Here is a 144,179-nt window from a genome sequence, read left to right on the forward strand (position 1 = left end):
CATGTGGGTATTTACACTAATACAGACTCTTAAATCTAATTTCCTTCTGTAAAACCAGCACCAGCAGTTTGTAGTGTCTTGAGACAAACACGCACACACTCACAGGAAACAGCTGAATTTCCTGAACCTATAGCACCCTCGCTGCTTATATGTCAAACCGTGCCATAGTGTGTGCCACTGTCACCTTGCACGGGTACCTAAGTGAATTAATATCATCTGTCATGACTACCTACATGCTCCCCTCGGTCCCACCCACCCAAGGAAGCGCAGCAGCTCCCCAGGCAAACACATTCCCTCCTTTCCACTCTTCAACTTCATCTGTCACAGATACTGTAGCTTCACACCCTCCTCCCTTCTGCTGCACGCCACCACCTGATGCACACACACACACACACACACACACACGAGACACGCACAGATACACACAATGGCTGTCTAAATGGCAAACTCACGCCTATTTAATCTGTCACAGTTCCAAGCACATGCACACACGCACACACCTTTCTGACTATCTGAGTGACAAGCGTGGAAATATCAAACCGCATTCCTCATGGCTGCCATCACGGAGGAGGAAAAATAACTTTCCTAAACTTGCCCAACGTGGGCACAAAGGGAGAGATTAATCAGCTAAAGAAAAGGGGGTTAGGAAGAGAAATGAATATCACAACCCGCTGACAAGTTCATAAATCTGACGTACAGATGGGGAGCATGTAGCAGCCGAGATGCCATTCAGATTTCTTTTCTCGGGTGATGTAGACCAACTCGGTTTGGACATGAGCAGGAAATATGTTATAGTTTACCTTATTATCCTGAGGAGAGTTTTCCCTCAAAGGATGGTGCAGAGTTTAAAATATGAATATACCGTAGTAGCCTGGGCTATTATTTGCTTAAACCACTGAAATCGTCAGGCCTATATTTGAGACAGGCTTTTAATTCCTTTCACACAAAACTGTTGCTCATTTAAGGTCAGAAAATACAATCAATTTGTTTATTTCAACCAGTATAAATATTACTTATTTAGAAATTGGATTAATTTTTGTAAAAAAAAACTTTTGGTCCTTTTAATCTGAGGACCCTTACGGATTAATGGAGTATGAATAAGTTAGAGGTTAATCGAGGAACGGACACATAATTTGAGGTAACCAACAACCCTGTTTAATATATCCAAAGATCTTCTATTAAACTGCTTGGAAACCAGACCAGGCCTCTAATTGAGACAGGCCTATATTTGTCAAAATGTGTAGCGTTAAATAGACCCTTTATAAGCCCCGCCCCCAGACGCAGACTGGCCGAGCATAACATAGCATCGGGCTCCGACAACGACACAGCTGTGCTCCATCGTTTCAGATTTGCTTCATTTTTCAGGCTGTTTTTGTGGATTTGGAGCTAAATGTGTAGCTTATTAATGATGCTCGTTATCAGGTTGGAAAAAGATATACGTTTCTTCCCTGTTCCAAAATCAAAATCAAACCATGAAAAGTGTAGGGTTAGCTAGCTAGCTACTTAAAGCCGCTACAAGGAACTTTTAACTGGATATGCAAAAGTCTCTCGTTTCTGCTGATGTCCGTGCGTGACCTACAACAGCAAATGAGACCATCGGTGTGAAGATAAGCTATTTCTATAGTGTATATCCATACCTTTAGGAAACTGTGTCCGGGTCCGCTGCAGGTCGCTTCCAGGACGAAACAATTTACGGCACTCAGACGGCACACGTCATCTTACCTAGCTGCTTACATTTATAGTGACTCTTATAAATAGTCGCTATTCCTCCTCCTCGACCCGACGTCCGCAGGAGTTAAAATAGCAGCAATCATCGGGTAAAAGTTCTGTGAGAGCACTGGGCTCACCAACAGTCAGCCACGTCTCAGTCACACAGAGAAAATCCAATCCTCGTGAAGTCAGGAAATCCTTCAGGATAAACATTTTGTTCGCTAGCGATCTAGCATTTACCAGCCCAATCCTGGCAGGAGCCGGCGGGTCCACGGCGTTAGCTGTCCGGGGAGCCACACACAGAGGGCCTGGAACACCTCATCCGGGCCGACGACAGGTACCAGCCAGGCGTCGACAGGGTCCAGCAAGTGCCGAGAAATAAAGAGGCGAGGCACCGCTCCATACTCAGTCCAAGAAGCCGTGGAAGTGCTCGCCAAACAGTCCTTCAGCCTTACCAGCCGACCGCTGCGCTTACCCCGGCGGCAGTGGCGCTTACGCCGGAGAGGTGGAGCTGGGGCACGGCAGAGGTGAGCTGGGATCCCCGATAGGAGCGGGGGCAAAGTTTTCCCATCTTGTTGTTTCATTCATCCCCAAAACAAACACATGCGCGAGCCAGGTAAGCGTCTTTACGACAATACGCGCTAGAGCTCATGGGAAATGTAGGCTTCATTCCAGCAAAACACTACTGCTTTTGTCCACAGGGTTGCCAAAATCAACTCAAAATTAAAGTTCCTTGTAGGGGCTTTAAGATATAGCCTACTGAATGTATACATGGGGCAAAACTCTTCATCTGCACACACTGTGATGCCACACAGCTGGTTCAGTATCAGCAAAGTTTCCCTTTATATTCATTGTCTTGTGTGGCGATCAGCAGTGATGTGGTGGTTCACTTTTACACTGTGATGTGTAGCCTATAGTTCGGCTTTAGCTTCTAACTATCTTTGTCTTTTTAACCTGTTGTTGCTGCTGAGTCAGTTTGACATCCTGGATATATCCTTCAAACACAGACTGTAGACCCCTCTGTCTGCTTCTCTCTGGAATCACTCTTTCAGTTTTCCAAAAATATGACAATATGTCTTCAGGGAGTGCAGTTAGTTACAGTGTGGGCTCCATGCTTACTCTGACAGCTTGTCGGACCATCACAAAGGGGCGGGGCTTAGTGAAAGGTCAATTGGCAGAGGACTTTCCAGAGGAAACTGTTCGCCAAGAGAGAAGTTTCAACTGGTGTAAGATTTCTGCCAGCACACCTGTTGATTTTCAGTGGAAACTGAAGAATAATTGATCTTAATAAATGTTATCTGTAGTTATTTGGCAACAAAATTGAAGTCTGCCATGTGTAATTGTGTCTTGACAGTGTGCAACATCACTCCAGTTAGAGACTGCAGATGGACCAGATATTTGTTGCCGTCAGATGTAGTGAGACTCACCACTGTTCAGAGAGGGAAAGGCCTGGTAGGAATCACTCATCAATTTTTAATTCTCTTTTGAAGGCATTGATTATGTGTCAGCTGGTTGAAAAAGGGAACATAAACATGGAAAGACGAGCATTTATACCTGCATACAGGTTAAAGTAAAAATCATCATCTTGCCCTGAATGGCCCCCCTGCTGCCTCACCCGTCCATCAAACATGCATAATGTCCCACATCTGCAGACGCTGAGAGGCTAAGGGGCATTTCTGTATCTTCTTTCCTTGAATTTACATAAAAAACATTAATAATACATTTGAAAAACACGTTGAAATGATTTTTTTTGGCTTAAAAAAAGATGATTTTGTACCTTTATGTGAAGACTTTGAGCATGAAAACATCAAGAGTGACACTTGAATTCGTCCTGTGTTCCCTCCCACCCCCACACCTAAAAGGAGCGTGAACATCATTAATGTTACTTGTTACACGTGTTTGACCAATCAAAAGGCAAATACTTAATCTATATTGAAGGTTAATTAACAGTTGCATGGCAACAAGATTTGTACGGTGGACAACAAGAGCAAACATACTACAAAGGCCCGAAACATTTCCAATACGAGAAATGTGCTGCAGCTTCAGAAATGATGTCCAACTGAAAACGCGAACAAAAATCGAGAACAAATAAAACAACGAAAATGTGCCACACATTAAGTAACGTAATGCAGCAAACACATAAACAGTTGTGACAGAAAAACACTGTATATCCATGTAAGTTCTCCAGGCCTCTAGGGGGAGCGCTGAGTGGAATAGCTGGATTTCAGACCCAAAAAAGAGAGACCAGACGACAGTGTGTTTATTTTTTTTAAGCAGTAAAGATGCTAGATCAAAAGATACGCAATACATTCTTTTTCACACTTTGCGTCAGTCTTTAATATTATTTATTATAAAAAAAGCAGCAGATTTACGTAGCTACTTAGCACACAAAGAGCTCCCCCTAGAGGACTGGAGAACTTCTGTTGTGTTGACTGGACATAGAGCGGTTTTCTGTCGTATTTGTTTCGGGGGTTGTGGGTTTTTGACTTTGCGTCATTTCTGTATTTGCACCATGTTTGCTATCATGTCTTTGTTTTGGGTTTACGAATAAAACAATTCTCACGAGTGAATTACATGTGAAGTCAATGTAAAGACACAAATTCTTGCGGGGCGGTGCGTTGGACGCACTGCAAATGACCCAAAATGCGCGAATTAACCTAAAAGTGTGCTCTTGCGTCATATGCATTTTTGATTGCGTCATATGCATTTTTGATTAGATATGAGGCGGTCTTTGTGGAAAAAAAGCTTGTTTAGTGGACTAACTTTGCACTTGAAGTATGCCCGTTCACTTACGTTTTAACAGGTCTGACGCTACGGCTGTATCTAGGCTAACGGCTAACATGCTAACTATTATCTGTATGTCACTAGTCACTTGAACCAAATTTAGGACGACAGGAGACAGGTTGAAATAAACCGAAATTTCCCTTTAAAGGGGAAAAAGGGTGAGTCGGGAACAGTATCTAATGTTGAGCATAAATGAGCCCTTACTGGCAGTTAGCTTGTAGCTTAAGCTCATGACGGTGCATCATAATTATTATTTTCACCTTCTGCTGCAAACTAAAACAAATACATATTCAGTGTGTAGCACAAGTATAAACCCTCCAAACATGGAAACACTCAAAGCAAGAGAACTCAGTACAACATAGTTTGCTACTCTGCACCCCCGGGACATTCTGTTGTGTACCAAGTGTGCAGCGAATCACCGGGGATCACAAACAGGTGGTTTACATGGTGGGAATGTGCATCAGTATAATATAATGCCTTAGTGTTTTTAGCTCTGTGCTATGTGTCACAGCCCGGCTCTCTGGGGTGTCCCTTACACTCATTACTGTTTGTGCATACCTCCCCAATTTTCTGTGCAAATTCAATATCTCTTGTCACAGCTGGAAAGCAGTGGCATGCATAGGCTACAGCTAATGGGCTGCGGGGAAAATACAGTGCAGCATGCTGGCAACATAAGTGGGAGAAAATGTCAGGCTGTATTTCCTTAAAACTTTTGTTTTTACTATGGAAACAAGTTGTGTTTATTACAGACAGCAGGTATCTGTGGTAACTCAAATCTAGGGTGCATTAGTTTACTATTCTTAGTCATTGCGAGCTCCTTACAGTCAGCATTTGTAGTTCAATAAGATGACACAAGTCGGATTGTGAAATTACTTTGATGTGATTATTCTGTTTGAAGCCCTGCTGCCGCTGTGTTTGCAGCTGGCTGCTTTTCAACAGCCTTTAAATAGAGCTATTATTTAACAAATTCAACCCCGCTACAAGTTAATGGGCTGAGATGTATAACAGTGTAGCAGGTAAATTAATTGGAAAGACGGCTTTTGTTTTTCAAAGAGAAGCACAGTTTGGGGAAAGGCCAGCAGGAAACAGTTAAAGTCTCTCTGACCATGAAAACAGGCTTTTTCATCTGCAGGCCTGCCAAGCAAACACAGTAAAATGTGGAATTTATTAAAGCCAAAACTGTTAAATTACCGGTATATTAAGTCTCACTATTGATTCCAAATTTTTATTGGTGTTTACCCTGACTCTGAAGGTAAGGCGCTTCTCGTTCACACACTCCTGCACAAACTGTTCTGAGCAAACAAGTCACTCTGAGGCCGTCTCACACATCCCAAATTATCGATCCGTCTTCTGAATCACTCATCACGTTCAGGATCACAGAGGGCTGCAAGCATCGGGTGAGAGGTGCAGTACATCCGGGTCTGTCGCAGGACTAACGCGTACACACAGGCAACCATTCGCACCCACATTCACACCTACAGGCAATTTGGAGTTTTCCGCTTCACCTCATCTTCGTGTGCTTGGACTGAAGGAGGAAACAGGAAGCCCACGCAGACATGAGGAGAGCATGCAAACGCCACATGGAAAAGGCCCAGATGAAAGGCAGAGTGGTGATCTGTAGTGAAGGCCAGATTAACCCACTATGGGGTCCAAGGGCCCCTACGCTCTCGGTGCAATCACTAAGTGCACCATCACTTCCAAACCCATTAAGTGCACAAAGAACACGACATTATTAAGAAAATAATGAGAGTAGAATGAAGGCTGAACTGTTCACCGTGGTCATTTGACTAGCACAAAAGAAAATGGTCAGTGTTGTTAGTTGTCATGGTGACATCACACGTCAGTGGGGCTTTAAAGTGCCACGCTCACTAGAGGCTAACAATTTTTCAGGAATCCTGTGGGCATTGTCGAGCTCATCACTCAACAGTTTAATGCATTACTTATTACTTGCTACTCTTTTCAAAAGTAATAATATGACTTTCCTTGTTACTCCCTGCCAAGTCCTTCACCTTCTCAAAATGATCCCCCAAAATTCAGATGTGTGCCTCTGTGTGAATGTCAAGGTATTCACCGGTAAGTGTAGCTAGGACTAGATAGCATGCAACGGTCTTTAACGCTACTCCTCGCATGTAGATGCGCGCAGTGTCTCTCTTTTATAGGGAGTCGGACAGCAGCTCTGCTCCGATCTCTGCTATGTTCACATTTTAGAAAATATAGTTTAAATATTTCTCATTAATGATGTATTATTTCACCCACCTGCAAACCTTAATTATGCTCTTGTGTGTGTAACAAGCAGTGTTGGGCATATTACTCATGACTCATCACTCTTTTCAAAAGTAATAAGATTACTTTACCTATTACTCCCTGCTAACAATACTTTGATACACTACTCATTATCTTACAGTGTTACACATACACATAAAATTGGTAGTTGTGTATCTCCCCAAACCCCCAAACCTCCGCAGCTGTAGAGGGCTCACTTTAGGTGGGGTGCATTTCCTGGAGCGACTTTTATGCTACTGAATGGAGGCATTTCGAGCCAAACCACAATCGTTTCCTAACCATAACCAAGTGGTTTTTGTGCTTAACCCGAACCAAACATCCACCACAGCGTTGTGGAAAAATGTAAAGTATCAGTGGTTTACAGAAACGTACAATGGGAACATTTTTTTTCTGGCAACTGGGTTGTCTAACTGCAGGGATGTGTATTGTCAGCAAAACGGGACTTTGGTGCTATGGATGTTTGTTTTTGGGATATCAGCTGTGACAGAAATGGACTGGTGGTTCAAAAGAATATTCCATGTACTAATGGGGCTTCGAATTTTGGCTGGTGGAACAATGGGCAGTCCCGCAGCCCCCTTGACATCTGGGGCCCCCAACAGTTGCCTGCTTTGCCCAGTTTACCCTGATGATCCAGCCTTAGTTTTGGGCGATAGTAAGATGTAGTGATAAATAATGGGTCCATGTCATTGGTCCAACAGCCCATTGGTCCGACATCCCATTAGTCCGACGTCCCGTTGTTCTGATATGTGATTATACTAGGCTATACTGTATTTGTGTACCATAGAAGATCAGCAATGCAACAAAAGTAGGCTACTGGTCGAGATACAAGTGCCATAGAGAGAAGAGAGTGAAACACCATAACCTCCTGTTATTAACTCTGGGATCGGGGTTGTGTGGGGAGCTCTCCGCGGTGCTGAATGGCTCCCGGCGGGCGTATTTCTGCCTTGATGGTGCGCCGCGACCGGCTCTGGGTCAGCTGGGAAAGGCTTGAGGCGAAGCAGGCTCACGGCTTATGTGTTTGCCACTTTCTTTTTCATTTTAACCCACACCATGATCTTTTCCTGCCCCTAACCAAGTGGTTTTTGTGCCTAAACCTAACCAGACCTTAACCACAGGGCATCATGATGATTTCGGAACAACGGGACTTCGGAACAATGGGTTTAATATGGTCGGAACAATGGGATGTCAGACCAATGGGCAGTTCCCATAAAGAATTGGGTGGGAATGCTGCAAAGCAAAAAATTCTGCCCACATTTTTCGTCATGCTACTCCCTGACATTTTTCAACATAAAATCCTAACTCAAACATCAAAATATTCAGCTCAGTTAGGCCATGCACGTTTGTATTTTTATATACGTAACTTGAAAACTTTCCAAAATTTTCACCGTTGTCTGGCACATTTTCCCCATTCAAATGAATGGAGCAGTGTTTAAATCTGACACAGATTCAAGGTTTTTCAACCGTTTTCAAAACCTATTTCTTCATTCAAACAGTCACATAGAAACTCCATTCAAAATTAAAAATGTTCCCCATCTTTTGAACATCAAGGCTTGTTGTCGACTTCAAAATCCCATTCAAACTTTTGAAAATATTCAGACTTGTTTGGAGCTTCGTAAAAAAGCCCTTCTCAGGTTTTTACATCGGTTTGTATTCGACCGAGTATTCAGAGCTAGAATGGGGGACTCTTTTTTTTATTATTATTATTATTATTATTATTATTATTATTATTATTTTTGTGGGCTTTTGCCTTTAATGGATAGGACAGTGTGTGAAATGGGGAGACAGAGAGAGAGTGGGGGCTGACACGTGGCAAAGGGTTGCAGGCCGGACTCAAACCTGCGACCGCTGCAACGAGGCAATGCCTCTGTACATGGGGTGCGGGACTATCCACTACACTACCAACGCCCCAGAATGGGGGACTCTTGAACATTTCTCTTTAACTCACTGTCACGCCCACAGTTTCACTCTACATCCATCATTTTTGGTCAAAATGAAGTAAAACTTTTGCTTTTTCAAACAATGTAGCTGTGGAAGCAAACAGACTTACACATTTGGCACAGTCAGTCTGAAAGTCAGTGTTAACTGAGACCAGAACTCTAAAAAAAATCCACAGCATTCATACATTAATGGTATTATTCAGAATTTAAAGGCAGCATTGCGGTGTAGTGTTAGCTTTTCAACATGCAGCATTCACACCCACAATTTCCTCAGGAATTGCATTCTCTAGTTCTTCACACATTATTAATTATATTAAAGCAAATATTTCAGTTAATTTCAAGTAAATAAAACTACAGTTCATAGAGCAGCCTGTAATATTTCAGCTTTTGTCTGTTGATTGTTTCATAAAAGTCCAAAGAGACAGAAAGAATATAAAACTATATGCATAAAAGTCAATGGAAATACTGGCACTGTTGTAACACTGGTGTTTGTTTTAGTCCCTCACATTTCACATACAGTAAACTTGCGGTTGGGGCTGCTGTCCACTGGCTTCCGTTTAGTTTTTCAGCGCAATCAACTATATTGTTTCCAGACGTTGTTGTCATCTTGAACCCGTGGCTATGTAATCCATCAGAGATTGCGGTGTCAGAGCCGTGTGAAGATATGATTTCTTTGTTCCTCTGAGGCAACACCTTTGACAGCTGGCAACAAGTTTGGAGATAAGACTTGAAACAATGCGCCCAGCCGGAACATTACAGCTTGTTTTTGGGATTGACACCTGTGCTTCAGATGAACTGTTGGGTGTCGCTCAGATAGCACATCTTTATATCAGCGGCTTGTGACCTTTCCGAATGCCAGAGCGAAGGGGCATTTGTTCGAATCAGAGCGGCGGCAGAAATAGCCTCGCATTACATAAAGCATAGAGTGATGAAGGGCTGACCTGTGGGCCCACACTTCAAGTTTAACCTCCTGGTGTTAAGTAGATGGATTCTGTAGTGGCCAATTAAAACGCTGTGTGTTCTTTTAACCCATTATGCAGCGCGTAGCGAAGATATGTGTATGCGCGACTGCTCATCCACGTGTGGAATAAATGGCTTTATTAAAATTCATGTGGAGTATTGTGCAGCCTGTCCTAATCTCTTTGCTATATTTTCCATCTATCCTCCTCGCTGTCTAACACACCGTCTCTTGTTTATCACTTCCTCCTCTTTTGGGGTTTTTCCCTCCTCCACTCCCCCGCCAACCTTGGCATCACTCATTTTCCTCCGGAGATCACCTCCGTCTTTCTCCCCGTGTTCCCGTCTCTCCTACATCGTTTCACTCTGCCGTCTCTCGCAATTTTTCCGTCCCACATTCCCCAGCTCACTCTTGTTCCCTCTCTGCATCTGTCTGCCCCGACTCTTTCTCTTGCTCTATATCCACCACACCTCTACCTCTTCTTTCCTTCTTTTCATGGACCCGTCTCTGTCATCCTCTGTGTGAGTGTGTGTGTGTGTGTGTGTGTGTGTGTGTGCGGAGGCTCATTGCCATGCCTAGGAGCAGGTGCGAGGTCCAGGGAGAGGGGTTTGGATAGACGAAGCGCTCCCTGACAGAACAGGAACAGGATCGGTTGAGGAGAATTAACCCAGCAGGCCTCTCTGCCGTCTCTCTCTGTCCGTCTCCCTCGTTCAGTCTCTCTCCCTCCATCTGTTAGGACAAAGCTTCCAGACTGTGACACACACACAAGGTGCAAGTAAAAAGACGGTGGTGGTTCACAATGGGAATAGAATCCATACCTAGGTACAAAGAAACTTCCCTTTTGTCAGTCAACTTCTCACTTTTGTTTCTGTCTTTTTTCACTTTAGAGGGATATGAAACAAAACACAGAGCCTGCATGAAAGATGGCGTCATTAAAAGAGGATAAATGTGGAATTTAAACAACTGTGTGTGCACAATTCAGATGAATATTGCTAACATTAGCAAAATTAGCCTGCTCCAGCTGTGGGCTCCTTGGTCTGGTATGACCAGTAGACTTTGGTGGCTAATGCCTGCTATTATAAGCAAACCTTAACAATAGCCTGCTGCAGCTGCAATTGCTCTGATATGACCAAGAGCGTTTGGTAGCTAATTTTAATACATTTTAGATAAACTACCTAACATTAGCCTGCTACAGCAGTACTTGGTCTAGTATGACCTGGAGCCTTTTGTGGCTAATGTATGCTAATGTTAGCAAACTTTAAATAGATGTTGAGTACATTGGATAACATTAGCCTGCTAAAGCTGTCGGCTACTTAGCCTGGTTTGACCAGTAGACTTTGGTGGTTAATGCTAGCTAATATAAACAAACTTTAGACAGATGTTGCTACCAATTGCTTGCTACCACTGTTATTGGTCTAGTATGATCAATAGCCTTCGGCAGCTAATGTTGGTATATTTTGGACAAACTTGCTAGCATTAGCTAACATTAGCCTGCTACATCTGTACTTGGTCTTTAGAACCACTAGCCTTTGGCTAATGTCAGATAATGTTTGTAAACGTTTGACAGATGTTGCTAACTTTAGCCTGCTACAGCTGTAGCTGGTATGATCAGGAGCCTCATGTTAACTAATGTTAGCAAGCTTTTGAGAAGTTGCTAACATTGGCTAACATTAACCTGCTACAGCTGGTCTGGTACAACCAGTAGCTTTTGGTGGCTAATATTAGATAATGTTTGAAAACTTTAGATGGATATTGTTAACATTAGCTAAAATTAGCCTGCTCCAGCTGTCAGCTACTTGGTCTGGTTTGACCAGTAGACTGTGGTGACTAATGCTAGCATTTAAATAGATGTTGCTAACTATAGCCTGCTACATCTGTAGCCTGGTATGGTATGGTTTGGTATAGTGTTAGTGTATTTTCGATGAACTTGCTAGCATTAGCTAGCCGGGTCCATGTCATTGGTCCGACAGCCCATTGGTCCGACATCCCATTAGTCCAACGGTCCGCGGTGCCATCAAGGTAGAAATTTCTACCTTGATGGTGTGCCGCGACCGGCTCTGGGTCAGCTGGGAAAGGCTTGAGGCGAAGCAGGCTCACAGCTTATGTGTTTGTCACTTTCTTTTTCATTTTAACCCACACCATGGTCTTTTCCTAACCCTAACCGAGTGGTTTTTGTGCCTAAACTTAACCGGACCTTAACCACAGGGCATCATGATGATTTTGGAACAATGGGTTTAATATGGTCGGAACAATGGGATGTTGGACCAGTGGGCTGTCGGACCAATGGGCAGTTCCCAGCTAGCCTACATCAGTACTTGGTCTGGTATGACCAATAGATTTTGGTGGTTAATATTTGCGAACTTAAGATGGATTTTGCTAACGCTGGCTAATTTTAGCCTGCTACAGCTGTACTGGTATTACCATTAGCCTTTGGTGTCTGATGGTAACTGATGTTAGCAAACTTTAAAATCTTCCATGTAACTGACATTACTTAGTCAATTTGCTGACTTTATGACTCTCGTCTACTTACGCTTACACTTTATTTTGCCCTACCAAATGATACTTAAAATACCTATTTAGAATGAGATATTGCTATGACAGTGGCGTAAAACTGGGGAATCACTCAGGCTCCTTAACCTTTAGCTAACTTCTCTTAAAAAATGGATTTGCCCTCCATGAAAAAGCTGGATATCAACACCAAAGTCACTTTAGGCATTTCCTTCGTTTTCAGTCTTTGTAATAGGCTAACCTAAGCTAATCGGTCCAGAGGAAAGACAGTGATAGTGGTTCATGGTGATTCTATACATGGGTGCAAAAAAAAAAGCCTTTGTTTGTCACTCATTTCTTTCCATCTGTTCTCTCTTTTTCCTGCATCACACAGAGATATGAAACAAAACAGAACATACACGGTTGAAAGAGCCATTAAAGGAGGATAAATTTAGAATTCAAACATAATGAAAAAAATGCAAATGTTTTCCAGAGCATCTATATCCAATTGTCTGTCAGTCTCTCAGGAATATCAGAAAGCGGTAATAAAATCATATGTAGCAGGTTGATGGAATAATACACAAATCTGGCTTTCATTCCATACATTCCACATACTCACCTGATGCGGTGTGACCCGCAGTGAAGGGGTTAACCAGAGGTGTCTGTATCATGTGTTATTAATTTGTCTAGCTGTCAGTGGAAACACACATATGTCTGTATTTATTTTGGTGCCCTCTCAGGCTCCATTAGAGGGTCAGGTTATTGCTTTTTGATTGTATTTATTCCCTTCTGCCTTTCATTTCCGCTATCTTCACTGAGCAATATTACCTAGACATACACTTCCCCTCCGCTGTTGTCAAAATTTGACTGATTGATCTTTAAATAAATATATAAAAGTAAGGCTAGTTTATTGCTTTGCCATGATGAAATGATGTTACTGTACAGGCTGTGGAAGATCAGTTCAGTCTGTCTATCCTCATACTGTATATTACACTCAGTGTTATGGGTATTATTGACGTGCATGCAATACTGGGTAGCTGTGTTTCATGTGTGGTTGCAGTCGGTCTGACTGGCAGTGATGAGAAATGAGAAATGTCTGGTATGACCAGTAGCCTTTGGTGGCTAATGTTAGCAAACGTTAGATGAATATTGCTAATGTAAGCTAACACTACCCTACAGCTGCACTTGGTCTGGTATGACAAGTAGCCCTTGGTGGCTAATGTTAGCAAACTTTAGATAAATGTTGAAAATATCTAAATATAAGCCAGTAGCTCATACAGTCTATGGTAGCACAGCACACACCCTCCGACCTGAAGAATGAGAAAGCCACTGCACAGCCACAGCCTCTTGTTTAGTAGTAGTAGCAGCTATAGCCTCTCCTTCAGCAGTTAACATTAGGACATAGCATACACCTTGGGGTGGTGACATACTCATTAGCAGCTAACCCAGTAGCACATAGTCTATGGTAGCACAGCACGGCTAACGTTAACACAAAGCTCACACCCTGAGCCAAAAAACATAAAAGCCGCTTTGCAGCTATAGCCTCTCTTTTAGCAGCTAATGTTAGCACAAAGCACACACCCTGAGCAAAAAAAAACAAAGTTGCTTCTTGGTGACAAACTCGTTAGCAGCTAACCCAATAGCATGTATAGTCTATGGTAGCACAGTGACACCCTCCGAACTGAAGAACGAAGGAGCCGGCGCACAGCAACAGCCTCTTGTTGAGCAGCAGCTAAGGTTAGCACAATGCGCACACCCTGCGCCACAAAAACTAACGCTGTTTCACAGCTATAACCTCTGCTTCAGCAGCTAACATTAGCACACAGCATTCACCTTGAGCCACGAAATAAAGGCAGCTATGTGGTGACAGACTCATTAGCAGCTAACCCAGTAGCATGTATAGTCTATGGTAGCACAGCACACATGCCCTCTGAACTGAAGAACGAAGGAGCCTACGCACAGCAACAGCCTCTTGTTCAGTAGCAGCTAATGTTAGCACAACGCACACACCCTGAGCCAAAAAACTAACGCTGTTTCACAGCTATAGCCTCTGCTTCAGCAGCTAATGTTAGCACATAGCATACACCTTGGGCCAAGAAATAAAAGGCAGCTACATGGTGACTAATCTCTCAAGACAGATTCAGCAATTTACATTGTAGAATCTGTCGGCAGCCCTGTGTGAAAGACGACTCGAGAGGAGGGGAGGGCGGGGCTTTGAATTTGAACGATGCTGCGCTTTAGGCAATCACAATGGAGGGGGCGTGGCCGAGCTGTGCAGGTGTCCCCAGGAAATGTGTACCTACAGAAACCGCAAGCTTCGCGTCCATAGCGACCGCTCCACCCAAAACGCCGTCTCGTCAACGTGATTTTTTTTTTTTCCAGCGGATGTCTTAGTTACAACATGATTGAGCTAACTGGAGTAGTTTCATGTCATATCCGACAACGGGAGGCTTCTAACAGATGACGTCCTGATGCTAGCTTTGCTAACTGTCCCTGTCAGCTGCAGCCACTGATGCTTTCTAGACATCGTGATTTCCCATAACTGAATAAATACCACACATAGCAACACAAAACTGCTTTGCTAGCTCAATCATGTTGTAACTAAGATATCTGCTGGAAAAAAATATTTTATTCACGGACCGTTTATTGAGTTATTACCTTATTTTTATACAGTCTATGGTTATTACGGACACCGCTAATGGCTAACGTTAACAGCTAAAGGTTAGCCCAGCTAATCTATGATGTTATTATTGTTATTTACAAACCTGCACACAGAAATAGTAACATTTGTTCAGTCATTGTGTTTATAGACTTAACAAACATCAGATTAGTCTACACAGTGATATAGTGACATGAAAAATGTGATATATAGATATATAGCTAAACTCTGCTGGTTTTCTACCCGAAGTATTTGTAAACAACACGGCGATTCCCTGGGGGCACCGCCGGATGTGAAGGGCGTGAGCGATCGCCGAGGCCCCTGCACCTCCGTTAGTTGAAAAACTCCGGGCTGTGCCTCTAGAGGTAAAGGAAGAAAAAAAGATTGCGTGGTGGCAGACTCATTAGCAGCTACCCCAGGAGCGAATACAGCCTATGGTAGCACAGCTACGGACGCGAATGAACTTGAGTTCGATTGAACTGAACCAAACAGGGCAGGTGTGAAAGCACCCTAAAACATTTGCTGTAGCTTCTCTTTGAGTATGGATGAAACTGGTCCTCCTAAAAAGCTGCGTAACATTAGAGCTAGGCTTTTGCTAAGCTAAGCTAAGCTAAGCTAACTAGTTGTTGCTGTAGGCTAAATTTAACGAACAGAGTGGTATCAACCTTCTCATCTCACTCTCGCCGAGAAAGTGTTTCTCAAAAAGTCTAAATATTTACGGGAAAGGTCGAAGAATGATGACACAGAAAACATGGAGTGTAACTAAAAATACAGTTTAGTAAGTAAGCAGATATTTTCAGGATGAAAACAGGCAAAGGCTCAACTTAATGTTACGAGATATGCATTTGTTTTTCTTACTGTGTGTGTCTGTACAGTACATGTGTGGGTTTGGGCTCATTTACTGAACTGTTCTGGGATTTTCTTGCTTTCCATAAGGGCTGGTAAAGCAAATTATAAAAATGAGAAAAATCAACTGCTTCCAATTTTTTCCTTAATTCATATTCTGCAATAACTCAACATCTCAGCCCCTCCTTAAAGTATTCCTCGCCTCACTGTCCTTAAACTCACCATTTGAGCACATAGATATGAAAAATAAAAATTGGATTTTTCTATGCCGTGAAGTAAGCGCAGGAGACCGACTTACATCCAGGCTGTGCGAAAACACAGATTTCTGATGTTTTGTTTATAATGATCATTAGAGCCTGTATCTCTCGCACGCTTGCTGTTCCTTCTCATAAGCCTCCTTTCTCACAAGAAAGGCGCCCAGCCGACAGTGCAAGAGGCGCAGTGGAGGTGGGAGAGGAGGAAGTAGGAGATGCAATTAATAACAACTCTCAATATAATCCTGTCCCCAACCGATGCCTTTGGATAGGAGCCAGATAAGAAGGGACAGGAGTGAAATCAGCAGGGGGAGGGACTTGGGATGTGTCACACTGTGTGGGGATGAATGTGGAAGCCTGTAAATAACAGCACAGTGCACGAGTAGAACAGGCGAGCGATAAGCAAGGGGGGGGGGGAGAATGTGTTTTATGCTTTCACCGTGGTCATGCAGGCCCCCCTTTGCAAGTGGAGGAAGTGGCATGGTGTGATAGCGGGGGGGGGATGGTACATCATTGTTGCTTCTAATGACAGCACCAAGAAGCGCTGGGTTGTGTTGTTGCACACATGTTAATAACCGTATGTCCATGTCGCAGAGACCTAAAGCGACGGCGAGCAGAGGAAAGCCACTGTGACAGTAATGCCTGCCTGACTGTTTAAACTGACTTTGATTGACAATGTGGGCTTTACTGGCGGCGTAAATCCAAAGCCACAGGGAGGAATACATACTGTAAACAGCAATAAATAAACAGTTCATCCTTGCACTCATAGCCTCGCCTCTCTACATCTACTCCCCGGCAAGTACAATTATCCCTGTAGACTTTTGTTACACATAACCACGCTGACAAGCCGAGCAGGCATGTTGCCATGAGAATCCTCAGCTACCTTCCTGGTTTTTGGCGTATAGACAAGATTGCTGAATTGTTGACTTGATTGCACTCTCGGCAGTGGTATGCCAGGAAAGAGCATGCAATCATTTGTAATTTACTTAATTTCCAGATGCCGGTTCAGAGTGTGCAATCGAGAATAGCGCCATTTCGTTGAAAGGATGGGGTCATTAAATGTGGAGTGCGCTTGTTCCTGTGCGTGTGTCTGGTGGAAACAGTTGTCAAGTTGCCGGCATGCGGCTTGGCTGCAGAGCCCCGTGGATGTGCTTGTTCATCCCCTTGTTCTTTGTGTGTGACGTAAATGAGCTGCCCCTCACAGCTGCTCGAAAGAACCCGCGCTGTGGTCGTGGATGAAGGCAGGCTGAGTCACTGTTTCAGCCACTGCGGTGATGATCTGTTGATGCATCTGTGAGTGTGTGCTTCAAACGCCTGGTTTTAATTGTAATGTCAGTAACTGCGCAATTGATGACTTCATTCGCGGGCTGCGCGGACATAATCCACTGAGGTAACCATTAAAATAAATCACAAATAAACATGTTTGGGCACACTGGAGACTCATAACAGAGACGGCTCGGAGAGCAACATCAAACCAAATATGTCTCCATGTTCATTTCTGTCAGTTTGTTCATGTTTGTTTGCTACACGCCTCTGTGGTTGTCTGCTTTATTGACTTACATGTGAGTTCATCAATAATTAACAGTATTTATAGCCTTGCCACAGGCTGACATCACTGCCAGTAACATTCATCGTGAGTAGCATTATGACCCCATACTCCAACTGTGTACTAGGACGGCTTCTACTCTTTTTTTCCCTTCTTGAATATCCTGATACCAGGCCGTCTTTGAGTCAACATGGACACAGTATTTCTGAAAACGGAAAATTCCAGTCCATACAAGTATTGTTTATAAAAACATCTCTGTCCAAATGAAAGTGCAAAAAAAACCTGAAGCACAGTCAAGGGCACTGGTTCCCAACTGGTGGGTCATGGGTCTGTTCTGAATGGACGACAAGTGACTCATGAACATGTCGAGTTTGTAAAAAACACACTTCAGTTTTAGGTACACTGAGTATCTGGCACGGAGCTTTTATTTTGAAGGGCTGTTTCCCGCTGTAGAGTGAGTGACTAATTGACAGCTTCTTGACAGAGACAGCAAACTACTTGGCGACATGGCCAAACCCAAGTATGAACCTGAATATATTAAACCATGTGGACCTTGAACTGATGAAGGAGAAATCTGGACCCCGTGGTTGGACCAGTTGGGAACCACTGCCATAGAGAATGCCAAAACAACAGGCGGCGATATAATGGTAACCCAAACGCCACGCAATGACGATGTAGATGTTATATAATACCGGAAGGCTACCTGGAGCAGTGACCTCAAGGTGCATTCTGTCTAGAGTACAGTGGTTCAACCACTGTGTTCCACTGTGGTTGAACCGTCCAAGTGACAGTGACGAGGGTGGCATTGGTACCCAAAGTTGAACATTTTTCAACTATTGGCACTCAGAAAAAAATGCCACCATTGCATGAAATGTTGCCTCATTTGTTACACCTCACAAAGGAGATAATGGCACACACTGTGTAGCTGCTAGCAAAAAACTCTTTTCCCTGTCTACATGCCAACACCGAAAGTTTTACAAAAGTGGACTAGGGTTCCCCTGGTTGAGAATTTTCCTAGTCGACCAGTAGTCATCATTTAGGGCCCTTAGTCGACTAGTCGCCTACGTGTTTACGATATTAAAGCTATAGTGCGTAACTTCTGTCGCCCCCCCCCAGCGGATAATGCGTTATTACAACAAATAAGCCGGCGCTTCCACGTACACAGAGTAACACTCGCTTCACACCGTGTACACAACACTACACAACGTGGCGAACACCAGGCTGCTAACATTACATTACGTTCATAGCACCATTTCCAAGAAAATAATAGTAGTACTAGGTCCAGTACATGTAACAGCAACACATACTACTCATAATATAATTATAAACCAAGTCACTTACTTATCCAGCAGCAGCAAGACAACATCCATGTCTGCCCTCAGCCCAATTTCTTCCTTCAGGGCTCTCCACCGAGGAAAAGCGACGCCAATACAAATCCTTGTTTGCCTTCTCCGTCGGTCACTTTCCTTTGCTAATAGACCTTCAGCCGAACGTCCAGGGTTTTTCTTTGTGGTAAGATCCACTTTGAACCGTGTCTCGGCTGCTTCTTTGGGTTCTCCGCCATGTTGCTTTCTCTTTCTACCTGAGCTCTACCTCTTGCTATGAGACTCTCCGCTCTTCCTCCCCCTGCCCTTCATTTCCTGTGCGCCAGCGCGGGAATGTCGCTGGTCAACACGCAAACTAAAAATGAAATAAATTGAAAAATACCGCGAGATGTTAGAGGAGCCGATCGGCTTAATCAGCATTGTGTCATCTCTTCTAGTAGTGGCTTGGGTGAAACGGACATTTACGGACATGTAGAACTTACGCACTATAGCTTTAATTTAATGATTAAATTATATGCAACACAATAGACAACACGATGGTTTGAGTTCAAGGTGTGAGATAGAATAGCATCAGTAACAGTAAGTGTGTTTCCATTAACCCTAGAAATGCGCAAAACCTAAATATCGCAATTAAAACCTGGTAATGGAAACACCTACGTTTTGAAAAAACTCTCAAATATCGAGAAAAGGTTTTTACACTCTCATGAGGTGGTTTTTCAGACGTGTCAATAAAGAAGTATATTGCAAAAGTGTAATGGAAACACTTTTTCGCAAATATACGTCACAAGATATGACATTGGTGAATTCCTCGTTCACGATCATCTCCCAGAAATCCTTTATCCGTGGTCGCTGCCACACATAAGGACTTTGCCTTTGGAATACCACTCGCTCTCTCCGTCTTCAGTTGTAGACTACTGCAACAGCAGCAGTGGCAACCAAGATGATTGTTCCAGCTCGCAAGAGATTTGGAATGTCCATCTTACAAACAAAGTGGAGTCTCGCGGGACGAGATTTTACGAGAATTATGGCTAATACGCAAAACACCTTTTAATGGAAACACCTGCAAGTCGCAATTGTACTTTGTTGAAACTTTCGAAATATCGCATTTATTTTGCGCAAAACCGTAATGGAAACGCGACTATTGTTAACACTGTGCTACATTACAGAGAAATACAAAACCGTACTAATGAACCTTCGTTAATATAGGCCTATATTTTATCTACAAGTGCACGTCACACACTGAGCGAGATGCCTGTTAATGACGCTGTGGGCTAATGGGCATGTAGCTACTTCCATGTTTCAGATGATACGTCATGTTTGTAGTCGACCAATGAAGATGAGTTTACATATCACCTTGGGTTCGTCCTTCACCTTCTCAAAATGATCCCACACTTTGGATTTCCTTCCCGACATGTGATTAACTAGCCTGTGGAATAACCGCAGGTACCAGCACTGGAAATTAACATGACTGAATGTTTTCAAAGATACTTCTATATGTGAAGTCATCAGTTGCACAGGCCTAAAATAGCACAGCAGTGTTACAGGATGCTATCACCCTGCATCGAAACCCCTATGATTTGTTAAAAACTGATATCGTTGGATGAATACTTCATGAATTTGCTCAGGTTCCATGGATTTTGTCAATAAATCAGCCGCAGACTTACATAACATTTACTGTTGACAGCTTTCTTTTCAACCTTTTTATGGATATTCAGTCACAGAGGGTAATAGGAGATAACAGATAAAGAGGCAGAACACAACGAACAGAGGCAAGAGAGAAAAGAGCCCCAGCGATCTGACAGGCACTGCATGAGAAAAGATTTTTTTTCTTTCCCTCTACGTTTTTGTGCAGTTATCTCTAATTTTCCAGAGCTGGGAGAGGTATCAGAGAGATTTAATTTAATTAAACAATGGTCCAGCCATGTCCAAGGTCAGATGTGCTGGCTCAGACATTACTGCAGAGGCAGTACAGCCGAGGTGAGGACCCAGCACACACAGCAGCCTTGAACGATTTCCGTGAATGATATGAAATAAGACTTTAAACACCACATGAGTCTGGTGAACCATTGGCACTAATTACACTCATTACACAGGTTCAAATGGCACAATCATATTTTCTGCTTGGACGAATGCATTTCATCACATCAGAGCCCTACAGGTTACCAGATGTGACACCTTCATGATGGAGTTTCGAACTTCGTGTTAACTTTGAGATTGTTAAAGTGGTGCAGTCGTGAAGCCTAATGACTGTAGTGCTCTCCAGTTGAACATAGTGAAGTATGTAAAGTGGTTTTTACAGCTTCTTATAAATGTTTAACCTCTTAAAACACATTAATTGCCATTCAAACTTTTTCACTCTTGCATTTGTTTTTATTACCCCGTTTGTGTGAAAAAAGATTGTTAGCATTGCTCATAAAAATCCAAAGTGATCTTTCCTCTTAATTTTTGTCAGGTATATACTATATTTAATGTGAACAGCTGTGGCATCACTAATCTGCATTATTTTAAACAGCAAAACAGTTTTAAAGTTGATACCTTTAGGTTTTGTCAATACTTTATTACCCCAGGACAGCTGACAGGTCACTAAATTGGTAATTAAAATCAAATTGACCCACTTTTTGGCTTGCTAGCATTAGCTTGCTAGCTAATATTACCACTTTTAATAAAATGTTCTTCCTTCATTGAGACTTTAAGACACAACTCTTGATGTTTTCGATGACTTTTAACTGCCCTTCGTGGTTTTAATACTTAAATACTATATAATCTTCAGTTTTTATAAATTGTTCTGACAAATTTTATGTTTTTGACTTGTGCACATATTATAATATTGCAATATTGTATTTATCCATTGTCATTTATTGTTGTTTTTTGTTGATGTTATTTTACTCACTATAGTTGTGCCGCTGACTTCAGCTTGCACAGTTTGGTCTTTGGTCAACTTTTTTAAATGTACCATATAGATTAGCTTGACTGATATTACTGTGGATGTATACGAACTGTTTCGATAACCAATTAGCTTATTTAGCAGAACTTGAAGATAGACTTTGATAACTTGATGGTGAAAATGACAAATTTGACACAGTTCTCATTTGGAATGCAAACAATCACATTGAGCAAAATTTTGAAAATGACATATACAGTAGGGTTGAGCCAAACACTCGGATGAAATGAGTATCTGGTACAGATAATGTAGTTTTTGTGAGTACGAGTTTTGCACGAGTAAAATGTGTCATTATCTGTACTCGTGATAAAGGAAAATCCTGTCTTTAATCTATTACTCTCGTGATTAAAAAAATGATCTGAAGCTCAATTCTGAGGCTGTTCTGTAAAAACTTTTTTCATACATAATAAATACTGTAACTTTTCAGGCTTAAAATAACAACTTCTGATGAGGCCCAACCCACGTTCCGTTTTAGCCCCATCCACTTCTGAAACAAACTCCGCCCACTTGAGTACAGAAACAGATAATTTAGTTGGTTAAACAGAGACAAACACAGACACAGATAATGGTTCACTCTCTCATTGCTAATATATAGTATGGATTTTTTAACAAAAACTATTATTCTAATACAGGTCATTGTGATAATGAGCCCTGTCTTGCACCTGGAGCAAAGCAGCACGCAGCGTAACTGTTGTTGCTAGTTGTAGACAGCCAGCACCCAAGACGTGTAGGTAACAAATGCACTTGCGCCCACCTGTGCACTCATAGGTATGGAGGTCTTAATATGAGGTGTAATCAGGCACATTGTTGTTGGATTGCTATGATGAGGCAGCAAAATGCGACTGAGCCATTGATCAACAAAAACCTGATATCCAGTCAGAGTGGTGCAGTATTTTACCGCAATTTAAAGGCCGCATTATTCAGATAGTGAGATGAGCTCACATAAGTGGGTTCACAATGCACATACGCTCTGCTTGTCACACACACAGACATGCATAAATGTTGCAAATGACTAAAATAATACATCAATAATGAGGAAAATATTAATTACGTTTTCTTATCTGTGAACGTAGCAGAGATCAGAGCAGAGCTGCTGTCTGACTCCCCATTAAAAGAGACGCAATGGGCATTTACACACCAGGAGCAGTGTAAACTTCACCGATTATTTCAGAAGCTAAAAGTTAAGTACTGTTTCCTGTCAAGTTCACACTGATTTTCAACGCTGGCTTCTCCAGTTTGCAGAATCTGTTACATAAATAGCAGCGCACCAGGTGAAGGTGCAACTGGCTTTGAAGGGAATGGGAATTAAGACAGATTGGTTGATTGATTGGTTTAATTTAGGGACTAAATACAACCCTTTTGCCCCTTGAGCCTTACTTGGACAGAGCGTTGTTTAACTAACAAAGTGGACTAAATGCACTTGCACAATGCACTTTCGACCATGCACTATATATCATTTAAACAGGGCGCAGTAAGTCCCATAGTATGTTCACCCAACCAGCAGTACCGACCTCCTTTGCAACTTTTTGCAGCAGTATACCAACACTTTGTTAGTTTTGCCTTTCCGCTGAGAATACTTGTCATTATTTGCAGAACTGCAAGAGCTTACTTGTCTCGGAAATATTATAATATATGTTACTTTATGCACTTGAACAAACAACCAATGCTGTCAGCCTTCTGGTGAGGGCAGTCTCTCTTTGCTAGTTGCTCTCCCCCACAGTGTCATGGCTGCCAGCGGTTGTGATGGAAGCATTGTGACTTTAGTTTATTGTGGCCAAACTCACTCTTTGTATCTACACTGTTGGAGTAACTGTGACAAAAAGTAGCTCACTTGTAGCAGTGTGGATAGTGTCATTTTTCCCCCTGCTATGTTTTTCACCTGATCCACCTTTGTTGGTTATAGGTTCAGTACTGCTGACTCCACCAGTATACTGGAAACTCTAACTCCACTCAGTTTGGCACTCGTACTGAATGCTAGATATACATTTTCACATTAGTGAATGCAAAGAATTCAATCAGATATACCACTGGAAACACATCAGCTTACAGCCTACAGACACTGTGAACTGTCTGTCTGTTAATCAGGATTTTTGGTTTGCATATTGGTGAGAATTTCACTTAATTTAGCCTCAAGACAAACCTCATTCTTGTCTCTGCAATGCTATAAAATATACATGTGTGGTTGGATGCTTGTTAATTAGCTGGAAAACAAAAGGAATACAACTAAAAAATTGAAACTGAGGCTCCTCTGTCTAATTAAAGCAAAAGTTCTGGAAATCCTTCTCATCTTTTTGGTGGATTTGGCAAAACATTTTACTACTGCCGGCTTGTTAATGGCTAATGAGCCGGTTAAATTGCTCTTAGCCACCGGCTCTTCTTTTCTTCATCTGACACGCTTTATCAGGAAGCTGCAAACATGTGAGACTGCCTTTAAAAATGTTGTAGAACACGGATGAACCAAGTAGAGGTCTTAGAAATAAAGGCGCTATATAAAACCATGAAGGGTTCTCCAGCTTGTCCCCATAGAAGATCTCTTTTCGGTTCATGCTATAATAATCTTTTTATAAAGGTTCTACTTGGGACCCTTTCAGAGTACTCTACCTAGAACCCTAAATAAAGGGCTGTACCTTGAACCATCTGTGGAGGGTTCACTCTAGAACCCCGTTTTTGAGATTCTACAGAGGACCCTTCTTTGGTGTAATGGTTCAACCCCGAACTCTCTGAACTCTCTGGGGGTTCTACCCACAACCTTTCCATCTTCTAAGGATGCTAACAATTGGGTTCAACCAAAAACCTCTTTATATTCCAAGGGTTTAATCTGGAACTAAATTTCATAAACTAAAATTGTAACTGACTACATTACCCAAAGATCTCTCTCATGGTTTTAGTTTAACAGGTTAGCCAGGTGCCAAGAGAACCATGTCCAGCAGCCTTGAGCTTCATGAGGCTCCTAAAGGGCGAGAGCTTAGGGGTGGGCAGATTGATTCTAAGACATCAGTACTCTCGATACTACGTTTTTATTTTGAGATTGATCCTAGCGTTGATAGGACTGATACCAGAGAGGGGATTAGTTTCTCTCTGATGCATTGGATGTATTTTTATTTCAAACTGTAATTGGGCATAATTAGCTGTTGTTTAAGCAGGTTGATTATTTATCATGTAAATCATGACACACTGCTTTCCCCTACATAAAAATTCACTACTTCTAATAATATAGAATATTATGTTGGTATTGATATTGGCAATGCTGGCCCTGTATTACTTGGCATCAGATCAGAACCAAATTTTGTGGTATTGCCCACCCCTACCAGAGCGGATGCGAGCCACCTTGGTCCATAACACTCATGATCCACAATCACATTTGTAGGGTTGGAGATTTCGTGAAATCACCACTACTACAGCCTTTACTATTTCAATGGAGCAGCAGGGTTGGTCACCAAAACCCGTTAGAACCAAGTACGAAATGTCGAGTACTGGGTACACATGAAAAAAAAGAAAAGAAGAATTTTGGCATTGCATAAAATGAAATGATGATAAAGATATAAACTATGGCAGAGCACAATAAAATGAATAGATTAAGGGGATTGCAGAGTCTAAAAATACCATTTGAAACACGGGTGAACATCTAAATATTTGAGGGTGAAGGTCTTTTAACACCCATGCTTTCACAAACTTTAAAGAACGCTCCTCAAAAAAGGGTTCTTAATGGAATTGTTATGCTGGGTTCAAATAGGATGGTGTTAAGGGGTTCACAGCCCATAAGAATGCCACCCCTGTTCTGATGTTCATGACCTCCAAGTTCACGAGTTCCATTTGAACGCAGCCTTAGGGCTCAATTACGCTCAACATTAGATACAGACGGATGGAGCATTCTGTCTGTACTCTGCGTTTGTTTCATATGCATTCATGCACATTTTTAAAGTTTACGGATACAAACGAAATGGAGAAGTGCCACCAGAGATTGTGGGAGCAGCATAGTGTCGTTCAAGCGAGATGTGACCGTAGGACACAAAGATGACATTCAAATAACGGAACAGAACGAATCAGTAATATAGTGTAAAGAATTCTCCATCCACATGTTGTGATGTATTTAACTGCCTCACAGACCACCACCATCTACAAACGCTGCCTCAATTAAAAGGTTTAATACAATATTATGACCTCCTCCTCCGTCACCGTGTTTGTTGTTGTCTGAAACTTTGACTTGACCCTCTAGTGCCATCTATTGACTATATCTATGCCTTCATAAAGGACACGTTGAAGTATGAGGGCAGTGGCGTTTACAGCCTTTGAAACAGAAAAATCTATTTTCATATGTAAAGGGAGTATAATTGAGAATCCTCTTCATGAAGAATTTCTGCCTTTTTCGGATTCTTCCTTACCCACAGAGTAGTCTCTATATACAGACTCTACATTCAGTGAATATAGAGTCTGTAGGCACAGCCCGGAGATCTTGCCTCCGGAAGAAGAGTGGAAGAGCCCTGGTTTCTGGTTGTAGGCTGTTTGTAGTCCGCGTGATATTGACCAATCACGTCTGAGCCGGCGGCAGTTGTTGCCAGGTTAAACGGTCCTTGCGGTGAACTAACGAGGTGGAACATAATTGGCGTCACTGCAAACTCTGAATCCATCGCAATGGTTCAGCATATTTACTTAACGTAAGGCGGAAACGGAAATTCGCCTCCACGGCCCAAATAAAACCGGAATGCCAAAAAATCGGGGGTCTGCCCCCAGAGGCTGTATCGCCATTTGCCGGAAGTCAGACGCCGAATACAGCCGATGGGTTCCTAGAATGCCCACAGAGGCATGCAAGAAAAACATTTTCTTAACAAATTCGAGGTAAAACACAGTTGGTACTTCTAAGAGTCAAGGAAGGATGCTTGACTTGCTGAATTTCAAGAAGGTTGTTATCGAATCCCGCTGAGGGATTGTTTCAGTATCAAGGATCCTTCAAATTCTACTAAGGACAGAGTCCTTCCTTTCGAGAATTTTCAAGGATGCATGTGTGTATCATCAGCTCGCGTGAAGTACCCACAATTCTTCATGTGCTATTTGCTGGAATTGAAGGCTTGAAGGCTGGGGCTCTTCAGTGAGCACACCTTAAGGCCCGAACATACTCGGGCGGAACGTACGCGGAACGGACTCCGCGGAGGTCCGCGTGGATTCAAAGCAGAAGCCCACAAGCCCTGTGCGCGCAAAGCTCAGATTTTACGACCGCGCGGACTCTGCTCTGCGCACCAGTGACTGCTCGGCATGTATTTTTCACATCAAGGGGATTTTTCACGGACATTTTTACAGGAAACTACAACGCGGAAGTGCGCTTGACTATGGAAGCCTGAATGACTGCGGACATTCCTCGCAGAGTCCGCTCCGCTTAGAGTACACCCGAGTATGTTTGGGCCTTAAGGCACTTGCTAGCCTGTGCTAATGTGTGTTCACCGCATGATAGGAAGAATTCTTGTCTAGCCTCTGTGGGACCTGACTTGGAGGGAACTTTTTGGAGGTAAAGGGATAATAACTGAGCCCTTAGTCTTACAAAGAACCACTGAAGAACCCTTCTTTCAAAAAGGGTTCTTCAAGAAGCTTTTCTTTCAGGAAAAAATTCTTTTGGAAACCGTATTTCTAAGAGTGTAGACCTACTTTTCTGCAATTTGTCATGATTAACATAGTTTATGTGTCAGTATCTTACAACTTCCTCCACCGTCACCTCATTTGTTGTTGTTGTCTGAAACTTTGACTCTGCCCTCCAGTGCCATCTATTGGCTGTACTATGCAATCATAAAGGACGCATGGAAGTAAATGGGTAATGACGTCTACAACAATTGAAATGGATGTATCTATTTTTATACGTAAAGGAAGTATAAATGAGCCCTTGGTCTTACAAAGAACCACTGAAGAACCCTCCCTTCAAAAAAGGTTCCTCAGAAGCATGTTTTTTTTCCCTTCAGGAAGAATTCTTTTGGAAACCTTATTTCTAAGAGTGTAGACCTACTTTTGTGTAATTTGCCATTATTAACATGTAGCTCATTAGTTCAAACACTAATAGTTTCTTGCATTCAGGCAACAGTATAAATTAAGTCATTGTTAACCCCTGCTGTGTGGGATTTAGGCTTAATTTAGGAGGAGAAGCACAAACAACAGCCTGTAATAACAGATACTGTGATTATAAAGATGCATTATAACACCCACAGGAAACATTTGAGACAGTGTGAACATCCTTTAACATTGTCTGCAGTTGTTAGCCAATCAATTTCCTCCTCCTCACCATATCGGAAGTGGAGTCGTCTGTGATCCATCTCTGTGAAACCGATCCTCTCCCTTAAATGGCGCAGTGACCGCAAAGCCGAGCAAGCAAGCCACCCTCAACATAGTCCCTCCACCTCTCTCCCACTCCTGTCCATCTCACCCCTTAACTTTGAACCCCGATCGATGGCTAAGTGTAACACAATCAATAGTTTGGGTATTGCCTTGATGCCTGCAGCGCCAAAAATATACAGAGGGTCAGATGGCCATTTTTACGCTTCCTGGAACGGCAGAATGTGATGAATCATGAATAATTGTGCAGTTTCCAATATTGAGGAATTTTTGCTCTTGTTTCTCATACTTTATTTTCCCTTTTGTTGCACTGCTTCCTTTATTTTCCCCCTCCTCCTCCTCTTCATCCCTCCCTTTCTTCCTTGAGTCACTCCTGCACATCTGATTGGTGCGAGGGATCATCTGGGCTTCAGCATGGATGGATGCATGTGTCAATATCTAAAGAGGATTGGAGCTCAAATGAGGGACTGGACTACCTGAGAAAGCAGCCAAGGGAGAAGATGCTGAAAGCCAAGTGAAGCAAAAAGCTCTGAAACACAGGCAGCCGCAGTTTGTTACTCGTGAATTTTAGCCCGGCAGGCAAATTACAGTCATGCATTGATTTTTTTTTTTTTTTTTTTTTACCCTTTCCTCCGATTTCTGTCGTGCCCTCTTAGCATCCCATTCCCTTTATAGTTATTTCTTTTCATTGTGTCTTTTTCTCTTTATCTGTGCTTCATGTGCCTGACATGAGTGCTCAACAGAGTTTCAAAATTACATCTTGCTTCACCCTCCCACTGATCCACATAACACACACCGTAATGCTGTTGACAACACTGAGACAATGTATTTTCCTTTTTTGAGATTCAGAGGTCTATTTTGAGATTAAAAGGCAATTTAAGACCATCTGTTCCTCCGAGCCAAACTGTATGAGAACAGTGAAACGTGTCATATTAAGTGTGACTGGTAACTCGCTTTAATCAATGTGCAATTAGTGTGCAAAGTGTGAAAGGCGGTGAATGTTGGAATGTTTATCGATGTGCGCTGTTGCATGTTAATTACATGTAAATGATTAGAACTTGGGATCTCTGTAGTAATTACCTTTTTTTTTAATGCTTTCACTTTTTTAAATTCCAATAATATCCTTATGTGAAAGCATAGTTAACAGTTTTTTTTAAGACTGATTCTGATATTCTGTAGAATCTTTAAATATGTGAAGATTGCCGATATTAAACATGGTGTATCCACCCAATGATCTGGTTCCGCTCCAACAATTACAGTTCAATTTTATTTATAAAGCCCAATATCACAAATCACAACTTGCCTCAGAGGGCTTTACAGCATACGACATCCCTCTGTCCTTGGGTTCTCATTTGGCCCATGTCACAACCTTCCACCAAGTTTCATGAAAATCACGTTAGTAGTTTTTCCTGCTGACAAACAGAACCAAAAACATAACCTTCTTGGTCGAGGGTAAATAATGATGGGTTTCACATCTTCACCAGAGTGAAGTTTGGAGCATTGTTACAGTTATGAAAGAGAAGCAGAACTTGAAAGAATAGATGAATAAAGTAATAAATATGTCCACACATAGTAAATAATCAACAGTTTTGGCATTCTAATGATAACATACCTTTAAAAGTAGTGTAAGATATTACAATTTGAAATTAAGTAATTACAGTTAGCTTGCTCGCTGTTTTACCGGGACTGTCTGATGCAAATTTGATATTAATATCTTGGCTGTGCATTCAGGATCTGTTAGCTTGTGGGATTCGTTAGCAGGTGGAGGTGTTTTAGGGAGACAGACGGACAGAGAAACGCTGTAGCTCAAAAATTTATTTTATATATATCATCTTGGCTGCTAGCAAGCCACCTTTAGCTTAGCTATTCAGTTGACAAGGATTTCTCTAGAATACTGCAAGCAGTCACCAAGGCTAAGCTAACACTGAATATCCGTTAGCTTATGGGATTTGTTAGCTAAACAGGTAGAAGTGGTTTGGGGATATATGGAAACACTAAACTCAGTGGCTTAAAAGTCATTTTATTTATGTGTTGTGTCTTCTTAGCTGTTAGCTAGCCACTTGTAGCATAGTTATGTTCAGCTGGTAAGCCATAAGTTGAGGACTTGAGTACTGCAAGCAGTCAGTAATTGGGGCTATGCTAACAAAGGCTAACTTCTGCAAGTTTGGTGATTTGACATCGGCATCATGGCTGTACGTTCAGGATCCGAACAGTTAGCTAGAATAGGTAGAGGAGATTTGAGTTAATGAATTGACGGAGAAACAAGTGGCTCAAAAGTTATATTTACATGCTGTGTCTTCTTAGCTGCTAGCTAGCCACCTATAGCTTAGCTGTATTCAGCTGGTAAGCCTTAAGTTGAGGACGTCTTTGGAGTATAGCATGCAGTCAGTCACTGTAGTTAAGCGAACATTAGCAAACTTCTAATCATGGCACTTTCTTAAAACATTGTCTTGTTTTCTTTTTCTAAGACAGCATGCGCCACATTTTAACTTTGCAATTGACTAAATGACTCTGTCTTCCATATTTCTTAAATCTTATGCTTAAGAGACTTTAACATTTTGTTCTATGACATAGGCCTAAAATATGTCAGTGAATACCCCACTTGTGAACTCTGAGGCTGTAATGTATCTTAAAAAAGGCGGTTGAACGCCATAATGCTGAACACAGCTTGACAACGTTGTCGTGGTAGGGATGTTACATCATGCGATCATAGTATAGTTTGTTTAAAGCCTAACGTTAGCTTTCTGGCGTTTACATTTGGGCTTCAAAATTCCTAAAAGTGGTGTTCATTTGTGAGGATTATCGTGCTGAACAAAACGTGCAAGTACCATAAAAGTTTGTTTGCCACAGAACTTATTTTCTGCAATAATCCAGAATCCAATGGAAAAATCCGATGGACTTTTTACGAGGAAACCAGGGCGACGCTAACGTCCGTGCGTGGGCCTACAGAAAAACGTCATCCCTTCAGCACTCTAGTAGGAATAATGCGAAGGTTTGGCCATTGGTGTGCTTTTCAACAGTGTAGCAAACAAATGCCGTGATGACGTTCTCAGGTATTAAACAACATTACTACTGTGATAGCTGAGAGGCAGTGGTGTGGAGGGGCCGGGTGATGGTGTGTATCAATCGTTATAAATGTGAAAGCAACCTAAATAATTTCTCATAAATTGCCCAGCAACAGGCTCTGTGTAAAGCTGACCCACGGTGCATAAAGCAGGCGAATATAAATAATTAATGCAAAGAAAAGATGGAGATACCACATAAATCAAGTGAAGTGCTTAATTATATAATTAATCATGCATAGCTCAGCGCAAATCACTAAAATAGAATTGATTACAATGCTAAGTGTCTGTAATTGATTCATATAAGTGGACACTGATAATTATCACCAACCCAATTAAAAGCCAGATAAACAAGCAATCTCGTTGAGGAGCAATACTTTCTGTCTCATTTCAAGAGTCCAAATAATTTATGAGCATATTTATTACTCCGGTGGCTCCCTCTGAAGAGGAGTTCACCAGAGGGATGAAGCATGGTAAACCCAGGGGCTGCTTTATGAAAAAAAATGTGGGGCAGGGCAGCGCTTGTTCAGACATGGCTGACATGGTTTTGATCACATCTCCTCATGTTTCTCCTCTATACTTTACTAAGCCTGGGGTGCACTGGGAATATGCAACAGTGGCAGGTGAATCAGCGCGAGCATTTGTTTACTTCACAGAAGCAGGAAGGAGAGCTTGACGGACTGCTCAGCATGCAGGCCACTGGCTGTGGAGAAACATTTATTTATTCCGTCCAGGAGGAGGTTCAATCCCAGGAGGAGGCGCAGTCCCTCCAAGAGTTGTCTGCTGTGCGCACATTTCACTGGTGTTTGTTTGAGTGTGTGTCGGCATATTGAAACTGGAGATATCCTTGCACTTTGCACATAGATTAACTACTTTCTCGCTCCGCACGAACACAAATACCGTGTTTATTTTTTTGTACGTGTCTCTGTCAAGGATATCATTAGGAAATGCATCACAAGCACAGAAAATGGTCTTTTATATCTTTTGTATGCAGTATCATTTTAAAGTTAAATCTGGCTTTTACTTTTAATATATAATGGAACTTAATCGAGGTAACCTTCTTCAGTCATGAGTAGAGGGATTATTTCTCTTGCAGACCTTTTAAAAAGCAATGAAAAAGTGCAATTTCCACTTATTAAAAAGTAAAAATCAAGAATTTCTCTGAGATAAATTATATTTTTATTATGTGACATGTTAAACACTTGTGAACATGTGTATTTGTAGCCATTTTGGCAGTGTATTTTTTGTGTTTATAGGTCAGGTAAGGTAAAACATTAGTGTCCCTGAGGGGCAATTTAAGGATACAGACAGTAGTCATGATACAACACACAGTATCCAGTATCACACACTGTCAGGGGTAAATCATGGACATTAAGGGCGCTTTCAGACCTAGAGTTGTCTCCTTTGGGCAAATGAACTTTAGTTCAACTGAACCGAACCAAACAGGGCAGGTGGGTCCCGTGGGTCGTATCTCAGGGCTGAGCAAACAATGTATGTGATCATAAAGATTGGAGGACTGCACCAGAGTTCATTTGTAACAGTGTCAGAAAGAAGCTGGACTTTAATTGTCTAGCGATGTTAGACTTTAACGGTGTGTGGATGTTAACATTATGACGTTTTGTGGATTTTAGGTTTTGCTCTCCATACATCGTGACTAAATGTTGGTATTCTACATCAAAATGACGGCGTGAGATGTTTGGAAGACGTTGGATTTTAGTTACCTAACAACTTGTCGTCGTCGTCGTCCTCCTCCTCCTCCTCCGCTTATCCAGGTCCGGGTCGCGGGGGCAGCAACCTCAGCAAAGAAGCCCAGACAGTCCTCTCCCCAGCCACTTTCATCAGCTCATCCGAGAGAACCCCGAGGCGTTCCCAGGCCAGCCGGGCGATGTAATCCGTCCAGCGTGTCCTGGGGCGGCTCTGAGGTCTCCTCCCGGTTGGACATGCCCGTAACACCTCCCAAGGGAGGCGTCCGGGAGGCATCTTTACCAGATGCCCGAACCACCTCAACTGGCTCCTCTCGATGTGAAGGAGCAGCAGCTCTACTCCGAGTCCCTCCCGGATGTCCGAGCTCCTAACAACTCAAATCCAACAAAATATCAACGTCATCTTTCATCAGCATTCTATGCCAAATTGACATTGGACGTTTTCCTGACATTGAATTTTAATCACCTGATGTCATAACCAAAAGTCAACCAAATACCAGCGTCTAATTATGTTGGTGGTGTCGAATTTACTTACTTTACTTTTTAGCATTTGGGTACACCTCGTTCTTTAGTATATGTTTTTAGGCGGCACCTTGGTGGTTAGTATTGTGGCCTCACAGCAAGAGGGTTCCGGGTTTGAACCCAGGGTGGGCGTGCCCTTTTGTGCAGACTTGCGATGTTCTCTGGGGTTTTCTCTGGGTACTCCGGTTTCCTCTTACAGTCCAAAGACATGCAGATTGCACCTAGGTTGGCTGTAGGTGTGATTGTAACCACGAATGGTTGGCAGCCTGTCCAGGGTGTACCCCGCCTCTCGCCCAGTGACAGCTGGGATAGGCTTCAGCCCCCCCACAACCTCCAACAGGATAATCAATTATGGAAAATGAATACATGAATGAATCATACATTTAATTAAGTCCAGTGTCAGACTGTATTTCTAAAAGGTGTTTAAAAAATAAAAATGTATATTGGTTGTATCGCACTGATTATTTGCAATAACTTCAGGGTAGAAAACGTCAATGTCACTTACAAAAAAAGGAATGGCGCTGAGCAAATTCTGCCTTAGTTGGGTAGTTTTTCGCCACCTAAAAAAAGGCCCATCTAAAAAGAAAAAGTTCAGTTTAACAACACGCTACATTTAGAATATTTTCACAGTTTTACCTTGCTGTCAGACAAGTCTTTCTGAAGAGGAACTGAAGCCGTTATCTCAACGCCATTGGCCACTGCTGACAAAAACGGTAATTTTACTGCTGGTCTACCACTGCCTCGATTAATTAATGTGTAAGATAAAGCAGAGAAAGTATTACAAACATAACTTACGCTGACACTGGTATTAAATTTTTAAGTGATTTATTTGAAATGGCTAACCGATGTTTTGCTGAGGCTCCTGTCCACAGCAGTACATTGCTTTGCTTCATTGCTGGTACTATTGATTTATTTAAGACACTAGCAAAGCAACACAGTACATAAAACTAACACAGAAATGTCACAAAGGTGGGACCACTATATATCTTTGAATGTCACAGTTGCAGCTGAAAATGACAACAGAAATAAACAAGTCTGACGAGTCTCTTCAATAGAAATCAATTGCAAAGTGATTGTTGTCGTTGGTGCAACATCACGGTAATGTGGTCTGTAGTTTTGGCCTTACAATGATTCTCTACGAGGCAAAGGGTTACTAGAACAGCCATAATTACCATACATGACAGTCAAGTGTGAAATGCTGTCATCACCTCCAACAGGTTGCCATTTTCACCCCCTAATAAAGTCTCGATAAACTTCAAGGTACATACTGAACTGAAAGGAACACTTCTTTTCTTGCCAAAATTAACATTTAACACCACTGACTTCTATCCAAAGAACACATCACTATCACATTAACAAAACTAACCGGGGAGGGGTGTTTTGGTGATGAATCACCCTCTTTCAGCCACTCCTGTAAAATGTTTTAAACAACTGTGAAAATGACTCAGATAGTGCGATGGAGCGAAGAACTTCTCCAAGTATAAAAATAACACTGCTCTCTGGGAGACACAGACAGGGAAGGTGACACAGTTATGATGTTCCCTTTAAAGTTGAATTCATGGTGGTGAAGTTATTCAAAGTCCAGTCTCAGGTTTTTCAGGCAGTACTTATGTGCTTTAGTTTTTCATCAAATAGTCCACGTAATAACTGATATAACTTTTAGCTATGTAGTATAAAGGATCATATCACTGGTATAGAAAAGCAGAAAATAACAATTCTCTGGTATTCATGTCTAATCATTGATGTTTTTTACTCACTTAAGTCATAAATAAGGATGCATGATATTGAATTTTTTGCCGATATTCAATATGCCGATATGTAACAACTCAACCGATAACCAATGCCGATATCGATATACCAACTTTTTCCCTACCTAATTTGTAGTAACAATGAAGTCTCTTCTGTAGGGGAATTAACGTCATATGATGCATGTATACTTTTATTATGATTGCCCACCAGCAGATGGAGACATGAAATACAATACTTCACAATGTGAGTAATATTTATTCGTTGTGTAAATGAAGAAAAAGCATGTTGGCCGATTTTGACAGTTCATTTTATAACCGATATTATTGTCATCCCTAGTAAACAATATTGTTGTAATCCATGAGATTTGCCAACTTGAAGCACCAGACAGATTTCTGAAAATGTGCTTCTTAAACAAATAACTCTAAAGGCATTTTCACATTGGGTGTCTTTTTTTCTTCATGCAGTTAATTCCATTGCGATCTCAATCAAAGTTGTCAAATATCCACGTTTTGTCTGTGGACTTTCACGTCTAGGTATTACCCACTCGGTATCCTTCTCTGTCTGCTGTTGATGTTTCAGGAAGCCACAACTAACGACGGGACGTCAACAAAAGCACGTGGTTAGGTTTAGAAAAACACATCATGGTTTGGATCTACATTCATAGGGGAAGTGAACACGGGTGTCCTGGGTGAAAGTCCAGGGTTTGTAGGACCCATTATCCACCTCTTCTAGCCACCCTATAAGGACTTTCAAGCTCCTTATGTTACGGCATTATCTGCAGCGTTTTAAACTAATGCCATCAAGCAGAGTATAATAACACTGCGACAGATGCTTTTAGGCTGCGTTTTGAACTGACGCCATCCATCCGTGTATCATACTGCTGCGACAGGTGCTGTCAAGCCAACCGGCGGCGTATTATAACACCGCGAAAGGTTCCTCCAGCCTTGTTACAAACTGATGCTGCCCTGTGGCGTATCATAACACCACGGAAGGTTCCTCTGGACGTGTTACAAAGTGACACCGCCCAGTGGCGTATCATACTGCCGTGAAAATTGCCGTTGGTGTCCGATGCCAAAATTACTGATAAAGTGGCAGTATTAGACAACTTCGGAATGAAAATTGGTCAGTTCATTTGTACGCAATGTATTTTAACTCATTTTTGTCATAATTACTTTAACACAGATATGCTGCAAAAAAGTGTCGTTTTTTTGTTTGCTTCTTGTCCCACAGAAAGGCCTCGTTTTTCTTTTTAGATTTCTCACCGTGACAAAAGGCATAGACCAATCACGTTGTGTGCAACTGACAAAACATTACGACATTGTACCTACTGTCACTGGTGGCATGAATTCTTTTCATACAAAATATTCGCAGCCTATTCCTCATTTTCGTGTTGTTCACACTGTTTCGTTTTTGTGTATAAAGGCCTTAAAGTAAATACTTTTGCTCTGTTACAGTACATCAAGTAAATTATATTGGACACAGGTGTATCTCTGAAGTAGAATATGGCAGGAGCATTAGTGGGAACAGGAGGTCTTAAGAATGACCAGCTGTGTACAGACGACACATGTTTGATTGCTCATAAAGCTGAGTCCAATGTACGTCCCCAGTCACCTTTTTTTCCTCTACATTCAGGATTTGAATGGAATACACAGAGCAGAGTTTTACGTGGTTATGTTTTTTTTTTGTTGTTGTTGTTAATATACTTTACATTATGCATTGCAGACATGTCATGGAAAACAATTAACAAAGACAATAAATTGATTAAAAATGAAAAACAAACAAGTAATTAAGGTTAATTACGGCTCAATTGTAACTAGCATTAACTGCAACTAAATAATTGTGAGTGCATCAGACACATCACAAACCTCTTTGTACATTAATTTTGAATCATGTATGCTAATGGTGCGGTGACCTTTTCCAATGCCATTTAGAGGAAGGTCATTCAGTTTGACCTCAGCACCAGTAATGAGATGACGACAGTATATCAGGACCGACTGGTCTGATGGACTTCTCCATCTGAGTCACAGAGACACTCCACAGATACCCTAGAATTTAACCTTAACAGTTAAATCATTTACCGAGGGGGGAAATCCTGTGATAGCGTGGCTCGTCTGACCTCCACTCGCACTGCTCCCAAACCAACCTCCCCGCATCTGTCCCCACCGGCTGCCTCCGACCTCTGACCTCCACCCCTCCCAGCCATGCTAAGGGAAATCTAATCACACGTATTTGAGATTGCAGAACGCGATACGAACTTCCTCCTGCAACCAGAAAAAAAAGTGATACGATTTTATCCACTGGCTGCGTGCCGTGAATTCAAACCAGCGCCTGAGTACATTATTTATCTGCTTAGAAGGACCCTTCTGCCCTTGGTGATTTTCACCCATCTCCAATTTTCCTTTTTGGTTTTGATGGGAAGATAGTTACCTGGGGTTAAGTGACGGTTAAGTAGCCTGTCCTCTATCCAAAGGGGAAAGGATTTTCTTTTCTTCTGGAATTGCAGTGTTATCAAGACAACAGATTAACTTGAGGTGTTACTGGTTTTCTTTTTTCAACTCTTCTTTGAAAATAGCACCAATTAACACGTTACCTTATGTGTGTGCCGAACGAATGTGCTGCCCACTGGGATGCTAAACTCCATGGCAATGATAACATTAATTCTAACACACTGCACACCTGAGATATCCTCATGTGCCTCTTTTATCAACTTCAACAGATCTCCAAGGTTAATTGGTAACAGATTTGCTTTACATGTTTTGAGAATCTCGTCACTTTAAGACCCTGAATGTCAGGAGTATGGACTGTATATAACAATGGACAACATGTCTTCACTTCCTCTTGCGATACAAAAATGAGGCCAAAATATCCAGGATACAGGCACTCTTCTTACGCTCATCATTTGGAGCCACAGTCTGTGCAGTTACTATCAGAAAGTGGAGTCAAGGTCTTGAGTTCCTGCCCACACACCTATCCGACTCAATCCCAGCAGCCCTATTGATCGCATGCACATCGATTGGCTCACACAGCTGTCAATCATTAAGCCACACCCCCTTTCTTTGCATCAAACTACAAATTAAAACCAAACTTGTCAGAAAAATGAACACTTGAACAAACATCAGCATGATGAAAACTACCTAAAATGACAAAACTATCTTAGAGAGAAAATTTACCGTATCTTTTAGTTTGGCCAGTGTCCGCTAACTTTGAGAGGGCGGTGATCATGACTGCAGCCAGCCACCAGGGGGCAATCGAGATGTTTTGGCTTTGCTTTTGGGGAGTCGTTATGTCGTCCATCTTTATATGAGGCCCCCAGGAAGGCTATGAAAGCAATGCTCTTCGTGACCAAACGTGAAATAACATCTTCTGGGTCCAAAAAAGTCCCATGTTGTCTGACACAATGTTAGTCCCATAGACTAACATTGTGAAAGAGATGTCTGTATACCAGTGAATACATTTTTTGAGCGTAACAACCCTTGCAAAATGATTCGTTTCATTATCAGGATTTAATCCATTTGGTCCGATAACACTTTGAAAGTCTATAAAAGCTACCTGATTATATCATTTTATCCTCATTCAAGTTAGCTGATGGCTAAACAAGAAGTTAGCCACTCATTTTGTGAAAGTCTCTAATGCGCCTGCTCTTTGTGCCCATTGATTTGAAAGATCTGGGTCGTTCTCTACCCTGGAAGTTGATGTTTTTTGGCTTCATGCACCACTGAGCAATGGGGGCTCGCTTCCAAAGCTGTATCCAGTTCTCCTCGTACATCCATACTTACAGTAGTTGGTCAGGCTTATGCTTATGTCTGACCTTGACTCCACTGACTTGTATCGGTGCAAACTTGGTCACTAGAGAGGTGTTTTCACATTCCTCTGTTAAGTGGGCGATGTCTGTACATTTCCTTAAAATCTGAGATTGAAACATACGCAACAAAATTGGGTACATCACTAATACAAAAGCCAAACGCCATCTAGTACAGGAAACATATCAGTGGGGAACAGCCTTCGACACAACACCGACAAAGAAACCTGAAACCTCTAGTGCAGAGCTGACTTGTTAGCATTAGCACAGTGACAGCTGGAGTGTGCAGTTCCCTTCGGCAATCAACCAAAACCCCATTGCAGCAGATATTACAACACATTCTCACTCCCAATGCGTCATATACCGATGCTTGGTCAGTGGCCCAATACCTCAAACTACGACGCAAGAGTTACCCTCCAGCGTCAGTTTTGGACGCTCACGGTGCACGTGTCAATTTATACTACTGAATTGTATCTTTTCAAAATAAACTAATGTTTTACAGGAAATTAACAGTTTCTGCTTGATAAATACATAGTCTTTTTTCAAAATAAAGGTGGTTAGGTAAAAACAGTATTTAGGTTCACTTCTTGAATAAGGTGACAACAGTGTGTGGTTAGTAATGATGCATAATTATAGATTTTTAATATGTTATCTAATATGTTGATATACTGGATTTTCAAACTATGAAACAAGATTTAAAGACAAGTGTTGATTTTTAAAAGCATTTCTGTTTTTTCTTCTCAGTTTTATCCGTAAAAGGTCTCACATTGTTGTGTCACTTGTGAATGAGGAGCACCGAGACTTGTCGTCCTTTCATTTTTCCTGACATCTGACTCCACTGTACACACTACCCATCAGTGGTGCCTGGTGATGAGGGCATACTAAACGTGACATTTGTGATTGCAGATGAGCTTGCAAATCAAGGCTTTACTGCCATCACCGACCACGGCGGGCACATATTCATTTATTTATACTCCTAGATTGCTACCATCAATCAGAGCATTATAAATCTCCCCCCTCATCAATAGGCAATCTGCTAATGCACGCAGCCGATCAATTCCTGACTAGCGGAGCCGACATGCAAAGCAACTCATCTCTTTTTCTCTCACACACACACACACACACACACACACACCAGCTCCCTCTAATATATACAAACAAGCACATTCAAACCCGTTGTGCAAACACACATCCCATTTAGGGATCAGTAGTTTGATCAGAACCAATATGGTGTCACATTACTTGCCTGCATGGGGAAAAGGGGCTTAAGGAAAGATGCATTAAAAGGGGCCCCGCTGCATCATAATGATTTGATTAGTATTTATACCAACCAGTAAAGATACAGTCAGGATCCCCAGCGTCTAATGAAGGCTCCACTATAACAGAATAACTGCGGCTCCGAAAAATAGGGAAGCTTAATGTGTCCCAAAGTTGTCGCTGTTGTTTCTTCTTTATTCAAATCATGGAAGAAATGTGCAGCTGCGCAGAATTTATTTTTTGCAGCCGGCGACGGTTGATCTACTGGGAAACAAAGGATATAAAAAGACAGAAAGCAAAGGGCATCATTCCTCTGCTTCTATATCTTGTTTTCAGGACTCGCTGCCACAGATGCAAATAATTGCACGGAGGCAAATGTCAAAAGCGGCTTGTTTGACTGGGGACAGTCGGCGACACATTAACACGACAACACTTCTATCTATGGGCTGACAGGCCGGCTCGATCCCCTGACAGGTTAATACATGACATATATTCAGATTCGCCTCTTGTGTTTAGACCTAATAAAACTCCCCAAGCACAAAAGCTGTCAATTGCTGCTCGAACGGTGTTTCGACGCCCTTCCGTGGAAATGCTCATTAAAATTCAACTTGTTTTAGACAGGTTCAAGCAGGTACAATAGGGGTCGGGGCAGTGGTTTAATCAATCAATCAACAAACATGAGTGAGGATACAGCCCTGTCAGATTACCTACTGCCTTCTGACATTTTATGTCAAATCATTTCCCTTCACTGTATATGATTATTCTGCTGACTTTTAATGGTATTATCATGTATCAGTTAAAATCATGTCATGCCTGTGACACTCTTGTCTCATACTGCCTATGGCTACATTCTGTCTGTTTATAGCAGCCTTGTTTCTTTACGTTAAGTGGTGAAAAACTACAACTTTTCCATTTATTTTGGTCAGTGTAAAGCTGTCGTAGACAGAAATCTGGGAAAGGCCAAAAAACCTGGAGTAATTTGAAAATACACCCTCCTCCTATAGCCCTGTCCTCACTGTCCTAAGCACCTCCCACTGGCCGACCATGGGCATACGCCTCCCTTCACATTGTGACCCAGATTTGCCCATACATGTATTTATTTAATCTTATTTCATTGTAGAGTTGCCTACGTGCATTTGCTCAGACTGTCTTACAACCTAAATCCGGCCAGCACAAACCCCCCAGTGCCAAGGGTAACACAAGCTGGTGGCCAGTGGCAGCACCACGTCTAATGTGTGTAACAGCAGCAACAGAAAGTTTGCTAATCCAGCGGGGAGTCAGAGCTGGGGTTTGCGCTGGCTGGATTTAGGTTGCTGCTGCCTGCTTTCCTCCCAGTGAGGTGGGCTGCACCAGCTGGGAACTGGATTAGCAAACTTCTGTTGCTGCTGTTACACACATTAGACACAGTGCTGCCACTGGCCACCAGCTAGAGGACACTCTGTGATACAAGGCTAGCTACTGTTAGCTACATTGACGTGAACTTGAAGGCGCAACCGTGAGCCTTTGGCTCCAGTTATCACAATGCTAAACTATTAGCAACATTTCCTCTCGATCTTTTAGACACCTCCCAGATATTGAGACATTTTATTTCATTTATCGACACACTCTCTTTTAGGTTTTCCTTTTTAAGAAATCCATCTTCCATTTTGGAGTTGTCCTGCAGTGTAGGCAGTTATTGCAAATGCTAAAATAGCAACTTTCTCTGCATGATTTTCCCAAGCTCGCAGGAACAGCATTAGGCTTTAAAGTTAATTTTACATAGTGGCCAAAAATGGCATTACAACAACCATATCCCATCATCTGATGCCAGGAGGCCCAAAAAGACCTTTACTGGTAGACTTGTCCTGGGAAAGAGACGTCTGTGCATCAGTGGATACATTTATTTGAGTGTCACAACCCCCGGGAAGTTACTTATTTCACAACTGGGGTTTGATCCACTCAGTCCGATGACATTTTGAATGTCTAGAAAAGCTGCATGATAAATAATTTCATTCCCATTCAAGTAAGGAGACAGCTAAACCAGAAGTCAGCTGCTTGGCTGTTGGAAGTTAGCCTCTTGGCTCGGTTCTAGTTCTCATGTTAGTTGCTAGTTACGACCATGTTCCGAGCCACCAGGAATGGCAAGGAATGCCCTCTCTCTGAAATCACCTGTGATTGACCAAAGCCACTCCTCACAGCCTAGATTTTCAACAGCCTGAAAACAGAGCTAATAGGAGGTGCAGAAGTTTAGTGTTCTCTCAGTCCACTTGAATCACAATATACTCAAAGATTATTATGGGTTTTTGCCTAATGATGCCAAAATGAAACAGCATACCCGCGCTTTAATGGACCACATAAATTACCATCACAGAATGGCCATCAACCTGCTTTCATTACAGGACTTAAGAACATGCAGATGACTAAGAGTAAGAGAATATGTGAAGAATGTGCGGCAGGCTTTTGGGAAAGCACTCTGAGCGTGTGTCTCAAGGGCTCTCTAGAAATGCTGTCGTGAATTATAAGAGTGGAATGTGTCCTTGAGGTTTCTCCTGACATGATCTTCCAGAAAATAACAGCTACGGTGTCTGAGAACAAGCTCTGAAAATATCAGCACAACGTGAGGATGGAATCCAACAAGTCATTCACTGAGCACATATTGTATGAATTTCAATTTTACATAATGATTCAAGAATTACAGCGCAGAGGCCCTCAGCGTCATCTGTTCTCATGGTGTAGAAGAGTCTGTGGGGCTGTAAAACAACAAAACCACACACAACTCTTTTGTACTTACTTTGGAAATGCATCATACGCATCAGGATGCAATTTAAAATAATAGATGTAATCATACAAATGGACTTGATAGAAAGGACACTGACTGTTTGCCATGGTCATTTGATCAAAGTAACAAAGAAAACTGCAACATGGCTTAATAGAGACAATTTCAAACACAAGTACAGAAATCAGCTTCACTATAACTCGCAGCATTCACAGACAAACACTTGTCTTTATCTGGACACACAAATACAACATGCTAATGTTATTAGCACAAGCCTATGGCATTTTACATTGTATAAATTAGCCTGGTGGCTAGTGGATTTTCCTCTACTCATATGAAGCCAGGGACAATGGCACCATTTAACAAAGGTAACGTTACTGAATTCAGCTCCATTACAACTGACAAAGTTCACTGACAAAACAACCGTCTTAGACTAAACACGTTTTCCGAACAAATACAACATGCTAACGTTATTAGCACAAGCCTATGGCATTTTACATTGTATAAATTAGCCTAGCGACGAGCAGAGATTTCCTCTGCTCATATGAAGCCAGGATAAATCACACACAAGACTTAAAATGCTATTTTTGTGGAGGCTTTACTGTCTTCACAATTTATTGTTTCTTATCTGTGAAATTAAAATAAAAGCTTTGTTTCCACTGAGGGAAATGGTTTCAGCTTACAGAAATAGACAGGAGGTCAATGTCGCCGCGACATGTAGTTACATTTCTGGGGAGGTGCACGTCAGGCTACAGCGTTAGGTGCAGCGTCGATCAGTCAGTGGGGCCAAAAAGTGTGTCACACTCCCTCGTCTGAAAAAATACAACCGTACACCAACCTAAGTTTCTGTCTCTCAACCAACTAAGACGTTAGCTGCTTTATTAAATCGTAAAACACACTTCATTTAAACTCAACAAAAAACAAAATCCAGCTTATCGAAATCATCTTAGTTTGTCTTGTTAGTCTTCTACCTAGTTAGTCCACCGTTCCAGTCATCACCAACTGCCTCTGGTTTGGTCAAAATCACTTCTTAATTCGCAGGTAAGGCCTTTACACACTGAGGCCGTTTCTTTTAATCCAACATCCGAAAAAAAATCTTTATGCATAGAAACCTTGCACACTGATTCCGGTGTATTTTATTATTATATCCATTGCGAAAATTCACATTACATGACAAAATGAAAAGACACATTTCCTCCTTTGTGTCTGTCCACTGGAGTTACCTTTCAGCTGCATGAAGGGGCGGAGCTGTCCTCCCTCTTCTGTGCGGTCCACATCTTCCTCCTCTTCATCATTGTCATCCACCTGATTATTACTATTATCGGACTTGTTGTGAGTAGCTATCTGAGTTACGAAATGATTCTGTGTGACCCATTCCTCTGTCTTGTCTCGGCTGTGTCCTTCCACCACATTTTCCTCACTGATTCTTGGTCAAACGTCTCTAAAGGCTCTGCTAGACGCAAAAAACACAGATAATCGAACCTGTTCCGAACATTTCAATGACGGACGAAACTTTCTGCCAATGTGATTGACACAACGTGAAGTTGTATTTATTTTTATCAACAATTTCAGACGAAACAAATGGACTCAGTGTGCAAAGGTCTTTACCAATTAGTGTGTTATTTCTTATCCTACATTATATAAGATATATAGATGATACCATAAACACATTAAAAACATTTTACCACTTGATGCTGTCTTACAACAAAATCAATTAAATATTTGACTCACTTCTAATCTTTAGGGTTATCAAAGCCACTTACCCAAATCCCTCTCTTCCAATGTGTGATGGCCACCAGACAACCGATGCCCATCTAACAGCCCTGAGTCAACTGATGCACATCTGTAATAAGAAAAGCCGAAATGGTGTTTACAAGAGAAACACATTTAGTTTATCCTGCAGACAAGATAACATGGCCAAGGCAAATATAAACACAAACAAGCAAAGCTGTCCGCGCATGCAGACACAGGAACGTATCCGCAGACACACACACACACACACACACACACACACACACACACACACACACACACACAGACGCAGACTAAAACCACATAGCCCACCCCATTAACCACCCGCCTACCAAACAGAGAAGCCAAACACAGTCTGTGTTTGCAGCCCTCGGCTTTGCCTCGCTAAGGCGCGCTGACAGATTTACCATAGTTGGCCATTGCCGGTGCCCTTGACTGCCCCTGCCCTTTCTCCTCCGCAACACAAAGGCAATTATCACCTTGTCTCTCATCAGACAGGACCCCACTCATTCAGGCCGGGGCCCACCCTCGGCGTTACAATCCAGGGCAGATTAATCGTCATAACAACGGGCAGCGGCAGTTCCCAGCACCTCCTGCTGGACATAAGCTAAGGAGATGACATCATGCGGGGTTATTAATGTTGACATTAGCGGAGGCAGGAGAGGGATCAATGTGACACTTCTGGAGGAGGGTAGAGCCAAGACCCTTGCGCTGCAGGTAGGGACGGGAAATGTCACTTTAGCACAGAGCATGCTAATTATGCTACTTAATTAACTGGTTTTCGTTGCTTAACATTTTTTGGACGCCGGCCAACAGGACGTGTAACAAGGATCCTCATGCAGGGTTTTGGAGAGCCATCCCCAGTGCTTTCATCCATTGTACAACGCACCTGTGTCTGTTGGTGTGCATGTGTTTGTTTGTGTGTGTCATGGGCTGTAATGTACCTGCACAGGTGGGCAGCGGTGGTTAACAGCTGACAGACCGGAGCTTTGACAATCACACACTCAGGTACACGCGTACAACACAGTGTTTAGGATGCAAATACTCAGAGCATGTGGAGAGGGAGGATTCAAGTATGGACTTGGGCTTGTGATATATTACATTTAGTCCAACATTTACCTGAGTTTTAATATAACACAGACATGTGCACATCTTTACAGTTTCTGGCATTGTGCATTAATTAAAGTACCGCTGTTTTTAAAGGAGGCACCTATTTTTTTGTAATAACTCACCCTAAGAATAAGAAAAGCCCCCGTAAAAATGATAATTGAAACTTTTACTTACTGTATTTAAACTGAAACGAGACTAAAAGCTTCACACCAAGCTTGAATTTCTGGCTGAAAGTTTGTGCAGAAACCTGTAAAATGAAGTTTTGGGTTCTTATGAACGCTTGCACACCCCTGCGAACATTTGTGCAGGAGAAAAATATTCATACAGACCTCAACAGTAGTGGATTTCTGCCTGCAGAAATATATATTTGACTAACGAAATCCTTTCTTCCAACTGATGTCATACTTTCAGGTCGTAGCGAGCTTGCTAACAAAATTCAACGTCATATCGATTTGGTTCCTCAACACCCAATATTGTATGACAAACACTGCAACAACTACCTCAACAGCCAAATAAAAGACAAAATATGGCCTGCCCACCATGTTGTATGTTAGTCACGGAATGGAGCTAGCTACAACAGCTAGCGTTAGCATCACATTTTAGTCAAACCATGAAGGTGAGGGGCTTATATGGGGGAGGGCGCTTGTTGCCTACCACTTCCTGATTGGACAGTGAGTGAAAAGATCTTTTTCAGGGTGCAGAGTGTGCCAGTAAACCTGGAACTCCGTTAGCGCTTTTAGCACTTCCAGTTCTCTCGTCTAAAAGTCAATACGTTTTTTGAATGGGATTTTGGTAAAATGCCTCAAATAAGGTCTGTGGTTAACAAAAGCTTAAGCGAGTTTCAGGTTTTGTTCTACAACATAAAACACGTCAGTAAATACCCTACTTGTGAATTTTGAAGCTTTTACGTGTCGTAAAAAAGGCGGTTGCTAACAAGTTGCTCAATACGACTACAAACCCTGTCGTGGACATTAAACGTCATCACCCCCGAACAGGCGAGAGTGCTGGCAGTCCGCCATTACAGCTTCTTATTTAGCTTAAACAGTCCGATTTCCCCATTATACAATGTTTTTAAAATAAAGTGGCCGAAATCAGTTGAAAGCTTAGTAGCAGTGACGTAAAGAGTCATGCGACCGTGGAGTAGTCATGTAGTCCGTTAAAGCCTAACATTAGATTTTTACTTTTGGCGATCGCATTTAAGCTTCAAATGCGGTATGAAAGGAGTTCATATGTCAAGATTATCTCGCTGAACAAAACCTGTAAGTATCATAAACTTGTGTTAGCCACAGAGCTTATTTTCTGACTTAATCCAAAACGCAATGCAAAAATCACATTCACTTTCTCTTCCAGGAACCAGCGCGATGCTAAACTTCCAGGTTTTGATGTCAGCCCTGGCACACTCTATAGGGAAGGCCGTTAGAGGATGAAGCACATACAAAATCGATCATGAAAAAGTGGATAATTCGCACCAAACCCATGTGTGCATAGTCGTCTGAAAAATATGCATGCTGATTTTTCGTATTCCTGTACAATATTTTTGCATCTTACTGGTAAGAAATGGCTTTAAGTGTCTACAACCACGCTATAGGCTCTGAGGTTGTACTACACAGAGGTGCTTTGAGCTAAATGCCAGCGTAAGCATGCTGACGTGCTTACAATTCAGGTGTAATGTCATGTTAACAACCTTAATTTAATTTGCTAACCTTTGCTAATGAACACTAAACACAAAGTATGGCTAAAGCTAAATGCCTTTAGTTTGGTAGGTGCATGGTTGTATGAAGAGAACCGTATACAACGTTGGAGGTGGTGCCCTGTTCATTCCTATGAAAGATGCTCAGTGGTATATGGAGCCACAAAAAGCTTGATTTCTACAGCATGAAATCACCTGGACCTTCTGCAATGTGGGGTCCATAGAGCTAGTGCACAAGTGACTTAGCTAATTTGCGCCAGCCCAGTGGCTAACTTCCTTTTTAGCACTCTGCTAACTTAAATGGGGTTAAAATGATTGAATCATGTGGCTCTTAAAACTGTGAAAATATTATTAGACAGAATACGTCGAAAACCTATTGTGAAATGAGTCTTTTCATGGGGATTTGATGCTCCCAAAAAATCCATCCATTGATTTACAGATGTCTCTTTCCCAATGTAAGTCGATGGGAAAAAGTCTTTTTGGGCCGCATGTTATCATATGAGGGACCAATAAATTGTAAATCCATATTAAGCCACTATGTAAAGTTTGCTTCAAAGCCTGGCGCTGTTCCCTTTGGCTTGAAACATGGTCATAACGCAACAAAATTTGACCTGACGATAGTGCTCAATGGAAAATTTAGGATTCACTATTTTGTTACAAGTCTTCTTGAGAAGGAAATGAAGGGGTGTAGCAAATATCATGGAAATCTATACAATAGTTCTTCAAAAGTAGACACAGATCCTCTGGGCGCCTTGAAAACCAGTCCCAAATGTTCTGGCAATCTATACCATTGTTAAAATATTCTAATCTGGACTAAGGTGATGGACTGACAGGTTGGCCATCAGACTCATGTTGCCATCTGTACAGCCCTCAGGTTCCAATGGTCACGGAAAACCTGGAAATTTTTCGGAGAAGTCATGGAATTAGTCAAAATCATTGAAAGTCTTGGAAAAGTCATGGATTTTGGTTGTGTACAAAGAAATTGTTACAATAATCTTTTGTGGATAACTGTCCACGTAATGCAACAGCAATGCCATAGGTTTAAGGAGCTCCAGTTTAAGAAATACTCACGTGTCTGCTCCCACATAGCATCTGACACCTTCTAACATGCACTGAGGTAAAATAAGTAAAGTCCAATCTGAACTTCAGTTTATGTAGCAGAGGCTCATTCGAACAACTTTTCCACCAGGCTGGTTTGTGCCACATCAGTGGCAGTCTGACTCCCATCTCCACAAATCAAAAGTAATGAAATGCAAGTGTCAAGCCTGTAGTCAGCTCCATGAATCACAAATAAAGTATTAATACAAGAGTAATTAACTTCCTAATTGAAGCTTTTGCTGGCATTGGAGTGTCCTGTGCAACATCCCCTCCCTCTGTTGAGAGCTAGCGTAGCTTCAAAGATGCTCTTTCTGGCCCTGATGTTCTCACTTTATTTTTGCTGCGACGTCTGTGCACTTTGTTCTCTAACTCCTTCAAAATGTCTGATCCTCATGAACCACATCAAATGTTGTTTATTTGAACAAGCTCTCTGAATGCAAATCAGAGTTCTTCCGGTCAACCGCAAGACATGTGTCAACCTCTGCCAAGATTCTTCAAAATAATATCACAGTACAGTGCCAGCGAAGACCTGCCACTGCTGTTTGACATTTTCTGGAAGGGATGCAGTTTTCTGTGCCTCACAGACTCATGTTTGACAGAATGTAAACCAGCCAACCGAATCGGGCTCCATCTGAAAGGTCAGGAACTCCTCACAGCGACCGCCCAATCAGAGCTGAGATACAGCTGTCATGATGGGAGGAAATGGAAGTGTGGAACGGTGTAGCCACGGGGCAACACTTCCCAGAGTGGTGCAATTACAGCGCCAACACAGTGGGACTGTTTAAAGCTAATTCAGCCCCCTGGACAACACAGGGCAAACCTGCTAACCTTTTGTGGTTATACACGAGGAAGTCTGTGAACTTTAAGCGTTACTTTTGAGGCCTTTGTTTCATATATATTGTGCGTTTGTGACATTTTCATCACAGCAGTAAACAATCCTACTTTACACCGTGCAGTTTGGACACTACAATCACTTCACATGCATTCTAATAACAGATTTTTTTTCAGTCAGGCAGTTTTGATTGTTTTTGTGAATAAACAGAAGAAGTCCCTCCTTTACTGTGTCCGTCCTCGCTGACGGCGTGCCACCTTAACAGAACAACACAATTAAGGGTCACTTCTCATTAGTCTGTGTCCAAGAGGGGACATGGAGACACACACAGTTTGGTTATTAGCGTCCTCCCTGAACAAACTGTCTCTGTGCTGTCACTAATAATCTATGGCCATAATCAAAGGCTTTGATTCCTTGTGTCACAATTTAAGTTTGTCTACCTGGTGTCACAATAACAAGCGTCTCTGACATCACACCAATCCAGACAGGGGCTAAAAAATCAATGGAGCTGAATTTGAGCCGATTTTAAAGCATTATACATTCACATGAAAATAAATTACTTTTTCATAGTCATCAAAATGGCTATTACCTTCACAGTCAAGGTTTTATTTTACTCCCACCTATCACTCTGTAAGAGCCAGAGTAATCTATTTTTCACATTATCAATACACAAGTTAAGAGTGGAATAAAACTGCTCTGAAACATTTAGCAGCCATGAAGCTGTTAGATTTACATTTCATCATTTTTAATAACTCCTATACTGCTGACTTGCTCTTAGTGATGTGGAAAGCATCGTTTGGATGGGCTCAAACTTAAATGACCATGAGAATCACACTCAAAAGGGTGTTGCAGGAACGAGTCCTAAAACCTGGAAATGAGTTGGCATTTTTGTACTTTTGGTTCCCTCATCTCGTCAACATCTATCCTCCTGAGACATGAACTTTTGTATGGTATACATTTTCAATTTCTTCTAGCCATTTGGGATCAGCAGGACCCAATAAGTATAAAAAAACTAAACATTGTCAACAATAATAAAGTCCCAATGTCCTCTAACAAGTACTTCCTAATTAACAGCGTCTTATCTTGTTCCTTTTGTTGAAATTGTTCAAATTTGTAGCTATTTTAAACTACAAACATTGTTAATTATAAATAGACAAGTTTCAACCATAAAATGTGATAAAGTTTTTGACCTTGTCCACTTTTGTATTGAGCCCGGTCTTGCTCGAAGTTGTCGAAATCCAGCACTTGGGCAGTGACTTGCGGCGTCAGAAAACCAAAAAAAAAGGTGTCCTTTAACGTTGGTAGAAAAATGGCGGACAGAAGTAAATGTTCAGTTGATGGTATGAAATGTTTTAATATATTCACGCATCGCATGTCAGTTTTTTTGCCCACGTGTAATTCGTCAAATGGTATTAGCAGCAATGGGATCAAGTAATTGTCTTGCAAGTCCTGAGTTAAGTCCCAAGTCATGGCAGGCCATTCTCAAGTCTAGTCTAAAGTCCTAGAGTTCGAGTTTCAAATCCCAAACAAGTCATAATGTGCACCAAAGTCTTCAAAATCCGACGCTTGGGCAGTGACTTGCGGCGTCAGAAACCAAGAAAAAAAAGGCGTCCTTGAACGTCAGCATGACACGTGGCCAATTGCTGTTATAGTTTAACGGCAACCAGCAGCATCAGAGGGAAACACTGTGGGACAAGAACTAAAGTTAAGGTGGGGAAGGTTCGAGTGGGGCGGGCAGTTCCAACAAAACACAACTTTCACTAGGGAGAGCGGTGTTCACGTCCCGCAAGATTATAAAGCCAAACCCTGTTCTTTTTTCCTAAACCTAACCACATGTTTTTGTGGCCTAAACCCAACTGTGTACCCACAACGTGCCTGTATTTTGAAAGAAGACAATGCATGTAAGAGGTAGAACTTGACACAGTGTCCCAGAATGTCAGCATCCAAGACCCCCAGGGTACCTTTCATATCATATGTGGACATGGAAAGTCCACAACCAATCGTCAATATGTGATGAGGTCAGAGTGAGAATGTGTCGTTGTGTGGGGATCGGTTGCAGACTGAATTGGTAGAGATAGCTGCCATCTTGTTTTTACATGGATTAGTGTAATGTGCTTTTACTACCACTAGATGGCACATATAAGGGTCCAGGCATGAGGATTACAGGTGTAAGTTAAGTAGAATAAAGTATAAGGTCAAGTAAACCCAAGATGTGATGTCTTCAGGTGAGGACAGGAGGTCATAAAATACATCAGTAAATACCTCATTTCTGAATTATGAAGGTTATACATGTCTTAAAAAAGGTGGTTGTCAAGAAGTGGCTAAACAAGGCTACAAAGGTTGCTGGAGACAATAAGCTTCATCATGCCGAAACTGCCTTTACAGCTTTATTTTAGTAATGACTTTAAAGTCACGTGACTTAGTTGTGGTCAGTTTGTATCCTACTCTTTTTACTTCTAGAGATGGCATTTACACCTCAACAATCATGAAAACTGTGTTCGTGAAGATTGTCTTGCTGAAGAAAATGTTCAGTTATCATTAACTTTGTTTGCCACAGATCTGATTTACTGCAGTAATCACATCCAATGGAAAAATCCCATTACCTTACTGGTTGTACTGTGGGTTGGCCTCCAAAAAAAGATGTTTTGTTGAACACCGACACAACAATGTACATTTTGGAACCTGATTTAGATTGAGCTATTTCTATGGCTGCTTTCACACCTGCCCTGTTTGGTTCAGTTCAATCGAACTCAGGTTAGTTTGTCTCCTAAGTGCGGTTTGTTTGGGCAGGTGTGAACACAGCAATCAGACTCAGGTGCGCACCAAAACAACCGGACCAGGACCTTCTTGAAGAGGTGGTCTCAGTCGGGTTTCAAACGAACTCTGGTGCGTTTTCTTTATGTTGAGAACGTGTTCCGACCTTGATCCGAACCAACTGCAGTCGCATTACACATTGTTTGAGTTCATTTGATGTGGTCCGCTTGTAAATGCTGCCGTGAGAACACGAACCATCTCTAGGCAATTATGCAACTTTGAACCAAAATCAGTCCCTGATTCAGACCAAAGCAAGACAACTCTAGGTCTGAAAGCACCCTAGGTCTTCGGAACAATGGGCCCATTCTTGCACAGTGTGGATTACTGTTAATCAGGAGGGTACAATCTGTTTTTATTCATTGACCAGAACACGTAATATTACATAATTAGTTCTCATTTTAAAGGGTTGCTTTAGACAACAACTACTGTAAGTTATATTCATCGTTGACAGTTAATGCAGTCAAACAATCACAAACTGGCACAATATGAAGAACATTTGCATATTTTCAAAGGTTTGTACACTGGTAGTTATTGATTTCTTTGGACTGTCTGTATGATTACAGCATCAAGAAATACTGATTTAAATAAACTCAAGGACCAACCCGCTGACAGGGCACATTGCATCTATTACGCCTAATTCATAATCCCAAATATGACACAATGATAAATTTAGCACTCTAATGTCGCCTGAGGGGCTCAACGGCGATATCCACTCTGCAAAAGCTTAAGTTTTCTGGCTTCCTCTCCCTTCTCCCTGGGGCCAAATTTGCAAAAGCGGGTCATCCCCGACTTCATCTCCTCCCCCTGGTAGAGTAGTCTTATTCATCTATCATAAAGCCTCCCAGAGGATTTCCCTGGCCATGTAAATTGGGGTTCTCAAACAGCCCGAGTTTGGGAAAAATGCATCTCATAGCAAGCCACTCCTCTTTGCTCTCCCTATCCCTCCCATGTTCTGTCCCTTCACCCCTTCTTCCTTATCTGTCTGCTGTTTTATCTGCTCGCCAAGGTCAGACAGGCTTGAGGCGATCAGTCCCGATAAAGACAGGATGTGGAGATGGCGGGGAGGGTGGCAGGGTTGAGACGGGGCCTGGTCAAACGGGTCGTGTCCAGCTGTTGATGCTCATATCTAAACAGTCCCCCTCCCAGATAGCGAGGTGCTTTTATATGTGCATCACATTCATTCTACACCTCCCTCATGCTCTGAATATCCCCAAAAAGAGATTATGTTGTCGTCTTGCTGGGTCACAATGCTTTCCATTTATCAGGGATGGATATGATTTGTTGACTTGCTGCGGTTTATCTAATTTCATTTCAAGTCTTTGCGAATCTTTGCTGTCAGGGAGAGAAAGAGAAAGTATGGGAGCAAGGATGTTGATAGGGAAGGGGAGGCGGGGTGAGGAGCAGGAGATCTCGTAACACCTGCACATTCCCACACGAGGCTCTGGGGAGAGATAGCTACACCGCAGAGACTAACTCATCTCCCTCTTTCTCTCTTTCCGTCTCTTCCGCGGCAGGAAATGGATCAGGTTCGTGAAAGCCCAGGGCCCATGATCCCTTCAAATATCCTCTCTGTGTTCTACATCGCGATCTCGGATTGACTGATTCACCCCCGGGCACCTGTGGGGAGAAACCAGATGGGAAGCATGTGTCGATGTTTAATTTCACATTTAATCATCCAAAATATTAAAAGACAGTTTCAGGTGCTTGGCGCGATCGTTGCCTTGTTTCTACCCGCACTTGTTTGTCAGTGTTCTTCAGAATAAAAGTGACATTTGAGTTGTTTGCTAAAACAATAGCCTCGCTTGACTTAAGTTAAGCCGGAGAGAATGCCAAAGCAAAGACAATAAAGAGCTCGGCATCGTAGAAAACACCCAATAACACAAACACACACGCAAACACAAACATATTTCTTGTTCTCCCCTCCACTAAGGGAATGGGAGCTCTATTAAATAATTCAAATGGCTGTCCTAGGATGCCAATCAGAAATACTACAGCCATAAAAGCCATGTCTATACTTGGTGCAGAGTGGAGGCCCTGCAGCAAATGAAAGCATTATTCTTGTTATCCTCCGGAGGATGCAGCAGCGCTAGTATTTCTTCTTCTTCTGCTTGTCGTCGATTTATTTCTTTATTTATTCTCCGGGAGCAAGGAGAGATGTTTAGGTTTTGAAGCAGGACATATCTGCGGGGGGGAAAGCGACTGTCAGCCTACTTTATCCCCATTTGAATAGTGCCTCTCTGCTCGCTCCAAGGTGAAACACACTCTGTTGGAAACTGGGTTAGGAGAAAAACTGCCAAGGCGGCCTTGTAACAATACTGGAGGTATGAGCATGCAGCGCCCCTCCCCCAACCCCCATCCCCTCTTTATTTGGCTGTAGTAAGTTATCTCTTCTATTAAAGGATCAATTATTAATCAGTGATCTGGGCCGTGTTGTGGTTTGACTATCAGCTAGTGTTTCTGTGTGAAGCCTTTATGTGTGATTCAGTGCCCATGTACTCTATTGGCTTATTGCTTCAACTGAACAATAACGTTCCCAAGTCTGTCGTTCTGCGCACTAAATCTGCTCAAACTTGTAAGATTAGATTTACATATTCACTTCAAGTAAAATAATAATGTGATGGAAGAGTTTGGATTTTGACAGTGAATATGAGAAGATGGGATACAATACAGGAACCTATAATAATCGTTAATATAAAAACAATAGTGCATGAATTGCATACCGTCTCAGGTGAAATATAAGACTATGCAAACACTTGCATTAATAATGTGGCAGTGACAACGTTTATAACAATGGCTGACAGCCACCAAGGCAGCTCTGTAAGGTCATTAAACTACCCATTGAATTACACATGAACAAAACACTACATATACCTTTGACTACTTGCTCACCTTTTCCAATAACTCATCATCTTCATCATCTGCTATCATTCTATCTTTCTTTTATTGAATTTTATTATTTATTTATCATTATTACACACTCTGATTTATCTGGCCGTAGCCTAAGTTTAATGCTTGATAGCTGTTTTTATTGTATTGTATTTGTGGCTGTGTTTTGAAAAGTACTGTACAAATAAAATTCATTATTACCTCCGCCAAGGAGGTTATGTTTTCGCCGGCATTGGTCTGTTTGTCTGAAAATAACTCAAAAAGTTCTGAACAGATTTTGATGACATTTTCAGGAAAGGTTGATAATGGGACAAGGAACAGATGATAAAAATTTTGGTGGTGATCGGTTGAAGCAACAAAGGGGAACTGCCCATTGGTCCGGCAGCCCATTGTTCCGACATCCCATTGTTCCGACAATATTAAACCCATTATTCCGAAGTCCGTTCCGAAATCATCATGATGCCCTGTGGTTGAGGTCTGGTTAGGTTTAGGCACAAAAACCACTTGGTTAGGGTTAGGAAAAGATCATGGTGTGGGTTAAAATGAAAAAGAAAGTGGCAAACACATAAGCTGTGAGCCTGCTTCGCCTCAAGCCTTTCCCAGCTGACCCAGAGCCGGTTGCGGCGCACCATCAAGGTAGAAATACGCCCGTCAGGAGCCGTTCAGCACCGCGGACCGTCGGACTAATGGGATGTTGGACCAATGGGCTGTCGGACCAATGACATGGACCCAAAGCGAAGTGGATAAAATAATAAAATGACGGGAAATCCAAGCTGCTTGGTGGAGGTCTGCGCTCTCTGAGTGCTCTAGCTATTAGTAGTAGTAGTAGTAGTAGTTATATTATTATCTGGTGATGAAGATGCCTGTGATTCACAGTTTCTGACATCTAAAGTACTCCTACTAGCCAATTTTCATAAAGGCCAAACAGTGGAATTACAACTCTGGGTCAAAAACACTCTTTCCCATTGACGTACTTGGCGAAACAGACATCTGTAAATCAGTGGACACATTTTTTGAGCGTGACAACCTCTACAAAATGACTTGTTTAACTATTGATATTTAATCCATTTGGTCTGATAACATTTGGAGAGTCTACAAGAGCCACGAGATTAAGTCATTTTATCCCCATTCAAGTGAACAAAACGCTAAACTGGAAGCAGCCAGCTCGACTGGCGGAAGGCGCTTGTGCACTTGCTCTATGGCATCTTTGCTCAAATGGTGTGCCGTGATACCAATCCAGGTGTGCCGTGGGATTTAGTGACAACCACACACATTCAGCTGGGCCTATACAAAAAGTTATTTATTCATTTTTAATTGACAGTATCAGTATCTTGTGCACACAGCTAAAACATGTTATTTGATTTAATTTAATTTTAAAAACCTTCATGGGAAACATCTTTGTTGACGTCGGCGCTTGGTGATTAAAAGTGTGGGAGACATCAAAGCCCTGATTGGCAGCCAGTTAAGGGATGATAACTTTTAAAAGGAGAAAGCTGTGAGTGAGACAACGGATCGATTTATTGTATGGAGCAAAATACAAGAAAGCACCAGTGAAGACGACCTACCACCGAAAGAAAAGAGACAGTATCATGAAAGCTACCAGTCTCATTGAATTAAATACAGGTGTACCTTGAGATTTTGGCTTCCCTCTGGTGTGTCTTGGGCACAAAAACTTTGAAAACCACTGCTCTATGGGCTGCACAGTGTAGAAGCATTGCCTTTAATATGCACATTCAACACATCCAATGCATCAAAACATTGTTTTCTAGTTGGAGCTGCGCCTCGTTTTCAAACTGTATGGTTTGACTAAAATGAACAATGACAGCAATATAGTCCACGATGAGCAGCGCTAAAATCAACCTGCGTAGTTGTCCCTCCATTGTGACATTAGAAAGTGTCACATTTATCTTGCAAGTGTACTCTTCTTCAACGTTTGCTTTACTTCCTGGATTTTTCCAGGATGGAAATTCTGACCAATCAAGAGCAGCTTTCTCACACAAGGCATTTGATCTGGTCCGCTTGTAAATGCTGCCGTGAGAACACGAACCAACTCTAGGCAATTATACAACTTTGTAGTTCCTGATTCGGGCCAAAGCAAGACAAGTCTGTCTGGATACTGCAAAAATGATTTACCCTCTATTTTTGTTAGTTTACTATATCATTCAAACAAATTCTCAATTCAATTTACATACATATGCTCTAGACTAGTACATTTAGTATAATACTACAAGATTACACTTGTAGCGCATTTGAATCGTGAATGAACTGTGGCAGCTACGTCTTTGAACAAGTAGCTGAACAACTCAACCAGATAAACTAATGCTAATTTTATTGTTTTAATGTCCCGACGTGTGTATTTAACTGTTCAAAACAAACACAATGTTCTTATTGAATGTTGCACATTAGTGATGCCATACATTACAGCAAATTAACAGACAGCGCCACACTTCTCCTGACAGCATGTCACATTTGTCGAGGCTGCTCATGCATTCGCTGCACTGTACTGTTAATCACAGAGAAAATGGAACAAACAGCACTGCATTGATTCGTTAGATTTACGGGGAGCAGCATTATTTCTTTGGTTACAATGCCTGGTCTCTTTTTTCCAGTGGTTAATTATTAATTTAAGACGTACATTTGTGACCCAACCAACCCAACCAACCCAACCAACCTTGACCTATTTGGACAGAAAGGGGGGAGTAAAAATCCAAAAGGCTTTTAGGAGAAATGTTTCAGACTCTCTACGGTGAAGCAACCTTCACAAAGCCCAAGAGTCCCTCTTCAAATTGTGCTAATGGACAATTTAACCATTGCTCTCCTTGGCCGCCCTTAAAATGGAACCAACCCCCCCCCACAAAAAAAAAAAACCACCACCACCAAACCTGCACCTACTTATCCATTTGGTTACCTCAAGATGATGTCACTCTCTATCCCGGGAGCTGGTAGACGGCCATGTGCATATGTGAAGGAAGGCAGCCAAGGTCATTACTCATTGATAAGGCCCCTATGGAGCGCCGGTGTTATCTCCTCTGCCTGGGGACTTCCCAGAGCAACCTCTACAATTAGCCATTTTCCCCTCTCTATTTATCCCAGTGACAACCACCCTGACTCAAGTACTGGAGCTGAGGCGGTCTGGCAACCCCCCCAGCACTGTTTAAGATGGGCGCTTAGGAAGTCCTTGGACGGATCATAGGTCCCTGATCGCTCTTGACTCAGCAGCTAAACTAAAAAGTAATACATCCTGCTCAAGTTAAATACAGTAGTTAAGTCCCAGTACAAACTGTTATTGGGAATTATTACATTTGTATATCTGAATGTGTGAATCGTGTTAAAATCACCACTAACTGATGAAGGGATTTATAACAAAGGGTGAATTATGCAACTCACAGGAGATGTGCATCATTTTTAGCGTATTGATTGCAGGCACTTAGAGCAGCAGTGATGTATATGAGTGAAGTTCACAGCTAACTAGATAATCAACATGTTTTCTAGTAGTGGCCTCCATGGGACCATGTTTTGGAAAAATGTACAGTAGTCAATGACGAGAGACAGATATTTGTTTTGGTTCTGTTTGAATTGTGCCATGAAGTACACCCTTGTCAGTTTAAAACATCATTTTTAAGACAATAAAGTCGCAGTTTGTCATTTTAGTGCAAATATATCTCAAAAACTGCATTGTTAAGGCAGACAAGTGGCACGTTAGCTTGGAAACATTATGTTTATTCACTGTATGTGGAGCTAAAATTAAAATTGAATTATGTTTACTGTTACTGTTTGTTTGTGATTCCTAAGACGTCATAAATCATCCTTTAGAAGGAGTATACATTTACCGTAAGCTAGCCTGGCCTCTGTTAAATTCAATGATGTGTTAATGTAGCAAGGCAAGCTAATCGCTAACGTGTTTTGAGATGGTTGTCAGGATTTGACAAATGACAAAATCCAGTTTGAGGTGTAACAGTTGGTGTGTCCCACGTTTTAGTTCCCAATTGGTCTAGGAAAGAAGATTAGCATACCATCACAATTGGAAAATGCCGGTTCTGGTTCAGTTCCCAAAGTTGCCCCCACAATTCACGCAAGGTACATGGAGGTTAGGCCAGTGCTGACCTCTGAGGGGACAGAAAGATGGAGAGTCCAAAATAGTGGAAGCTACCCTACACTGTAGTCTGACGTGCACCTCCCCAGAAATATAACTACACACTGTGGCGACGCAGACCTCCTGTCTGTTTCTGTAAGCTGAAACCATTTCCCTCAGTGGAAATGAAGCTTTTATTTACTTTAATTTCACAGATAAGAAACAATAAATTGTGAAGACAATAAAGCCTCCACAAAAATAGCATTTTAAGTCGTGTGTGATTTATCCTGGCTTCATATGAGCAGAGGAAATCTCTGCTCGTCGCTAGGCTAATTTATACAATGTAAAATACCATAGGTTTGTGCTAATAACATTAGCATGTTATATTTGTTTGGAAAACGTGTTTAGTATAAGACAGTTGTTTTGTCAGTGAACCTTGTGAGTTGTAGTGGAGTCGAATTTTGTAACGTTGTTGCTGTTGTCCCTGGCTTCATATGAGTAGAGGAAAAGTCTGCTAGCTGGTAGGTTAATTTATACAATGTAAAATGCCATAGGCTTGTGCTAATAATGTTAGCATGTTGTATTTGTGGGGAAAATGTGTCCAGATAAAGACAAGTGTTTGTCTGTGAATGCTGTGAGTTATAGTGAAGTTGATTTGTGCACTTGTGTTTGAAATTGTCTCTATTAAGCCATGTTTAATGCATGTTTAATGTGTGTTTCATGTGTGTTTTGAATCAACTAAACTTTACAGCACTTCACAGAAACCCCACTGCCGACTAGTGTTTTGGAGGTGTAACTGTTGTGCAACTGCATATTTTCAAACAGGTTATAAAATCCTTGTCTTTGCATTTTATTTGTATCACAGTCTATTTTTGTAAAAGTGCTTGTGACATCCCAAATGTGGCTTTGACTTGCAACTAAAAATACGTAGCCCATTTCGTAGAAAATACCAAGATATATATCATGAATCGCCAGTCAGCCTGTCAATACTGAGATATGAATTGTTGTCCAAATCGCCCAGCCCTAGAATGGCTGTTAGCAAGCTTACCGTTGGGAAGTTTGTTAGCTAGGATATCTTTACTTTCTTTTTTCAGTGACTAAAATATCAGGGGGAAATAAAGACAAAGACTTCTATGACTGGTTGAGAATTTGTTCGCACAGATTTTAATTAGTTGTTCCCACATGCGAGATCGTATAACAAAGTTTACAGTCTTACAGACACTACAGCAACAGTTTCCTTTCCAGTCCTTTTCCAGTCCAAAAAGAGGGTATGTAAATCTACAAGTTTTTGAATTGCAGAGCTTCTGTGGTATCGCTGGCCCAGTAGGACAGAGTTCATCCCTGCCATGTGGAAATTGCGGAAATACTGTCAGGGTAATCTGGAAACATTTCTTCCTTGTGAGGAGGACGACCTTATGTTTGAAATCTGTGTGTGAGTGCAAGGCAGGACGGCTGTGCGACTATTTTTAACACAGTCCTCAGGTATTTGCGTCCTTCCTGCAGTGCAAAGTTTATGCTTTTAAAGTGGAAACACTTTGGATACAGACAGAGAAACAACTGACCTATACTGAAGTGGATCACTACACAGACTGGTCTGTAGTTTACTGGCATTCAAAGGTAAAGAGCAGTAACCAGCACCTGTGATTGGCTTTGAAAGTTTTCTCTGCAATTTAGAGGTCACGACTGTGAAAAAAGGCTCGTATCATCTACGTAAATTAGACCCTTAAATGCAAAAAAATGTGTTCAAGGGTACAGTCTAGACACAGATGAACATCATTCACAGTCAGAAATATAGTCTACGCATAATTCAACAGACGCTCAAGGTGTGACTGTCAGAAATCATACAAATGCAAATATTGGTTTAATGAGAGAATTTGCAGACAGAACAATCTACTTCAAATGTATTATTTCCCTTGTATCCTTTCTACACCGTAGGACAAGAAGTATATGCTCAAATAACTTTTCTACGGGTGCTTTCAGACCTAGAGTTGTCTTGCTTTGGTCCGAATGAGGGATTAATTGCAGAGTTAGTTCGTGTTCTCATGGCAGCATTTACAAGCGGACCAGATCAAATGCCTTGTGTGAGAAAGCTGCTCTTGATTGGTCAGAATTTCCAGGGAGTAAAGCAAACGTTGAAGAAGAGTACACTTACAAGATAAATGTGACACTTTCTAATGTCACAATGGAGGGACAACTACGCAGGTTGATTTTAGCGCTGCTCATCGTGGACTATATTGCTGTCATTGTTCATTTTCATTAAACCATTCAGCTGTTGTGGTTCCCATGGACATAACTTACGGCATTTGACATTTTTGCATTGATGATTTTATTTCAGTCTAAGGAATGAGCCCCTCTCTGACTCTCTGGCAGTCCAACATATCCTCTCTCCTGTGTATAAATGTAAATGTTGCTATGGCTTCCTGTAGGTTCTTCAAAGGCTGCTGGAAATAGAGCATCTTGGCTGAAAACTGTCCAACCTGATTGCAGCCTTTTGTCATCGTCCCCTGCTGCTGCCGCCTGAGCTTCTCTACTCTCCAGGTGAGTGTGTTTCGCCTCGAACAAGCTTAATCTCTTGCTCTACTGTCAGAGCTCGGCTGGCTGGACTTCTCCTTTAACAGAATCACACTCATAAATCTGTTTTTGTGCGAGCTGTGTAAACTCCAAGCTGAACCTGTATGGCAAAGGCACCCTCAGCAACAATCATCTTTGAAGCCATTTCACGCTGATTTTTGTCTGAAAATTTGAACATTAATTTATAAAAACTGAGTTTGTGGTTTCTTTGCGCCCTCAAATTAATAGTTTTCAATGTAGACACACACTCAAATGCCAGAGAGATGCCATCATCAGTTCAACCTTTGGAACACAGCAGCATGCCCTGCAAGTCATGTGACGAGGGCAAACCAATAACAGCCGACAGATACCTTTCCCTTCTTCCATAAATATCAGTGTGAGGGAAATTTTCTCCTCTAAAGAAGTGGAGGACTCGGCGTGCGGAATTAAGCCTCTTTAATACATGCAGCATGGAGAGAAGACCCAAGTGTCTCTGCCAGCTGTCAGAATGTACAGACTCGTATACCGTACTGAAGCTCTGACCCCAGTTTACAACCAACAGCTGCATTTGTAAAGGAGATTCCCGCCATAAAACAGATTCACAAATACAGGAATCTTCCCCCCACCAGAGATATGTTAAGATATGCCTCCAAGATACAGGAAATTAACCCCCAATATAGACTCCTGAATTATTCCCACAATGAGTCTGTGATAAATATGGAGAAGAAGTTGGGTGCATAGTTGCCATATAAAAATTTGCACGTGGATTTTCATGTTCCTGCCAGGGTTGTTAGGGAAGGAGAGTTTCACGGTTAACGTTAAATACAGATACGGATACGGACGGAGCCTTCTGTCCGTGCTCCGCGTTCATTTCGTCCGTATTTCTGCACGTTTCCATAAAGCTTACGGATACGGGCCAAACGAAGCAGTACCACCAGGAACCGTGGGGGCAGTGTTGCTGTCACTACCCGATACGTAGCTCTAGTGAGACACGAAGAAGAAATAACAATTCAATTTCTCTCACCGGCAGTACTAGAGAAAAGAATTCTCCGTCCTCCAGTCGCGATGTATTTAAAAGCCTCACCGACCACTGCCTCCTACAACGCTGCCTCTGTTTTTGTCTTTTATGCAAGAGGTACATTATCAATATCTCCTCCACAGTCGCCATGTTTGTTTTTGAGTTTGTTGTTGTCATAAACCTTTGACGCTGGGCTGCCTCCTGGTGGATATATTGGTTAACATCCATGCCAATGTAAAGGACGCATGGAAGTATGTGGGCAGTGACGGTAACATCATTTGAAACGGACGTATACATTTTCGTACGTAAAGGGAGCATAAATGGGCCCTTAAAGGAGTGAAAATGGAAGGATTATTTTTGGTTGAACAAATGTTTCATCACCATAAATGATGTGTGAAAAGTCACCTCTTAAAAAATAACTAAAATAGAGGGGAGATTCTCTGTACAGTTGCTTTTCTTTTTTCAACATTGTAGATAAGCAAATGTACGCATGCAGATAACTGTCAACTTTTTAATCACAGTACACCTTGAAACCGGTATATTGCTGCAACCCTAATTCCCACATTGCGACTGACCCTTTGCTAAGTCCCGCCCCCAGACCCAAACCACAGTCTAACGACACAGCTGTGCTCGATCGTTTCAGATTTCCTTCATTTTCAGGCTGATTTTGTGGATTTGGAGCTAAATGTTGTGCCTGGGGCACGTTGTGTATTAATAGGCCCGTTTCCACCGCAGGAACTTCGGGGTAATTTTACGGGGCCGGGGCCGTTGGTGCGTGTCTCCACCGCAGGAACCACCCCCGAAGGACAGAGTTCCGGAACTTTTACAGGGGCTAAACAAGTCCCTGCCTCGGAGTAGGTACTCAGAACGGCCCGGAAAGACTTCTGGCTGGGGCTTGGGGGTTACTTGGTGCTGATTGGATATACTCAAGGCGGGATGTGACGTCAACAGAAAGCGGCAAAATAGCCGGCATTTTTAAAACTCAGTAGACGAGGGTTAGCTCGTTCATATAGCTTCAGTAACTCAATAAACGGTCTGTGAAAAAAACATTTTTTCCAGCAGATATCTTAGTTACAACATGATTGAGCTAGCAAAGCAGTTTTGTGTTGCTATGTGTGGTATTTATTCAGTTTTGGGAAAATCGCGATGTCTAGAAAGCATCAGCTAACAGCAGCAGTAAAGCTAACATCAGGACGTCATCTGTTAAAAGCCTCCCGTTGTCGGATACGACATGAAACTACTCCAGTTAGCTCAATCATGTTGTAACTAAGACATCCGCTGGAAAAAATATTTTTTTCACGGACTGTTTATTGAGTTACTGAGTATTACAGACACCGCTAAGGGCTATCAGCTAACGGCGTCCCTACGCCGCTACATCGCCCCAGTCAAAATGGTCGCGCAACGATTACATCACATCCAGAGCCCGTAACTTTACAGGAACCTTCCTCCTATTCCGCTCTCAGTGGAGACACGGCGGTTGAGAGGGCCGAGCAAGAGGACGTTCCTGTAGTAGTTCCTGCCCCCCAAATAGTACCAGGAACTTCTTCAGTGGAAACGGGCCTAATGATACTCGTTACCTGGAGAGGTTGGAAAACGATATACGTTTTTTCCCTGTTTCAAAACCAAAATCAAACCCTGAAAAGTGTAGGGTTAGCTAGCTAGCTACTGAAGATATAGCCTACTGAATGTATGCATGAAGCCAAACACGGTTCATCTGCACACACTGCGATGCCACACAGCTGGTTCAATATCAGCAAAGTTTCCCTTTATATTCATTGTCTTCTGTGGCGATCAGCAGTGATGTGGTGGTTCACTTTGACACTGTGATCTGTAGCCTATAGTTCGGCTTTAGCTTCTAACTATCTTTGTCTTTTTAACCTGTTGTTGCTGCTGAGTCAGTTTGACATCCTGGATATATCCTTCAAACACAGACTGTAGACCCCTCTGTCTGCTTCTCTCTGGAATCACTCTTTCATTTCTCCAAAAATATGATAATGTGTCTTCAGGGAGTGCAGTTAGTTATAGTGTGGACTCCATGCTTACTGCGACAGCTTGTTGGACCATCATAAAGGTGCCTCGCACTCATGACAAACGGCTTTCAGGGTGCTAAACTGCTGCATATAGCAGAGCTGGGTAAAAAACAAAAAACCTTTGTCTAATTTACCTGCAACAAGAACATCACATAACATTCTTTAGACACGTTTTCTTCTTTTCCATATTTTAGTCACTTGATATGAGCCGTCACCATTCCAAGTTTGTAAAATATGCCAGGTAGACATGAACAAAAGCATCACCTTATACCACATGCCATTGCTACTTAAGGTCTGAATACCACGCAGTTCACATCACCGTCGCGCTGCTCAGCGCTGCAGCCACTCTTTATGGATCTCGGTGGCCTTGCTCTCGCTCACTTGATGTACTTCCTTAATCAGAGTAAAATGTCTCCTTTCTTTATTATTTCAAGACACGCACTGAGCCAATTAGCTAATCATTATGGCAAGGCAGGTGGTGCACTAATACAAGATAATAACACACCTTGGGCATTCAGAGCCACCATACTGCTCAGGGCTTTTCAGCAACATTGCACTGTTCTGCGCAAGCCTAATTGGGTTGTGGAACATGGGGGGACGGAGGGGGGGTAGATGGAAAATGATCATGCATAGGAAAAACTGTTAAACCTGGAACTTCTGTACCTATTTTTTATTGAGGGAATCATAAGGACACTGGCATTATTAAAAGGACCATTTCTTTTAAAAATGAGACAAAACCTGGAATAATATATTTTTCGGGCCCATGAAATGTTAAAATACCTCGAGGGCATGGGTACTTTAGATGTGAAGTGGAAACGAAGGGGGAGACGGAGGGGGAGTCAGGGACTGTAATATAGGATTTACCCCCCGCCAAGCTTTTTTGTTTCTCCAGATTAGGAACAAACAAAAGCAAACAATCTGTGATCATATGCCTGTACATATATCTTTTATTTGATCTCAAATGAATATGACAAATAAGATCCATGCTAGTTTGCTTTCGTTGCAGGGTTCACATCATCATAATGAACCTGTCTCAAGGCCAAAATATTAGAAGAGAAAGTGAGAAATCACCTTGAAGTTGAAAACAAAGTTTTGCACCTGCAACAAATAAATGTAAAGCCCAATCCCATTTCTACCCCTTAAATCTCCCACTTGGTATTGAGTGCCCTCGTTTGCGAGATAACCCTTGATGAGGGAAGTGAGAAATATTAGGGTAGAGATCTTTCCCTAAGAAATGAGACACCACTTCATGCAAATCAGCGTGGCCGATGTGCAGGCATACGTCACGCGTAGTAGCGACGCAAGACACCGGTAGTTGTTTATTCTTCTCCGTCTAATGAATCAACGGAGAAGAAATGCTGAAAACAGGAGGCACCTACGACGTCTTCTAGTTCTGATCCGATGCAAATCGGCGTGGCCGATGTGCAGGCATACGTCACGCGTAGTAGCGACGTAAGACACCGGTAGTTGTTTATTCTTCTCCATCTAATGAATCAACGGAGAAGAAATGCTGAAAACAGGAGGCGCCTACGACGTCTTCTTGTTCTGATCGATTTTGTTCGGGTAAGTCGATTTGTTTAAATATTTTGACGCAGTGTTCAACCGAGTTGCTGATGAGTTAAGGCTAGTCCAACCATCTGTTGTTTGTATAGCCTACATTCCGATCATACAGTAACAAATTGATTTCCAAAACTTGCCGAAGTTGCTGACTTCACAAGGTGTTCTGGGAAATTTTGTCTTCCACTTCGTTGAAAGAGTGGGTTGGGGCTCCCTTGGAATCTAGAGTATGTCATATTCCATTGCTTAGATCATTTAAACAACACATTGATAACTTTTTGAAGCTTTACATTACAAAGTGATATTTGTCCCTGACTTGTTGTTGCACCAACACATTCCCTAAAACCATTAAAATATTGATTTACCTGACTTGCTGTCAGGGTCTTGGTCACCCTACATGGACAGCAACTCACGGTTACAATCTAAAACTAGGAGGTGTGGACTTGAATCACATGACTTGAGGTCGAGTCAGAACTTTGGCAATCTGGAAATCCATCGGTTAAAAAAAAAAAAAAAAAAAATTTCTTCCTTTACTCTCTTTCTACAATATAGATTGCAGAATCTGTCTTGAAAGATTAGAACTTTGGTGACTTCAGACTGGACTTGACCAAATCAAAAGGGACTTGAAACTCTACTTAGACTTCAACTGAAGTTGAAATTGAGAAGAATAAAAAGTGTTTAAGTGTTAAAAAGTCTGCCTGAATCAACTCAAGTTTGCGCAACAAGTCTGCACTTAATTCTCCAGACCCAATTTGTTGTAACCAATCCGACAGCATCCAATCAAGTTGCAGAAGAAAACCATGACGAACTAACACAACGTTACTGAGTACCAGTTGTAGCAATGAAGTAATAAATATACTAAAAAATAACAATATTCCAGAGAGCATCAGAGATGTCACATGGCTGATTTCGGTAGGTATGCTCCCAGTTATAGCTGTAGTTTCTTGGAGCTGTTATGTCACTACCAAAGAATGTCCAATGATTCATTGTAACGAGCCTAAAACCCCAAAACACCTGTTAATCATTTGTTATAGAGCACAACAGGTTTGGCTCATGAACACACACTAAAGGACATTTCTTTGTGAATAATTCACGATTACAAACAAAAAGTTGTACTGTCTTGCACTTTAATTGTGTGTTGCCCTTTTGGTTTTGATTTGATATTATTTTATATTTAACTCATATATTTCTGATGCTTGTATTTGTTATTGAAATTTTAAAAAGATCTCTTAATAAAGAAAAAAACTAAGATAATTTTGTTGAGTCCAAAACTACTCGATGATCAACAAAAAAGATATTGCAGTATGCAAAACGTGCAAGTCGAAAATTAAAGACAGAGACGCAACAACTTCCAACTTCTATTGGCATTTGAAATCGCACAAAGAACAGTAAGTCGAGGATAATGTTAACATAGCACGCTAATGCTTAGCTAACGTTATTACTCTGTTGGCAGTACATTTGTTGAAGTGTACTTTAAGACTTGTTTGGGATTCGAAACTCAAACTTTAGGACTTGAGACTAGATTTGAGAATTGCTTGCCTTGACTTGGGACTTGCAAGGCAGTGACGTGATCCCACCTAATTCCATTTCACAAATCACATGTAAGCAAAAGCGTGACATGGGATACGTAATTAATAAAAAAGTTTCTTATCATCAACAGAACATTTACTTCCGTCCACCATTTTTCTGCATAATATGATGCAGGTTCTGCTACCCTTGGACCAAACATTTTCAACGACTTTCCGAGTCGTTGTGTTCATGTAGAATTTTCGAATTGTAAACTCATTTTTTGGATTATTCTGACACCACATGAATGCAGGGTAAACGTCATCTCTATTAAGTCATATTTTATCACAGATAAAATCGATCAAATCAACATACACATTAAGTCATGCAAACTATAAGCTTAAATTCCTCCCCATCCTCCCTCCAAATACTAATTGTGTTTCCAACGCCGAGGTCGTCAGGACTTTTCTGTGGCAGCTGTGGTGATGAACACCTCCTGAAATTTTCTGTATCCATTCTCGACACCACAATTCACTGGCTGCACATGTTTTCCTGTGTCCTATTTCCTGACTGTCAGTCCATAAATACATCTCATGAATGCATGATGAGGGAAGAACGAGCGCTGTCTCACACTGTATGCACCTGGCAATGAAATAAAATCCATATTTAGAATGGAGATTTTGGGTTCTGCCGGACATTTTCTTTTAGCGTTTCTAAATGAAATATACACCGTGTGCTGGAGGTCGAACTGTTGCAGCTACATATAGTATATATATATAATTTGATTGATTTTTTTTATCCTTTGACGAACATTAGTTGCTATTGTTATTCTAAAAGATTTTTACTTCTCTAGCCACGATCAACACAAGGTGACATTTGAGACTCTGCTATCAAACACAGATCCCACATGCTCATCTCAAAATAAAATCTGACAAGTGAGGGATCCAGGGGCGAGCAGTCACTTGCTGTTGGGGAGTGCTCGTGTCTCGGCGAGTGCACTTTAACGTGAAAGCAAACTGACAGTCAAGAGTGTCAAAAGTAGTTTACTTCCATTACAGTCTCCCCCTGCCCAAGTCACACATCTGGTATTCATGGAAACGGCATTTAACACACTCTCTCACGGAGCTGTGGCGTCTTTCTTTCATTATGTTAGCACCTCCGAAGGGCAGGATGCTGTGTTTCTGCCCCCGTCTTTGACTGACACAGTGGTTATGAGCAATGATAGCTGCCAGGGCTCCGAGGGAGCATCTAAATGAACTGACACTGGCAGTGTGAAGACACCTCGCGCCAAATCCACTGACAACATTATTATACTAAGGACTTTATATAGGATGATGAGGCCTGGAGAATCAATGTGATTGATGCGCGGCACTCAGCGCATAATTCCTCACGTTTTATTTAAGACGCTCGCTCTGAGGGGCTGTTGTGATTGCTGCCACTTGGAGAGGTGCTGTTGCTGCTTGTCGGTTAAACATTTTCAGTTTTGCTATACACATAGGAAATTAGAGGAACCCAGGAAGTAAAGTACGGTTCAACATCCTGTCCGACAGCAGTTTATAGTCATTTAGGGGTGATGTCAGTTGTGTGCAGCTGAAGCCAGCAGCACAGGCAACATGGCAGTTGGACTAGGCTGTGCCAGGGCTGTGGTCCAGTCTGTGTCTCAAGACGTGTTGGGGTATTTTGACTCAGACTACTCTTGGTCTTGGGCCCTAGTCTCACATGTGAAGTCGCTTGTCACAATTGAGTCCACCTTTCTTTATTCTCTGTGCCTCCAGTGTGTCCAAAATGTTCTTATTCCAACTAGTCAAATATCGCTGTTTTGTCTTGCACTTGCATTTGTTTTGTGGATAGGTTTAGACAAAAACATTATGGTTGGCTCAACATTCACACAGGAAGCAAACACGGGGCTTCTGGTTGAAAGTCCTGGTCAAAATCCAGGGTTTGTTGAACCCACCCGCCCAGTAGGGACTTTCCAGCTCCTTCCATTACATTGCTACCGGCAGCATTTAAAACTGATTCCGTCCGGCAGCATTATAAACTTATGTTACCCAGCGGTGTATCATACCGGTTGTTACCCGCAGTGTTACTAACTGACGCTGTTTGCGGTGTTATGTTGTGTTCACACCAGCCGCGAATAAAACAATTTGCAAGTGAATTACATGTAAAGACGTGATTAGACGCCAATTCCTGCTGCGTGGTATGATGGACACGCTGGATGCGATGCAAATGATGTGAATTAAGCAGCCTGGCTTAATCGAGTGGTGCAATTTCGCATCATACGCTTTTTCACGAGAGTTTAAAAACCCGGGCTACCGAGCGACCGATTTGTGCCATGATAGCCAATCAGCAGGTGAAAAGACAGGTGTCCATATCATGTAAAGAATAATGTGAATTTTGTTTGTTGTTGTCCATTGTTGCTTTTTATACACAGGACAGTAAAGTTGTTTGCAGCAGCAAGCATTAACTTTAGCATGACATGACTTCCAAAGCACATTGTCCCTAAACTTGTCCAATATGAAAATAATGATTGAATCCATTAGCTGTTTTATGTACAAAGACAGATGTTCATATAATGAAAACAATAATTTGCCTTTTATTTCTAGACATTATATGTTGTTGGTCATTGTTGCTTTTTCTATACAGGACAGTAAAGTTGCTAGCTGCAGCAAGTGATAACTCCGGCATAAGCAGTTAGCTAACGTGACCTCCAAAGCACGCTGGCCCTAAACTTGTCTGGTTTGAAGATGATAACTGGATTCATAGGCTTCGTAAGGACAGGTGTTCATATAATATAAAGAATAAATTGACATTTATTTGTTTGTTAGTCTTCATCGTTGCTTTTTATATACAGGACAGTAAAGCTGCTACCAACAAGAAGCATTAACTCTAGCATGAGCAGTCAGCTGAGGCGACTTCCAAAGCATGTTGGCCCTAAACCTGTCTGGCTTGAGAATAATAACTGATCCATAAGCTGTTTATTTATAAAGACATGTGATCATATAATATAAACAGGAACTTTTAAATGTAGACATTGTATGCGTTTGGTCATTTTTTCTTTTTCTTTTTATTTACACACCAATTTTTTCATTTTCTTACGTGTACACAATCGTTCTTTGCTTCTGTTTACTTATCTCAGTTAAGCTTTTTCGCCCTTGTATTTAGCTGTATGCCTGTTGTAGTTTTACAGGAATACTTCACCCCCAAATGATCTTTTGTATACAAAATACTCACCCCATTTTATGTTGAATTTGTGAAGAAAACTGCTTCTCTCACATGCCATTATAGCAACCGAGGAATCCAAAAACGTAAAACATTCTTGTTGAATTGAAGTCTTAGGGGTCCACGTTTAACTACCTCAGTTCATCTGTTAAATACCCCTTACACAATGCATGCTCATAAGTTCATAATTAGATAAATACAGGGATAAATGATTTAGTTCATTATGGTTAAAATGTAAATCTTGTGATCCATTTCATGTATAAAACATAAAATGTACATGATTACAAGGCTTGAAGCTGCTAAGGTATTGGTTTATTGTTTCCTTATCTGCATTGCTGTGGCGGAACTAATGTTCGTTGTAAGGTGTGCCGCAACCACGAAATTTGCTGTGGGACCATGTAAAGCGCAATGCTGAAAAAGTCTTGCTAGGCTTGATTTTTATTTTGTTAAAGTCTGACGCCAACGCTGATGGTCGCAACTACGGTCAGAGAGACGTCTAAAGGTCGTTAAGAGCTTTGGAAAAGCACCCAACGGGGTATTTTATTTCACTTTGTTTCTCATGATTGTGCTGACCACCATTTTGTTTCCTTTCCTGTCATGTTACACTTTGTCCACTGTATTGCTGCATTTTCCTTCTGTGTTTATTCTTAAAATAGTCGTCACGGTGTGACAAGAAGGACATAATTCAGAGAGACAGAAACGCCCAAATAAAAGCCTGTTTGAGATAACCAACCCGTCTCTACACTCCCAAACAGACAGCCACTCTCTGACAGGGAACCGAACTTGACCCTGTTGAACATGGGAGTTGCTGGTCTACCACTGCCTTGATTAGGTAATTAGTTTGTGTTATTAGTTTGTGTTATTGGCTGAGTTCAATATAATCAAAGATTAATAACACAAAAGCACATGGCAATTCATATCTTCCATGTGTGATTATTAGGCACAACCGAGTTCCAACTGCCACAAAAAACAGATATAAAAATTCCTTCATCCCAGTCTCCATCAAAGCCTTAAACGACTCCTGTAGGAGGTAACTGCAAAGGCGTGTCTGTGAATTTAATCAAACAAATTGGATTTGGATCGTGTGTATGATTGTATATATTGTATGTGTATTATTGTATATTTACTCTGTGGGGTGGGAGTGTTGGCTCTGACTGACAAAATGTGGAACTGACATGATGCAGACTTTATTTACAAAGGACAGATATTGTCTAAATCTCTCATAGTTAATTACCTGTGTGGTAAATGGATTATCCATTCTGGTCTGAAAGAATGGGAAATTGATTGACAGATGTGATTTGATACTGATACTGATCACGCCTGATCTCGTTAGATCTCGGAGAGACCTAGCCTGATCCATGGGTTCTCTCTAACTGGTATGCAAATCGCACATAGCACTTTGAATTGCACTTTATGAACTCTGTCCCCCACCCCCACCCCCATGCAAAAATACTTGTCTGACTGACGTATGCTCTTAGGTTTTTATTTTTATTTATCTGTGTGTTTTGTTTCTCATGCAAATGTACTTTTTGCAAATGTACTTTCTGCAATTTGTTTATAATGCCTGTGCCTGCGGCAACCCAGTTTGCCCATATTGGGACATAATAAAGTTGAAGTGAAGTTGAAGTGAAGTGAACCTATCACAAATGAAAATATGCAAGAACAAGAAAACCAAAAGGGGAGAAAGCAAAAGCAAAACAAACCAACAAACAAAACACCCAGTTAATATGTACAGCCAGATGCGGTCTTCATTCAAATGCACTCATTGAGTCTAGGTATTGCAAAAATGGACCCCAAGTTTCTTCCCATCTATGTGCACATTTGGGATGATTGAATCGCAGTTTTTCCATGTGAATAACCGAAACAAGTTCACACAGCCAGTTTCTGAAGCATGGTGGAGTTGATGTCTTCCAGTCTTTTAGAATGAGTTTTTTAGCTAGTACCATGCCCATTGAGAGAGCTGTTTGAATGTATGGTGGAAGTGTTAAAGAGTCTTTGGAACATCCAAAAAGAGCCAAGTCCCTGTCGGGAGAGAGGGTCCTCTTATAAACCCCAGAGAAAAAGAAAAAAATTCTTGACCAGAATGGATAGATTAGTGAACAGCTCCAGAATAAATGCAAAAGTGTACCATCGTTTGACTTACATTTATCACAGACTGGAGATACAGAGGGGTAAAATTTATGTAACATGACCTCAGAATAATAAAAACGGTGAATCACTTTGAACTGCATTAACCTGTGTCTACTGTTTATTGAACACCTGTGTATATGGGAAAGTGCAACCTTCCATATTTTATCTGGTAACACATCATTAATTTCCCTTTCCCAAGCTTTCTTGATACAATTAGCAGAATCAGGCCTCTTAAAAACATTTATAAATTTAGTAATCAACTTCTTCCTCTCTGGTGGAAGGGGAAACAATTCCAAAATAGGATGCTTCTCACAGGTGGACTCAAAATGAGGAATGTTTTCCCTAACAAAATGTCTAGCTTGCATGTAACGAAAAAAATTAGAGTGAGGTAAATTATACTTAAGACTTAATTCACCAAAGGAGGCAAACTTGTTGTCTATATAGAAGTCCTTTATACATTTGAGTCCTTTTAGACTCCATATAGCAAATGTGTTGTCTAGCAATGCAGGGGTAAAGGCATAATTATGGCAAAGTGGTGCATGGACTGAAATACAAGGGACTTTATATGTCTGTTTGATCTGATTGAGAATCTTAAGTGAGTTTCTGACAACAAAACTATTACTTACTAATTTAGTAGGAGATGTACAATTTGTTAAAAGTAGGGAAGACAGTGAAACATATGGTTTATTTAAAGACATAAGTTCTAGTTTTAACCAAACAGGAGCAGAGTTAAGTGATTCATAGTCTGGAGAACCCCACTGCCAAAATGCCAGTGCCCTAGCATTAGCTGCCCAATAATACTCTTTAAATACTGGAAGACCCAGACCTCCATCCAATGTAGGCCTTAGTAGATGCTTTTTGGACAATCTATGTTTTTTATAACCCCAAATAAAATCTAGAATAACTTATATTGCTTATATTCTTGAAGCAGCAGTACGACAACAACCTTGTTCTGCTAATGCTTCGTCTGTTGAGGAGGAGAAGGGAGGTAGAAGACTGTGCTGTGGCGAATGGAAACCGGTGAGTGCAATGAGTCCGACTGCTCTATCTCAGCCCGTTGCTATGCAGCCCGTTGCTATGCGTGCTGTATACGTCATCGCGCCACAAGGGCAAGGAAACGAGCATGCGCAGAAAGACCGGAATGAACTTAAAGAGGAATGAGTGTATACATGCACACGAAATTCTTTCATTCGGAATGACAAACGGAATAAACCACCCCCTTTAATCGGATTTAATTTTCAATCGGAATGACCGTTTACATGACCACTTTTAATCGGAACGGCCTTTCATTCCGATTAAAAGTGGAATTAAACTGTCCATGTATTGTACATGTACTGATTGTGTGACTTTGGTGAGTCCTAATTTACCCTTTAAAGCGCTGTATGAAAGCTAGAAACCATATTCCCCCGTCATAATTACTTGGGCTTTGTCACTTACATAACATAAACAGAACATAAACATATGACATTTTGGGGAACTTGCTGAAACAATTTTCTATACCTGCAGACAGCTGGAAAATCCACATGCAATTCAACTAAATATTCATCAATACTTTGTTTGTCTGTGTGTATCTATAATATTGATAGCTTTTATCAGAGCAAGACAAATCCATATGAATAAGATAGACGCAGCCAACCATCGAATACACAAGCATATTGAATAAAGCCATGCATAATGACAGAATCTCCCGTCTCTGTCTGAGAAAAATAAGTGGATGCACTTTATTTTTTTCATGAATCACATATCCTGCTGATGAAATAATAATCACACTATATTTCATGTTAATGTCAATCTAGGAAGTTAAAAAATTTAATTAATACTGCGTTCCTTTTCTGTAATGTTTTCCCCACTCTAGTCAAACATCTGTGTACAATGAAGCAGTGCCACAGAACAGTGCCCACGTTTCGCCTGCCATATGTCCTGCCCAACTGTTGCTTTGTGTACATCTACAGTCAGAGGTAATGAAACATGCCGGCTTTGTAAGTAAACAGAGAAAGCTTGTATTTCTCTGCAGTTTGTCTTGTCATTCGGTTGCTTAATGTAAACAAAAACAACCTTGAATTTACATTTAGCCTAGATAAAGGGCTGCTTTTCCCTTTTCCACAGAATCTAGTCGTAATAGTGGGTCAGAGATATGATGCATGTTACCTCAGCTACAGCTGCAATATATATAGTCAGATTTTGAAGGTAGAAGGGAGGCAGATGGATAGGGATAAAAAAAAATAAATGGTGGAAATGTATGCTTTAAGGTTTATTAGGCTAGTGTGCAATCGCAGGCTGCTTGCTCAGGGAAATCAGTGCCCCTGGGCTACATCCCATCCCCACGGCTGCTCACAGGGAGATATTGGAGGAAAGAAAAGGAGGATGACTGCGTGCACGCGGGGCGGGAGGGTTGGAGATTGTAGACGAGGGGGAGGGGGTTGAGAGTGAGAAAAGGAGGAAGAATGAAGCAGCTAATACTTGAGATGAGTCTCCGTTTAATGGAAAATCTCGTACATGTGTGGTAATGAGTTTACTCATAAGCAAATCACGGGCGCGCTCTCCTCTGTGCACGAAACCGTGCCACGAAATCCATCAGCCCACTCAGTAATTTAGAGCGAGAATCAAGAAATGCTCAAGTCATTCAGGTGTGTCAATTAAGCAGCGCCGAGAATAGCTTTAGGATGCATGCTTTAACAAGGAGAAAACAGGATTTATTTATTTATTTATTTACTTACTTATTGTTTTATCGCCTGAAATGACGCACATGTACAGTATTATTAAAACAGAAATTCCCACGGTGGTATTTTATTCACTCTCAGATTTCAACGATTACATGCTGGCCCTAATTAAGACTTAATGTATATATCACATTTTGATCATTTATTAATTCTGTCTCTGCTGCTGCTAAAAAAAAGCCAGTGAAGCCCTTTTTACAGTCTTTATCTCTTTCCCTTTTCCTATAGAGACCCCTCATCCTCCTGACCACCTGTTCCTCTCAACCCATTTTAATTTACTCCGCCATATGCTGAGCTGCAGCTATCGAACAGCATATAGCTCATGAATAACCCAGTAAGTTAATCTCTCTTTTGCACCTCAAACACTTTATTTATTTATTTGTCGTGCTTGCATATCTAATAGGAGACATCAGTCATGGTTAAAGTGATCAAATAGGAAAACAGGTTTCGCTTCATTGGACGCTTTTTAGTTGGTGGTTTTTGTGGGGTGTGAGGTTCTGCTGCTGCTTTCGGAGCCACACGGCAGGAAATGTGCTTGGTTATAGGAAAATATGTCCACGTAGTCAGTGCCAGCCCGTGGCATCGGCAGTATAGGCGAATGCTCAGGGCCCTGTCATCTATCTATCTTTTACTAATTTTTACTGCTACTATTATTATTTTGAAATATTACTCAAGGCCACAACAACATATCTACATAGCAAAGTCCACTAAATAATAGAGAGGCCTTTTTTCTGGGCACGTTAACTTAGCTGTTAGCAGTTAGCAGCTAGTTATCAGTACCTTTGAGCAGCCGGTGGCCGCAACCAACAGCTCACAGAGGCTGCATTGATTTACACTGTGAAGCGTTCAAGCTCTGTCCAGTAAAAATGAGTATTTGGTGAAAATAAATTATGACATTCTCACGATGTGTTCAATGTAATCTCGTAAAACGTAGCTTTTGGTGAGAACCTTGAATAAATCCAGCTGTTTGAAGGAGAAACTTGTTGATGTTTTCACAGCACTATAACATAGATATTAGAGAGGGAATTATGGTGTATCATATAAAGTAAAAAGGCTTTTTGCTTATTTTTTGAAAGATGTTTTTCATGTCAAAGAAGGTTATGTTAAAGGTTGTGTCATAAATGTGTATTACTGAATTTTTGCTCACTTAAAGGCTGTGCAATGAAGGACTGAATGGCTTTCAAACTGCTCATTTGTTTTTATTTTGGTGTAGATTTGTGTGTTTACCTGGCACAAAAGAATAAATAACAACAAAAAACAAAAGAAACAACAATATAAAAACATCCATATTGGCTATTGGCATAATTGTTAGTTTAAAAATTGGCACCAGTATCAAACTAGCACTTTTTTGTTTCTTGTCAGCTAGGTTCTTTATTTGCATTTTGGTAAACAAAACGGGCAAGACTGTTGTTACAATTAAGTTACAAAAACAACATTAAAAACGAGGAACAATATATAATTTGTTTTTTAAAATGAGCTATACCTGTTTTTAAAATGAAAAGTACTGCGCTGCTAATTGTCTTGATTTCTTTCAAAAACATGAGAAGACTGCAGTGAGCGATGAAAGAAAAAAATTACCCGAAACATTTGCAAGAATTTAGTAAAAAGAGAAAATTAAAAATAAGAAAATTAGTTTAAAAAATAAAGTTAAACAAACAAACACACAATGACCTGAAATGACCTGGATAACATGCTTAAAATTATAATTCTGTATCATAATTTTAAATATGTAATATTACAAATTATAACTATAATTGTTCCCTAGCTTTTTCCTTTTTCTCTAGTTTAAAAAAAATCGATATCTATTCATTTTTTTGCAATGTATTGGACATTTCTTAACAAGTTGTTCATTGTTTTTTCCTCATGTTTTTGTAGGAAATCTCACTATTTTGTTCAAGGGTCAAAGGTTTAAATAATTGCAAACGGCATCTGAAAACAGCACAAGAAAAGTGATGTCGCTCCAGGTTTCAAAGGGCGCAAACAACAAGGGTTGAATGTGCCAAATATTGACCAAAGAAGGTACTAGAAATGTATGCAGTGTACATAGAAATAATCCAAAACATGCGTGTTAATGTAATGCATCGAATCAGATGTGGACAGGAGGGAACAGGAAACAGGAAAGGAAAACAAAGCTATGCAGAGTTTTGTTTTTTCCCTCTAATCCCTTTTATTCTTGTAAATGAATGATTTTTCTCTCTGCTTGTGGTTTAACCAATGCTCTTATGTGACGGATGGGGACGTGCCTCCGCTTATACACGCCTAACCGAGACCTTAGCTCACAGTTGGAGTCTCCGGAAGCTCGTCGGAGCTGTGAGTTTATCAATGTGTTACACAATATTCTGAGACACTAAAAGAGTTCATGTCAGTTATATATATGTGTATGTATACAACCATTTCTGATCAATCCGTACAATGAATGACAAAACAACCACGGACAAAATTAGACCGTTAAGAAGCCATGTCGGTGCCGAGCTCCTTTTCCCTCACAGACAGACGGGAGGATATAATAAGGCACAAACAAAGCGTGGAGCGCTTAAGAAGAGAGCTCAAAGTAAACCCAATCCTCCCACCTTTATGAGGAGGCTAAGACTGCTTTGATGGCTCTCTGAGACACCTCAGCTGAGTCACGTCAGGAGGAATTTGATCACAGAGGACCAAAAATGGTGCGGAACAAGGAGACACCACGACCCGCCACATCCCCAAATGAATATGGACATAAAATAGGTCTGGTAATGTAGAAGACATTTGCCCTGTGGCAAACGCCCTTCTTTGTATACAATTCATATAAAGGCTAATATTACCTCGTTCTTGCAGTTATTGCTTTGTGGTGTCCTGAGTGGTTTTGCGTCTGTGACCTACATCTGTTTCTCTATAGGGAGAATCACTGGGGACTTCTCATGACTGTCTAAGTCACTGTGAGTTTAATAAACTTTTTGTAGACTTGGGTTAATGTATTTTGCATGAATGTAAAATGCTTCAGTAGTCAACACATTAACATTTGTTCTGATGATTTCAGGGCAGCTGGATTTTTTTATTACTCTTTTAATAAAAGTATTGCTGAACATCTCACAAAAAAAAATTGTAACTCACTCACTGTTCAAACAGAGCACAGGCAAGCTGTAGATTTTAATATCCATATGAAAACCACAAGAGATAAAAAGGATCAGTACCTCTCTCTGGTAAATATGAAGCTACAGTCAGGAGACAGTTACCTCAGCAGGAAACGACTAGTTTACCGTCAAAACTTCAATTAAATGCCGAGTCTCGTTTACTAGCCTGGCGTGGCTACATGTTTTGACAAATAAAGGCCTGACTCAATTAGAGGCCTGGTCTGGTTGCAAAGCAGTTAATTTGTTTCATAGAAGTTCTTCAAACATATTAAACTGGGTTGTTAGCTACCTCAAATTTCAAGTTATTCATATTCCGTTTGGTCCATAAGAGTGTTGTTGGTATGTCGGATGCCGTAAACCTTGAATATCATCTGTTGGAGCTAGATCCAATGACTGATTCCGAATTCCTAATTGATATGTTATCTGTAGCCTAATTTTTATACAAGTAATATTCATACTGGTTTGAATAAAAATTTGATTTCCCGACCTTTGCTGAGCAACAGTATTGTGTGAAAGGAATTAAAGGCCTGTCCCATATCGACGCTTGTGACAAATTTAGGTCAAATCCAGTGTAACTTTCAAGATAGAAAAGTCAACTTTGGTTCAAAGTGAAGTTTAACAACTTGGGAAATCTTCAATGTACAAGTAAAGCAATGAACTTTGACATGAAGTGATGAAAAATAATCATATATTTGATGAGAATTTGTCAGTCTGTAATATTTTTGTTTTTCTGGAGATATTGTGTGTGATATTTTGAAATAAAATGGCGGCAAACCCCATAATCTTATTTTGCTACTTTCCCATTTATGCTAGGATACCCTATGCCAAATTTCATGCTTGTACGATTATTTATGCCATGGTAGTTTCCTAATATTTGCATTTATGTCATTTTGCCAGAAACAAGTCCTATAAAAGGGGTTTTGGGCCCCCTGAGGCCAAATGGCCCCAAGTTAGGGGTGCTCGTTATTAAGCAGTCTCTATATACAGACTCTACATTCAGTGTATGTAGAGTCTGTAGGCAAACCCCAGAGATCTTGCCTCTGGAAGAAGAGCGGAAGAGCCCTGGTTTCCGGTTGTAGACTGTTTGTAGTCTGCGTGATATTGACCAATCACGTTTGAGCCGGCTGCAGTTGTTGCCAGGTTAAACGGTCCGTGCAGTGAACTAACGAGGTGGAACATAATTAGTGTCACACCAAACTCTGAATCCATCGCAATGGTTCAGCATATTTACTTATATATAAACGGAAGTTGGAAACAGAAATTCGCCTCCTCCGCCCAAATTAAACCGGAATGCCAAAAAAATCGGGGGTCTGCCCCCAGAGGCTGTATCGCCGGGAAGTCAGGCGCTGAATATAGCCGATGGGTTCCGAGAATGGTTATTAAGTTATGATGGCTCAAGGTTAGCAATAATTTAAAAAAATGTAGCACAAAACATCCAGAGGGCTGGACCTTGCTCCCGGTTTATGAACAACAGCTTTGCGTGTCCCAAATATAGGCCTGTTAGATTCAGCCATTTTAGCAAATACTAGCCCAGGCTATTACTTGAAGTTTTGCTGTAAATACGTCATTGTATGTGTGCTACATGGTGTTATGTCAAAACAACTCAACTGACTTTTGGTTTCACACAAGTCGTAGGTACGTATGTGCTGTAAAGTAATGTTATGTTAACATAACATTGATTTTTGATTTCACGCGAGACACAAGCTTCAGCGCACTGGGTCAAGGTCTACCACCTCCCTTTATCCTACATGGACTCTCACTATTTACACTATATCACTTGTTCTCAGTGTCAACTATTTACACTGCAGTTAGTTGAAAGCCTGGTGCGTCTCGTGAAGACGCTAAAGAGTGCTTCTGGCGTCAATATGACACACAGAGGGGTGACAAAGCGAGAGTATTTGACATCCTGCAGATGAGAATGGACTGGTCTTCCTCCCTGGATCTTATCATAACTCCATAGCCAATAAAAGGTTGCGGCCTAACCGTAAATGTAATTGTCAGTCATAATAAGCTGCTTTAACAGTGGCCCGATACAGTTTTTGGGAGGATTGTCTGATTGCTGAACAGTTCCTTTGAATGTTTTATATTCTGTTGAGTTTTCCTGTTATAACTTATAACCAAGTTAAAGCTTAATTAAATATCGTTCCAGGCAATTAAACATTATGGCATTTAACAGTTTTAAGTTATAAAATCGACTTTGTTTTGCCATTTCTAAAGAGTATTAGTCTCATAGACTTTCATGGAAGAGAGTCCAGGATACGGATATTTCTAACGTGGGTGTTAAAAAGCCTGAAATAGGTGTATCACCTAGAGACGATGCATATGAGTAATGTACCTGTCTTTGTTGTTTGTTCAGTCCCACTGCAGTACACGTATGTGCAAACTTTGATCTCAAAAAGCTTTATTTTAGTAACATAAGCTCTTACGGAGCACATCGCCACTCAAGCACAGCCATTATATGGCTCGACAGAATATTAATGGTGGTTTTGCATGTACAGTGCACAGCATCTTCAAACTATTTTTCCATCTGTAGAGAAATAAAGAGGCCTGCTCTGTCAGGCTGATTTGTCCTCCGCGCAGAGACAATCATGACTGTGAGGCACTGTAAAAGCAAAATGTGAATCGCTTACCAGTGCAACTGCAGAGAAGAAAAAGGGCTTGACAGCATCAGCACATTCTTGCGCCGTGCTGCTATCTCATATCACGCACTCATCTGATGATTCTGATATTGTGGATTTCTTTATGAAATAAACATGGTGTGGAGAGGAGAGACGGCCCGAGCCAAGAATCCTGGAGCGGGCGCAGATTTGATCACACGCTCAAGGAAAAGCAAAAAAGGCAAACCAGATTGGATGGCCGAGACAAAATAATTGGACTTGTGTTGGTAACCTGAGTGGACACAGACCCATTTATCTCCCTGTCTGAAGCCCAGAAAGGTCACAGTAAAGAACCCTGATTGTGAAACCATGCAAACCATTACTGATGTAAGAAACTCTTGTTGGGACTTTCTTTCTTTTGCCCTCACTATAAGCTTTTCCTGTTATCCATTATAAGGTTTTCTCCTTACTTATCCTGCTGCTAACCACCTGTGTTGCAACAGTTTTGAAGCAAGTTAGCAAAACTTTATTGGTTTGGCACTTTTAAAAACAGAAGTCATATTGCTTTGCAGGAAAAAGAGGGATTTAAAGAGCAATAAAGGCAATATCGATACTACGTATTTTATGTACTGATTATTTGACAGGTATGGATAGAGTATAGCAACATTACCACCAAACACTTTCGGTATGGTACCTTCGAAACCAAAAGTAACCCTTCAGACATGGTGCCTAGACCCTAGTGTTTCCACCGCAAACAGTCCTCTTAAATGTGGGCGGGTTTGTTGTCACTCACTGCTCCGTCTAACACTCACTGTGTTTCCTCCTCTATCAGTCTGCACCTTGTTATCGTCCACAGAACAAGCGCAGACCTCCACCAAGGCCAAATACACCATCTCACAATGTCATCAGAAGTGAAAAGTAATGTGTATCCACCCCGTGACTCGGAACTACTTTTCTTTCGTAATCTTGCTGACAAACAGAACTGGACTCCGCCTTAAAGCTACTGTTACTTTCTTGCATTTCACACAGCACACAAAAAATTTGAACATTCACAACTCCACCTCCCTCCAAAGGCCTACTCCCCCCTCCTCCATTACGTTCTCATTACGTCTATGATAGACGTAGGCGTTGGCAAGGTAACATTAGCTACACGGAAGAGGAGAGCGAGTGTAACGTTACAACCAAGACAGTCAAACGCAACCCCGGAGTTTTAAAACTCAACCGGAGTCAGTGATGACTGAGTTTTAGAATAAGGTTACAGTGCTAATGTTAGATAGTAGCGTTAACGTTACTAGTAAGTGGAAGCGCACAAGGAAGATAACGTTAATGTTTCAGAGGCTACGCTACAGTAGGCTAATGTTAGCCATCAGCAGCTGGATGCTGTGTTGTTATATAACGTTATATGTTATATTAGAAGCAAACTAAACATAACGTTACCTGTCCTGCACAGTCAAATGCAACCCTGGAGTTTTGAAACTTATCCGGGGTCAGTGATGACTGATGAGTTTTAAAATATAACGTAAACGCTAACGTTCATACAGTTGACTAGCAACAAACAAGGACGATAATACAGAGGCTCAGGCAACGTTAGGCTACAGTAGGTTAACTGTTAGCAACTGGATGCTGTGATGTCATATATAATGTTATATGTTATATTAGAAGCAAACTAAACATAACGTTACCTGTCCTGCACAGTCAAACACAACCCCGGAGTTTTGAAACTCATCCAGGGTCAGTGATGACTGATGAGTTTTAAAATATAACGTAAACACTAGGGTAAGATAGTACTGGTGACTGGCAACACACAAGGAAGACAATACAGAGGCTCAGGCAATGTTAGGCTACAGTAGGCTAACCGTTAGCAACTGGATGCTGTGTTGTCATATATAACGTTATAGCCTATGTTACATTAGAGGCAAACTAAAAATACCTGTCCAGCAGAAACTCTGCGACCATTTTGTCCCTTTTTAGCTCAGGATGAAGCTGCATCTGTCTTCGCCATCGCTTGAAAGCACAGCCGATGTTGACCCCAGTTTTGGCTCTTCCAGCATCAAGTTCTCTCTTCGTGTTAGCTTTTTCTGCTATATTCTTTCTTTTGCTAACTGATTTCCCTGTTGGAGCGGCTGGAGGGATGTTACACGAGTGGTTACGTCAGTCGGAGGCCTCCACATGGGGAAGACATATGAGAATGGTATAATTATGAGTTTTTATCTCTGGTGGAATTCACTCACATTTTAGTGTGCCATCAGCTTATTATTAGCATTTTAAGCTAAACAAAGAAAAGCGTAAAATTTCCATAAGGTAAGTGTCACTTTAATGGTACATACTCCACACATTGAGCTACTGGAGTCCCCATTATGTTGAGAAAAACTCCCAAATATGGTTCAGCCCTAAATTTAAAATACTAAATTAACAGAGGAAGATAAACCAAGGATGAAAAATAATACTGAAACAGGTCAAGTTTTACCTGAACACAATAGCAACGTAACTTGTATGTGTGTAAACTGGATATTAAGCTTGGGAACCCAGGACCATGGGAGCATAAATAAATAGAACGGCACTTGGAGTGCGCAGACCTTCACCAAGGCCAAATGCCCAATCTCACAATGTCATCGAAAGTGAAAGGTACTTCATGTATCCACCTATGACTGAGATCTACTTTTCTTTCATAACCCTGCTGACATACAAAACTGGACCTAAAACCTTGGCAAAGGTAAAAAAAAAAGAGTGAAGTACCCCTTTAAGCAGCTGGACATGATCAATACAAGCTCAATAGAACCCTTAAAGACATCGTCCTTGTGGGTTTTTGTGTGTGCAAATCTCCTGTTGTTCGTCCACAGGAGGCAGCATTGAAGCTCAGGCATCCTTGGAGGTTTTGTTTTTGATGTGGCTCTTTTTTTGTTGTTGTTATTGTTGTTGGTTGTTCCAGAGACCTTGGTAAAATGTTGATTGAGCTTTCGAGGACCAGATAGCCTTGGAGAGGAGGAGAGGAAAAAACTGAAAGAGCTGTCTGGTAAATAATGTGATCTGCCCTGGTCCCTACAAACACTATGTCCTGTTGAACAAGATTACCCAAAAGTGTAAGTTACAAGGCATCACAGTGAAAGAGAGTTTGAGGGGGGGGAGATAGAGACAAGGAGAGAGATGAGAGGCAGGAAGGGGGAGAGTCAGTGGGAACTGCATGCCAAGCTTTGTAAAGCACCAGGGATGAAACATCGCCTTCCTCATAAGATGATTATGTTGTTAAATGAGATATGGCAATACTCTTGTAAGCGCTTAATCCAAGGATCTCCAGCTGCCATGCAAATGTAGCAGATGTCAGCAGGATGACACAAAGCCGAGGAATGAGCAACCAAAATTCTCCTCATCCCCCCCCCCCACCCCTCCCTCTCCTCTCCTCTCCCTCCTCTTCCTCCTCCCCGCCTCTGTATTATTTAACAGGGAGGCTCCTCGCGGTCGCCGGAGCTCATTGTACTAACTCCGTTCACATATTCAGCGGGAGCCGTGGCGAAGCACACAGCTGGTCAAAACTGCCGCACGCAAAACAGTTTTTGTTGTCTTTTAAGAGGAGGAGGGGAGAGAAGAAAAAAAAAATTCTCTGAGAAGTAGCCAAGCTTTAAGGCTTTTCTGAAGTTGCCTAAACTTGGTAATGCTTGGATGTTCGGACCAACTTCTAAGAAGCTGTTTCTTTCTGAAGTTTCCTCTAAGCTTTGCGGCGCTTTCATGCAGCTCTCTGGGCATTCCCAGGTGGGATTTTAGGGGTGGGTGGACCGAATCGGAGTGGATTTCCTTGGGGGACATTAAAGTAAAATGTTTGACTCGCCCCCTAGGGATTCACGTTGATGACATCATGACTATGGAAGTGCGAGTAAGCGCCACTCCAGGCCCATTAAATCAGATAGCATGATCATTTAGTCTAATTTGCCATCAGTCCCACTAATTGCATCTGACTGCAGACTCCAGAGAGTATTGTAATTCCCTTGAACAGGTTAAAGTGACTGTGATGGGCTATGCTTGAACTTGTTTAATGACGGGTGATATATGATTTGTTTTGCAACTTTCCTTTTAATAGCAAAGATATAAAACTAATTCCTAAACGTACTCTCTGGGGCTTATTGGTTCTACGTGTATCCGCTTTAGTCGGAGCCGTCTCCTGAAAAGAGAATTGCATCCAAGCTCTCTGTGTATCATTTAAACACGGATCACTTCACTCTGAATACAAAACAAACGCAAGATCTGAAAAATTATACGACCATACTGTACGTCGAGATCAAGCTCGTCAAATCACAGTCGTCGAAAACATTTACTGTTCAGCCTACCGGGAGGCGCTTTTTTCCCGTACCAAAATGATGTCTCTAACTGCCCCTTTCTCTTTTCCTTCCCCTTTTCTTTTATCATCCTTTTTTTACTCCAACTCCCTTCTGCGGCTCACAGAGCTTTGTGCTCGTGTTTGAGCTCTCGCTGGCTGACAGGTTGTCACAGATAATAAGTTTTAATTCCCCGTGTGGGACCAAAACTCACTTGCCTTGTAATTTCCTCATAATTTTATTCCCTTTTGAAGCCCTTGAATGTAGATTGGTGAGATGTCAGTTATGAGTGTGGTAAGCCGAGATAGTAATGTATTCCGCTGCACTAAGACTGGACTCTTTGTCAAATTAAAAGGGAATAAAGCGCATTCTTTCATGTTTTAATTTGAATCTAACATAATCATGTCACAGGTGCATGATCAGTGGTTGTCTTGTTTTTTTCAAGTCTTTGCTTTGGTGCACATTTTTTATACCTTTTCTTTTTAGTCAGCAGTGATTTCAGATTGGCTGACTGAGACAGGAAAATAAAACAAAAGCAAGTTAAGGCTTTTTATTATATGAACTTTGTGCACTGTCCGAAGTAGCACGAACCAGGAGACTGTCCCTGTCAGAGACATTCTCACCTACTGGAAATACTCTGGTTTAGGCAAGAGGTTGCACCGGAGTCAGGATCTTCTCATGCACTGTTAGTACGATTAACTTCGAAAAGTCATGCACCAAAATTCGTACAAATTCCATGTTATTATAAGCCGGTAATTTGAGAATGCCCCATGTATTCCTTTATAAACGCATATTCACATTGGGCAAGTATTAACTGGGGCCTTGGGTAATTTGGAATAATTGCAGAAGTCGTCTGCGATCTTAATCCCGCACATATTTGTAATATTTATTCTTATATTATTTTAGTTCTATGTTTTATTTATTATTTCAAACTGGTTGATTGAGGGACAAAAATTAAACATAAGCAAGTTAAGGCTTTTTCTTACATCAACTTTGTACATGTAAGAAACCAAAGTACTTTGTACTTTTTCAAAGAACTTTTTCAAACCTAGCACACAACAGGAGACTGTTTCACGAGGGTTCTCACCTACTGGGAATACTCTGGCTGAGATGAAGGGTCACGCCTGGGTCAGGCTCTTCTTGTGCACTGTTTACTTCGAAAAGTAACACACCAAAATTCGTACAAATCCCATATGGAACGTTTGATACTCAGTTTCCCCCTACGTTCACCTTTGGAGGTACCCCACCTATAAAGGGGGTTCCGCCGCCACATTACGCTAGTAGTAATTTCCGTGTTCTAGCGCTGTTAAGCTGTGTTTATAAGTTTGTTTTATGCTGATGGTCAGTATGCCTGAATTTTCTGTCCGACTGCATTTACTACAGTTAAAAATGGTTTAAATTTGTAAAAATATACCGTATATAGGCTGCACGTAGACATTTTTAGAACGAAATAGAACAGGCGGCAGTGAGAGTCTTTCGCCATGGGATACTTAAAAATAGCAGGTAGGTACCCCAACAGAGGGGGGACCAAAAATGGGGACAGTACGGAACGGTTCCATTGGTACCATCCACAACTTTTCACAGTGGAAACAGAAAAAAGCGTACCCAACTGAACTGTACTGTAGTGTTCTGTGGAAATGGGTACTCTTGTTCTTCACCCTAAGATGTTTGTTTGCTTCTGGTTTCTTGCAAACTGCATGATAGAAATGTCATCAACAAGCCCACTTGCTCATTGTAAATTCTTACTAACTACCTCGGACATTAACGTTCTCGCATGCAGCTCCTCTGGATAATTTGTAGATAATTTCATGTTTGCAGTGGATGTGTTAAAGTGGCTTTACTCTGCAGGGCCTCAATTTTACCTCAGTGTGACAACGGTGCCATCTGTACAGTAAAAGTCTTGTGAGTCACATGATCTCACTCCAACCCCTGATCCCCATTTGTCCCAGCGGTGATGTGTCTAAACGCACCACAGCAGTTCTGATGGACACTTTGCCTTGAGCTCCTGTTCACCCCTTCCACCCCTCAATGCCACTTTCTCCCCAATCCAGAATAATGAGCCTTTCAGAAATTCAACTCAGGGATCCCGGCCCAGTGGTGTGCTCGGCAGCCCAGATTTCTTGCCTCTGCCCCCCCCCCTCGCTAAAGCCTCTGCTAGCCTCGCAGCTTCCAGGCCGCTGAAAAAATCACAGCTCTGTCGGCCAAGTGTGGCCGCTGTTTCAGCAGGATAAGTTGGCCAGGGGAATATTGTCTAAGTCCCCCTGAATGTAAACGAAGCACCCTTTGCTGTCACCCTGGATGCCTGGTCTGTCTTCTGTCTTGGATGGCTGGTTAGGCATTCTCTACCTCATAAAGGATGCAGCTGTGTCGTATAAAAAAAACAAAGAGTTTATGCCCAGGCCTTCCCCATTCCAGCACTGAATTGCCACAGCGAGATTGAGACTTCCTCGCAACCCCGAGGTTGGAAAGTCTACAAGCCAGAGCTGGAAACCAGCACAGAAACTTATGACGTCTTCCACCTATACCGGGAATAATCTATCCAGGACACGATTGTCAGACAGGTGGATTACTTCACCGAGGACTGATGTGCATGTATTCAGAATTAGTGCCATTTTCTGTGGGCGCTTTACTCACGTGTCATGGGTGTTCGTCGGTGATTCCCTATGGATCCCATTTGATGGATGCTCTTAATGAAGGGTGTTAATTTAAAGTCACCTGCAGGCTATAGCCGTTCCGTCCATAAGGCTGCATCATCACCTATCCAATGTTCTCTCCACGCTGACAGAGGAAGGCCCAGGGAGAAGTGAGGAGATGGAATTGGATTTGAAGCTCTGAGGCAGGTAATAAAAAGCAACACTCCCACACACCAAGGAATGTGATTTCCCCAAGTACCCCTGGCAGACATGTTGAATTTCTTGCTGTAATGTATAGGCGACCAAGCTATTCATAACACGGAAGGCCCTGGCGAGTACACAGGCTGAAGCTTGTTTTCTCATTAAAAGAGCCTTTGCTGGTCAAAAATGCACCGAGCGAACTTTTTTTTATTCTGAGCCGTGTGTAATGTACTTTCATACTTTCATTACATACAGTAGCCCCACCTTCAGACCTCATTGGTCTCCATGGTAATGGCTCTCTGCATTGAGCCGCCATTTCAGTCGATGAGTGGCATGGAAGCTTGTAATGCAGGCGCATGACTAAACGATAAGGTGAAAGGTTGCTATAAAACTCAAATCCATATTTTTATCCACAAATGTAATTTAATTTTTACCACGTCAGAACGTACGGTACATGGCAGTGCAACATGGAGGATGCACAGGAGGATGGATGTATTTAGAAGTCAAGTACGGACAGAGGTGGGCATCACTTGAAGTAAATGTGTTTAAAATACATATTCAATTACTTTTGAGTATTTTATTTGTATTCTGCTGGACAGGAAAAAAACAAAATGTAGTTTATTTAAGAGATTATATTTGTGTAGATTTATTTTGGTGAGGATGTATCCATTAGATTGTCTTGTTTTTCTCTGTTCATTATTCTTTTTAATCTACATAATTTATGTTAACTACATTCATTATTTGCATTTTAATTTGCTCTTTATGTTAAATTGGAACTATTTAATATTGTGCACCTGCCTTACAGGTAATGAGAGTTAAGATTAAGTTTGGTGGAGTTAGATGCCACTATTGTTGTCCATGTTCAGTTTTATTCGGACATTAAAGTGGATCAGGTTACCCACAGCCCTTTGATAGTTAAATTTAGTTACCAGTAAGTTTATCGGTAAGACAGGAGAGAGAAACCTGTCCTTTTATTCCTACATAAAGGTCTATCCGCACTGGACTAGGATAACCTGGAGGTTGAAGTTGTCTGTGATCTTAGTTCTGAACATTTTTTACACCTTCTTTTCTTTTGTTCAGTACCCACTTCAAATTGGTTGACAGAAACAGAAAAATTAAACAAAAGCAAGTAAAGGCTTTACGTAATGTGACTTTTATTGTCCGAAGTTTCCCTTCCGCATGTAGGGCACAGCAGGATACTGTCCGTGTCAGGACTGGAATATTCCGTGTGGTTTAGGCAGGTCAGGCTCTTCTTGTTCACTGTTTGTACATTTTCCGACGAAAAGTAACGCACCAGAATTTGTACAAATCCCATGTTATCATAAGCCAATTAATTTGTGTGTATCTCACATATTTGGGAAGGCTGGGATCACGCAACCATTGCGCTGATAGGAGCAAAAAAGGAAGCGGTCGAATAATTAGGCATGTTGGGGTGGTGGATGGGCCAGATTGTCAAGTAAAAATTCCACTGCAAATTACCTACCATATTTCGCCGAACACAAGGTCATGTGATGATATTAATCCAGTGCAAATCAGCATCTCGCATCAAGGGGTCATATTTAGGTTGTCTCATTTCTGCCTCTTTTACGGTTCGAGAATTACATAGGCTATGTTGGCAATTATAAATAAAAGTTTAGCTAACGGACATTTCCTCTTTTCATATGAAGCCAGGGACAACAGCAGCATTTAACAAAGGTAATGGTACAGATTTCGACTCCATTGCAACTCACAAGGTTCACTGACAAAACAACTGTTTCATACTAAACATGTTTCCCAAACAAATACAACATGCTAACGTAATTAGCACAAGCCTATGGCATTTTACATTGTGTAAATTAGCCTAGCAGCTAGTGGACTTTTCCTCTGCTCATATGAAGCCAGGGACAACAGCAACATGACAAAGGTAACGTTACAAAATTCAGCTCCATTACAACTCACAAGGTTCACTGACAAAACAACTGTCTTATACTAAACACGTTTTCCAAACAAATACAACATGCTAACGTTATTAGCACAAGCCTATGAATTAGCCTAGCGACGAGCAGAGATTTCCTCTACTCATATGAAGCCAGGATAAATCACACACAAGACTTAAAATGCTATTTTTGTGGAGGCTTTACTGTCTTCACAATTTATTGTTTCTTATCTGTGAAATTAAAGTAAATAAAAGCTTTGTTTCCACTGAGGGAAATGGTTTCAGCTTACAGAAACAGACAGGAGGTCTGCGTCACCACGACATGTAGTTACATTTCTGGGGAGGTGCACGTCAGGCTATGGCGTAAATGTGTTCAGTGATAATTAGCACTTTAGCATGCTAACATGCTAAAATCATTATGTTAATATTGTCATTGTGAGCATGTTGCCCTGTTAGCTTTAACATGTAGCCCAAAGCTAGCATAGCTGTGAATTCAGTGTTGTCTGCGTGAACCTGGCCCGATAGATGGTTTCTAAACAAAATAAAGTGACAGGTTATTTCTATGGAGATGTAACAAGTTATTGCCATTGTGAGTGTGAGCCTGTAAAACAGTCTTAGTTGTAGCTTCGTCATCTGTGTCTTTGTGTCCAATTACTCTTACATCCTCTTTTGCACTGTTGCAGCTCAGAACATGCTCCAGCAGCAGCGACACGGCATTGATAGAGTGTAACTTGTAGCACATATTGATGATATAACAAACACATGTAAGATACATGTAAACATGTTGAGGATTGCGGGGAGAAGAGATAGTGGTCAGAGGACATGCTCCAGAAATTAAAGACTGTGCCAGATGAACAAAAGCAGTGCCTGATCCTCCAGTTGTAGTTGTGTAACCTGTGGTCCTGGCAGTGCAGTTACCCTTAATGTGTTCATCAGTCGGATCATCATGAGCAGAACATGCTAGAACATTGAGGGTGGAGTGTATATAGAGAGCTTTAGAGTAAAAGAAATGAAAAGGAAAAGAAACGTTGGGGGTGCAGTAAAAGAAAAAGGGCTATTATTCGCTTCAATCACTGATATCAACAGGCATCTATAAGGGACAGGCCTTTAATTCCTTTCACACCAAACTGTTGCTCAGCAAAGATCAGGAAATACAATGTCTTCTTTTAGTTAAACCTGTATGAATATTACTTGTATAAAAATTAGGCTTCGAGTAACATATCAATTATGAATCATTCATTTGATCTAGCTCTGTCAGACGAGGATTACAGCATCTGGCATACCCGACACAACACCACTTTATCCTGTTAAAACAACACTCACAACACGATTAATTTTTATGAAAAACCCTTCTGATTCATTTGATCTGAGGACCCTTATGGACCAAAGGAATGTGAATAACTTACAGGGTAATGGAGGAATTGACACATATTCCGACTTCATGACAGCTTCAGAGGAAAGCAGTCACCACTTGTTTTTTCGTCTCTCCTTTACCATGCCGGTAAATCCGAATGAACTACTGGTATAGGTGGCACAAATAAAAGCATTGTGTACACGTTGCCATGACAACAGCGGAAGTCATATGTGAGATCCTTTATGAAGGTTAAACGGTTTTCTTATGCTGTTGTAAAAGATTTCGTGCACTGTCATTTCGGGATACTTTTTGAGATAGAGTTGAGTTATTATTATGGTGTCTTTGTTAAATCCAAGATGATTTCTTTATAAATCACATGACCATGACCCGCAAATTTAAGTGGGGGAAAAGGCTGTTTTCTTTGGTGCTCTTAAAGGGATAGTGCACCCAAAAATGAAAATTCAGCCATTATCTACTCACCCTCATGCCAAGGGAGGCTCTGGTGAAGTTTCAGAGTCCTCACAACACCTGCGGAGATCCGAGGGGGGAGTGGGGAGCAGCACGACTTCAGGACACTTGGATCACTATGGACGAGCAGTATGGACATATTTTGTGGTTTCAATTCTGTGTTATTAGACGTTTTAATCTGGGTCGCCGTTAGCCATTAGGTGTGCACTTGTGCTACTACCCACTCCCCCTCGGATCTCCGCACTATCCCTTTAAGCCCTTTACACTGCCAGATTTTCTGCGAATGTTGGGCCGTTTTGCTGGCCAGCTGCGAGCGTTTGGCGGATTGGCAAGTTGATCCGAGGTGCCCAATTTTCCGCCTCGTAGGGTAGTCATATTGGCGGAACCCTTTTAGTTTAAACAGACCGAGGCAGCCTTCCGCAACAGGAGGGGCTGTTGATGACTTGTGGGAGGAGCTGTTGATGACGCTGCACGTGCGACCCACTGGCAGTGGATAAACAGGAAACAGCTGATAGCAGGAATTAGCGAGCAGCTAGTAGCAAACAAACCTGACAGACACTGTAAAGATGAGCATCTGGGGAGACAAGGAATTGCACGCCCTCCTTGTCCTCGCAAAGAGGCCATTTACCATCAGATGAGGGTTTACGAGAGAATCGCCACCTGACTAGCCGCGGCTTCCCTTCCACGTCACTGTTTACGTCACACGCTGAGGTACACGTTTTGTTACTTGTTCATGCCCCCCATTGCCCCGAAAAAGGCGCATTCTTGCCGCACTCCCAGATTTTGTTTTTATAGTGCCAATGCTGAAAGAAGACTGATTGGGCTTTCCTGCAAATTTCCACAACTCCTGTCTAAAAACGGCTATAGTTCCTCTTAAGGAATTTAATGACTAAATTGTGAATAATCTGAGCTAATGATGTGTAGCATCTCCATATTGACAAAAATTTTAACTGTATTTGTATACACGATCTAAGCAGCTAACTAAGGTTAGTGTTTTACATCCAAAGACAATGAACTGCTTGGCAACCAGACCAATACAAATACCTAGGACTGCACATAGATTCAAACCTCAGCTTCAAAACCCACATTAAGAAAGTCAGGAACAAAGTTAAGTTCAGTTTATCAAACTTCAGATTCATCAGGGACTCGTTTTCAACTGAAGCAGCCAAGATGTTCTTCTTCGCGATGGTTCTCTCCCACATCACATACTGTCTGACAAGTTGATCTACTGCAAACACCACAATAATGAAAACAATAGAATCATTATATAAACAAGCACTTAAAATATTAGACAAGAAACCTTTCAGATTTCATCATTGTCATATACTGAATAAATATAAATTGCTTAGTTGGGAAAACCTCATTATATTCAAAAACATCTGTCTGGTATATAAGATCTTGCATGGTTCAGCTCCTCCTGCTCTATCTGGATACGTTAATATCAGATCTTCTGGTAATAGGGGTACAAGAGGTGCAGTGAGGGGAGACTGCACAATTCCCTTAAGAAAAACTACATTCAGTCAGGCAGTTTTCTCCTTTAGAGCATCACATCAATGGAATTCAGTACCACAATCAGTCAGAGTATCTCCGTCATATCATTCATTCAAGCGCAATGCCAAGAAATGGCTTGTTGAAACACAAACATGTGAACATTGATGTTTGCCTCACACCATGCAATTGTGGGTTATTATCACTCAATGGTATGTGTGTGCCGTACAGAATGTTTATCTGTTTATAAAGTTTATCTTTAATGTGTTATTTTTTTATATATATTGGATGTTGTATTTTATTGATGCCTTTAACAACTGGCAAAGGGACTACCGATGAAAATTAGCCTCTCGGCTATTTCGGGTGCATTTTACCTTTTTTTTTTTAAATGTTGATTAATGTACATTGTCTCTTTTCAAATAAACAAATAAACTAAACTAAACCAGGCCTCTAATTGAGACAGGCCTTTATTTGTCAAAATGTGTAGCCATACCGGGCTAATAAAAGAGACTGGGTGTTTAATTGAAGTTTTACGGTATTTGTGTTGGTTTCTTATTAGGCCTTGTACGTGAAAAGATTTCCGCACACTTTTATTTTAATATTTTAGAGGTAAGAGGGCTTGCCTAGGGCGACGAACGTTCTAGGTCTGTCACTGCACAAGAGTTAAGGTGTTTTCTCTGTTCTCTGTCCATTGTCACTTCCATGATGCCTGGCTGATCTTTTCTACATGCCTCTGAGCGAACGTCCCCTGGAGGTTCATGAGCTAAAGTCAATCAGCTCCAATAGAAAAATAGATACCAATCAATACTCTCTTTCACATGCCGTTTTTCTACATACCAGCCTGGCTCCAGTTCTGTAGCTCAGTGACGTCAACATAAAGTAAAATGCGATGAAGCCCTGCTCCCAACACAATAGAGAAGTGAGACGGCATTCACAAAGCCTCTGGATGCCATGTTGAACATGGCCAGCAGCAGGTGTCAGTCCTTCCTAAGCCTGACCTTGCGGAAAGGCAGCATATTTCAATTTCCCCTTCAGTAGTTCCAGAGCAGCGTCCGCAGAGGGTTGGGGGAGACGGCTGTCCACGCAAAAGGGTCCTCAGTAGCTTTCTATGCAGGCCACTGGAGCAGCAGGGATGGCCCCAGGCTGGAACTAAGCCTCCTGCCTGCCTCGCTGACACTGATCCGCCTCCGTTGCATTGCTACACAGCCCTAAATAAAGCGAGCGTGGTCAACACGGGGAAACGGAGGTAGGGGAAAAAGAGGGTTTCACTTTGTGTCATCTCAATGATTTTTGTCTTGCTCCTCGGGCACGGAGCCATCGACTTGCTCTGCCAGAAATCATTTTCCCAGCCATTTGCATATAACACAAGCGTAATACGTTTCTGACACAGTGGGGAATTTCTTTTGTATCACTTTTTAGGTGAAAGTGCAGTAAGTACAGAGCAGCCACTCTCTGGGCTAATACTCTATTAGACAATTGGTGAAGAAACATCATTAGTTTATTTTAATGTGCCACGATGGAGGCTGAGTGACACTAATGGGGGGCTGCGTAAAAAATGGTGTCAATCTTGGCACTGTGACGGTTCACTGAACAGCACATTAGCGCTAAAAGTATTTCAGGTCTCTAAGTATGCCTTCCTCTCTTGAGCCTATACGGGAGGAGGAGGTGGGGGTGGGGAAGGGGCCAGGGAGGCGATCCGAAAAGGTGTTTCAGTATTCATAATGGGGGGAAAACTGAGAGCACACGTTGTGAAACAGACAACCTGGAGTACAGGCAGGGAACGTCTCAATCCTTCTGTCAAGGCTCCAACGCTAAAGACACATTAGCAGGAGTGCTGAATGGATTCTGCTCTTTCTATCCAAATATCCACAGTCAGCACGGAGGGTTTGAATCGAAAAAACGTGGCCATCCCTCACTCGATCAAAGGAAGTACTTATGGCACGCCAACACAGCAGAATGTTGTGGCGCAGAGACGGCGGATGTAGCAGAGGAGATTAATGAGCAATTTACGGTGTGATTATTAACATTCTGGTCATTAAAGCAATGAGATGTGATGTGGTGGTAAACAGGGCTGCTGGACGACACTATTGTAGATCTCTGCTGCTGCTGCTGGATGGAGTGGCGGTGGTAGTAAAGCACCTCAGGGCATTTTATATGTGAAGTGTTTGACTCCCTTCAGGCAAACACTGATAGAGGAAGTACTCCACTAATACCACCTGTAAATATACTCAGATTGTCAATAAAATCAGGAAAATATTCAAAGTAAAAGTATTCAATGGAAAAAAATTATACAATTATATAGTATGTCTGTCAAGTATTGTTACTCGTGCATTAATGTGGGAGCAACATTTAAGGCTTAAGGCTGCAACTAATTCATTAACTACTTTTCATTATGGATGAATATGCTGGTTATTTCCTTAAATAATTAATTGAAACGTCCATCACAAGTTCTTGTTTTGTCCGAGCGAAAGCACAAAACTTTTCAGAAATACATTCATGTTATTAAATGAGAAAACAGGCTCGTATTCGTGAAGCTGGAACCATGAGATGTTTTAAACAATTATCAAAATAGCTGCCAATTAATTTCTCTCTCAAACAACTAATTGACAAAGTGACTAAGCGTTTCAGGAGTGTCGTGCCAGCATGCATTATGGTGTCTTGACAACCGCAGAGAGTAACTTTTCTATAATCATTTTCAAGATAACAATAAAAACCTTGTTGATTGTCTTGTTCTTTATCACAAAATAACAAAATAATTGACTAATTAACAGTCACTTCGCTTTTGTGAAGCTGCAACCATCAAATGTTTTAACAATTATCAAAATGGTTGCCAATTTAATTGCTGTCAAACAACAAATTGATAAATTGATGAAGCATTTCAGCTTTATAAAGGAAGTTTAACTTAGGAAAACAACTATATTTTCAAAGCTCTTTCTATGTTTTGTTTGCAAAAATATTACTTTGTAAAAGAAGTCATACTTTGGGGTTTGCTCCTTGGATTGTTCCTTTCTGGCTGGATATCTTCTCTTGGTATTAGAATATTTACGACACTCAGATTGAACTTGACCCGTTCATTGCCCTGTTTGTTTGTTCTGAAGCTTCTCTTGCTCTGCCACGTTCTGTACATAAGTCCCTGATGGTTGGTATGTTAATCAAAGAGGGTTATTCTAAAGGAATGGAAGGCTACCATGGCTTAGGGGGCTAGTCTCTGGGATTCACCTTGAGAACCCTCGATACGATAAACTGAGTTTGTATGATACATTTGAGACTATTTGGGGCCTAATAGTTGGCTAGCTAGCAGCCCCTATTGTGAGTCACCATAGCTCGTAATTCTTGGCCATTTTTCCTTTCTGTTTATGAAATGGGCTAAATGTTTTATTTATTTCTGACTTTTTTTATTCAGTTGTTTTGTTTAAATTTGTTTTTATGTGGCCAAGCTTCCGATTATTTTTGTCATGGCGCAAACTCACGAAAATGAATTTATTTATTTTTTTCATTTCCCCGACAAAACTAGCTTTGATGTTACTTGATAACGAGATAATCAAACTGTTGTCAAGGGAAAACAAAAGGTTGTTTTAGTTTTTAATCTTGAGAAAACGAGCTTTGATATCTAACGAGATAATTACAAAAAGGTAACTTCCTTTTATAAGGCTACCTATAATGTTACTCAGAGATAAGAGGCATCGATGCTGTCTTGACGACTGTAGAGAGTAGCCTAATAAGAAACAGCCTTTTTGTAATTATCTCATCATTGCGAGATAACAAAGCACGTTTTCTTAAGATAACGAAATAAAACCTTTTGTTTTCTCGTGACAACTGGTTAATTATCTTTTGTACAATCCCTTTACGATTGTAAAGCTGAAGCCATGAAATATTTTAAACAATAGTAACTGCATATTAATTTTCTGTCAAACAACTGATTAATCAACTAAGCATTTCTGTTGTACGCGTGTATACTTTAAGGTAGTTTAACGTGTAAGAAAATATTTTATAATTTTGGTATGTTTTGTTTGCAAAAATATAAATTTGTAAAGAAGTAGGTACATAAGGAAGCAGAGAACAGCTGTATTTGCAGTAATTTTTTTCATGACGTAATCTCAATAATGAGTTTATATCTTTATCTAAAAAAAACAAAAAACAAGATGACTCATTATCATGAGAGAACATTTTTATTTCGTCATCTAAAGAAAATGAGCTTTATTATCTTGAGATAATGACATAATTACAAAAAGGTTGTTTGTTCTTTATCTGTAATGTTCATCAGAGATCAGGAGTACCATGCCAGTGCACATTACTGGCGTCCTGACAATGGTACAGAGGAACTTAATGAGGACAACCAACCTTTTTGTAATTATCTCGTTATCTCAAGATAACAAAGTTCGATTTCTTGAGATAACGAAAGAAAACCATTTGCTTTCTCATTAACTTGTTTTCTGGAGATAATGAAATCGCCCGTGATCTTGAGATAATGGCATGAAAAATGAACTGGAAGCATGGTCTTTTTGGGCTTCCGTATTTATCAAACCTGTGATACAATTCCTCTGAAATCCAATAAAACTAATGGTGGCATGAAAAGAATTCTCCTGTAATTTGTACTTAAGTACAGTACTTGAGTAAATCCACATTCCTCCACTGTCGGCCAAACCTGCCTTTAAGAGGCGCCGTCCAATGATGGAGTGAGAAAATAAGACACGGGCTTCACTGTCATCACTTTGAAAACGTAATAACTGGGAGGTGACAGGGGTCAAGTGCTTTCACTCGTTCCTCAGACGAGACAATTTGATACGAAAGACAGATAGACGGTGAGTCATTTTACCACTTGACATTATTGCAAAATAAGTGGTCTTCACTGCTCCGCCTGTGACAAGTCATGCATCAGAGGTCAGGCTTCCCCAGGGTTATAGCCCTCGAAAAATACAGCGCTGACAGGTGAGAATCTCCAGGTTATTATGTAATCAGCAGCTGAAGGCTCCATCGCCAAAAAGCCACAGCTGAAGTCCATCGTGTAATACTTATAAATATATCTCATTCAGTCAGTACAAACATTTATAATAATGACTAAATTAAAGCTGCACTACTCATGATTTTTATCTTAACAGTGGATTAATTGAAATGTAAAAGGTGTCTCTTGAAGTGATGTTTAGGGAGTGTTTTAGCGTCTTTCAGCTAGTTGTTTTGTTTTACACCTTGTAAATTAAGTATTAAATTCACCCCCGGAGCTCCAATCTTTCTTGTCTCCAGCTGCAATCGGCAGCTTTTCTTTTCTTTTCTTTTTTTAAACACAAAAATGTTCTAATAGGGGCGTCGGTAGCTTAGTGGATAGTGCCGGCGCCCCATGTATAGAGGTGATGCCTTGCTGCAGCGGCTGCGAGTTTGACTCCGGCTTGCAACCCTTTGCTGCATGTCGTCCCCCCACTCTCTCTGTCTCCCCATTTCACTCTGTCCTGTACATTAAAGGTAAAAAGACCCCCAAAAAATAATCTTTAAAAAAAAAAAATTCTTATAAACCCAAAGTACGCTACCTGCCTACCACCAAATGGTGGAGAGACAGAATTAGCAACAAGATCATTAGTGATTAATTAGATATTTTCCTCAAGATGAACACTGAGCTGAAAGAGAAGGGAAAATTGGGCTTATATTTGCAAGTTGGCGAGATATATTTGGGTGTTTCAATGTTCTTGATGTCCCAAACAAATTTATATGGTGATAAAATGTCAATGTTGAGATCTAAAGTATGGCAACAAGGTAATTATGGTTAGCCAGATATCTTAAAAATAAAATGTCAGTGTTGTGTTTCCAGCATGGCCCCCAAGTGGCCATTAAATCAGTGAACGCAGCTTTAAAGCTATAGTGCGTAACTTCTGTCGCCTCCCAGTGGATAATGCGTTATTACAACTAATAAGCCGGCGGCACTTCCATGTACAGAGTAACACTCACCACACACCGTGTACACAGAGTAACACTTGCCTTTGTGGTAGGATCCACTTCTGAACTGTGTCTCGACCACTTCTCCGCCATGTTGCTTTCTCTTTCTACCTGCGCTCTACCTCTTGCTATGACACTCTCCGCTCTTCCTCCCCCTCCCTTCTTGTTGTGAGGAAGCCGATCGGCTTAATCAGCATTGTGTCATCTCCTCTAGTAGTGGCTTGGGTGAAAAAGACATTTACGGACCTGTAGAAGTTACGCACTATAGCTTTAAGTTACTCAATAAAATTCTTAAATAATAATCTGAGAAAACGGTGTCCTTAATCAGCTTTTGGCACAATAGTTTAACTTTTTAAAAAAGTGAATGCCATTTTGGAAACAGCTCTAAAAAATGTCAAAATCTGTATTTTAATCTAAAGTATGCTAACAAGCTAATTAGCGATTAGCCAGTTATGTAGCACAAGACCAGGGGTAGGCAACCTGCGGCTGAGGAGCCACATGCAGCTCTTAAGCCTCTCTCCAGTGGCTCCCTGAGGCTTTGACAAAAAAAATTATATGGAAATGAACAACAGTTATTTCATAACATTTTAATTTTCATTTATCCTTGTCATAGCTCTTAAGTGATTCTTACATTTTCCAATTGTATAAATGTGTAGCCTATACACTGAATAAAAAAATGTTTTAGCATCTTGTCAACTATATGTGTCAAACTTCTACGGCTTGGTGCCTTTTCCTAAAATTTGATGAATCTCAATAGCGATGGCTAAGCTTGAGTCTCGAGTGAGGCTTGATTCATAGTGGGTGGACTGATTTGTTTGCTTTCACCACTAACACTGCAAAGTTTAAGTGCCAAATAATCATAAATAGCCCACTGCAGAGTCGGTACGTTGTTGTAAAACACATTAATGATTGCTCATTTAGACATATTAGGATCAAATAGGCTGTACTGCCATCACCGTAAGGCACAAATATGCATTGCGTCTAGAGACAGATTTTTACTTCTTTTTTGTTTGGCCAAAAATGTCTCGTTTGATAGTAAAGGTTGACCCTTGCACAAGACAAATACAGAGCAACAAGAAAAGTGAATATTGGTGAAGTGAATATTCTTAACAACTTTATAAGCGGATAAAATTTCAATGTTGTGTTTACCGCTTGTTACACTGCCCCCAAGTGGCCATGTAATCAATAAATGGAGCTTTAAGTTATTTAATACAATTCTCAAATAATAATCTTGACTATTGCTGACTTGACTCTTTTTTTTTTTTTTTTAAATATAGATTGCATTTTGGAAACAGCCTTTAAAAAATGTCATACTTCAGATTATGACAACAAGCTAATTAGCCAGATATCTTCCACTAGAGGAATACAATGCAAAAAGAAAAGTGAATATTTGACTTATATTTGTTCCTGATGTGCCAAACAAAATTTTAAGGTGATAAAATGTCAGTACTGTATTTCCAGCTTGACACTGCCCCCAAGTGGCCATTAAATCAATGAATGCAGCTTTAAGATACTCATTAATTGGTGAAAAGGGTGTCCTCAGTCAGCTTTTGACATAATAGTTTCACTTTTTTTTTCTTTTAATTGAATGCCATTTCGGAAACAGCCTTCAAAAAAATGTCAGACTTTATATTTTAATCTGAAGTTATGAATCAAATTCATAGCAGTTGCCAAAGATGTTGAATTTCAAGCAAGGTGAAATGCAGATATTGAATTAGAAGAATGTGCTCGGAAGAATGAGAGATCCCACATATAATTTGATAAAAGTGACAAGCCGTACAAATCGAATGCAGAGAGAGAATTAATAATTCAGACCCGGCAGAATCCTTCCTGAGACAGAGAGGGGGGAAAAAACAGAGGAATAAGAAATATGATCCCTGGTGTCTGCTCAGTTCCCCTTTTCCTTTCTCTTTTCTTCCCTCCCTTACAGGTTTCATGAAATCTGGGACACTGAGATATATGTTTAGAATTCCTGCATGTGTACTTTTGCAAAATATCTTTTTCTTCCAGATAAAGTCGGGCCGAAATGGAACTTGAAATTCATCTTCACTATTCAGATTGAAACAACCTTCGACATGGTCGTTATCGGGTGAAATTGCGCCGTGAAATAAATAGGGTTCAAGTCGGGGTCAAGCGGAAATTGCTCTTTGCGCGTCCAGTGGGTTTCCAACAAAACACAACATGCTGTTAGGATTTGCATTGCTCTTTGATGTTTCCATTGAAGTGGTGCCTGTCAGCGCGTCCACGGGGGTTAATAACCCAATCTCATGCAATAGACCTTTCCTAAGTGATTGAGCAGAGGTGGAGTGACCTTCGCTATCTCCTTGTGGAATATAACTGAGTTGACTTGTTTATTGTTTTCCTCCTCTCTTCTCCGTGCCCTCTATCTATGCTTGTTTTTGATTTGCTTGGCCTCTGGTGTGCTTCACGGAGATGCCCTTTCCATGCATCGCCACGGGTGCCCGTGCCGGTCTGGGACTTTTGCGGCGCCCCCGTCTAGGGTTGGAAAACCCTGCGGCTGCGGTCGTCCTCTACCTTGTGAAGCCAAAGCATCCAGAGGATTAGCTTGTGTTTGCCTCTTACTCTCCCCTCCGTCTCTCTCGTTCATTTACACACCACTGTATATTGTTGGTGTGCCAAAGCTCGCGCATCCACGTCATATCCACAAACCCCCAGGACATGCTGTCGGGGATGCCCGCGTTCACACTCAGCCGCACGAACACACGCACGCACAACTGTTTTCCCGCCAAGCAGGATTTGTAGTATTTTCCCCCATGAATCTTGTGGCATTCGCCCGATAAGCTTCATCCTGCCAGTTTCTAGCTGCCTGGCACTAAAGTGTGTGTGAAGCCTCAGAGACCCCCTCTATCATTATTCATGAACATCATTATTTTGCAACTGTCTGCGTTCTTTCAATGAATTTCTCCAAGCGCCAAACTGTAGGCGGCCTCTAGTATCAGCATGTAACACTCAGATTCTTTTGGTTTTCACTCCAAAAAATTAAGTATGTGTGAACCATCCTAAAACGTGCTGCTGACAAGCATTTGGCTAAATCTTTCCAACACTTAATCGCACCCCCCCTCCCTCCTCCTTTCCCGCCCTCTAATTGGTTTAATGTACAGTGAAATAGGGTCGGCTGTTTTCTTTTAAACTTAAACTGTGGACAGATCCTGCCTCTCTCGCCGAATGGCTGTCAGGTTCACTTAGAAGCTTAGGTAGATTGAACAAAAAGGATCCGTTAAGCTGAAAATCCAATCTGAAGTGGGCTGGTAGCAAAGTATTCTTTAATAACTAAATGATGCATGAACTCCAAGCATGGCATAAGTCAATGGCAGAGGTTAAAGCAAGGACAAAGCACTTCTCTTACAGTATTAGTCTCACATATAACGTTCAATTTACACTCAGAGTCCTCCTCAGGCAAACATTTATTCCTGTTGAAACCAAAGCCACACAGGGAGCGCATATTTCCAGTTGTATTAAGCTGCTACTCGTGTTCCGGAGGAGCACAGGAAATCGGCTGCTGAAATAAAGTTGACCTCGCACCTCTCGCATTTAGAGAATCTAACTAATGAAGCAAAGGCTGCATCAATGAGGGGCACAAACAGAGTGTCAACATGAGGCACCTGAGTCCCTTATTATGCACGGATGTTGTACACAGCATGCCAAGGCTATCCACATGATTATTATTATCACCAGGTTGTTCCAAAAAAGCAGGAAAGCAGAGAGCCGAAACATTTAACTGTTGTGTTTAAACCACATTAATTTTAATGGTTTTGTGGTCTCACTTGTTCACACTAATTATAGCAAAAATTTGGACAGCGGTGTATCTATTTCTTAAAGTCAGTGAATTATCTCCAAAACTACTGGAGGGATCGCCATGAAATTTGGAGCAGACATCTCCATCACCCTAAGGATGAACTGGAATACCTTTAGTGGTCCCCTGACTTTTCCTCTAGCGCCACCGTCAGGTCAAAATGTTTATGACTTACAGAAGCTATAGACGACTTTTAGAGCATTAATAAAGCAGCGATATGTAAAGATATAGTGGAATGCTGGCGTCCTGAATAGAGACTTAGTTCACGCTACCAGTCTGTCCCATTCTCATTCCCCGCCATGACTTCAGTGTCAGACATCGACGCCAAAAGCTATCTTTCATGGTGGCATTATACGCCACCAGGCGGCGTCAGTGTGTAACGTGTCTGGATGGAAGCTTTTGAGGTGTTATGATACACCACTGGTCATTCTTGCGGCACCTGTCGAGGCAGTATGATACGTCACTGGACGGCATCAGTTGGAAACACTGCTGGTAACAATATAGTATAAGGAGCTGGAAAGTCCCTATAGCCACGGGTCCAAGAAAACCTGGATTTTCATGCCAGAAGCCAGTGTTTGCGTAGTAAACCCTTAATTCACAGTTACAATAAACATGCAATGAATGGCAATAGAAGAATCAGGGAAAGACCAATTACGATATTGAAAATCAATGGACAATTTGAGACCATATCATTACTACTCCACTGTGTCGTTACTGCAAACTTCACCTTAGTGAATTCGCAACTTCCCGAAAGTTGGTTTGTTTATGGAAGTTAGCCTGCTTCAACAGTTGCGATGGCAACGGTTTACAGTAAAATAGCCACCACCCTGACCATGCTACGTTGGCTTGAATGGGAGTGTCCATTCTGATGTCATTGTATTTCTACAGTTAGCACCATTAGCTGCTAGCCGCCAGCTAAGCCGCGTCCATGTTGAGAACCATGTGCAGACAATCCTGCTCCAGGCTCAGAATCAAAGACATGATCTGAATGTTGCATGTTCCAAAACTAATAACATTACTATCAACTTCACCTGAAGGCTATTTTGTATGAAACGCTAATTTGCAAATATTAGCATGCTAACATGCTAAAAGTGAGACTGAACATGGTGAATATTTGCTTAACAGTAGTAGCATGTTAGCACTGTAATTGTGAACATGTTATGGTGTGTTCATACCAGACCCGAAGCGAGCATTTTGCTACAAATAGACATGAATTCACAATGTGAGTGACGCAACCTGCAGTTCAGGCTATTTGCATATATGAATGAGCTGAAACGTTTTAACATGCACAAAGGCTCCCTGTGTAACACATTCACATCACTTGATTCCAGCTATTGGCTATACTTCACGACAAACCAAGTACCACGAATCAAGTTAGCCATTAGCTGCCCTCCCCAGTTAGTTAGCACATTTAGTAGCACAGCTGTTAAGGTTGAATATATGCCAGTTGCGAAATACTCCAGTGGCCGTATATGCATGGATAATGCCATGCTAAAATTCACTTCACATTAGCATTGAGTTTAAAGCATGCTAAATATGGGCTTGCTAATCCGCTAGCATGGCTGCAGACTCTTAGTCTTGTTAAATACATCATCTAATTGCTAGTTAGCACGTTGCAGCTACATAGTTGATGGTGTCATGGCATTGCATTTGTGTTGGTGTTCAAAGTCTAAATAATATTAATATGACAAAATGTATAAAAAGAAGATGGCTAATTTAAATTTAGTATTACTTTCCGGTTACAACTGTAGTCTCGCAACTCGGTGCAGCAGAACCAGAGATACGTTATTTTTTATCGTAAGTACTTTACTTACTTGTCAAAGGTGCCTACATTCCCCACAATGCAACTTGAGCCACAACAGTTTTTTATATGACTTTTTTCCATGTACCCAGTAATGTTCTGTAAGACCCGTAAACAGACTTTGAGTATTAAGACTGAATTCTGTTTTGCTCTGCTTTTATTTCACTGCTTTCATGGATCATTCGAGCTTGTGTGACATGATCAGAAAAACACAAATTACTGTTAATGTGAAGTCGCTGTGGGCTGGGGGGGATCATGCCCTTTGTTTTTCATCAAAGGATAATTCCATGTCTTGGGGGTAAAGTCGGACCGCACCACATTCTGGGAAGAAGTGAGCGTCCACATCAGTCGCAGTGCACATTATGCTCAGTCCATTCTTCAGTCATCAGCAGAGGCCGAGGCAGACATGAAGCTCTCCAAAGAGCTGCCCCGGGCTATACTTTTCATCCAGACAGACTCTGCACACTGCTGAGGGCCAGAATAATTCCTGCCCTGTCCCCTCTGATTGGAGGGGAGCGAGAGGGACTGAGAAACGCGCTGGCCTACATAACCATAATGAGCTGAGCACGTAGGTAGTGAGCTAACACGGCGAGACATGTGGCTAAGTTAATAGAGGAGGCAGTGTAACCCAGCCGCAAACCTGCGGATGTGGGAGTGGCATGTGATGGGCTATTGATGGGCCTGTTGCTAATCTCCTTTGAGAGGTCTGACAGTGAGTGAATGGGAAGAGATTCAGTGCCCCAGAGGCATGTCCAAGGGCAATAATGAGGCTCCACATGGTCTCATGATTACCTCACGACTCCCCTGCCCGTCATGGTATGAACATGTAGAGCGCTGTCGTAAGAAAACACAAAGTTAACAGCAGTGACAGACTGAATAAAGCCAATATAAAGTGATGTTTTTCTAAGTTGTCAGTTGATTTGTTGCATGTGGAAACCTGAGGATATTAAAATGAAACAAAACTCCATTAAAGGAATACTTCATCCCCAAAATGATCACTTGCATGTCCACTATTCATCCTACAAATGAGTTGTGCTTCTGTGCCTGAGACTGATTATGCGGAAGTGTTTTAAATACTAAGGTTTTAGTGAAAATGTATGTATTTGGGAAGTACTGAGCATACGACTGGATGAATGAGGCTTGGATTATACTGCGCGTTTGTTTGAAATGAGTCTCTAAATGGATTTTTGATATAGTTTCTGCTCTTGTCAAACCAAAAACCAGAGTAAATACTTGCAGTGTACATTTGTGTAAACTACAGACTTTTTACATTTGCACATTATTATTCTAAAACTTCAGTTAATAGCCTAGTGCCAATTAAACGCTCAGTCCTAGTCCTAGCTAGTTTTACTAGCCCATGGTAGCTCCAGATTTTGACAAATCGGTCTGCGTCCAGGGGCAGGACTTCACGAAGGGTCTATTAAACAGTTGGTTAGGTTTCCAAGTAGTTTGTTAATAGAAGATCTTTGGATATATTAAACAGGGTTATCGGCTACCTCAAATTACGTGTCCGTTCCTCGATGACCCTATAAGTTATCCATATTTCTTTAGTCTGTAAGGGTCCTCACATCAAAAGAATCAAAAGGGTTTTTCATGAAAATTAATCCAAGTTATGTGTATTGTTTTAACAGGATAAAGTGGTGTGTCAGTGTGCTGGGTGCTATAATCCTGTCTGTCAGAGCTAGATCAAAACAATTATCCGAAGCCTAATTTTTAAACTAGTAAAATTCATACTGGTTTAAATGAACAATTCAATTGTATTCCCCGATCTTTGCTGAGCAACAGTTTTGTGCGAAGTGAATTAAAGGTCTGTCCCAAATATAGGCCTGTTGATGTCAGTGATTTAAGCAAATAATAGCCAGGGCTGTTAATTGTTTTCAGGCATGCTGTAAATATGTTGAACCTTTACGTTTCAACAGTGCTGTTGTCAACGTGTGGTTAGGTTTAGGCACAAACATCACTTGATTATTGCTAAGAAAAGATCGTGGATTGGCTTTGAATACTGTTATTTTTTGTTTGTTTGTTTTGGGCGCTTTCACAATAAGAAATGCAGCAATGTCTCTGTAAAAAACAGTCGCTTTTCATGGCACTATCACTGCTGAGTATACTGCAACAGGTCACCATAAACACCCGTATTTGGTGGCTAAAAAGCTGCTGGAAGATGGAGCTTACTTAAAAACAGCCAGTTTTGTTGTTGGTCTCAAACAGACCACAATACAGCAACGATATGTTACACAAAGACACAAAGTGAGGATATTTGTTCCTTAGACAAAACACTAAAGTATTCTGAGTACACTGATGAGTGTAGCTGCTGCAGCGGTTGATTCCTCCCAGGTCTCATCGCTTTGCAAAGCGGCTGCTAGCCTTTGTCGTTGTAATGCTAGCAGCAGTAACGTTAGCAACGTCGGTGCTGGTGCTCTCTGCATATTCTTCGCTGCTGAGGCTTGTTCGTTTTCTGATTTCAAAAGCCTGAAAATGCTGCGTTGTTTTTGTTTGCTCATTTTGCTCGCCAACACACAAAAAAGTAACAAAATATTGCTAGCATCACGTTGGAGTGCCAGAATTTTTTATCATACGCTGACCTCTGGCCCCTGACGTGCACCAATCATCGGCAGCCAAATGTGTTTGCGTCAGAGTGAGTGGATACTGCCAAAAAATGCATCTTAGGCACATTTGGTGGTACAAAAAGAACCCAAATACACGATCTGATGCTTTTCTCACAATTTTATTTCCAAGATAGGATCATAAGTCATCGAAAAAAATGTACGCAAAACAGGTACAAGATTACGGCTGCCGGCGCCACTGCTGCAAGACTGCTCAACTTGAAGCAATTTCAGTTGACTCCGGTCTCCAACTGATGATCCGAACTTCCGACTTTCAAGGGGCAACCAGAGTAATATGTTTGCCGCTGCAGAACTTGAGTACTAATTAAGTTATTAAATCTACAGTACGTCCGCGGACTGCATTGTTGAAGTTAGTATGATTTCCATTGTACATCATGTGTAGTTTATAAGCTTACTGTTTTCTGTTTTACTACTGTAGACCTTTACCTGAAGCTGAGCTGCACTGAATGGGTTCGCCTCCATAATACTCACACACACAAGCACTCAGCAGTGCCAGTGTTAATCTGAGCAAATGCAAGGCCCATTAGCTGTTTTGCGGCAGTAATAAAATTCGTGTGCATAATTCATGGCTCTGTGCTCTCAGCGACTGTCATGGTGTAAAGGTAGAGCAGCTTGAAGTTAACTGCATATCAAATTTAAAATAAGCTATTAAAACAGCCTTACAGTAAAGATTGATTGTCTTTTGAACTTTGGCGTGTTATATTGTTAACTGGACTGCATCAAAGGTGAAAATTGGTTATTGATATGGGAAAGGAAAGAGTCTGCTGAGTGATTAAACATCATTCTCTGCTGCATCCGATTCACATCATCCCACCTCTGCAAAGACGCTTCCTATTTCTGTCCACCTAATTGTTCTGTTTTACAGTCTATTTATGTTCACTGCCTCCTCTTTCTTCCTCTCCTTCCATCTGCGTTTCGCGTTATTTGAGGGGTTGTTCAGTTTTATGTAAATCTCGCGGCGATAAAAAGACAGAATCTTTCCCTCTGAAATGACAAAACTGCCATGATTCTCCCCCTTTTGTCTGTGGATTTGCTTTATTCTCGTCGATGCTCCGCAATCCTCTAAAGGTGGCATAACGTCATGTGTTAACCAAATTGAACCTGACAACTGTCTCATTCATTTGCAGCCAATGTTTGTTCCAGAAGTTAGAAACAACAGCCTCTTGCGTTTCTTTGTATCTCCGGCAAAAACAAAAAAAAAACTGTAAATGCTTGCAAAAAATAAAGTACCGCGTCACCCCGAGGCTTCTCTGCCTCTCGTTTCTGATGTACACCACAGACAACACCATACATAAAGAACCCCTTCTTATCTTATTTGAGCAGTTGCTTAAGGTATTTCTGCAAACTCCGAGGGGCTGGAATTATAAATCACTGTGAAACAAGATGGCAATCAGCGAGTATTGTTGCAAAGAAGACTAATGAAACCACCCACCCTGGTAAATGACCTGGAGATCTGGTGTGATACTGACTCCCCACAGTCACTGAGATGTGATACACTGGATCTCTCTCACGCACAGCCCCCCCGATGGTGCGCCTTGAGCCGGCCAAGGCCAGATAAGGCCACAAAGGCAAACCAATGGGGCTCTTTGTCTGTTTGTTCCATTACGGGAACGCAAGCTTATTTCAGATTTGGCTGGGTTGTGTTTAACCGCCACAGAGGACAGTATAATTTTATCTGATAGAAGGGGATAGTGTGTCAGTGCGAGCTGGTATTCCCCGCGGTAATTCACATTTAATTGTAAATACATGCTACAACCTTTCTTTGGAATAAATTAGCATGTTTGCTGTTGTTGCTCTGTACTTCCAAGGACCTCGAAATGATCAAAGGAGTGAGTTTGTTTGAAGAATGAAGCATTCAGCATATTTTAGGTTAACAAGAGCTGAGTTTCTCTCTACTGTCATCTCCCCGAACACCCCCCCCCCATCCCCTCTTCACATATGAGACAATCTATTTTTATCCTCTTTATTACTATGTTCACATTTTACCATACATGGATGTGAACGCCATGCCTCCCGAACGACATCATTATTATCTCTGACTGCCACGCTAAATCACCTCATTTATCTCTCATTGGGCACAGCTCTGACAGAAACCCCTGGAAATGAGAAACAAACATAAAAGAGTTTTTTTAAGAAAGGACAGATGCATTCCTGCAGACTGCACACTTGTAGCATCCATACGCATCAACGCTGAGCAGGGATGCTGCTTGCTGTGCCTACACAACATATGGATCCATTTGCTGTGCATGCACAATGTAATCCAGTCAATGGCCGAACTCCAATATGGGTTTAATTTGGTTGAAGTTGTTTACATCAGCCTTTAAAACCCTGCTCGTATATGCGCTCTGTTCTTTAAATAAACCAAGTAAATGTCTTACTGTATTTCAGCTGTGTCACGTCCACACAGAGAGCCCACTGCAAACAGAAAATGTACAGAAAGGAAATACAGACATCACACTTTATTAATAAAATCTGAGGTTCACATAAGGCTTAGGTGGCATCTATTTTTTCTATACCTTCCTGATATTTCACCGGAGTATACAGTATATGATGGTATTTTTGTAAAACAAACATCGAGTTCAATATGTTTCACCAGCTGTCTTAACTTTTTGAGTCTAATAAACTCACAAAAGGTCAAGAAAGGAAATATTCTCACACCTATTTTTCTTACTTATCAGAAAAATACAACCCAACACCTTCTAAATTCTCTCTTCCACTGAACTAAGGGCCCTGTCATGCCTACCTCGTTTGGTTCGGCCTTCCAGACTTTTCAGTTTGATACAAACCAAAATTACAGGTGTGAAACCTCCAGCAAACCAAGCAGCCGAACATTGGTCTGACAAAAAGAGAGGTGGTCTTGATCAGGATCATCCAAACCATGGTAGATGATAATGACACAGTGTGGGTATGCATCTATAGTTCAGTCAGGACCACTTAAAGCAAAGAAATCTCCATTTGCAGTATTATATTTGGCGGCATGGCTCTGTCCTGGGGCCCCTCTGCCTTTCCCAGGCCTACGCAGAAAGCATCTTCCACATGCCTGCGTGGAAAGGCAGAGGCAGAGAAAGCACATCTCTCTGCCCTTCCATGTGCAAATGAGGAAAGCCTTAAGGCAGAGACAGCACACCTCCCTGCCCCCTGCCCTTCCATGCGGCTACATGGAAAGCCCAAGGCAGTGAGAGTAGCCGCAAAGACCTCCTGGGAATAGAACAGAGCAGCATCAGTGACAAACAGAAATGACATTGATAAGTCAGACACAGCATGAAAAGGAGGAGCTGGGGTGGAGGCAGGTTGTAAAGCAGCTTGCAGAGGAAGCAGCAACAGTAGGGTGGAGTAAGCGTAAAGTAAAGAAAGATATTTGTTGAGTCTCATTTCCAGGTTATCAAATACGAACACTTTGGGTTGGTACTCTAACTAAACAACAAACTCAAAGCATCATTTGACCACCTGGGAATGAGACTCAACAAATATCTTTCTTCAAACTGCTCACGTTAAACATGAGTGCGTTCTTTTTAACCCAAAGAATGGCATTGCATGCTTAACGTAAAGTTTTGGAGGCAAAGGGTTTAGGCAAGTAATGTTACTGTGGTTAGGGTTAGGAAAAGAAACATGGTGATGACATACCTTCAAATGTCTTAAAGTTCACAAGGCTCTCAATATCGGTCTCCTGGGTAAAGTCCTTCTTCCTTCTTTACTCCCATCAGTGCATTGGTCATGTGAATGCAGTCCCTAATGGGTTATACAATAATTACATAGGATATATACAAATTTAGTGCACTACTTTTTATAGAAATATGTACGAATAGTACATGAGAACAGCCTGTGAACTCTGGACCTAGTCAGGCTCGCTGTTTCCCTTTGCTTCCAGCCCTATGCTAAGCTAACTTACTTACTTAATCCTCTTCGTTCCCGACCCACGTTAAGTTTGTTGTTTTCAGTTCTGAGGTCACAGTTCTCCGCCAGGTGGTTTTTGGCCTCCCTTGCTTCCTCTTTCCAGGTGGGGTCCATCTCAGGGCTGCTTTAGGAATGCGGTCCTGGTCCATTCTTAAGACATGTCCAAGCCATCTGAGACGTCGATGTTTAATTTCCAGCACCACATTGTGACTGTTTGTCTTTTTGCACAGGTCCTTGTTGGAAATCTTTTCTGGCCGAAAGATGCGACATATCTTTCGGAGACATCCGTTGTCTATGCTAAGGTAAGCTGATAGCTAAAAGTCCACGGTATGTTGGGGATGTACTTCTGGAGTCTTGCTGCCCCCAGAGGTCGATTATTGCAGCTTTAAGGTGTCACATTAAATTGGAAACTGACAAATGTACCTCTCACGGTTTCCAAGTGGTATTGTTGGCGCCACTGTCTCAATGACAACCAGATCGCTTTACGTTTTTTATTCTCGCTTGGTTTTTCGACTCACCACCATTTCCACCGCTGGGATAGTAACTGTCTTTGCTAACTGAGGATAGCTAACAGGACAAACAATAGCTCTATCCTTTTGCTGTACTGGTTGCGCAGTGGTTGTTGTACTTCCTGTTGTAAATCTTGCTGTAAATCAAGCCTTTATTTCCCAGAAGTTCGGTGACAGACAGAATTGCATAGCCAAAGAGTGGCTTATAGGGAACCAGTTTTTTAAAGATTATTTTTTTGGGGCTTTTTGCCTTTAATGGACAGAACAGTGTGAAATAGGGTCAGAGAGAGAGTGGGGGCTGCAAGCCAGAGTCAAACCCACGACTGCTGCAGCGCCAGCACCATCCACTACGCTACCGACCCCCCATAGGGAACCAATTTAAATGCAGATGGTGTCATTATTCTGTTGTCATTACATTGTGCAATCAAAATTTGCTTCATGATGATAAGTTAAAGCAAAAAACATGACTATTTCCACATTAAAATATAATATGTGTGGATATTTTAGCCCAGCGTGTATATACAGTGTAATTTCTCTCATATTGTTCACAGGTTTCTTAAGGTGATATATATAGATACACGGAGGAAAGTAATTGTAATGCACACCATCATATCTTATCTGTATTGTTTGCAGCACAGAGCTGAATCTGTGGTTTCTGAAACCATGAATTATCTCGTCTCATTGTGCTTCAGTCATTAATACAGTAGCAAAACTGAATGCCCTTCTAATAACTCTGGCTGCCTACATCGCATCCCACTTGGTCTTTGCTGAGCTCCCAGTCTGAGCTCCCACCTTAAAGTCCAAGAGACGATTAACAGGATCATACTTCTGGCAAATGCCTTTTGTGATTTCCTGTGTGTGCATGCGCGTGCTCGCGGCTGTGTGTAAGTATGTGTGTGCATGTGTGTGTTTGTGTACTCAGAACGGATTAAGATAGAGTCTGAGTTATGGCAGCTGCCTTAAGAGGGAAATGGAGAGGGTGGAATAGAAAAAGAGCGACAGTGATGGAGAGAGCGAAGGAGAGAGTGTGAGAGAGGCAGAGACAGACCTGGCGCCCTGCACTCAGCACTTCCACTGACTTAGCACAACAGTGTGGATGTCACTGACTCTTAAATCACTCCCAACCTTCTCCCAGCTCCATTTACATTTCAGGGAAATCCTCCTGCCTTGAGCCAGAGAGGTTGTTTTACTTAACTGTCTCAGAATACAAATATCAATTACTGTAATGTGGCTCCTGCTGAAGTGTGTGCAGCTGCTGAATGATGGAGGAGCCAGTGCAGCAAAAAAAAAAATCAAAGCCTTGCTGTTCTGCAGCGTTATTAAACGTATATATTTTTGTAATGTGTACAAAACCTCACTGAAAAATACTTTGTTAAAGGGCATGCATTGGTTGAAATTGATTTTCACACAGATATAATGTTCCTACACATCAGGAAGCTCTGTTTCCTGCAGCCAGAGCATGGTTTGTGGCGAATGGGGTCCTCTAGTGGCGAGGACGGCTCAGAATATAGGACCAGTAGTTGGAAAGTGAAGCCAAGATTTAGGTGAAAATGCACAAGCCACTCAAGATAACATTAAAAAGGCAAATGTTTGCCTCACAGAAATTCATGTATTAATCTTGCACATTGCATTAGCTCATATTACATGTTTAAATCAGACTTTCTGCGGTGGGCATAACCCGCGACTTTTGTTCTCACGCTGAACGTAAACACTAAATCCCTGGTTGTTTTTGTCGACTGACAATTCCAGTAAGGTTTATTCAAACGAGATGAAACTGATCTGTCTAATTTAGGCCCGATTCTAAAAGATCAACCAGATCTCATGCCAAAATCTTAAAATACAGATGCTTGGTCAATGTCCCTTAGCATCAGATGCTGACGCACGAAGGCACCCTGTAGCATCAGTATGAGACGCACCAGATGGCACATTTTTTTTGACATACAAGCAACAACCGTAGTCAAGAGCAACACAGTCTATCGATGGTAGGCGGGGGAAGAGGTGGATCGGTCAAACAAGTTATAGACTTTCACCTGGAAGACCGCTGTCCATGTCCCGTGTGAGTCTAGTTGTCAATCAAGCATACTAAGCTAGTGGCATATGTCATGTGATGTATGTGATCTAGGTCATGTTACGATATATTACGTTAGCTACAAACATACTTATTTTAAGCCAAACCACCATATTCTTTTTTCTAAATCTAACCACGTACACTCTAAAAAAGGATCCACTGGTTCAACCTAAAAGAAACCATTAAGACAATGCATCTTTTTACGTAGTTACAACTGGCATTATTTAGTCAATCCAATTATTTTTATATAATCTGACATACTCAATTCAGTTAGTGCAACTAACATGATGTGCTTTGACCTTGAAAAATTTAAGTTAAACCAACCTAATGCGGATATTTCGTGGTCAAATTATTTTATATAGGAAATTCTAACTTATTCGTGTAAATTCAGTCCTACTCAAAAATGTCAATAAAGTTTTTGATATTCACTAACTTCTTAAAATACATTGTCAGCTGACTTGAACAAGTTAATTACAACAACACATTTTTTTATGCTGCAAAACTTGTTCATTTTAAGTGATGTCCAACAACCCTTTGCATCATTTTTTACATCGTAGGCCTACTTTTGTTGCCTAAACCTAAGAAACTAAACCTATGCTCTAAGTTTATTTTCAGAGAGGACTGTATGTATTATACGCAAAAACTGTACATTTCCTTTGAAAACAGTAATTTATCTTTAAAGGACATGATGCAAGTAACAATCATAAATTGACAGGCTGTCCCTAAGCGTCTAAAACTGATGCTAGAGGGGTGCCTACAGCATCATAGATTGACGTTTAGGGCCAAATGTAGGGAATGATTTCTTTCAGCATTATGCAATTCTGTTCCTCCGACTTAATGTACATAGGCTCAATTAACTTAATTTAGTAAGGTTGATTTAACTTATTTGTAAGGGTTGCGTCCAACGTATTGAAATAGGGTTTGTCCGACGAATTTTACAGTAATAGAATAACACTAGTGAATGAGGTTGGTCAATCTAAGCAAATGAAGTTGGCCCAACATAATTGCTCAGTGCTGAAAGAAAGCATTTAATCAAATGGAAATAATTTCGATGATTCAATTAAGTTCATCCAAAAAGTAACTTTTGGGTGAAACTTACATGAAAACAAAGGACAACAAACAATTTAATATTTTTTTGTTTTCACATCTGGGATGAACAAGCCAACATTACTGTTCTTTTAACACATTTAATAGTGTAATTTTACTACTGTAAAATTTGTTGGGCCAACCCTATTAAATTAAGCCAGACCCCAACCTAGTAAATAACTGGAATCATCCCTAATAGATTACACTGACCCAACCAATGTACATTAAGTTGGCCAAACAGAATTGCTCAGTGCTGAATAAAAAACATTTAATCATGTGGAGATATTTTCCATACTTTGACTCAGTTAATTCAAAGAAAAAAATAACATTACACGCCCTTGCATTTTATTATTTACTAGCTATTAATAGAGCATAAATAATGCCCCAAGAAATATATATCTTTAAACATATAAAACAATTAATTTATTTTCATATCAGGCATTAACAGCAGAAAAACAAACAGAAGATGCACAGTTGTTTTACTGAAATAACAATTGTAATTTGTTGGTTCGTACTGTGTTAGATGGTAAACAAAGAGAGGTCCTTTGAAGTGCCAACAGCGCTCTAATGGACCATCAATGGAACATCTATGATTGGACCCAGACACTATCGGCGCTCTATGATTGATGGCCTGTGCACATTACAAATCACTCAAGAGTATTAGATTGCTCATTAGCATGATGATGGGGAGAGGATGGATCTTAGGTTAATTACAGATGAAGAGTCTAATAAGGGTGCCTCCTCAGTGCCTCTGTAGGGCGTTTGCAAGAGTACTTGGGAGTGGTGTTAGAGAGTAGACTGAGGACAGGCTTCCAGTTCACTGACAAATGTTAAATTGGCATCAAAGAATGCGATCCACACCCACAGTGTGCCATGGGGGGAAGGCGATGATGCAGGACAAGTTTACATTTCACTTGTTATAAGAGAATGTAAACTTTTGGTTTCTCTGTCTTAATCCTCTGAGCCGGACTCGACACCATGGAGAGGAACGCTGCACATGGGCATGAGCATACAGAATGTGCCTCAATCCTTTGGTCGGTCCATGGCTGCAGGCTCTTTTTGGATATATTTATGTCTCTTTCTGCTTTTACACACCATGGTGTACACACACACAACTTCCCCAGTTTGATATAACAAATGTCCAACATACACTTTGCAATAAGGGTTCTGTTTAAAGGTCCAGTGTGGAGGATTTAAAGGGATATATTGGCAGAAATGGAGCGTCATATAATAATTATATTTTCTTTAGTTTATAATCACTGGAAAAAAAGACTCCTCACACTTCATTACCTTAGAATGAGCCGTTTATATCAGCACTGGGAGCGGGTCTGCATCTACAGAGTCCGTCACGTTTCTACAGTAGCCCAGAAATGACAAACCAAACACTCAATCTAGATAGGATCATTTGGTGTCAGCCACAGTAGTTAGCAGCCCCTCCAGGATGAGTCGGACAACAACAGAAAAAAACATACTTCTGACGTGAAACTGCTTTATTCAGTGTTTTTACTTGTTTTAATCATCTTGTCCGTTTATTTTGAAGACGAAGAGACCTCTGTGAATAATTTAGCTCCCGGTAACAACCACCTGAACAATGAACACTGAAGGAATTCTAACCGGGAGTTCGCACTCCTCAACATCAGATGCCACAAAACTTTGTTACTTTAAAGGTCCAGTATGTAAGATTTAGGGGGATTTGGTGGCATCTAGTGGTGAGGACTACAGATTGCAACCAGCTCCTGCAACGTCTCCCGGTTCGAATTCCTGCTGTGTTCATTGTTCAGGAGGTTTTAATGGGGAGCAGAATAATCCGCAAAGGTCTCTTTCTCACAAACCAAACAGACTAGATCATTTAAACTGGTAAAAATCACTGAATAAAGTACTTTTACGTTAAAAATCAGGGTTTCTTCAGCATTGTTGGGCATGAAGGAAATGTGCCACTTGCTCAGCGCCTGCTAATGTGTGCTCACCTTTTCCAAGGGCCTAATTCACAAAGCTTTCTAGTACAAAAGTTGTTCCTAGTGATTAAATGGTAAGACCATTTTTAGAAGTACGGCATTTTCTTAGAATTTCCCCTGAAAGTTAAGGTCCTTGTTGAGATAAAAGTTATTCACAGTGCATCTTAGTCCTTAAAAGAACTCCTAAGGTCAAAACTATTAGGAGTAGGGAGGAGGACTTTTAAGGGGCTTACACACACATTTCCCACCCAATGAAATAACACTGTGACACCAGAAATAAAATGTGCAACAGTGCAGCAGTGATGACTTGGGTCTGTCTCAACCTTCCATCAGCAGAGTGATCACACTAACAATGACAACACTTTCACAGTCAGCAGTTCATCTCATTTCCGCTGGGTGTCCACAGCTTGCAGGCTCACAAAGGGCATGTCTGTGACAACCAATCACATCTGTTAAAAGAAAGCATCATACCTAGCAACCGAGTCAACCACACCTCCTCACTAAGGTAAAAGTTTCTGTCCCTTCCTTGCTCAGAGTTGCTCTGAGAACTTCCCTAAATCACTCCTAAGCTAGGTCTCCCTACAAAAATTTAGGAGCTCTCTGAGAGTATCCTGAGAATGTTTGTGAATACGGCCCCACACATTTTGGAAGTTTTTAACGTTGGCTTCCCCTCTAAATAAATAAACCCGGTGATTTAAACCACTGAAAACACTGGACAAAGCAGTTTCACGTTAAAACAAATGAAAAATATTCTGTAGAAACATTGTGGTGCAACATAGTTATCTTTGTAGACGAGAACCCGCTCTCTATCTAGGTATAAACGTCTCATTCTAAGGTAACAAAAACACAACAGTTCTTATTTTCAGGTGGTTAAACACTAAAGAAAACATACTTATGATATTATACTTCATTACTGCCAATACATCCCCCTAAATCCCACACACTGGACCTTTAAGCCTCAGATTCCCTTCCCACTCCTCTGCTGATTGCCAACTCTGCAGTAAATAAATGTAAAACAGCTGCAAACTCTTGCTGGTTTGTGTGCTCAGGCAATATCAAAAAGCGATGAGGATGCTGAGGCCGCTGGCTGTTTTATTGCTCCGCATGTGGGCAACATCATGACATTTGCTGGATGCTAATTTCTGCCGTTAACGCTGCTGTCATCTGTCTTTGTGCAGTTTTTGTGTCGGTATTAATTGTGAATTCCTGCCAGAAAACATCCTCAAGACCGGTCCGAGTGTTGTGTCTTTTAGGTAATAATTATCTGCTGTATGGCTGATGTGTGTGAGCCTCGGTGTGGTTGCTGGGAAGTGGCCACAAAGGCGAGTAGATATGCACCTAATGTGTCTTTGAAGGTGGGTTATTATCATCGCTTCCATTCTTCTCCGTGCAAAGCCGAGTGTGATGAAGTCAAAGCCAACTCTATCTATACTATGCATTCACAAAGAAACACTTTCCATACGAGTTGGCTGACTGATCTATATGTCACTTTTCCCAAAAGGCCCCGGGACAAACTTAAATATCACAATCTGTTCATATAATATGTTCCCCGTGTTTATTTTCAACATATTCTTGCACGCGAAAACTCACCCAAAAGGCCATCCTGGTTCAAATCCCCGTATTTTCTGCCTCTCGACTCATCTGAAACACAAGGCTTAATTCCCCAGTTGGTTTTGTACATAAATAACCACTCTCCACCTCTCATCTAGCCGAGATGGATCGCTCCCATTAATGTGGTTAGTGCTGCTAAATTATTTAACGTGGAAGATGAGTGAAATGTGTTGGGTTATGAATACAAGCAAAAGGAAGCCCAGATGGAACCTAGTAAGATAATGGTAGCGCAGCCAGCCTCGTCTCATCTGGGATAAACTCTATTGTAGAAAGCAATAGTGTATTATACCGGAAACCCCCCTCGGAGAAGGAGGCATTTCACAGCTTTTTTTCACTTAACGAAACTCTGTGCTGTACGCTGGGTGTATGCATGAGCCCGTCCTTGGTGTCTCATTCAGAACTACCAAATTGGAACATCTCAGCATGCTCCTGTGAACAATGAAAGGATGTGTCGGAGTTTTTGTTTTGAATCTGTGTGCCTCTGAACTCTTGATAACCTTCAGGAATATAAAATGAGTGCAGAGTGTGTTTTTTCTCCAAATTCACCCGAGCTACAAAGGACTATTTTCCACACTTTTTACTCGTATAGATTTCAGTTTTGATTTGGAACTGTTAAATATGCTAAGCAAAGGGCTAGCAATTTCAGAAATTATATTTCCACACCATCAAAGCTCATTTGTGCCGAGCCGTTTGCTGTGTCGCCCTCTCTTTCACTCCTGTAATCAGTGTCCTCCGGATGACATCACTCAGAGGACAAATTCAAAGATTGTTTAGACTTTCAAAATATGTGCAAGTGCAAGTTTAATGAATGAGCTTTGTGTTTTGGTGGAGAGCCCCTTTGATAGCTGAAATAAAACCAAGGTGCCCTGGTTGGATTCATGTTAGGGAGCACTGAAACCTTTTGATCAAGTCAAACAGGTAATTGCTGTTGTCATACGCAACTCTGTTTTCAGGGCTTTTTATTCAACTTCTCCGTAAGGTTTACATTGTGTTACTTAAATTAAATCTTTATAAGACTTTTTAAAAGTCTACAGACTGTTCTAACTGGGTTGCTAAAGCTGTGGGCTGTTAAAACACTGACAGCAGGCATGGTGTGCAGTTGTCATGACTGAGGTGGAGTCAAGCAGGAAACTTTATTGAAAGGCCACGGAAGCGTTAACCCTCCAAAATAAGAGTACAGCCATGAAGACGGAGTGCAATTAGGTCCCGCCCACACTAGAAGGGAAACAATTCATCGCTCAATGCATCGCTCGGACATACAAACAGACCTGATGATAGCTAAAGGAAGGTCAGGGGATCACGAACATTCTTAGAATTCTCTCTGTGGGGACATTAATGTCCGTACAAAAATTCCTCTGCAATCAGCCCAATAATTGTCGAGACCTTTTGGTCAAAATCAAAAATGTCAACCATTCTTGATTTCAGGGCGGCTGTGGTAGAAGGTAGAGTGGGTTGTCCACAAATCAGAAGATCAGTGGTTCGATCCTTGGATTCGCCGTTCGGTGATCAGTGGTTCGATCCTTGGATTCGCCGTTCGGTATGTCGAAGGAACCTTCGGCAAGATACTGAACCTGAAATTGCTTCTGGTGGCTCTTCCATCAGTGTGTGAGTGTCTTAAAAAATGAGTAGCAGGTGGAACCATGTGTGGTAGCCTCGGCCACCAGTGTGTGAATGTGCGCATGAATGGGTGAATGTGACTCGTAGTGTGAAAAGCGCTTTGAATGGTTGACAAGAAAGACTATAGACTGTAGTTGATATTAGGGCAGCTGCATGACAGTTAAGCAGCCTTGTACAAGAATAAAACACTAATTGGTTTAACCGACTAATATTTTCTGGTGCCGACTACCGAGGGGGCGGATGTTCAATTTTTTAAACGACTAATCCCGCGCATCCCTAGTTGGAGCTAGAGAAAATGTGAAGACGATAACCGAAGTGTTTTGGATTCATCCTCTGGGGACCATGAATATGTGTGCCAATTTTCATAGCAACCGATCCAGTAGTTGTTGAGGTATTTCTTTAAAAGCCAAACATGTTAACCTTATGGTGGCACTAAAGGAAAAGTCAGGGGATCACTTAAGTCAGCAGACTACATCCTCTGGGGACCATGAATGTCTGTACAAAATCCAGTGGCAATCCATCCAGTAGCTGCTGAGAGATTTCAGTCCAGACAAAAGCAGCGGGCCATCAGTGCCATTCCTCTAAACACCACATCCCTATGGGTCTACCTTAATATCTCTTTGACCACTGCAACTCATCCAAATGTCAAACCCAATCCAAAACCTACAAAAAAAGCTGGAAATAACTGTTTGTTGTCATAGTAACTGATGCCAAAACGTAATACCCTGTTGTTTAGTTTTTTCAAAGTGCTCCCTGGGCTCGGCAGGAGTGCTCACACACACTTACAGGAGGGAGCACTGCACAATTTTTATTAAACACAAGACGGTAAAAGATTATGACTGTTGCATTCTGGGCAGGAGACAGCTATGTTGGCCCACGAGTTCGCCGGTACAGGATTCCATCACACAGATGGTGTGTGTTTGCAGGAGCCAGCCCCAGTGAATGTTGTTTTATGTTTCCTTTGATACATATTAGCAGGTCCTTTGTTTCATGCATCACATCCACACATGAAATGAATGTGCCATTTATTTCCCTTCCAAAGGAAGCATCTTTCATGTGCTCAAATGCACAAACCAGCCCGACAATGGACACTGTTTAATGTTTTGAGTCATCCATGTTCAATTTCAACCAGAGCACCGTCCGACAGTCTGGAGACATGTGGAGAAATGAACACAAAAATGGATAGGCACTGTTTAATGTTCATTGTCACAACTAGTTGTGATTGTTTAGGCCTTTATATACCAGTGTACATTCTGCTTACAAGAACCTTTAACTCACAGAAAACAAGCTCTTAGCAAGATTCTGTCAGATACAGGAACCTCATAGAAAGCTGGTATTGTAATCAGAATACAAGATAGGCTTGGTTGCCTGTACTATGACCTTCCCAATCCTGAAAATGCGATTCATCCTCATTTTTGAAGTCCTAAAAATGGCCCCTCTAGGCTGAATATAAACCCAGTGAGAGCCCAGATAAGTGGTTGATCTTTGCCTGATCATGAACGATGGGAAACAACATATTTAAGAGCTCTGGTTTGAGAAACTGTGAACCTAATTAAGGACTGGCACTGGTGCCTAAAACAAAATCCTTAACTTTCGCAGTTCAGCTTGTGTGCGACCAATTAACCAGCTGCAGTGGTGGTGGGGCCTCCTGTGCTGTGGAACATATCTCCGCCAAGTCTTATTTAACTATAAACTGATTAGCATAAAATGCTGGGAGGTTACAACGACTGGCACAGCAAGAAAATGGCCCTACCCTGAATCTGTCAACATTTCCCAACATTTTTTTGAGTCAGTTCTTTATTTGCTAATGTGTGACATGCTAGAATATAGTGACATAAGTAGGAAAGAGTCATAAAGTAAGGGAAACTAAGGTTTAAGGTTTGTTAACATTAGCTAACATTAGCCACCATTAGCTAGCTAGCTTAACCATAACAGACTGTCTCAAATCCGTTACTTGTGTCAGTATATACACAAGTAGTACACTGGGTACACTCTGCAGACTAAGTACTTGAGTAGTGTGTGAATTTTGACAGGGTCGTCATCAAAACATGGCCATTGCTCCAAGCCCCCAGAAACAGCGCCAGGCGTTGAAGCCAAATTTACATAGTGGTCAAATGTGGAACTACACCGTCTGGGTCTGTTACCTGTTACCAGACCCAAAAAGACTTCTTTCCCTAGACCTGGATTGTGAAAGAGACGTCTGTAAATCAGTGAATATATTTTCTTAAGTGTCACAACCTCCACAAAATGATTCATTTCACTATCAGGATTGGATCCATTCAGTCCGATAGCATTTGGAGAGTCTGTAAAGAGCCATGCACCACAGAGCCACTTTTGTAGGAATGAATGGGGACCCGCTTCCAGTGCTGTATCCAGATACTTTAATATATTTGTGCGTTGTGCACTTTTTGGAACAAGATTTGACAGCTTTTCTTCTTGTGATTGGCAAATTGCAACTGGGCAGACCATTATCGCCAAAATTTAACAAACAATTCTAATTGCTAATTCGTAGGATATCATACAAACCTTTTTTTGAGAATACGTTGAATTTCTATATGAAGGTACGTAGCTTATACTGGCTGGCTTTATCACGAGCTGATCTACTGAGTTAATGATAGCTGCCGCATTTTGCGAAATATTTACAACTTGTCAAATAGCTGAACACAAATCTAATACTAATACTAAAATCATTTAAGTTATGACGACAATTTAACATGCATAAACACCAAACCTAACTTACACCCATAGATTGCATATCCTTCGCCACAATGCTCGATGATAAAATGTGCTGCTGTTAGCTAGCTAGCAAGCTATCATTCGCAATTATGTTATTGTTTGAGGTACCAAATTATTACCAAAAAAAAGGTAAAATATAAATATACTGATGGCTTATATCGGACAAAAGTAAGGTTGTAGTGACAAATAGACATTAATAGTAGTACAATGCTTCGATGCTCGCTGAGGAAGTTATCCGATATTACATAAGTTGAAATGTCTTTGAAGTGTCCAGTGGAACACTGTTGAGTGCACCATGAGGGGTACTCATATACCCTTTTTCCACCAACATGAAACTGGTTCCGTTCCAGTTCCCACACCTAATTTTCAACCGTTATGAGTGATTCGACCAAAAGTAAATTGGTTCGCAACTCAAGAAGTCGGTTCCAACTGGAACCAAAAAAATAGCAGGTCCATTGTGACGGCATCAGTGGGCGTTACATATTCCACATGTTGAAAAGAGAGGATGGAGAAGGCAACAGTGGAGACGTTAAGTTAAAAATCAAGAGACAAAAGAGCATGCAGTGATCTCATTAATACCAAGCTAACATTTGTATGTGGGGCCTATGTGGGTAGTAAATGGGCTGAAAAACGGGCCCTATTTTGGGATTGTTCATGGGTTACATATTGGCCCCATTCCAATTGCCCACATAAGGCCCGTTTCCACCACAGGAACTTAGGGGTAATTTTACGGGGCCGGGGCCATTGGTGCGTGTCTCCACCGCAGGAACCACCTCCGAAGGACAGAGTTCTGGAATTTTTACAGGGGCTAAACAAGTCCCTGCCTCGGAGTAGGTACTCAGAACGGCCCCGAGAAACTCCTGGTTGGGGCTTGGGGATTACTTAGTGCTGATTGGATATACTCAAGGCGGGATGTTACGTTTTGTAAATAACAACATGGTTATCGTAGATTAGCTGGGCTAACCGTTAGCTGTTAGCAGTGTCTGTAATAACTCAATAAATGGTCCGTGAAAAAAATATTTTTTCCAGCGGATATCTTAATTACAACTCCGTGACCGGAGTTATTACAGACACCGCTAACGGCTAACGGCGTCCCCACGCCACTACGTTGCCCTGGTCAAAATGGTCACGCAACGATTACGTCACATCCAGAGCCCGGTAACTTTACAGGAACCTTCCTCCTACTCGGCTCTCTCAGTGGAGACACGGCGGTTGAGAGGGCCGAGTGAGAGGACGTTCCTGTAGTAGTTCCTGCCCCCCAAATAGTACCAGGAACTTCTTCAGTGGAAACGGGCCTATAAGTGGGTTTACCCAAGTGGGCCCCAGAAAAGATGCCCATTTTGGGCCCATACCCACTTGGTACCAAGTAGCCCGAGCATAACCATGTGGGGCCCACTTGGGTAAAGTCATCAATGTGGGCAATTGGGCCAATATGGAACCCATGGACAATCCCATATAGGGCCCATTTTTCAACCCGTTTACTACCCACATGGGCCCCCCATACAAATGTTGGCTGGGTAGTTGGTTCATGTGGGTTTTCTGGGGGTAAAAACAAATGTCTGTAATAACAGAACAAAGGTTTGCAAGTAATCAGCGATTTTGCAACCACTGTTTACTTCTGCTGTGCACTTTGCAACGCCCTCAGTTTATGGCACATCCTTGAGTTTCGCACTAAACTGTTGAAAACACAGGCTGGTTTACTAGATAGCACCAAGATTCCAAGAGTCCTGAACGGATCAGTCCAAGAACCAGAGCTAATTTGGTGTAAAAGGGGGTTATAGTGCACTGTATTTTGCCTTACCTCTCAGTGTGAACACACTTATGCACTCAGAATAGCAAGTGTAAGAGGTACAGACGTATCTGATTTGAGACGGTGTTTTAATAGTGTGGCAACAAAACCCCTGTGTATATCGAATTGGGCAATGGAGCGTTTTATTGCTTATTAATTTACCTTTTAATGTGTTAGCGAATGAATGTGTTATTTCTTAGTTTAGAAGTTACATGGTGATGCAGGTGAAGTATTTTCAAGTTAGGGTATTCTACTTACACAGTCCTGGTTGTAATGCAGCTCATGTCACTGCACTGTAACCATAACTAGCAGTGTGATTGCACGTATTTGCTTTCAGTGTTGATGCAGCAACACGATAAGCATGTTTACATTAAATTGGCCATTTGCTTTGGTCCGACAAGACACTGTGCATTACAGTGTCCGTGGCTTCGAGATAGATAACATTAAAACTGTTACAGACACTTTTAAAATGCAGCATTTAGGCAACATTTCATTAGGGAATCTAATTTTAAAGAACTTAATGACTCTTTGATATCAGTGATCTGTCTCAAAGCTGGGTCAATTACCCAAGCTTGTAGGACAGCTGACAAGCAGCATTTTACATTGCCCACAACAGCGCCGTGCTGGTTTTATCACACTGGCTTCCCATGAGCATGCACTGACCCCACCTCCTAAAGCTCAGCTCGTCTTAATTGCCTGGAAAATTATCATCTGTGCTGGGAAAAGCAAGGCTCAGAGTTTGTCTTAATTTCTTCCGCCCCGGCTCTGTGATGACTCTGTCCAAGGCAGAAAGTGCCAAGCTAGAGGAAATGTGTTGTAATTGGTGTACTCTGAGCTGCGGGGTCTTCAGACTTGCTTGTGGCAACATCTCCCCTGCCCTCTGGTTACTTAAAACAGTTGGCAAAAATCTACACCGCTGTATCTCTTCAAAACAAATCTAATAAAGCTGCTTTTAAATAACATAAGGTATGAAGGCTCTATAGGTTTGACAGCAACTATTTTATTCTATATATCACCCCTCTGGTTGCTTCTTTCAATAAATTACAATACATTGAAATATAAGACTGTAGTAAATAATCCATACTGCTGCCCTGTGGGGAGAAACACTGAAGTCCGACAAGGAAAATCACACATGAGACAGGCTAATGTCTCACATTTACTGCCGGGCAGCCTTGGCAAACACTAATCTTTCATTGTTCCCTTTATGGTTAATAATGTAATTATTTGCCAAGAACCACTGTTACCATTATATCCATGGCAAATTGACAGTGACTACATCAATAATATAATCACGCCTGTGACCAGATGTGAAATTAATCATAATATGAAGACATCAAATCATTGGTCACGGATCTCACATGGTTGTATTTTATTAGAGGAAGAAGAAAATATGCTTCTGACATGATCACAACAGCAAGGCCTTTGTATCTGGCAGATTTCACTGTTACGGTCATACACAGCTGCAGCATCGACATTTTTCAGTTATCTTTGATCATGTGACCCCACTGGCGTCCCTCTAAAAATGGTGTCCTAGATGTATGTCTCATGTCTGAAGAAGAGCGTTTGACTCGAAACGTTATACACAGTATTTTTGGGATGTGCTAAACAAATGCACGTGAAGTGGGAGCAGTGTGCGGACTATCCTTCTTGACTTTATGCAGCATCGACATCGGAATACATTTGGGAATACGGTAGGCATGCCACGTCGCATCAGGATCTTGACACTTTGTTTCTACTTGTGTACGCGACTGGTGTTCGTAGATCTATAAATATACGGATAATGCCTCTAGTGTCCAACGCAAGGAAGTGCATTTCTTTACGGATGGATAGAAACTACCTGTAGACGTGGGAAAGAGGCTAATTTTGTCCGTTTTTCTCCATCCAGCAGTTTGGAAGATGCGGTTCGAACATTACCAGGACAGACCTGTTACGTACATAGCATGTTTTGTGACATATCTAATTTAAAATACGTATGTATAACCGCATTTTGGCAGAATAACATTACTCAGATTCACAATGTATTAAAACTAGATAAACAAGTTGTTTTTAATCATACTAACTCACTACGATCAACACAGGCAACTGAATCGACGGAAATAGCCTGTTAGCCAGTTAGCAGTCTGTTAGCTAAGTTAGCACATTGTCGTATGGTCTCTCCAAAATCCACCACAAAAGCTTAATTTTTTAACGTACTTGAGGCAAAGTCGAGACCAAAATATGACAGAATGGAGGACTTTCACAGGCACATCGGCTATCACAGAGATTCCCATAGGAATGAATGGACTGCCTCATGTGAGGACAAAGGTTCTCAAGAGGATAAGCTAGTAGAAGCTGGTAACGTTTGCAGTTTACGATGTAGCAGATGAACACACAAATCCATGGTGTTACATTCATATGGAATCAGGCAAACATATCATTTCAATGTCAATATAATTTTAATTTACAAGAGCAAGACGGTCAAATTAGGTGAGGCTGGCAGAGAATCTTTGACCTGATGATGCGTAGCTCCTTCATGCAAGTAGAAAATGATCAGTCTGGACAGTTGTTTTTCCTGTGCCATCCAGAGATGTTGACTGTCTGCATTCCTTGCACTTGTGCTTTTGTATTTTCTTGGTTTTGAAAAGGCTTAAAAAAAAATATAGCACCTTTCAAAGTCTTTATTAACAGAGGACATTCTTCCTAATATAGCACTGATGTCGCCACTGCTTTAGAGTTTGGAGAAATTCTTAAAGAGTTCTATCAGACAGTCGCCGTTCGGGGAAAGGTTCAGCAGCCACACTAAAACTCCTCTATTGTTTCATGTGCTGCAGCTAATCCATGTTGGAGACACTCTGGATCATTCATCAGTGCCTGGACATAAGAACAAACAGTGTCATTGAATGATTGTTGCGCCTGCCCGGGGTGAGCATTCATCTGCAACAAGGCGCACCTAATGAAGAGAGAGCTTAAATCTACACAACCCTCATTCAGCACTTCTTTACCCACATTCCTTCAAACGAAAATGCAAATATGCACAGGGCGGTCATCAAGCATGCAACTAATCTGCAATTTGTTACTCGGATAGTTGTCTGGTGCAGCTTAAGGCCTTACTTGCAGGGATGAGTGGTTTACACCACAGGAACTGAAATGTCCCATTTCACATTTTGTTTGATTTAATATCTGGTGGGTTGGTGTGATATGAAGGCATGGCAGAGTGCAGGTCATGTTTGTTTGATCTCCTCTGTATGGGGAAATAAACAATGAATGTGTGTTGATACAATGCAGCTGAGGCAGGCAGAAGTAGGAGCTGATGTTGGATTGGGGATTCCATGTCGACCTGCACAGGATGTACTGAATTCCCTTTGGATTGGGATGCAGTAGGGAGGGAGTACCGAGCCCGAGGGGTGGATGAGAGTCTGGAGGACTCTAGCTGTATCATCATCTCACAGTCGCTTTATATGCTGCAGCCTTTACAGCACACAGTTATAATATACTGAATGGTTATTTGCTGAACAGCCCAATTTTCTGAAATTGGAGACCAATCAATAGCTACAGCTGAGCCCTGGTCTTAGTTATTTTTGATGGTTTTGACAGTTCTTGCATTGTTTTAAGGTGCCGTTTAGGTTATTTTTATATGACTGTATTAAAATTATTATTGATAATTTTATGGGGACTGCTCCGACAGCTCATTATTCCGAAATCCCAACAGTCTGAGAAATGTCCCTTTGGACACAAAGCCCATTTGTCCAACAGGCTGTTTCCCTGAAAACAAATGGCCATTGATCCGAAGGTCCATTGCTCTCACACTCTCAGATCTCCCATCGGACCTTCCAGGGTACCATTTTTTTTGTTCTGTGGCGAAGGCATGACCCACCCTACTCTGCCTCTGATTGGATAGTACTCCTTGACCTCCTTGGTTAGGTTGGTTAGGTTTAGGCAAGAGGGGTAAGACTGGTTAGGGTAAGAATTTCAGGGTAAGCTAATAGGAGGCAGAGTAGGGCAGGTCAAACCTTTGCCATGGAAGGAAGAAAAATATTACGGTGGGGACGACTGGGCTGTGAATCTTTCTAACTACAGGGAGAGTGTATTTTTGGAACAGTCGGCCTTCAAACTACTGGGCGTCGGACAAATGCTTTTGCTCCAACAGCTTTCGAACTTTGGGAATAATGGCATGGCACTGATTTTATAGGCAAATGGCATTTCTCTTTAATTCTGATTTCGAAATCTGTATTATTTCGTTTGTCACTTATTCATAATGTTGCCATCTTGGCCATGAAAAAACTTTCCTGATTAGATAATTGTTTAACAGAAATAACAAAGCTCCCTACACACTCAAAATCACTAGGTTAAAAGTTACCCAGTACCCGTTAGGGGTGTAAATCACCCGTTTCATCATGATACAATATCGTATCAGTTCTTTGGACAACAATACAATATTTGCCGATATTACAAAGTCTGCCACAATACCATTTCGATTCGATGCGATTTAAGGTTCTGCAATCGATATAAGACAATATTATCTGCCCATTTAACACAATCTGTAACAGAAGAAACTGCCACCCCTTTGTTCTTACATTTGGCCGTAAATGATAAAGGCAACACATAAATAATGTAAATTACTGTAACCGCTTAAGTGCAGTTACTTTCAATATAAAAGCGTACCCAAAAGATGACGATATAGATCAATGCTTTCACTTTGCATCGATGACACTGGATCATTGATCATTTAATTGATATACCGATCCAGATCGATGGATCGTTACACCCCTAGTACCCATAAGTACAAAGCCCCCCAACAGTAGGGCTGATTGGATCCAGAAACTCAACAGTAACAGAAAAATAACACTAAGACAGGACAAGTGTTGGGTAAAGTTAACCCTGTTTTACTTTGGTGCTTTATTGACCCACACAGGGGGTCAGCTTTTAACCCAATAGTTTTTCATGCGTTTCATATATAAAAGTCAATGTTCTGAAATTATTAATTTCAGAAACAGTCAGTGGAAGTTTACATTTCTCAGTGAAGTTGGTGTGAATGTGAGTAGAAAATGCCTTTTTTCTGTCTTGCTGCTTGTTTACTGTCTGGACTCTACGTTTCCTGGCAGCATGGTATGTAATTATGATGCTGTTTGGTGCTGAAGCTGAATTTTAGACTTTTCTCCAACCTCAACTGTGACCACAGTCCCAATGATTTGAGCTTGGCCTCTGCATACAGATCTGACTCACATACTGAAATGGCTAGATGTATGATAGGACCCCATTAATGCAGAGCAGGAATGTCACTTAACTCACAACTGTCTGGCAGGTGTTGTGATTGTTTATGGTCCTTTGTGCGACATTATCACAGCAATCTTCACTTTTAACTCCTCTTTTGCCTTTTGTGAAGCCCAGCTCAATAAAGTCTGAGATTTCCCAACCGCCTACTGTCAGAGGTCTCCCTCCCACCGCCCCCCCAACAGTCAATGACAATAACAATCCACCAGGGGAGTGATGTTGGGGGAGCGATTGCAGGTCTGTTCAATAGGTCTGCCAGCAAATTGCTTTTTAATGTTTCGTACAATAGCCCAAAACAAAGCGGATTGTTGTCCATAACCCGTGCGAGGCCATTTAAGTGAGTGTGATACATGACTCACAGAGGACTCCAGGTGTCAACGCCACCGCGGGAAGAATGAGGAGACAGCGGCAGTGATAGGGGAAGGTGAGCATTAATTAAGTGCATGAGTTTCGGGACATTAGATTGACTGACTGTGGGATTAATGCTGAGGGAGTAGTCGCACTGATAAAAAATGTTGTTGGACTGAAGCTTTGCTGAGACCTGTGCACAATATCCAGAGTCAAATTAGACCTTAATCAGTCTCATCAGTGTAGCCAAAGCTTTCAAGTGAGCTCTACACTAAGTGTGTGTGTGTTGCATTTTGTTTGGACATTCATGGTCCCCAGAGGATGAATCCTACTAACTGTAGCGATCCCCTGATGCCCCCTCAAGTGCTAACATGAGGTTGACATGTTTGGCTCATACTAAAATATGTCAGCAACTATAGGATGGATTGCCATGACGTTTTGGAAGGACATCCATGGTCCCCAGAAGATGAATCCTAATGGCTCTGGTGATTCTCTGACCTTTCCTCTAGTACCACCATGAGGACAACATTGGTGGTCTCAAGCGAAATGTGTCAACAGTTGTTGAGTGGATTGCCATAAAATCCAGCACACAACAATGGTCCCCAGAAGATGAATCTTAATGGGTTTGGTGATCCCTTGACCTTTCCTTTCATGCCACAATGAGGACAGCATTGGTGGTTTTAAGCGAAATGTCTCAACAATTAAGTGGATTGCAAAGAACACTTCACTAACAAAGACCACATCAATAAGATAAGGTTTATTGCAAAAAAAAACATTGAGGGTTTGGAGGAAAGCATGAAGGGATGAGGATCAAGGGATTGGAGAATAAAGGATAAGGATCCGGTGATGGAGGGATGATAGGATGTACGATGAAGGGATGAGGGTCAGAGATGAAGGACGAAGAACTAAGGGTCAAGGGCTAAAGGGTGCGGGATCAAAGGATGAAGATGGAGGGATAGGGGAGCATGAGGGATGAATGGATGAGGGTTGAATGGATGAGGGATGAGGGTCAAGGAACAAATGGATGAAGGGTTAGGGGTGACAGGATGAGGATCAAGGGATGCACCAAAGACAAAGAGAACGTATCAGGTGTGCTTAAATACTTTTGGCAGGAAATGTGTTCGAGGCGTGGTCTTTGTTTCTGAACCTCGTTTATAAAACTACATTTTCTTATGGTAAGGAAAAGATCATCTTTTGGCTTTAAATCCCCAATTTTGGTTCCACTATCCCCACTGGGAACTCAATGATGTCTTGCTAAAAAACAACCACTATCGACCGTAGAAACCCAGCAGCTGGTCTCTAAAACACACCCATGTTTGGTGGCTAAAAAGCTGTTGGAAGATGCAGCAATGACTGGCTGAAAAACAACTGGTTTTGTTGTTTGTTGGTCTCAAATGGTTGTCTGCAGCTTGGCAGGCGTCTTGCCTCATTGCCAGGCCATCCACCATCACCTCCACCTCCCTATCGCAGCTCATATACTAAATTAAAAATGTTGATATGACATATATAAAACTTACAAATGTAACAAAATTTTCTTCTGGCAACTGGGCTGAAACATTAAGTATGCTACACACAAGCATTTTGAGCATGTTAGCATGCTGATGTTAGCATTTAGCTGAAAGCACCCCTTGTCAGCTGTTTTATGACAGATTTAGCATGGTGAATTGGCATCGTCGCCGGCAGAGCCTGTCAGTGAAAGAAATTACTCTGATTGGCACTTCAGCTCAGTGCAGGAGAAAAGAAACAAAAGTGAGGAAAGTAAACAAACAACTAAAGTCAAGGCGTAAGATTGAATCAATCTTGTAAGATTTTTGCCAATGAGCTCTTTAGCAGAAACAGGTTGTAACTGCTTGTGCTATTGTTCACTAGCACATGCTAAATATGCTTTATTCTTTCAGCGTAAAGTTGTGTTGTTATTGTGCTAACTGGCTAACTAGCATCTTGAATTCATTCTGTCAGTCTTCCTGTTTCCCTTTTTAAATGATGAATACAGACGACTGCTGCCTGCTGTTCCGCAGAGTTACTTCCTCTTACGCAGGCGAAGAACATACGTGCTAGTTGGCCGTTGGCTGTAGTCTCTGCTGTGTTCAAGGCCACATGCGGCGACACAACAGTCGGCCTTTGTCACCACTAGTTCTTTGAATTCTGTTTGGCCTTTAGTCCTTCTTATGGCGCACTTATTTTCCAAAGTATTTTACACACACAGTAACTGCTGAAAGCGATTGTGCCACACTTGATTAGAAAGCAACTCCTCATAATATTTTTAAGCACAGATATTTCAGAACATGCCGTCACTTCTTTTTTTCCTCATCTGTTTCCACTGAGGGTTACAGCTCCAACCACGGACCCCTGTTGTACGCGTCAACCAATCGCCTAAAGCTCCCAGCGCCACATCTGTTGCATCTGTACAGCGGCGAGGCGGCGCGCTGTAGGATGCATCTAAACTGAAGACCTCGCCTGAATAATATTAATTAAACCTCCCTAACTAATTGTGTGTTACTTTTTGCTGTCAACCAATTATGTTTTACACTCTTGGGGAGAGGCAAGATCCCCTGCTCGCTGTGAAATTCCAGCTGTCATTGAATTTCAATAAGCATGTATTTAATTAACATACTAGGCCACTGGAGCATATCAATATTTATTCCTCTTAAAGCTGAGACGGCGGCGCGTTTGTTCTGCCCACAGTCAGCTGAAGACGCCTGGTGAGTTGACATAACGTGCCCAAGAAAACATTTGATTGAGGACTTATAATAATGTTTACCTTGCGAGTGCAGCTGTGAGTGGTGTGCCTAATGTATCGGCTCGTTTTTTAAAGCATCTGACACCGTGACATTGTAAACAAACTCGCCGTTATAAGTGGAAGGCCTCGTGATGCCACATATAGGTTTCAAATTGCTCCATGAATTTGGTAAGAGCGGATATTGATGTGAGTTTTGCTTTCCCCCCTCCACAATGCATTTGTCTTGTGCGCCTGTCCTGTGTTGTTCTTTTATCAAGCGCTGGTTTTGACAGCACAACAGAAACCATCCATCATCTAGATTTACCCCCACAATCCTAATATCTAGCAGACAGTCCAATGCCATAACACCACAGGCGACAAATGCATTTTAGAGGAAGGGGATGGTTTGAGTGTATGTGTATGCACAAATCTTCCTGTGTGAGTGTGCTTGCAGTGGCAAGAAGCATGGGGACAAGAGGAGGGGGGGGTATAATAGTGACAGAGTGAGCTAAACTCAAACTCTCGCTGCCATGCCATAGGCAACTGGCCGAATATACCCCCCTTCTCGCTGGGTCAGCAGAAAAAGTGCACAAAACAGCATCAATTGATTCTTCCATGATATCAGGAGGAGGAGAAGGCCTATCACTGTACAGCAAGCCTCCTCCCTCCCTCCCTTTCATTCCAGCCTCTACCTGCTTTCTGCGAGCGCTGTCACACATAATGAGGCCCGAGTTGGAGATGGAGCGAACCAAGAAGCCGAGACAGCCACCGCCGCACAAACAACAGTCGCCGCTGAGGCCCAGCGGACCACAGTGGAAATGGTACATATTTTAGCATAATGCTCTGCCGCCCCCCCCCCCCCCCCACGCTGTCCCCAGTGCTTCACACAGCAAAAGAGCTGTGTATTATTCAATGATGTGTCTACCGATCCAGTGGTCCCGTAAGGCTTGCAAGGTCACAGATTCAAATGATGTCACATGTGTCCCGACTAATGATTCCCCGCAGGGAGAGGTTTTAGGAATAGTTGGGGAGTTGTTTTTCAGCTTAGGGTACAGCCGGCTGAAATTTCAAGGGCTTTTATTTTAAATTTGGGGACACTCATAAAGAACACGGACTGTTATCTCTCTTGAAATAACCTCAAGAACAGCTACAGAAAGTGTCTCACATAAGTGAGGGATGCTGTTTGGCTCCATCTTGCTCAGTATCTTCTTTTATATCAGTTTTGAAAACTTTTTCTTTTCAAAAGGTTTTCCTGTAATTTGTCCTTAAAATATCAAGGTTTATTTTTAAATAGACCTCTTAAAATTTAGCTCTGGTATTTTTCAACCTGGAACCTATTGTCTTGTTTTTGTGTCTAATGGAAACAATAACTTTGAAATTGGTGAATCGGGAACGCTGCAGCTGGCAGCTACAAAACAGGCTGCAATGAATCCCTGTAAGCAATTAGTCACTGTCAATTTACGTCCACTATAAGTGCTTGTTTTTTTGTCACTGACAGGCTCAACATTATTCAGAGGATCCATACAGAGATAGACTTTTTTTGTTAAAGAGTAAGAACCTTTTCATTTAACCAGAAACAGCCCCGAAACCATTACCACCATACCCACCAGACCCTATTTAAATACGCAGTAATTTTGTCATGGTAAAACACAGTTCATTAGAAGTCAACAGAAGCAAAATAAAACTCACAAAAACCATCTTAATTCACCCAGTTAGATGTGAAAATATGCTGGCTCTATACACACTAAAATTACTGTTTATTTTAATACAGTCTGGTGGAGGGAGGATAGAAGAAGGATCTTACTGTTTAAAAAAAGAGGTTTATCTCTGTAGGGATCTTTTCCATAATGTTGTCCGACACTTATAACACGAATCTGAGCCTGTCAGTGACAAAAAAAAAAAATCCACTTTACAGTAAGTAGACATAAAATGCTCAATTGCCTGCAGGGATACATTGCAGTCTGTTTCGCTGTTTCTCTCAATTCTCTCCCAGTTCTGGACCAGTTTTTAAAAATGTTGTTCCCATTAGTCACTTAGACACAGAAACATGGGGAAAAGAGTCTAGATTGAAAAGTACAAAAATTACCCTTTAACTACTGAGATATACTGTACCTCACACTTGATGTTACACTGCTCTGTTTTAAGTTTAAATTAACCTATTGTATTTGTTTTATATTTTTTCCTTTGTTCTTCAAGATTAACACATTTCATGCCCACCACCCAACATGTTCTCATCCCGAGTTGTCACATATCACATATTTGTCTGTGGACATTCACATCTCCTCATATTACGTGCTAGCTATCCTCCTGCGTTTACTTTTGATGTTTTGGTACACCGCAACTGACGCCGGGATCTCAGCAAAAGCACATGGTTGGGTTTAGAAAAAAACATCATAGTTTGGCTCTACATTCATATGGGAAGCAAACACCCCGGGTGAAAGTCCAGGGTTTGTTGGACCCATCCACCACCCCTCCTGCCCACCTTATAGGGACTCTCCAGCTCCTTTTATTATGTCATTACCAGCAGCTTTTGTTGTTCCATAAGGCATGGAGTTACACATTTGAGGGTTTACTTGTGAGAAAGCCAAAGAATTAATACATCATGATAATTTATAGTGTCTGACAAACAAGCATTATCAGTTGACACACATACAGCTTTCCAGTACACATTAAAAGGTGTTTCCTGTCACTTAAGCTGCTGTTTTCCTGTTGTTCAGACAACCAGCTCCGAGAATAACTGCATCTCTTCACGTAACCAGATTTGACCTGACTCAACATCGCAAAAGGTTACATCTAGCTGCATGTCTGACGCCGTACAGTGGTGTATCATACCGCTGCTAAAGGTGGCTTTTGGTGTCAGTGTCTGATGCCAAAATCATTGACAAAGCAGGGCTATTTGATGACTTTGGAATGAGAATGAGCTGGATTTATATACATCACGGTATAATTGGCAATGCATTGCTTTGCACTGGCATTGTTTTCACTTTGCCAGCTCGTAAGTTTAAGACATTTCATGCCCACCACCACATTAGAAGTTGTTAGAGGTTGTTTCTGTTTCACATGTTTTTGTGAGACTGTTGTTGTGACACTAGTTTTAAGAGTGCTATCCAAAAAAACTTTCTTATTTCTTTAATTCCTGTGAGGGGAAAGTCATTACTCATTAGTTGATAAAAACAAGCGATTTTCTCAAAATTTGAATCTTCTTTGGTTGGATATTCATCATGCACATTTCCATTTTCCTCAGCCAGTCTCCGTCTCTCTCTTTAAACGATCGTCTGTGCCCTACCTGCTTAATATATAGATACTCTCTGAAATATGTGAACACTCGTAAATGCCTGAATCAATTTCGCAGGCTAAGATGGGATGAAAATGAATCACTCTCCTGGCTCTGTGTCCAGGAACCGTGTTTAGCTTCAGCCGGCTGTTTAATAATTTCCCTTTTTAATTTCACATATAACCAGCTCAGTTGGTAGAAGTTCAGGGAGGCAGGGCTATCAACCAAAGCCACCTAAAAGGTGTGCAAACAGATAAGTACAGACTTGCCAGTGTCGAGACTCTGTTAGTCCACGTAAATACACCACACACCTCTCAATTTTATGCACTGGAGATGATAAAATGAGAAGATTTTTTTTTTTCACATTAGGGCGCCTCAGGGCTTGAAAGTGGAAGATTGAGGCAGTTATTCCCTCCGTCTTTACACCCCCCTTCCTTCTACCACTTTAGCCGGTAAGCTCCAAATACATTTAAAGAGGCTCGTTTCATCGCTATCATGTCACCCTAAGATGAGCGGAGAGATCGTAAAAGTGAAGTAATTACCAGAAACACGTGATTAGAATGTCATTTGTGCTGACAAGGGCTAATTAGAGACGTCCCTTCTCGTCATCCCTGCTCCGATGACAGTCTATAATGGCAGGGGACCAAAACCCTGTTTTGAACTTTGCCTACATTGGAACACAAAGATGAGACGGCCCGCTTAATAATTTGTGTCACTTCAGTCATATTAACTTTTTAACAGACCTTATATAATGCTCCATTCCCACGTCGGCTTGTCTTTCTCTTGACCTCCACTCCTTTTGTCAGATTTGCTTCAATGAACAATGAATGTGCGGCTCAGCACTGGCAGTGACAAAGTCACTTTACGTGTCTGCCCAAGGGCGCCGCAGCTTTTGTTCTCATGATGTCTAAGTTCAGACGAGCCGCACGATACAGTGATGAGTTATGAAGTGCATTGCAAGAGGAGGGAGAGCAGAGAATAGGATGAATCTACCTTTTAAATTCTCACATCTTACAAAATTTCACCCAGCCACAGACTGAATCACGATCAAATCAGTGTTTCTAGAAAGTAATGGTTGCCTTTTCCAATCAGCGCGGCTTAATTTGTCTTTTGTGTACTGAATTCTTTTGATACGTGATACTAAATGACTGTGATTTCATCTTTTCATGTCTTCCCACTGAGCTATCTTCAGCCGTCTTTTCTACAGTTTCAAAAGGCTGTTTGTTGGGCTTATTGTTTTTGTTTGTTTGCTTTTTCATCACCTCTGAATCACGGCGCTTATCTTTTGTTTTTTATTTATTCAGTTATATTTCTCGGTCCATATGGTGTATGTTTTGCTGTCTGTGTAATATCAGGGAGCCATGGCACTATCTTGAACAGAAGCAGAGAAGTGATTACTGTCAACAACATACTTTGTATTGAAAACAAAATCCATATATGTCATTTCACTACTTATTCAATCAAATAAAAAAGGAGAAATCAGAGGTTTTGATTACCTCATACTCTGTTTCAATGGGATGGGTTTGTGAAACTACCTGAAGCAATGCAAAGGCAAGAATGGCCGCTGCAGTGAAGTATTGTCACTCATTGTCACTCAGGATACTTTGTGATATTCAGGAGATTAGGAGTGAAATGTTTCACGTTTAGAGAAAAATGGTCTGTTGATATTTGGTATAAACTAAAACTACGAACTTATTGTCTCACAAAGAACAGCTACAGTGGGTACGGTTACATGATGGCTTATCATTCAGAATGAAATAAATCTGAATGAAATCATTCAAAGTCTTTCCAGGTACTTTACATGGGAAATATTCATTCCGAATGAGGGTTTACACGGGAGATAAGTTTAATCGCCTTTATTCGGGTCTGCGCAAGGTTTGGGGCAGGGAAGGTTTCTGATTGGATAGGGGGTGGGGCGGATGTTACGTGTTTACGTTTACCTGAAGAAAACACTGTAGTCCTCGCTCCGGATAACAAGATGCTTGACGATGCCGTTCTTAGTGCCTTTTTCGGGCGTGTTTTGCTTATATTCTTGAAGCAGCAGTACGACAACAACCTTGTTCTGCTAATGCTTCATCTGTTGAGGAGGAGAAGGGAGGTAGAAGGTCGAAGAAGGGAGACAGAAGACCGTGCTTTGGTGAATGGAAACCGGTGAGTGCAACGAGTCCGACTTCTAGATCTCAGCCCGTTGCTATGCGCACTATATATGTAATCGCGCCAGAAAGGCAAGGAAACCAGCATGCGCAGAAAACTTAAAGAGGAATGAGTGTATACATGCACACAAAATTCTTTCATTCGGAATGACAAACGGAATAAACCACCCCCTTTAACCGGATTTAATTTTCAATCGGAATGACCGTTTGCATGACCACTTTTAATCGGAATGGCCTTTCATTCCGAATGAAAGTGGAATTAAACTGTCCATGTAAACGTACTGACTGTGGAACCTTGTGTGAAGTACAATCCAAACAAAAGACAAAGATACCTTTGTGCACAGTTGCACTCAGGAATGTTACCATTAGCCTCAGAGACTGGAAGGTTTAACGCCACCCCAGAAGAGGACAGAATTAGTTTGTTGAGTAATTTAGGTGGAGTTGAGAATGAGGTTCACCTCATGTTTTACTGTCCTGTATATAAAGACACAAGGGATGTACTTTTTAGTAAGATGACCTTTATCTATATTGATTGATGATCATGAAAAATTTGAGTTTTGTTTCAGAAACAGAACCCTTTTTTTTTTGTCTGAATTTCTTTGCCAGGCCTACTTTGGATTGTTACTGCACCATTATTGTAATGGTGTCTTGTAAACCCATCAGGGTTGGGCAAGGGTAATTGGTTGTACAGCAAGTAAAAACATATAAAAAGGCACAAGCGAACACAGTTCAGAATTATTCCTGAAATTTTCCAACAGCGCTTCAAATTTATGAATTGTCCAGTTTGTGCCAGAGTTCACTCTGGTGCTCTGAGTGGCTATTTACGAACGCACTTTGAACGCTGTGTGTAGTGTTGGCTACACAGCATTTAAAACCCCAAGTTCATATTAAACGCCACGGCCTATCAACGGGCCTGCGAGGCCTATCACCAGAGAATGCTAATGGCCGGGACTTGTATCTAGCGATCTGCCAGGTTTTGCAGTTTGTGGGAGTTTGGTTTCTATGTTATCTCTCACAATATTCTGTCAGTTATTGGGGTCATAAGTTGGATATGAAAATGTCTGCTAGTATGGTGATTATTGATTTTTTGTGAACCCCCAACTTTAAAGTTCAAAGTGCACCTAAGGTTCAAAGTCTCAATCACCCCAAATGTTGCGCCAAGAGATAAATGTGTATCACAAAATGATCTTGAGTAAACATTTACCTCAACGGAATAGAAACGAACTCCTACCTCCTGAGATAAACATAATGAGCAATGGAAAATTAACTGATTTTTTTAGTGACCCTCTGAACATTGACAGTAGGACAGTATCAGAAGGACTTGGGGTTTTGTATTAGGTTGATTCCGTAAGGGGAAAGGACTGATGGTTGTAGGTCATGTTTATCAGCAGGCAGAAGTGTGTTTCTGTGGCGAAGCAGCATCAGTCTTTAAAGTAGCAAAGTATTCAGAGGAAGAGACTCGACTAAAGGGAGCCGTGGAGTATGAAGGGCACTGGAATTAGATTCATTATAGCTGCAAATTGTGATGTGTTACCACCTCCCAAACACTGCAGTCAAGGTGAAGCCCCTGCAGGCTTTCTCCGTACTCTGAAGCGAACGGCTTCAGACTCTTAGAATAACTCTTCACACCCATACTGTGTGTTGACATATGCAATATGTATGACCGTGCTTTCCACCCATTTTACACATGAACACATGATTACTCCAAAAGTACGACTGGGAAAACACTTGTATAAAGTCAAAGACTGAGGAGATAACTGATGATGTCATTAAGATGTTATCCAGGTGCATCCATGTTTCTGTCAAGTACCCCCAAATTTATGAAAGTGCATCACCAAATCATCGGATTCCCCCTTTAGCTGCACTCAAAGAATTTATTTGGTCTTTTGGCAGGATTACATATTTTAATTAGCTACACAGAAAATTTCCATTCAATTGAGTTAAGTAATTCTAACATGAACCAAAAAAATTATGCAATTAAATCACATAAAACTGAAATAATTAGACCGTAACAATTTATGTAAATATTAGGCTATAGCTCAGAAAATTAATCCAAATGACTTAAATTAAATTTTTGAAATTACTAATTATAAATTCTGTGTATTTCAAATATCATAAATTTAGTTTAATGAAGATAATGTGATTACTGTTAATGAATTCAATATATTTGGAATATGTTGAACTTTACTTTATTGACATTTGTGTAACATGTTGAACATCAACATATTTCAATTACATAGAATTTATAAATGGTAATTACATGAACGTAATTAAAGCAAATTGGGTAAAATCTATGAGCTATAGTTACATAAACGTCTATCCATCTAATTTTTTACATGAATGTTTTTTTGGTCTTTTTTATCATTATCATTATTATCATTATTATTATTATTATTATTAATAGTAGCAGTAGCAGTAGTAGTAGTAGTAGAATGGCTTTATTTTATTTTATTAAATTTATTTATTCGGTTTTTATCCGAATGAATTGACCCAATTTGATGGAAATTTTACATGTACTTGAAATATGTAAACCTGACAAAATAGACCAAATCATTTCTTTGAGTGTGTTTTGTCATTAATCAATGATTAATTTTTCCACTTGACACAACTGAAATTATGCACAAGTGACAAAAATATCCTTTAACAAAAAAACGGCTTACTGCAGATTAAATTTCCATAGCCTCCAATATCACAAAGCATCAGCAACAAAATCAACAAACAAAAAGCCCACAGCAGGGGCGTGGGTTTTGTTTCACCACTGGGGGGGGACACATATGAAACTTGGGAATTTGAGGTGTCCACCAGCAGAAAATTTTAAGCAGCAAACACTTCACTTCCTGGATTCTGGTGAATGTTTTTCCGCATTAATTTATGGTGTAAATGTCTTTAATTTGTCACTTTAATTTGGGCTTTCATAGTCGAGCGCACTTCCGCGTGGTAGTTTCCTGTAAAAATGTCCGTGAAAAATCCCCGCAATGTGAAAAATACATGCTGAGCAGTCACTGGTGTGCGGAGCGGAGTCCGCGCGGTCGTAAAATTTGAGCTTTGCGCACACAGGGCTTACGGACGTCCGCTTTGAGTCCGCGCGGACCTCCGCGGAGTCCATTCCGCATACGTTCCGCCCGAGTATGTTCGGGCCTTTACACCTTTAGGTATCTTACTATATAATGACGAAAACTGTCTGTGTGTCTGTTCCATGTTTTCTCCTCACTGACTTGGTCAATCCATGTGAAATTTGGCACAGTGGTAGAGGGTCATGGGAGGATGCGAATGAAGCAATATTACATCAATTGGCCAAACGGGGGCGCAATAGCAACCGATTGAAATTGCAAACTTTGAATGGGCATATCTCATGCCCCGTATGTCGTAGAGACATGAAACTTTGCACAGAGATGCCTCTCCTCATTGGCAACTGGGTGGCGCTATAACAACAGAAAAATGCTTAAAAATGGCTAAAATATGACCGATCGCTGTGGCTCCCCCTGTGGACCAATGGTTTGGGATGACTAAGTCATGGTATGGTATGCTGTACTCAATGGGTATGGACTAGTCATTTTTAATACTGTTTTTGGCCGCTACTACAGAGTGAGTGTTTTTACTTTTGGTAGCCTTCTTGAGGATAAGTAATACTATGTGTGCAATAATCCAGTTGTGCATTGTTAAGATTTATACATAGGCTTTAATGCATTTGTTTAAAAGCAAAATTCACAAAATTTAATTTCTTGACTAAACCTTAATATGACGAGAAACATGACTATCGTACACTATTCCAGAGCACAGGTCTTTGCAGTCTTAGAATTTTCTATGTGTTATTTCTATAGTTTTTCTAGCATATACAATAAATCTTAAGGCAAAGCTAATTTATTTGTGTTGTGCCTTTAAACAACAAGGCAATTTGAAGTGCTTTTTATAAGGTAAAGAGGACATATAAAAGGAAAACAAGGCAATTTAAAAACCCACATATAAAGGACTTTAAAAGAGTGAAACAAAATAAGCTGAATCAAACAGTATAAAACAAATTACAGTGCTGCTATTTTGCATTTTAGCTGGAATGAATAAATAGTCCCAAAGTAAAACTTAATAAAATGCAGCTGCAAACAGAAAAGTCTTGATTTAAAAGAACTGAGAGTTGGAGCAGACTTCAAGTTTTCTGGGAGTTTGTTCCAGATATTCGTTTGTAACAGATGGAAAAGATAAAAAACAGAGTTTGAGAAAGACGCACATGCCCGTTTAAGACCAGATATTCACTCCCTGATATATGTGGGCTAATATTCCAAGAGCTGCCAAATACTGAAAACACAAAACTACTGTATTATCCACTAACAGCTTTAATATCATCAGAAGAGTTTAGAGAGAACTGAATGCATTAGTATGGGCTGCTGTTTATTAATTCTGGGGATTATTTGTTTTGGAGTCACCTAGGTGGACGTCTGAGGTGACAGCAGCAGCTGTTAGCAGTTTCAGCGTGGCACAACATACCACGCAACAGTAACAAGTCTGTAGTCACACAAAGGAGTCAGTGAACTATTGTGCGCCGAACAGCAGAACAATTAATTACAGCCAGTGTGGTATGATGTGTAAATGAAATACATTTCCCATCAAATTATCTGGGGAGATATCAAGCAACTGAACTGCAGAGAGGAGTGCTGAGCATCAGTAGGCAAGGGGAGAAAGTTGGAGTAATTGGAACAACGTCGCAGCCATTAAAGAGGGAGTGTGCATTAAGAGAGGGGAGCAGGGGCAACTCTGAAAGCTGCGTTTTACCTCTGGTATTGTTCATAGTTTATACATCCTCCTACCCTCTTTGATTATTTTAATATTTATAGTGTTAACCTGACTTTAATCAATATTTTTATAATGAAAATGAATCAACTGACGATGTGTCTCAGGGTGCTTTTACATCGTTTGTTTGCCCCCTAAGTGCAGTTTGTTTGGGCAGGTAACAACCAGACTGAGACCTTCTTGAAGAGGTGGTCTTGGTCTGGTTACAAACGAACTCTGGTGCGGTTTGTTTGTGGTGAGAACGTATTCCGACTTCGATCCAAACCAACTGCAGTCACATT

This window comes from Epinephelus lanceolatus, chromosome 22 (genome assembly GCF_041903045.1).
Source record: "Epinephelus lanceolatus isolate andai-2023 chromosome 22, ASM4190304v1, whole genome shotgun sequence".
NCBI lineage: Eukaryota > Metazoa > Chordata > Actinopteri > Perciformes > Serranidae > Epinephelus > Epinephelus lanceolatus.